This window comes from Hyperolius riggenbachi, chromosome 2 (genome assembly GCF_040937935.1).
Source record: "Hyperolius riggenbachi isolate aHypRig1 chromosome 2, aHypRig1.pri, whole genome shotgun sequence".
In the NCBI taxonomy this organism is placed as follows: Eukaryota; Metazoa; Chordata; class Amphibia; order Anura; family Hyperoliidae; genus Hyperolius; species Hyperolius riggenbachi.
Window position 1 is genome coordinate 157,614,563 of NC_090647.1, and position 124,207 is coordinate 157,738,769.

Here is a 124,207-nt window from a genome sequence, read left to right on the forward strand (position 1 = left end):
ATAGTGATATACCCTATTGACATACATATTAAAAAAAAGCCCCTAAGGAAACTATTTATATTTTTTATGCTTTTTTTTTTTTTTGAGGGGGGAAGGGGGAGGGTGCCATCTAAAGTTTCACAGGGGGGCCCAATGAATTCTAGTTACGCCTTTATATGTAGCACATATAGGGGCTGATCACTTAAGACGGAACACACAAGCATTTATTAGAGTGCTTCTGAGAGTCGAAGGCATGAACTTTTCACAATATGTTTTTGTATTTACATTCCAAAACTGTTCATAGTTGATATGGAGGTGCAGCACCTAAATAATCACACCTGTCATATATTAGTAGCTACTGTAGGTATCATATTTGTTGCTGTTGTATGTTATAGTTTAGATGCCTGCCTAGAGATGAGCTTTAAATTCTCCTGTGTTCCAGCTTTAGTTCTCAACACACACTGTGTCCACCCCAAGGGACATTTGTGTTGAGCTGAAGTGGTACTCTAAAGGGAGCCTAAACTGAGAGAGATATGGATGTTTCCTTTTAATCAATACCAGTTGCCTGGCAGTCCTGATCCCTTTGGCTGAAGTAGGGCTGAATCACAAACCTGAAACAAGCATGCAGCTAATCCAGTCTGACTTCAGTCAGAGCACCTGATTTGCATGCTTGTTCAGGGGCTGTGGCTGAAAGCATTAGAGACACCGGATCAGCAGGAGAATCAGGCAACTGGTATTATGTTAAAAGGAAAAATCCATATCCTTCTCAGTTTAGGTTCCCTTCAAAGCAAACCTGAATTGAAAATTAAAAGTCAAAATAAACATACACACATCATACTTAACTTCTATGTAGTCTACTCATCAATCTCTTTCTCCTCCTCTCCCATGTCCTGTTTGTCCACTGTGAGCAATAGAATTCTCCATTTTCCATTTTAAAAAAAGTTGATGACTGTAAAGTTGTGAATAGAGCCCATTCAGGTGAGAAGCTTCAGTCGGACATATCATCACCAGTAGGGGCAACGTGTGCAGGTATACTTCTCACTTTGGCCCCCCTCCCTAGCTAACCACTTACCTGATACTGCACACTGGAAGCTGCCAAAAAGAAATGGTGCACATGGCAGGTGGGGGTCCCGAGCTCTGCTACCACCTGGGACCTCCAAAGTCCCCATGCAACATTAAGAGGGAGAGTATGGGTGAGCCCCGGTGCTACTACCACCAGGGGATTCACCCTCCCTGCCTCTAATTGCTGAATGCAAACACAAAACACAAGGGGCTCGATTCACTAAAGCGTGCTAACACTTATCACAACTGTGATAACCTGCTTTGCGCGCGCAAAGGTTTGCGCACGATAACTAATGACTTTGCGCGTAAAGGCGGGATATCGCGTGATAAGGATCAGTATCACGTGATATAACTCCAGATCACGCGTTATAACTGCACACAGCACATTGTGCACTACTAGTGTAGAACTTTGCGCGCGCAAACTATTGAGTGCGCAAACTATTGCGCGCGCTAAATGCAATGATGCATGTGTTTATAATAATGATTGCTCCTTAACATTTAACAGATGTTTTTTGCCTTTAACCTCTTGACGACCAGCTAACGCCGATTGGCGTAAACTGGTTGTCTGAGGGTTTCCATGGAAACGGCCACTTGTTCGAGCGGCCTTTCCATGTCAGTTCACGGAGGGTGTCTCCGTGAACAGCCGGAGAGCCGCCGATCGCGGCTCGCCGGCAAAATGTAAACACGCGGGGAAGAAATCCCCGCTGTTTACATCATACGGCGCTGCTGTAGCAGCGCCGTGACGTAGATCGGTGATCCCCGGCCTCTGATTGGCCGGGGATCGCCAGCATCTCATAGGCAGAAGCCTATCCTATCAGGCGCAGGACGGATATCCGTCCTGCGACGCTCAGAGGGAGGGAGAGGGCGGAGAACGCTGCGGAGGGGGGCTTTGAAGGGCCCCCCCCCCCCCCCCGCTAAGCAAATGCAGCCGGTGGCGATCAGACCCCCCCCCCCAGCAGGACATCCCCCTAGTGGGGAAAAAGGGGGGTAGTCTGATCACCCTGCTGCACTCCTGATCGGTGCTGCGGGCTGTAGAGCCCACGCAGCACCGATCACTGTAAAAAATCCCTGGTCGTCAAGTGGTTAAAAGCTTTGCTTATCACCACCTGCTTCAGAATGGTTTGCGACTGAGCAAGTAAGTGTTGTTGGTTTGTGTGTGTCCCTTATGTTTTTTTTTGTTTTGTTTTTTTTAATTAAGTTTGCAATGTCATTCTGTCAGGTTATTTTTGAAAATGTTTTGGTTTAAAGGGATGCTTAGGTAAAAACAATTTAGTACCCCCCCCCCCCCCCCCACAGCTGTCCCGTGGCCATGCAAGTATGTAGTATAAATTTACAAGTACATGTTTATTTTAAATGATTTCACTCAGTTCAGGTTCACTTTAGGCCTGGAACCCACTAGAGCATTTTTTTTGAGCGTTTACGGAGCGCTTTCAACTAGCAATTTCCCTAAACACTCTGCCAATGTAAATGGATGGGACAGATTCCACTAGAGCGATCGCATGACATGCAGCATTTTGGGAGCCTTTCCGTTCTAAGAGCTGGAACCCACAGGAGCGCTTTTGGCAGCGTTTTGGCAGCACTGCGATACGCTAGCAGTTTGCCAAAACGCTGGGCTAATGTTAATGGATGGGGCAACTTCCACAGGAGCGTTTGCGTTTCCCAGAAACGCAAACGCAGGACCTGCAGCATTTTGGGAGCGTTAGCGCTTCAATGTAAAGTATTGAAACGCTAGCAGAAACGCTCAGCAAAACCTAAACTGAGTGGTTTTGCTAGCGTTTTGCGGTTCAGCACACTGTAACAAAATTAAAAATAATTCACAGGACCAATCAGGATCAAAACGCAAAACGGTACGCACCCGCTGGGCAAAAAAATACAATGTTGCAAAACACGACCAAAAACGCGCATGAATCCGCTAGCAAACCGCTCAGACAAAACGCTAGCGGTTGCGTTTGCTGATTTCAGTGGGTTCCAAGCCTAATGAATTGTATAGGAGCAGGGAAAAAGCTCCCAAATCACTTGCAAAACGCTTTTACAAATCAATTGCAATAGCACTTTGTGCTTTTTAGTAGATTCCAGGCCTGATATCCACAACAGGAAATGCTTGGTAATCTCCATCTGTCAATGCAATAATGTTGAGTAAAGCTACCATATACCACTCCACTATCAGTAGAACTTACTAGTTTATTTCCTGAGCCATTTGCTACTTTTAAGGTCTTTATAAAAAAAAATGAAATTTCTATTTTCACAGCAATGTGATTAAAGATAATTAAAAACAATGCAACCTGTTTTTTCTCCCAAAACATGAATAGATGGTGAAGAAGAACAAGCTGTTTAAGATTTCTGAAATTCCTAAGCAGTGCAGAATGAAAAGGATTCAGAAGCTGGAAATATTCAGTAGCCAAGAGGTCAGGTGAAAATGGTCTCTCATGCTTTAAATAACTCACACAGGAATGCATTTAAAGCCATGCACTGATCTTCTGAAGGTGGTCAGGAGCTAGAGGACAGAAGGTATACAGAAAGATTTCACCGCAGTCCTTTTGTGCATTTCATGTCTATACAATTGCAATTCAAAGTACAATATTAAACTACTGCAATATGCAGCATCACTTACTGACACCCCTCCGGCGGGGCTGAAAAATGCAGAAATCCGCAGAAAGCCCTCAAATTCTTTTCTGCACGCTTGCAAAAAAGTATTTGACCGAGAATCCTCAGGGCACCCGGCAGTTGCCCGTATGAACCCAGGGTTAGGTCAAGGCAGAGGTGAGAGAGGCTCCAGCCTCGGTGCAGTGTAGGAGGGGGCGCACAATTTACTCAGCTATCATTCCCCTATTGTGTTTGAAGCAGAGAGAAATAAGAAAAGGGGATACATGGCAGTGACTGCAAGCCAGGTAACTAGAGATTAATGTGTTGGGGGGGCCTTGGGGGGCCTCTTACTCTAATACCAAACAGTGAGTGACAGCTGGGGTGGGAAGGATGGAGAGGCCACATCTCAGCCTTCGGTGCTGGAGGGCCTTGTCCCAGCTCTGTGTGAACCAGTCCCAAAAGGTGGTGCTTCACTGTTTCAGTAGAAGGTTTTAGCGTTGAGAAAGTAAAATCTCCAAACTAAATCTTATTGGGCTCAAAAATTCCCAGTAAAATATGTGGAAAGAGCTCTAAAAAGATAGCAAACTATTATTTGTGTTAATATTATTACTATTAAAAAAATCCTACTACTACTACTAAAATAAAATTCTCCTTTTTAAGAAAAAAAATTTTGTAATAAAAAAACCTGATAAATAAAATGCAACTGAACACTACTGTGTGACCCCTGAAGCAGAGTTCATATAAACAGGCAGCATACCAGTAGGAAGCGAAAGTGTTACCAGGTGTGTTTAAATTCAGAGTAGACTTTGCTCCTGAAGGTCAGGAATGAGCAGGTGATCAGGCAGAAATAAACACACACACACTTACAGAGAACCCATTCAACTATGCAAGGAAAGGAATCCACTTTTCCTGCTATTCAAGTAGAAGGGCTAAACTACTATTAAACAGTCAACTGCTATCATGAGCGGACGCGCTCACTAGCTCTTTGTTATTTTATTATTACTTTGTATTTTGCACTAAAGCACTTATAGCACATTATGTTTTCCCTTGAAAAAGCTTCATTTTAGAAGTAAAACATGTTGGGTTTATTGTTGGTGGGGGGTATTGTGTAATATACTTTATTATATGGGCAGCATGGTGGCCTAGTGGTTAGCGCTCTCACCTTGCAGCGCTGGGTTCCCAGTTCATATCCCGGCCAGGTCAACATCTGCAAGGAGTTTGTATGTTCTCCCCGTGTCTGTGTGGGTTTCCTCCAGGTACTCTGGTTTCCTCCCACATCCCAAAAACATACAGATAAGTTAATTGGCTTCCCCCTAAAATTGGCCCTAGACTATGATACATGCACTACACGATACATGCATAGACATATGACTATGGTAGGGACTAGATTGTGAGCTCCTCAGAGGGACAGTTAGCGCTAAGACAATAGATACTCTGTACAGCGCTGCGTAAGATGTTGGCGCTATATAAATACTTAATAATAATAATATCATTGAGCTGAAGGTGTGTGACCTACGATCACTTTGTGTACTTATAATGTACCCCTAGCTCAGTTGTACTTTTACAGAGAATGTATTTAAAATATGAAAGCAGTTAGATGGTGGATTTTATAAATCTTTATTAAAAGTTAAGTTTTATTAACAGTCCCCTCATCTAGAGGGTAACTTGTTGTTTGAACACGGCAACTTTACCCATAAAGACATAGACCGTAATAGGAATTACGGCTATAGCGGTGCACAGTGAATAACTTGAGCACTGCCAGTAGACGGAGCTGAAGTTAATTTTAAAACCCTGTAATTCGGCTTCCAGCAATAGCTGGCAGGTGCATTACATCATTTATTCCCCACCATCCACGTCGACCTGTAGGGGGAATAGTAAATAACGACGCCGGGAATTGTGCAAGAGCAGGGTAAGCTGTAGATCGGCTGTATCCTGCGCCCAAGTCTCCCAGTAGCGATTTCTCTCGTACGTATATTTAGTAAATATAGTACAATAGTTCCAAGTTTCACATGGACATGCTTGAATGTCACGTGTTACATGTAGGCAGCAGCTCTGCCACAGATGCCATGGTCTGCCAACCCTGTCAGTCACCAGGAGGACATTATGGGTGGCAAAAGTGTGGCTGCATCCACCACCCTTATGAATTGGCACTAAGGGCTCATTAACATGAATTAAAGGACCACTACCACTAAATGTAAAATGTAGGATACATGTATGCACATAAAGGGCTTGATTTACTAACCGGCGTTAGCTAGTTAGTGACAGCGTTAGCTAGTTAGTGTCCATAGCTTGCGTGCACAAAGGTGCGACGATAAGGGCGCACCATGCATAATGTCGTGCGGTGCAATGCTAACGCCGCACTGACGGCGCACTATATGGGCGCGCAAAGCCCGTATAGTGCGCCATCAATGCAACATTATCGTCGCACTGCGCGCCATTATCGGCGCACCACATGGTGCGTCCTTATCGTCGCACCTTTGTGCGCACAAGCTGTTTGTGCGCACATTAGTGCGCGATCAGCTGTTTAGTGCCCACAAACCTTCTGTTCACTCCAACGCTAGTACTTAGCATCGGTTAGTGAATCGAGGCCACAGTTGTTTTCAAAATAATTCAACCCCCAATGCTGTAAAGGGTTTTAGGGAATTTAGTGTACATTTGTAATTGTGTTCAGAATGAAAGGTTCTTTTCCGTTAGATGGGCGCAACCACTAGGTGGCGATAAAACTCTGTTACCCATGAGCAACTGAGCTAAGTAATGTAGAATGTAATCTCCCTCGCCAGCGATCGCTGGCAGCAGAGTTACAGCTTTCCCTACTATCCATGGCGGCCTGGAGGGGGAATAGTAATTAACGCCGCTGGGATTTTGCAGGCCGAGGGAGATTACATTCTACATTACTTAGCGCCACCTAGTGGTTGCACCCGGCTAACGGAATAGTACCGAATGAAATCTTACAAGGACTTTTTAAAGAAAATGGCATCAATTGTCTTTGTAATACAGTATTAAATGTTGTTTTTTTTTTTTTTTTTTTTAATTCATTGACACAATTATTGAACCCCTTAAAGACTAGCACTCTTAAGAACAGAGGTTCATTCAAGTTTTCGTTCAGGTATTAAAAACACCTGTGGATGTTAAAGGAAAACTTAAGTCAGAAAAAAAAAAGACATTTACTCACCCGGGGCATCCCTCAGCCCCCCGAAGCTGGATGGTGCCCTCGCAGCCCCGCTCCGATCGTCCTGTCCCCGCCGGCAGCTACTTCCGGGTTCGGCGACAGCCGCCGACAGGCTGGGAACGCGGCTGATTTTCCGCATTCCCAGCTGCTATATCACCCTCTATGCTGCTATAGCATATATATATATATATATATATATATATATATATATATATATATATATATATATATATATCCCTCAGCCCCCCGAAGCTGGATGGTGCCCTCGCAGCCCCGCTCCGATCGTCCTGTCCCCGCCGGCGGCTGATTTTCCGCATTCCCAGCTGCTATATCACCCTCTATGCTGCTATAGCATATATATATATATATATATATATATATATATATATATATATATATATATATATATGCTATATATATGCTATATATATATATATGCTATAGCAGCATAGAGGGTGATATAGCAGCTGGGAATGCGGAAAATCAGCCGCCGGCGGGGACAGGACGATCGGAGCGGGGCTGCGAGGGCACCATCCAGCTTCGGGGGGCTGAGGGATGCCCCGGGTAAGTAAATGTCATTTTTTTTTTCTGACTTAAGTTTTCCTTTAACGAGCAGCAATCAAGCATAATACGCACCAATTTGGCAGATTTAAAATGACTGTGATACTCAGCTCCATCTAGACATTTACTGGTGTGTTTACAAACATGGTGAAGTCAAGAGAATGGTCCAGGAAGACCAGAGAAGAAGTGATTATTCTTCACAGGAAGGGCAATGGAAGATTGCAAAGATGTTAAACATACCAAGAGACCCCACACGAAGCATCATTTGCAAATTCAAGGCAAAGCGTGCGTGCTGACACCAATCGTTACAATACTGCTCTCACCCTTTCACCTCACAATTCTGAATTTTGATAGAAAAAAAAAATCACTGAATTGTGCACAATTACTTGCTTCTGTGGCTACATATGTAACGCTTTTTCTATAGCACGGTTATTTCTTCATCTTTAAACTTCTTTTATGTCAGAATTGTATATTTTCCTATGTTTTAATAGAATAAAGATAGTGGTACTGAGGGCATGGCATCTGTTGAGGGGTGAAGCCAATAGGCTCTTGAGTCAAAAATCCATTCTTGATCTATCCAGCTATGCTCTGTATATTGTAAAGATGGTCTTAGCTTTCTTTCTTTTCTTCATATGCATATAAAACACGGATATTTCTTAATGTTTCTATCAGAAATGTTCCAAAAAGAGTGACAGTCTGCTGCCTGTTAATATCAGGGGCGTATCTAGGCAAACCAGCACCTGTGGCAAACACTAAAATTGCGCCCCCCCCCCCAAAATTACCCCCACCACACCACACAAAAGAATAGGCCCATCCCCCCCTCCTTACCTGTAGTCCCCTTTCCTTCTCCCAAACTGTCCCCCCTCCTTTCCCATGCTGTTGCTGCTATCAACAGCGCTGCTGAAATGTATTTAAGCCGCCGCTAAAAACAGTCACCCCCTCCTTTTCTCCCGTGCTGTAGCCACTAAAGCACGAACAGACCTGGAATCAGCGGTGACCAGGAGACAGGACAGGAGATCGGCACATAGTAGCTGTGTGGTGAACTTCAAATGCAGAAGTGACCGATGATGTCACTTCCTGCATTCGAAGTTCACCACACGGCTACTATGCGCCGACTCCAGGTCTGTTCGTGCTTTAGTGGCTACAGCACGGGGGAGAGATGGAGAGGCTCAATTCATGCTTTTTTTTTAGCACCACGGAGAGGAGGGGGCGACGGTTTTTGAGTGGCGGCTCAATAAATATATTTTAGCGGCGCGCAGCACAGGGAGAAGCGGGGTTCAGGCATGGTGCCCATGGGTGCTGTGGCACCCATGGCACTAGCCATAGCTGCACCCCTATAGATATGCCACTGGTTAATACATCAGTCCATGTGTTAAACATGAGTAGCAAAGATCTGTTTTGTGCAGCTTATCCCTCATGCAACACACTGGGAGCTCACGTTTGGGCTGTACTCCCAACAAAATCTTGTTGCCTTGGTTGCCAAGACATGGAGTATGAGTTTACCGAGTTTTTAAAATTCCTAGATGGCTGATAACTGAAAGGTAAAAATAACTTTCATAGCATTAAATTAAGAAAAATTTTTAAAAACTATTCAGTCTATGTGGAGACTCTGTCAACAGTGCTTAGCATGGGCTCTCCTAAGGTGCAGAGTTCAAGTGGCTGGTTGGTATATAAGAGCATCCAGCAAGAGACTGGACCATTCAGCTAGGTGCTAACAAACATGACATGTCCCATTAAAGGGGAACTGAAGTAAGAGGTATACGGAGCTGCCATATTTATTTCCTTTTAAACCATGCAGATTGCCTGGCTGTCCTGCTGACCTTCTACCTCCAAAACTTTTAGCCATAGATCCTGAATAAGCATGCAAATCAGGTGCTGACTTTAGTCTAACAAAATTATCTGCATGCTTGTTTCATTGTTTCATGTGTGTGATTCAGATACTACTGCAGATGGACTGCCAGGCAACTAGTATTGTTTGCAAGGAAAAAAAATGATTGCCACCATTTTCCTCTCACTTCAGGTTCCCTTTAAGAATTGCATATGGCTCCACTACAGTGATCAAACTGTTACGAACATTTCCTCCTCTTTATTGAGCGTGCAGGAGTGTAGCAATAGCCATAGCGCCTACTATGGGGCCCTGGAGCACAGGGAGCCCAGTGGGTACTTAAAGGGAACCTAAACTGAGAAGGATATGGATTTTTCCTAAATAATACCAGTTGCCCGACTCTCCTGCTGATCTTGTGTCTCTAATACTTTCAGCCACAGCCCCTGAACAAGCATACAGATCAGGTGCTCTGACTGAAGTCAGACTGGATTAGCTGCATGCTTGTTTCAGGTCTGTGATTCAGCCACAACCTCAGCCAAACAGATCAGCAGGACTGCCAGGCAACTGGTATTGTTTAACAGGAAACATCCATATCCCTCTGTTTAGGTTCCCGTTAATGTATTAATCAATAACATCATTACCATTCTTGTGTTTCTCCACCCTCTGACTGTATCTCAGTGCCCACGAGCTATGTACACGGTTGATTGCATGAGAATGTAAATTGCCCAGTGAACTCATTATCCATAGGTTAGGGGCAGGTGGCATTGCATAAGTGCCTACATCTTAGGGCCCCATAAAAGTATTGCTATGAGGCCCCATGATCTCTAGCTACGCCACTGCGAGCATGGCTGACATCTGTTCACTGTCACAATATGGACTGATGATGACTGTCAATCACCCTGGGCAGATTATAAATTGATGGCACAATCAGTTGTGGAAATAAATCTACATTGATCAGATGGTGGCTTGCTCAGTGAAACCATCATTTTGTAACATGCAGCATCAGGGGCCCCAACCATCCCGTTTTCGCCAGGACGGTCACGGGTTGGGGGAGGGGTCCCGCTGTCCCGGGATACCCTCCTTGTGTCCCGGCAGGCAGCGGAGGTTTAAAAAAGATCGAGGCGCCAGCCGGCGGCTGTGGTGTGTGGGATGCGGGTCTGGGATAAGATTGTCCCTCCCTCCCTCCGAATGTGCCCCCCAGTGTCCCCCTGTATGGAGAGATAAGAGCGCAGCAAAGCGGGCAGTCTTACCATTCCTTCTCGCGTACCGGGCATCTATCTTGCTTCAATCTACTTCCTGTGACGTCGCAGGAAGCGGAGAAGAGCCAGAGATGCCCGGTACGCGAGAAGGAATGGTAAGACTGCCCGCTCCGCTGCGCTCTTATCTCTCCATACAGGGGGACACTGGGGGGCACATTCAGAGGGAGGGAGGGACAATCTTATCCCAGACCCGCATCCCACACCCCACAGCCGCCGGCTGGCGCCTCGATCCTTTTTTTTCACCTCCACACCCATGGGCACCCTCACCCTTCTCCCCACCATTTTTTAATTAATAATTGCAGATTTATTTATATATATACACACACGCACACGCACACACACACGCGCGCACGCGCACGCACAAACACACACACACAGGCGCACACGCACACACGTACACATACACACATACATACATAAATATATATTATGATTAACTAGGGGTGTGTCAGGGGGTGTGGTTGGGTGTGTGTCAGGGGTGTGGCTTAAGTGTCCCGGTTTCTCATCTCAAAAAGTTGGGAGGTATGCAGCATGTAACTGACTGAGCAGCAGTACATTGGCACTTTGTGATTTCAGTGTAAAGTAACACATGCAAGGTCTTGTGTGAGCATGCCCTACAGTAAATGTTCCTCTATGACATTCAGTATAAGGGCTGGTTCAGATGGACGTTTGGAGGCATTGCGTTCGTTGGCGTCACGTTCATGGGCTTTCAGCATCGTTCGTGTTGCGTTTGGATGCGGTCGCGTTTTTTCTTCCCCTAGGGGGACATTAGCCGTAGCGGTTAACCGCCCCTGGAAGCTACATGTAGCTTCCAGGGGCTCCTTGAACGCCAGGGAAAATCGGGACCCAAACGCCGTGTTTGTGTAAACACGCTTAAAAGCTTGGTACAAACACTCCCATTCACTTGAATGGGAGCGTTTAACACCAAGCCCCGAACACTGGCTGTAAACGCTCTGCAAGCGTCCGTCTGAACCAGCCCTTAGTTAATGAAGGTGTTTGGCAGTGACCCCTGGAGACTCCACTGGAATCTCAAGAATCTTTGGTGGAGGTGACGCCTGAGCTTATCATACCAGTGGCTCACTATCAGTGGGGAATTCCCAGCCTGAAAATAAAGATTATCTCTAGGTTGGGCAAAATAAAAATGTACCTATACTTATTTCAATATTATTGTTTAAGGCCTCTTTCACAGTGTGACCTTAACCACTTTACCCCCGCGCGTACGTATTTCTCCGCCCCTTTTTCCATCCTTTAAAAACCAGGGACGGAGAAACACGTACTTTCCGCGTTCCCGACGCTGCCCGCGCTCCCGCTCGTAAACACGCCGCCCGCCGCTAGTAAACACGCCGCCGCCCGCTCGCCCAGAGATCAATGAACGGGAAAATCCATTCCCGTTCATTGATCTAAGCCCCGCAATGATCAGCTGCTCTCCTATGGGCAGCGCGATCATTGTGAGAAAAAACTCACGTGTCCAGCCTCCTTATTCTTCCTCCAAGCTTCCGGAAGGAAGCTTGGAGGTCGCATTAAAACAAAAAGTTACTGTGGCCATCTTGTGGCCAAATAGTAAACTACACCCTACACATTTTTCACATACAAATAAATGACTTTTACACATAAAATTAACTCATTACCTCCCACACTCCCCATTTTTTTTTTTTTTTGTAATTAAAAAAAATTTAAAAAATTTACAATTAAAAAAAATACATAAATAGTTACCTTAGGGACTGAACTTTTTAAATATTTATGTCAAGAGGGTATAACACTGTTACTTTATAAACTATGGGCTTGTAATTAGGGATGGACGCAAAACTGAAAAAAATGCACCTTTATTTCCAAATAAAATATTGGCGCCAAACATTGTGATAAGGACATAATTTAAATGGTTTTATAACCGGGACAAAAGGGCAAATACGTTTCATGGGTTTTAATTACAGTAGCATGCATTATTTAAAAACTATAATGGCCGAAAACTGAAAAATAATTATTTTTTTCCCCACATTTTTCCTATTTTCCCATTAAAACACATTTAGAAAAAAATAATTCTTGGCATAATGTCCCACCTAAAGAAAGCCTAATTGGTGGCGAAAAAAACAAGATATAGTTCATTTCATTGCGATAAGTAATAATAAAGTTATAGACGAATGAATGGAAGGAGCGCTGAAAGGTGAAAATTGCTCTGGTGCTCAGGGGGTAAAACCCCTCAGTGGTGAAGTCGCATGTTAGAAAAGTCTGTGCGACATTCACAGTGCACATGTTGCGTTGTGTGTAACGTGTAGCAATATTTAAAAGTGCTGCATGCTGTGCATTTAGCAATACATTTGCTGCATTATGTGTTGCACATGCTCAGTAAGGGTTTTTTTTTTTTTCTGTTGAAAAAATGTAACGCATGCGCCGTTTTAGTTCCATGAGTATGCAACGAAAATGGTGCACCAAGAGACACATAACGCTATGCAAAATAACATCCAATTTTATAACTTACATGCGCGACTTTAGGGGCACGTTGTGCGACTTTAACGTTGCATCAAACACAACGTCCCACTGTGAAAGAAGCCTAAAGAGATCTCAATCTGAAAATAGGTCCCAATTTAAGTACTTTCCTCGGGAGAGGGACGCTTCTGGATCCTCCAGAGGTTTGCCCTGTCTCCTTCCTCCTCGCTGTTCCAGTGTCGGGACCTCTGCCGCCGACAAGCCTGCACTGACACAGGCAACAATATAGCTAGATGCACACACAACATGAATCAACGGGACTGAAAACTTACAGAAAGGAAAGGCAACTTATATATTTTACCACAGGCTGCGCCACCTTATACAGATTCATTAAAGTTACCAGTGTTTTATAACACCATAAAAGTTCCTATGAGTTCGCTGTGGGGATATCCTGTTCAGCAGACAATTGGTAGAAAAAATCCACTGCGCTCTCACTTCAATCAGTGTGACCCAAGAATAAGAAAACAAACTGCACATCACGTAATCCTGTATTCATAAGTCCACACACTTCAAGCACTTCACAACCCCCGTGCAGTGTGAATCACAGTGCCCACACTCGTGACACCACCACCCGTAATCAGAGAGGTTTACCAGATTCAAACCACCTAGTTTTTGCAGGTGAATCTCTCGCTTATTATTATGCTTCACTCGGGTACCTCAGTGAACCATACCATATTGCTGGTACAAAACTTTTTAATATATTTGTTAAAACTTCAATAAAAGCGGCAACTAACTACTCACAAGCTCCAAGAAGGAAAAAGGGATATCATATTGGTGTTCCTAAGGCCCTCATAGACGTATGGATAGCTTCCAAGCGGCGTCCCGCTGTCTGAAGATCCCCACGCTACTTTGGCTCCCTCGCACACACAACCGCTACTCCCAAGACGTACTTGCATCAGGCATACTGGCTCAAGTAACCTCAAGCAAACTAATTGTAATAACATACTGCGCAATTAATTTTTATTGTCTTTTATTGACGTTTTAACGAAGATATTAACCACTTCACCACTGAGGGGGTTTACCCCCTGACCACAAGAGCAATTTTCACCTTTCAGCGCTCCTTCCATTCATTCGTCTATAACTTTATCATTACTTATCACAATTAAACGATCTATATCTTGTTTTTTCCACCACTAACTAGGCTTTCTTTAGGTGGGACATTATGCCAAGAATTATTTTATTCTAAATGTGTTTTAATGGGAAAATAGGAAAAATCTGGGAAAAAATTAATTATTTTTCAGTTTTCGGCCATTATAGTTTTTAATTAATGCATGCTACTGTAATTAAAACCCATGAAATGTATTTGCCCTTTTGTCCCGGTTATAAAACTGTTATAAAATTGTCCCTATCACAATGTTTGGCGCCAATATTTTATTTGGAAATAAAGGTGCATTTTTTTCAGTTTTGCGTCCATCCCTAATTACAAGCCCATAGTTTATAAAGTAACAGTGTTGTACCCTCCTGACATAAATATTTAAAAAGTTCAGTCCCTAAGGTAACTATTTATGTATTTTTTTGTATTGTACATTTTTTTTTATTTTTTTTTAATTACAAAAAAAAAAAATTGGGAGTGTGGGAGGTAATGAGTTAATTTTTTTGTGTAAAAGTAATTTATTTGTATGTGAAAAATGTGTAGGGTGTAGTTTTACTATTTGGCCACAAGATGGCCACAGTAACTTTTTGTTTTAATGCGACTTCCAAGCGTCCTTCCGGAAGCTTGGAGGAAGTACTTGGAGGCTGGGTAAGATCACAATAATCGCGCTGCCCATCGGAGAGCAGAGGATCATTGCGGGGCTTAGATCAACGAACGGGAATGGATTTTCCCGTTCATTGATCTCCGGGCGAGCGGGCGGCGGCGTGCTTACTAGCGGCGGGCGGCGTGTTTACGAGCGGGAGCGCGGACAGCGGCGGGAGTGCGCAAAGTACGGATTTCTCCGTCCCTGGGGGTTAAAGGATGGAAAAAGGGACGGAGAAATTCGTACGGGCGGGGGGAAAGTGGTTAAAATGTTTTGTACCAGCAATATGGTATGGTTCAATGAGGTACCCGAGTGAAGCATAATAATAAGCAAGAGATCTACCTTCAAAAACGAGGTGGTTTGAATCTGGTGAGCCTCTCTGATTATGGGTGGTGGTGTCACGAGTGTGGGCACTGTGATTCACACTGCACGGGCGTTGTGAAGTGCTTGAGGTGTGTGGACTTATGAATACAGGATTACGTGATGTGCAGTTTGTTTTCTTATTCTTAGGTCACACTGATTGAAGTGAGAGCACAGTGGATTTTTACTACCAAAAGAAAGGCAACTAATGGCAGTCACGGTTAAAACCTGGACTTCTCCATGGCCCGGAGGCGGAGCCTGAGGGGACAAGCGGAGGTTGATTAACATGCACCAGGGGGACACACTTAACAGTAGGAGGGACAGCGTTGGTGGTTTCATCATGTTTGTCGATCGTCCCAAAATTGCACTCTGTTACCGTCACGCACCCGATCGATCAAATAAGTCATTCCAACATCTTGCAGCATGTGCGATCGACTTATGCGACCAATTGTGTCCTTAAATTGGTCGCATTGTCGGTCAGGCATGCACTTAGCAGCATCGATTTTCAGACAATTTGATTATAATAACCGAATCCGATGGTCGATTGGCCGCCAAGTCGCCTGATGTATGGCTAACTTTACTGTGTTTACAAGGCCTGAGAAATACAGATCTTATACTGCCAAGTTCATTAATAGGTCTATTTTCTAATTGTTTTCCATAGTTTCTCCAAGGAAGATCAGTTGCATAAACATTAATAAATGTTTTCTTGTTTGCTTTTTGAAGAGTATTTTCTATGTATATTTGATGCGTTTTGCATCATTAAAATATTTATTTTTTTTAATCCCAAAATTGTTTCCAGAAAAAAAAATAAAAAATTATACATATATCTCCTCAGATGGCACCTTAATTGGCAGCCATGGCCACAGGATTCTGGCTTTTTGTTGTTTTTCTCCCTTTTCCCCACCAATTCACCTTGTTTTCCCCCCTGAAGGTGTGCAGAGTGGTCTGCTGTAGCTTGGTACATTGGTACGGGTCGTGGGGAGTTCGGGACCTGGAGTTTTCTTTCCCACCTTGACGCTGCCTGGGTCTATTGTCTGTGCAGGTACAGGCCTTGTGGAGTCTACTGCTGCTTCACAGGAGGCCGGGGCTCCACGAAGGTAGGACATTGGGAAACCTTTGGCCTCAATGAATGCCGACTTCATCCATCCATACATAGGTTGCTGATGCCCCACCGCAGCAGGGACACCTCTGGTTCAGCCCCTTTATGATGACAGCCACTAAACCGGAAGTAAGGGCCACCACAGCTAGATGCTTCTGTGACAGCCAGATTACCTTGACCAGCCCTGCTGAATGCTGCCCAGGAGTCGTGACCCACCTCAGAAATGAACACTACTGCACCTTTTGAACTGGAATACCTTGGCCAGCACTATCAGATGTCAGCAATTGGGATCCTCAGCAGAGTCAGCCTTCACTGCAGGTTTCTCTGAAGAACTAGGTCATCACTGGGTCATCAGAATCAGATTCAAGATATTGTGTCTGACCTACAAATCTGTCCACAAAACCTGTCCAACCTACATTTCTGATCTTACTCAGAGATGCACACCTGGCCGCTCACTCCGCTCCTCCACTGAACTTCGCCTGACCGTCCCCCGCATCACCCAGTCCCATGCACGCCTCCAGGACTTCTCAAGAGCAGCTTCAACACTATGGAAATCCCTACCTCCACCCATTAGGGCATCCCCCTCCTTCAACATCTTCAAGAAGGCCCTCAAAACTCACCTTTTCACTCTGGCCTACTACCCCTCACAAGTGCTCTAAACCTACAGCTGAACTCTGGTCCCCTACCTCTCCCTCTAGATTGTAAGCCTTTGGGCAGGGTCCTCCTCCTTTTGTGTCCTACCTGATCATGCACCTCCAATACTGTAAACCCATGCTATGCATTTGAGTGAACTTGACTTGCCTAATCTCCATGCTCCATCCAGTGACTGACTAAGCATTACCTGGTACTTATACTGTGCTGTGTGATCTGGTTTTCTTGTATTCCTGTATTGTCAGATTGCTGTTTGTCACCCTAAATATTGTCTGTAACCTAAATTAATGTCCAGCGCTGCGTAATATGTTGGCGCTTTATAAATACAATAAATAAATAACTCACTACTGAACCTTTGCCTCACTCTTTCCCCCATGTCCCCCGATGTATCCTTAGGGATGACAGATGATTACCAAGTGTGACTGGTAGCGCCGTTGTATGGCAGCCTCGGCTCTTGACTTTCGGACATTAGACCCCATCCTTCCAGAACCTGTATGAGCCAAAACCAATTCCGGTTACAACCCCCCGTGTGTACATGGCAAAATAAATATTTCTGATTCCGATTATACTGTTTGAGGAATACTGAACCAGTGTAAAACAATACTTCCAAATTGTTTTACACTAGCTGGTGCAGACTTCAAAACATTTTGTGTGATTTACAATAGGCATCAATCAGCCCATCAAATGCCACCACTTACAGCATAAATGAATGAGCAACACTAATTCTTATTTCCTACTTATCACAAATTTACATTTTCTTTATGCGCCTTTGGTATTTATTAGGATTCTATACTGACTAAGCTTCTCATTCTCATGACCCTTTCTCCTATTATAGAATTATAGGTACACCTTCCACTGGCGCACGGAAGGGGGTGTTCCGGGTGTATAGAACCACCCCCTCGCGCCGAGACCGGAAGTGCCTCGGCTCCTGAATCTGAGCAGCGGCAGCCACGGATGTTATAGCGCTGCTGCCGCCTGCTCATATGTGTGTGCACCGGGGATGCAACCCCATCGGCCGCAGGGGGGCCCGCCAGCCGTGTGTGGGGGGAGCGCTCATGCCCTCCCGATTGCGGGACCCCCCAGCCAGGTGTAGAACTTCTTCCCCACAGCCTGCACTCTCCCGGGAGGCAGAGCAGGGCTACGGCAAGATTGCTGCCGAAGCCCTGCTCTGGAGACTATTTGTGTCTCCAGTACAGGGCTTCGGGAGCCATCTTGCCGTAGCCCTGCACTCTGCCTGTCAGTGCGGTAGATGTGCTGCAGGAGGATCGTCGGGGAGCTGCGTGCCAGATGCCGGGAGAGGAGACTTCTGTCAGGTGAGTGATTTGGTGTTTTTTCACAGGTGCATTTTTTTTTTCTGGTGCCTGCTGCCCACATTGCAATTTTCTGGTGCCTGCTGCCCACATTGCAATGTTCTGGTGCCTGCTGCCCACATTGCGATTTTCTGGTGACTGCTGCCAACATTGCAATTTTCTGGTGTCTGCTGCCCACTTTACGATTTTCTGGTGTCTGCTGCCCACTTTACGATTTTCTGGTGTCTGCTGCCCACATTACGATTTTCTGGTGTCTGCTGCCCACATTACGATTTTCTGGTGTCTGTTGCCCACATTACGATTTTCTGGTGTCTGTTGCCCACATTGCGATTTTCTGCTGCCTGCTGCCCACATTGCGATTTTCTGGTGCCTGCTGCCCACATTGCGATTTTCTGGTGACTGCTGCCCACTTTATGATTATTTTCTGGTGACTCCTGCCCACATTACGATTATTTTCTGATGACTGCTGCTTACATTACGATTATTTTCTGGTGACTGCTGCCCACTTTACGATTATTTTATGCTGACTGCTGCCCACATTGCGATTTTCTGGTGAATGCTGCCCACATTGCGATTTTCTGGTGTCTGCTGCCTACATTACGATTTTCTGGTGACTGCTGCCCACATTGCGATTTTCTGGTGCCCGCTGCCCACATTGCGATTTTCTGGTGACTGCTGCCCACTTTATGATTATTTTCTGGTGACTGCTGCCCACATTACGATTATTTTCTGATGACTGCTGCCCACATTACGATTATTTTCTGATGACTGCTGCTTACATTACGATTATTTTCTGGTGACTGCTGCACACTTTACGATTATTTTATGGTGACTACTGCCCACATTGCGATTTTCTGGTGAATGCTGCCCACATTGCGATTTTCTGGTGTCTGCTGCCTACATTACGATTTTCTGGTGACTGCTGCCCACATTGCGATTTTCTGGTGCCTGCTGCCCACATTGCGATTTTCTGGTGACTGCTGCCCACCTTATGATTATTTTCTGGTGACTGCTGCCCACATTACGATTATTTTCTGGTGACTGCTGCCCACATTACGATTATTTTCTGGTGACTGCTGCCCACATTAGGATTATTTTCTGATGACTGCTGCCCACATTATGATTATTTTCTGGTGACTGCTGCCCACTTTAAGATTATTTTATAGGTAAATGCAGCCCAATTTACAATTAATTTCTGGTGGAATGCTGCTCAATTTATGATTAATTTCTGGTGAAATGCTGCCCACTTTACGATTATTTTATGGTGAAATGCTGCCCACTTTACGATCATTTTATGGTGAAATGCTGCCCATTTTACGATTCATTTCTGGTGAAATGCTGCCCAATTTACGATTCATTTCTGGTGAAATATTGCTGCATTAGGATTATTTTCTAGTGAAACATTGCTGCATTAGGATTACTTTCTAGTGAAACGCTGCCCCATTACGATTATTTGGTGCCTATGGGGAGGGCCCCATCCTCATTTTCACAGGGGGACCCAGTGATTTCTAGTTACGCCCCTGGTTTTTGAGAAAAGAAGGAAGAGAAATCCTGCACAAATTGCTGCACCACCAATTATCAATATAACAAAGCTTTATTAAACATTCTGTATAAACACATAAAAACATTTAAAACATGCTATCATCAGCAAAATCACCACAATACAATGTTATGTGGGAACAATGTCACAAAAATGCCTCACCTCCTATGTGACAAATAGACCCTAATGGCTGCCAGGGGATGATACTCAAGGTGGGCTCATTGAATTGAGCCCACCATAGGTATATAAGACCCGGGTCTGGGTTGGTTACTAGGAACCTGAAGGATAATAGAAATAAGAAAGCCACTAGTAATAGATCCCCTGTGAAACACAGGGGATCTATTACTAGTGGCTTTCTTATTTCTATTATCCTTCAGGTTCCTAGTAGTAGGGTCTATTTGTCACATAGGAGGTGAGGCATTTTTGTGACATTGTTCCCACATAACATTGTATTGTGGTGATTTTGCTGATGATAGCATGTTTTAAATGTTTTTATGTGTTTATACAGAATGTTTAATAAAGCTTTGTTATATTGATAATTGGTGGTGCAGCAATTTGTGCAGGATTTCTCTTCCTTCTTTTCTCAAAAACCTTTGTCCTGATCCTGTGGCTAGCACACCATGTATGTACATATTTAAACACTGGGAGTGCGGACACTAATACTTCTTTTTTAGTTACGCCCCTGGGGGAGGGTCTATCTGACTGGTGGTATGAGAGCGGGGTACTAGGGGGGCGGCGCAGAGATACATTACCTTTCTCCGTGGTGGTGATGGCGTCCCAGGTCTCCATGGCTAGTTGGCTACCTTTCATCCTGGCTCTAACGTGACGTCACCACGCCATCCAGCCGCAGCGGCCGAGCTCCTCCCCCTGAAGGCCATTGGACATCAGAGTATGCGTCCATGGAGACAGAAGTACTGCTGCTGGATGAGCTGGAGTCTGGATAACACAAGTGCAGCCAGGGCTCACTGAGAGGCAGGGCGGGGGGATGTTTGGAAGCCAACCATTCCATGATCCACCATATGTGAGAGGGAGAGAGGGGAGGTTCATCTGGCTATATATACAAGGGGGGTCTGGCTATATACACTGGCTATATGCAGGGGGATCTGGCTATATACACTGGCTATATGCAGGGGGATCTGGCTATATACACTGGCTATATGCAGGGGGATCTGGCTATATACACTGGCTGTATGCAGGGGGATCTGGCTATATACACTGGCTGTATTCAGGGGGATCTGGCTATATACACTGGCTGTATGCAGGGGGGTCTGGCTATATACACTGGCTATATGCAGGGGGGTCTGGCTATATACACTGGCTATATGCAGGGGGAGACATCTGGCTATATACAGGGGGGGATCTCTGGCTATATATACAGGGGATCTGACTATATACACTGGCTATATATACAAGGGGGATCTGGCGAAATACAAGGGGGAATGTACTCAACAGGGAGTCATCTGGCTATATACTATAAATGGGGATCATGTGATTACCTATCCTAACTGTGGGGGGCCTCATCTGGCTACCTGTGTGATAAATGGGGGTCATCTGGTCACCTATACTAAAGAGGGGTGGGGTAATTTCTTTACCCATAATAAAGGGGGGTTATCTGGCTACTTAATCACTGCCACATTATATATATTTTGGCGAAACACTACTGCATTATGTGTATTTTGTAGGGAAACACTGCGCATTGTGTGTATTTTGTGGAGAAATGCTGTGCATCATGTGGATTTTGTGGGCAAACGCATACGTGGTAGTGTGCGGCTTGCCAAAAGAGACCTATCAGGAATCCCCCCCCCCCCCTTGAAAATCCTGGATTTGCCCCTGCCTTCCTCTAAAGCAGAGATGGTTCTCAAACAGCGCAGCCCATCGGGACCACTTCTGCTGAGAATCTAGAGTTTATACAGTGCCCACCTTGCAAGTAGTCAGCCTAGTGGATTGTCTTGGCCGAGTGGAGGCCAAGAGTTTCATTCTTCTAGTCACACCACCTGCTCCGTGCCGCTATATCATGCCCTACACTAGCCTGCAGGATAACAATGCGTCTGTACAGAACTTGGCCTGATCTGTCACCCAAGGGATTGATTTCTGAACTTAGTGGACTAAAGTCCTTGTGTGTGCAAGGCTTTAGGCTAGGTCCACACTACAGCTCTATTCAGTCCTCTCATGGACCAACCAACAGGTTGACGAGTCCTATGTTAACCACTTCGCATCCAGACCTTGTTTCCCACTTATGGACCAGAGCAGTTTTGACAGTTTAGCTATGTCTAGCTATGTCCTTATTTAATCAGAAATAACTTTATCCCTACTTATGACACAAAAATGAAATATATATATTGTTTTTTTCAAGACAATCTAGGCTTTCATTGCAAGCCATTTTTTCACTCAAACAATTTTGTTTTCTATGAATTTTAATGGGAAAACAAAGAAAAAATAGAAAAAACACATTATTTCTCAGTTTTACCAATTCCAGTTTGAAAATAAAAAGTGTTACTGTAGATAAAAAACACAAATTTTGTTTGGCTATTCTTACCGCTTATCACAAAACTTAGATTATGTTCCTGTCACAATTTATGGTGAAAATATTTGATTCTGAAATAATGCTACAGAGTGTATTTTTCACTATGAACTAAGAAAATAAAAGTATTTTTAATGGTAAAAATCAATTTCATTAGCTCAGGAAACCTATTATTATTGTTATTATTTAGTATTTATATAGCGGCGACATATTACGCAGCGCTGTACAGTGTGTATATATATATATCTTGTCACTAACTGTCCCTCATATTCCTGTTCACCAATTAAAGCTACAAGCCCAATCCTGCACAGCACTGCTTCTGCTACAAGACATATATCTACTGACTTGTGGCTTAGATGAAGTCACAGAGGACGTAGATATACTGTAGTGGTGGATAATGTGGTTATACATTGGATTGGTTCAGACATTTGTTGATCTGTCTGGTTTCTGCTGTATCAGTTGCAGTGACACAATACAAAGTCCAAACCTACATAGTTTTCCAGACACCAGATGGTCAAATGTCATAAATAGCATGATGTGACTTGTCCATTGCAGAGGATATAACAGAAGTTCTGTGAACAAGGGGATTGCGCCGTGGATGGGGAAAGCACATCCATGCATGAACTAATCGTAGTGTGGGCCCAGCCAAACTTTTGGCACAACCAGCCTCCTAAATAAGGGAAATTTGAATTGTCCTTGAACGAATAAATACAGTACAAGTACTACAGCTATCAAAGCTAGCCACCAATTATGATACGCTCTGTGAGTGTCTATTGTATTTATGTTATCCTTTGAGAAATTGTCATGTACATGTCAAAACTTATTGTAAATAAAGTTGTCTTAAAGGAGTCATCAGGGAAAGTATAGTAAAATGAGTGGTACTTACCAGGCGCTTCCTCCAGCTCCAAGCTCCTAGGATGTCCCTCGCTGCAGCTCTGACCCGGTCCCTGGCAATGATGTCAGAGCGACCTCCAGGTTGCTCTGTACTGCGCCTGTGTGATCGGCGCTGTCAATTACCGCCACGTGGGCCGGAGTGGACTGTGCAGGCACACTAGTTCTGCGCTTGCGCAGTCCGCTCTGGCCCATGACAATCTGGAGGTCGCTCTGACGTCATTGCCGGGGACCGGCTCGGAGCTGCGGCGAACGGCTGTGGGCAGAGCTGCAGCGAGGGACATCCTGGGAGCTTGGAGCTGGAGGAAGCGCCTGGTAAGTACCACTCATTTTACTATACTTTCCCTGATGACTCCTTTAACCACTTAAGAACCATACACTTACACCCCCCCAGTGACCAGGCTATTTTTTACAATTCAGTGATCTACATGGGTGAATGGGTCAGCCGCATGTTTCGGGAAAAAATGCGTGCAGCATGCGTTAGCGCACCACACTGGTATGGAACGCATGCAGTGTGAACAGCAGACAGTGCAGTCTATGCACTTCTGGGGCTTAATTCACAATCACCCCTAAAAGCTTTGCAAATGCGAAATAGGGTGCTAAGTAGTTTGCACATGCAAACTACGGTACTTAGCACCGTAGTTTGCACGTGCAAACTACTTAGCACCCTAGTTAGCACATGCATACTACTTAGCACCCTAGTTTGCACGTGCAAAGCCTTGAAATCATTGGAGCTTCACCCGCACAGTAAAATAGAGTATGTTAATGTAATTATGAATGGTGGTTACATTAACATGTGTGGTACTGTAAAGTGGCATGCGCAAAGTCTTACGCGCGCCGCATAATGAAGTATATACAGTAATAATCAAAGGCCTCAATTCACTAAGATCATGCTGGAGATAAGGCAAGAGAAAACTTACCACCACACAGTGAGAGAGTTATCTTATCTCCTTAAGTTACCTCCTCTGTAATTATTTTCACACGCAGTTAATTAACAGCCTGTCTTTAACTTTAGAATTCTGGAGTTATTTTACAGATTGAAGTGTTAACTTAGGCTACTTTCCCACCAGGATGTTGCGTTTTAAGGGACGTTATGGTCGCATAATGTGCCCCTAACGCAACGCCTGGTGGTGTTGAATGTGGACGTCAGACGGAGCCGCGTTGTGCAGCTCACTCTGGCGTCCGTGATGCGTACTCTTGGATGCATGCAGCATCACATGGTCCCGCCAGCCAATCACCGCACAGAGCAGTCGCTCCAGGAAGTAAACACTGCACGTCACACCGTGCAGTGAATATATTAATTAGCCATGTGGCTGGCCGAGTAGAAGGAGGGGAGACCTCCTCCTCCAACACTACTGAGCATGTGCAAACAGTCTAACGTGGCTTAGCCGCTTATAACGTACAGCACGCAGCACTTTAACTTGACGTGCTGCGTTACAATGTAACGCAACGTGGGCACTGTGAACAGCCCATTGACTTTTCATTACTGTGTGGTGGGCCGCGTTACAGGCTGCACTAACGTGTGCCTGTAACGTCTTACTGTGAAAGCAGCCTAAAAGACAGAAGAGTTAACTTTTAGGTTTGCCTGAGGTAAAATGTTTCCTGAATACTACATGCCTCATCAACCTGGTGATAATTATAGAAACATTATTAAAGACAGGAGATAAGCTTAGTGAATTGAGGTCAATGTTTTGCGAACCGTAGTTTGCTTGTGTGATCTGCACTATCTTTGCGTGCTAACTATCATTATCATGTAAAGTCAGTGCAGTTCACGGTACTTTGCACGCGAAGCGTTTGTGCGCAAAACTTAAAGTGAACCTAAAGTCTGCCCAAAAAAATGAGATGAACTCACCTGGGGCTTCTCTCAGCCCCCTGCAGCCGATCGGTGCCCTTGCAGCCCCGCTCTGACGCTCCAGGACCTGCCGGTGAACACTTCCGGTCTGGCCGTCACTGGCCGACAGGCATGGGAACGCGAGTGATTCTTCGCGTTCCCAGCCTGTATAACGACCCCTATGCTGCTATTGCGGCCAGGAGGCATTCCCATGCCTGTCGGCCGGTGACGGCCGAACCAGAAGTGTTCGCCGGCGGGTCCTGGAGCGTCAGAGCGGGGCTGCGAGGGCAACGATCGGCTGCAGGGGGCTGAGGGAGGCCCCAGGTGAGTTCATCTCATTTTTTTGGGCAGAGTTTAGGTTCACCTTTAAAGCGTGCAAACTCTTACGCGCATGTTAGCACGTGCAAAGTGGCTTTTCACAGGCGTGCTAACACTTTGCACGCTTTAGAGAATCAAGCCCCTAACGTTTGTGTATGTTAGCCTCCCGCATGCTTTGCCGAAATCCGGACAGCAACGTGTGCAATGTGAATGAGGCCTATATAGTTTTTTCATGCGGCCCATACACTTTCATTATGGGAAAAAATGCATGTGTTTTTCCATCAAGCTAGCAATTCTGCCCAATGGGTTCCTAACTTGACACTTTATAATATAAATATGCGATTCTGCAGCATTTTACTGTAAATTCGTGCTGAAATTGGTAATTAAAAGCAGAATTGCTGACCAGTGACCACTGCCCACTTTTTTACTTCACTGAAAAGTGCAGACTTCTCCAGCTACCATGGCAGCCTCTGGACTGTATCATCTGCCTCAATTGCCGCCTTTATAAATACGTCCCTGTAATAAGATGAGCTGACCAGTCACCAGACTAGCCAAAGAAAAGTGCTACAACGGATATTGCATTTATCTACCGAAGAAGCAAACTCATTACTCCGGCATATTTGATTCTGAAGTTCATTCATATCACTTTGGTGAGACGTCCTATAATCCTGCCTTCCCCTGGCTGGCTGCTCCAGCGCCCCCCTCCCCCTCACACACGGGAGGGAGAGCCGTTTGTTGCATAATAAAGACCATTCTTCTAAGTAGGTACTGATTAGACTGTGAATGAAAGTCCTCCTATCCCATCAGCTGCTGGGCGGGATAGGCCAACCCGCTGCACACCCGGCCTGGGGGGAGGAGGAGGGGCTTCTGTGAAAAGATTCGCGGACTGCATGGGGTATAACCGGTGTAGTTAGTATTGCGGGGAAAGCGGAGCGTTGCATTGTCCCGGGTTATCAGGCGTACATATCAGAGCACAGGGGAAGCGGAGGACGCTGCAGTCTACGGTAACTAAGGTAAGCGCGTCCCGGCAGCGGCTGATCGTTACCTGATCACTAGCTGGTATTATCTCATAGCTGTGCGTGCGGTGGGGTAGCTGCAGATCTCTCATTGCTCGGGTGACTGTGGATTAGGTAGGTGCATATTGTACATCTGCACACATATACTGTAAACTCTGCCATAAAGTGCTGCCTTGCCTTGCTTATGAAGTTGCTGCGCCTGCTTAGCTTATGAAGGTGCTGGGCAGGAGTGCTTTTTTTTTTTTTTGGGGCAGGGGACACCCTTGTTAAAATTGCAGGTGGTTTGCTGCAGTACAAAATTGCATGCGGAAACGCAAATTTCCACTACCCTGCGTGTTGCGACTGATCTGGGCAGAATGCTGGTTATACTAGGCTTTCCATAGCACATAGTGGAAAACGCAAATGCGATTCTGCCGAGTGTTTTCCTATCCTAAACTAATGCAACTATTGACCATTTACATGTGTGATCCCAATGCAGTGCAATTTTCTCCAGAATGCAATAGTCCTGCTGCTGCAATTGAGCTTTTTATTATAATAATACTTTGTGTAGGACCCCAATTGCACTAGTGAAACCGTGGAAACCGCGATTACAACACATTTAATTCCTTATGGTAGCCACTAATGATTCAATATTTTTCAACCAATTTTACCAAATCTATGTAGTATAGGGGTCATATGAGTGAATACATTTAATGGATAATTTAGGCAGTTCCCTTATATTACATAGAAATTATAATATTGGATCATTAGTGGCCACCATTATTGAAATTACTGGTGACTGTAGATTTCAGTTCCTCCTGAACTCTCTTCACCCCCACCCCAACCCAGTGCCCTTCTGCTCCCTCCAAGCTTATGGTCACTGGGCTTTGGTACCAACAAGCTGTAGATTGAGTCACTGCCCCTTTAATGTATCCTGTGTACATAATATATTATATTGTTTACTCTTCTGACTATTGTGCGTCCTATCTCCTACTAGTGTCCTGTGATGTGCCAATTCCAGGCACGACCCAGTCGTCCTTGGCGAATAAAAATATTGATAAAGCATGCATTAAAATGCAGATAAACATGCATATCGTGTGAGAAAATGATTTAGAGTAATTGTCTGTGGTTCCTGCAGGCATGAATGGGATTCCTCCCTCACTTTATCGGTCTGCTGTGGGAATGAGTGTGTTGTATGTAGTGTGTGTACATGTTATGCCTAGTACACACCATGCAAGTTTTCTGTAATTAGACTTTCTGTAAAGTACTGGTAGACTGGTCATTATCTTTGGTGCATTGTCTTCTGGTCATCTCCTGCTGAGTAGAACAATGCTTAATTGCTAGGTAGATAGATGGCTCGATAGATAATTTCCAACATCTGGCAGGAAAATATCACAGAAAATTGTGTGTCTGTCTGAAAGTAGTATATATTCAGGGCTGAGGCAGAGGCTCGAGAGGCACTAGCTTATGGGCGCAGAGCCTGGAGGCCGCACCTGTGCCTCTAAGTGCCCCTCCCCCCCCCCCCCCCACTCACCCTGTCATATGCGAAGCATGCTGGTGCAACTCACCTCTTGGCGCCTATGGAAATCTCACCGTTGCACATTCACATTGTCTCTTCTATATGTGGGGCTACATTATACTAGGGGTACATCTGGTATTAGGGTTGCTTGATCCTGGGGGCACATCTAGCTATCTAAACTGGGCAGTGAGTTTTCCTAATACTGGAGGCACATTTGCTATCTATACTAGGGTGCAGAGGCGGGGCAAGGTCCTCCAGCATCCAAGGCTGAGACACCAAAGTGCGCCCCTCCATCCCTGCCACCCCAGCCGTCACACACTGATTGCTATTAGACTGAGAGGTGCCACAGGGCCCACAACCTCCCCAACACCTTAATATCTAGTTATCTGGCTTGCAGTCACTGCTATGTATCCCCTTTTCTTATTTCTTTCTGCTTCAAACACAATTAGGAATGACAGCTAAATGAATTGTGCGCCCCCTCCTACACTGCGCCCTGAGGCTTGAGCCTCTCCGCCTATGCCTCGGCCCGGCCCTGCTAGGGTGGGCACAATTGAGGGAGAGCGCACTTTGGTATTTCTGCTTCTAGTGCTGGACTATCTTGTGCTGTGTATATCTGTCCTATGAGTGACTGACCAGGGGGGAGCTGGTAGTCAGACAGGCAGCTGCTGGCCATGTGTTGCCCTCTCATTTGTGTTCACATTCTTTCCTCTTGGGGAAATGGATGTGCTACTGCTAAGCCTTTCACAGAAGCTGCAGAACTGGAGCTACTGACAGGAAGCTGACCTTTCACCTTTAAAATTTTGTTATTATTTAGTAACAGATGCAGCCATGTTTAGCAGAAGTGTGTGATGTGCTCCTCACAACTGTAGAAATGTAAGCAGTGAGTAGAAATTGCACACTGAGCTATTTATCTACATCACCACAGTTATTATTTATCACTAACCGCTAATTATTAGTGACTAACCGTTCTTTCACCTTGCAGGGTGCTCAGATCTGAGCAAGGCCGATATCTGCATTGTTTGAGTTTCCTCCAGGCTTTCTAGTTTCTGCCCACATCTCAAAAAATATATATTGATAAGTTAATTGGTGCTTTAAAATTTGACCTGGTGCTGTGTTATGTTTATTAGTCTGACTAACTTGTGAGCTGCTCTGAGGGACAGCTAGTGATTATGTACTTAAATGGCAACTGAAGTTAGATGTATATATGCCATAATGTATATCCTTTTAAACAATACCAGTTGCCTGGCAGCCCTGCTATAATCTATTTGACTGCAGTAGTGTCTGAATAGCACCAGAAACAAGCATGCGGCAAATCTTGTCAGATCTTACTCCTGATCTGCATATGATGTTCAGGGTCTATGGCAAAACATATAAGAGGCAGATAATCCACAGGATAGCCAGGCAACTGGTATTGCTTAAAAGGAAATTAATATGGCAGCCTCCATATCCCTCTTACTTCGTATGACTGCCACAGCGAATCAGGTTTTTAAGATCACCAGCGACTCCTGCGTGAAGTCCTGCGATCTCTAGAAGTGACATCACGCATACCCACCGGCAGGAAGATGACTCTGCCGCAGAGGCTGCCCTCTCCTACGGGGGGCTTCACCTCAGTCACACCCCCAGACCAGACAACAGGACCGGGGGAGGGGTGGGTCTGCTCCTCTCCCCATCCTGCACCTTCCGCGTCCTCACCCCACCTACCTCTCTACAATTCACATCATTTGAGGCCCACACCATCCACCTCTACCACCCCCTCCCTGCCATTGTTGTGGTCTTATACCGCCCTCTGGGCTCCACCCCACAATTTCTCGATGACCTTGCCTCCTGGCTCCCTCATATCCTCTCCTTGGACCTCCCCACCATCATCCTTGGGGATTTCAATATTCCCATCGATGAAGCCCAGAGCTCTGCTGTGACCCGGCTACTCACCATTGCCAACTCAGTTGGACTAGTACAACACGCCAACACCCCCACTCACACTGCAGGTCACACTTTCGACCTTATATTCCCTAAATCCACCACCATTGCAGACCTTGACATCGCACCCTTTCCACCCTCAGACCATCACCTTCTCACCTTCAACCTCCTCCAGGAAGGCACCTCCAAATTACCCACCCACCCACCTGGTCAATGGCAGCGAGACCTACACAAGCTTAACCCTAGTGTCCTTGCTGACCCCCTCCATGCCCTCTCCTCCACTCTCCCCACCCTAACCTGTCCTAATCTTGCTGCAGCTCAGTATCGCCAAACTCTCTCATCGGCCCTAGAGAAAGCTGCTCCACCAATATTTCGCTGCAACCAACCCCCTAACCCCTAGCCCTGGTGCACTACCCATACTCGCAACCTCCAGAGGAAAACGCGCCACTGAACGGAAATGGAGAAAAACTAGACTTAACCAGGATTTCCTACAGTACAAGACCAACCTGCTGCAGTTCCACACTGCCCTTGCTCATGCGAAGCGGGAATACTTTACCAAGCTCATCGGAGCACAAGCTTCCAACCCCCGGCGTCTTTTTGCCACTTTCAACTCCCTGCTTAAACCCCCCCCCCCCCCCCCCTCTCCGTTTCCTCCCTCTCTGCAACAGATTTAGCCACCCACTTCGCCAACAAAATTGTCTCCATCCGCCAGGAAATATCCAATTTCCAATCTTCACCTCCCAACCAGCTCCTCCTCCACCCTATCCTCCTTTCACATCCTCTACTCCTACTACCACTGAGGAAGTCAACCACCTACTGCAGACTTCCCATGCCACTACTCCACCCACCCCCCCCCCCCTTGACCCCATCCCTTCTGATATACTCCAGCCTCACTTCACAGAATTGGCCCCAGTCCTCACTACCCTGTTCAACCTCTCCCTATCCACAGGCACCTTCCCCTCAGACTTCAAGCAGGCCACTGTACTATCCCTGCTCAAGAAACCCTCCCTCGACCCCTCACTACCCTCCAACTACCGTCCTATCTCCCTCCTCCCCTTTGCCTCAAAACTCCTTGAGCGTCTGTTTCACAAACGCCTGACCCAGTACCTCAATGCCAACTCACTGCTAGACCCACTCCAATCTGGATTTCGGCCTGCCCACTCAACCGAAACTGCTCTCACCAAAGTGGTCAACGACCTTGCCTTAGCTAAAGCTGAAGGTAAATACTCCGTTCTCCTCCTCCTCCTCCTCCTCCTTGACCTGTCAGCAGCTTTTGACATAGTAGATCATCCCCTACTCCTCCAGTCCCTCCAGTCCTTGGTCATTCACGATCTCGCCCTGTCCTGGCTTTCATCCTACCTCTCCAACCGCTCCTTCACGACCGCCTTCAATGAGTCCTCGTCCACCCCCAACCACCTCTCGGTGGGAGTCCCCCAAGGTTCGGTCCTTGGCCCCCCTACTGTTCACCCTATACACATCCTCCATTGGCATGGTTCTCCTCCATGGGTTTTAACTATCATCTGTATGCAGATGACACCCAGGTCTACCTCTACACCCCTGACATATCCACCACTACCATGGACAAGGTCTCCTCCTGCCTATCAGCCATCTCCTCCTAGATGTCCGCTAGGTTCCTCAAACTAAATCTAGACAAAACGGAATTTATGATCTTCCCACCACGGCCATGCACGAACCTCCCAGATGTGCATGTCACTGTTAACCACACTACCATTCGCCCTACCTCTCAAGCCTGCTGTCTGGGTGTCACCCTGGACTCCGCACTCTCCTTCACTTCCCACATCCAAAACCTCACAAAGTCCTGCAACTTCCACCTTCGTAACATCTGTAAGATTCACCCTTTCCTGACCTCTGCCACCACCAAACTCCTCATCCATGCCCTCATAATTTCCCGCCTTGACTACTGCAATGCCCTTCTGTCTGGTCTCCCTATGACCTGAATAGCCCCACTGCAGTCCATCATGAATGCGGCAGCCAGAATTATCCACTGCTCCCATCGCTCCACCACGGCAGATCCCCTCCTAGAATCCCTCCGCTGGCTTCCTATCCAGTCCAGAATCAGATTCAAGATACTGTGTCTGACCTACAAATCTGTCCACAAAACCTGTCCAACCTACATTTCCGATCTTACTCAGAGGTACACACCTAGCCGCTCACTCCGCTCTTCCAATGAACTTCGCCTAACCGCCCCCCGCATCACCCAGTCCCATGCACGCCTCCAGGACTTCTCAAGAGCTGCTCCAACACTATGGAACTCCCTACCTCCACCCATTAGGGCAGCCCCCCTCCTTCAACATCTTCAAGAAAGCCCTCAAAACTCACCTTTTCACTCTGGCCTACTACCCCTCACAAGTGCTCTAAACCTACAGCTGAACTCTGGTCCCCTACCATTCGTGTCCTTACCTCTCCCTCTAGATTGTAAGCCTTTGGGCAGGGTTCTCCTCCTTTTGTGTCCTACCTGATCTTGCACCTCCATTACTGTGAACCCATGCTATGCATCTGAGTGAACCTAACTTGCCTAATCTCCATGCTCCATCCAGTGACTGACTAAGCATTACCTGGTACTCATACTATGGTGTGTGATCTGGTTTTCTTGTATTCCTGTATTGTCATATTGCTGTATGTCACCCCTAAATATTGTCTGTAACCTAAATTAATGTTCAGCGCTGCGTAATATGTTGTCGCTTTATAAATTCAATTAATAATATTAATAATCAGCGGAGCGCTTGTCATCAGGGGGGTGTTGCTGGATCAATCTCCCTGTGTCACGAGGGGAGTGTGTAGCTTAAGATCAATATCTAATCACTTTGATTAGCATTGTGTGGAGAGTCACAATTGTTCTTGGTTCCCAGCAACCCATGTAGCACCTCACAATATGATTTATGACTCTAACCACGTGCATTGTATAAGTGTGAACTACAATGCAGACTGGCTATATGCATAAAACGGAATTTCCTGTTCCAGTATATTACATTTGTACTTGGATACATTGTATGCGGTGCACTGGCATGTAGGATGTTTTAGCAGCACACTTTGGCTATGTCGCTTTTGGCTTGTTCTGCCAGTAGCCAGGTCTGTGGGAATAACTGGTCAGCTTATCAGACATAAAGGCTTCTATCTTCTAACTTGCTGGCTCACATGCTCAATTTGCATAGTGCTCCTGCATGTGCTCACATAGCTTCCCATAGCGCCCCGTGTGTGTGTGTGTGTGTGTGTGTGTGTGTGTGTTTTTTTTTTTTTTTTTTTTTTTACTCACTCACTCACTCACTCACTCACTCACTCACACTCTCACTGTGTGTGTGTCTTCCATGTCTGTCTGTGTCGCCCTGTCTCTATCTCCAGGTTGTGAGCACTCAGACGGTACTGGCTCAAGGCCTGTCTATCTTTGTGTTGGTGTAGCCTCTCCAGATATGGAGCCATTGTGTACTCCCTCTGTAGTGATTGGTAGACAGTGAGTTTCTGTGAGTACTCTCACTCTCACTATTATTATTTATTGGATTTACATAGCGCCAACATATTATGCAGCGCTGTACAATACATAAGATTACAGGCAAGGGTGACCGACCACACTATATAGGTACGAATACAATGCCCGATAATAAACTGGAGTGAAAATCCCACAACTTCTCATATTCTGGGTAGAGTGTATGATACACAAGGAGAGGAGAGAGCGCCCTGCAAAAAGCTTAAGCCCCATCTACATGATACAATGCTTTGTACAATTCGATTGCGATTCTATATTTGATTCGATTAAATTAGACCTGTTCGATCGGGATTCGATTTGCCATTGTTGTGCAATGGCAAATTGAATTGAATCGAATCCCGATCTGACATGTCGGATTTAATCGAATCGTACAAAGAATCGTATCGTGTAGATTGGGCTTTACAATCTAGAGTGAGGGGGTAGTATTGTCACCACCCCCTCCCTCTACAATCTAGAGGGAGGGGGTGGTGACACTATACTAAATATGGCCATGGTGGGGTGTTCCAGATCTTTAAGTGGACCCTCATTTGTGTCTAATCTCAAATTGTAATCTGATCTCTCCCTTTTGTCACATGACTGCCTATGGCAGATAAGCCAATTTGAAAGCACAGGCTGTTAACAATATATCTGCTTCCATAAATCAGGAAGTAGAAACAGTGCAGATTTATTTTAGGATTTGTATGGACTGTAACTAATACATGTTTTTTTTTTTTGTTTAAAGGTTATTATGCTGTTGTGTATCTTTAAGAGGAGAGAGGAGCTCTGATTTCAGGTCCACTTTAAAGGGGGGGGGACAGTTAGTTGGGGTGTACACCATGATGGGCACAATAATTAAGGGTGGAGGGAATCTGTAACAAGGACACAAGAAGCACAGTAGTGGGGAGCGCTCTATGACCAGGACACAATGGTGGCACCTCTGTGGAAGGGGCACAATTATGGTGGGATCTTGAATTCTGTGAGTTGTACACTTGACTTGCCAAATGTTTTTCCTGAAAGATGAAGGAAATGCCCCCCCCCCCCCCCTTTTTTTTTTTTTTTTTTTTTTTTTCTTCCCCTTTTGTTTTGTTCAAGTAACACAGACACAGCATTGTCCTGGCAGCTGGATTTATGTTCAGTATAATTTCCTCTATCTGCTTTTGTTTTGGTGGCCTCTGTGTCCTGGCTGCGAAGGTGGAAATAAAGGACGGGTTGGCCAAGAATAGTTTTAAAGCACTACAAAGACAGTGATTATCGTCCATGTAGACCAAGCCATTCTGGCTGATTGGTTTGGGTGATAACTTGTCAGTTGTTCATACCGAACAATGACAAATGATCAATCCATTCAAACTACAGACTACCGTACTTAGATAACGTAATGGATGCTCAAGAAAAGAGGCAGGCAGCAAAGTTGTTAGTATGCATATGCACAGCATAGCAGATAGTTGGCACTAGTTCCATAGACAATGCATGCGCAGTGCTTGTACATGTGCCCATGAACCAAATGTTAACTGGCAAGCAACGCAGAATCCAAAAAGCAGACAAATAGCTGATTGGTAATGAACCACCATATCTCACCACTCCGTTGTCATCTCTCTGTCTGGAGCTTGAGAAATCAAAGTGTGGCAGCAGTGATGAGCCAGATGTATCCGTGAAAGGCTAGTCCAAGGGACGCTGAAACTGCCAAACAGTTCACTGGTTGGGGCAGGTGCAAAGATTGTATGTCCTCCTCTCACTCCTGGTGGTAGAGAGGTATGGGTGTGCTGTTATGTATTGGTTTAATGAGGCAATAACAGGTACTTTCAGCAAGTGGTTCCTGGTCTTGGGAGGTGCTGACTGGCACTTGCTAGTATTTTCACCACTGTGCAGGTAAAAAAAATAATAATGAAGGCCTTCAAAATTGTTGTCTTTGCCAGGGCAGACAGAGCTGCAATAGGAATGTGATAATGGATTTCACAGTCAAATGAACTTAGCAGAAAGGCCTGCAGAGCAAGGAAATGCTTGTAGTGCAAACAAGCCCAAACACTTTCACATGTGTATGTAAAAGGCATTATAAAAGCTTACATCACTCAGGGTGCAAGAACACTTGCAAAATAGTTTGCTTTTTGTTTGTATACATTGGACACTTGTCAGGCACAATGAAGGAACCTTCCCAAACTAGCCAGGTTGATTAGCATATTGGTAAATATACACCTTCTTATGTAAATCTCATTATTTGGCTCCAAAACTGCATAGATGATAATGGAGCCTGGATCCTCCCACCCCTCCTGCCAGTATGTGAAAAGTTCATAGGATGTGGATGTGGTGAAATGTGATATGACCTGAATGTAGAAATTGCATCATGAAGGGATCCTTTTTCCAGAGACTAGGCTAAAAGGTATTCGGGTATGAGATGGCAATTGCCCAATCCAGCCATCTTCAGTTTAATCTGACAACTGTTTTCCTGGGTGCTCTAAACCATATCATAACTCCCTTCAGCTAGTGCACTCTGTTTGACTCCTGCTATTTTGGGGTGCTTGGGGGGGCAGTTAAAGTGGACCTGAACTCTTGCACAGGACAGAAGGAAAACAGAGCAATGTACCCTGTAAGTATTTAGAGAGTTTAGCCTGTCTAATTCCCTCTCATCTGTGATTAATCACAACTGTAAGTTGATCTCTCAGCTGTGTCAGCTCAGGAAACTGCTGCCTCAGCAGAACAGCTATTTTGAAAGCACAGGATGTTAACCTTATGTCTGCTTCCATGAAAGCAGGAAGTAGACACGTTGCATATTTATTGCAGTATTTGTATCAGCTGTAACAAAGAAATGCTTTCTTTAAAGGTTATTATGCTGTTATCTTTTAGAGCAGAGAGAAAGTTCTGAGTTCAGGTCCGATTTAACACTAGTGTCAGCTCAATTAAAATTGGATGCGTGTACCAATTTCACCACTTCTATGTAATATGACCGTCTTACTGCACTATCTGTTGTTAGTGGTAGTAGTCTGTTGGCCTCATACCACATGGAGGTGGTAAAACTGATCAGCGATTGGACAATCAAAATTGGATGTGTATGCACTTTAAGTGACTGGCTTGGTTGCTTACTGGTGGATGGCTGCAGACCAATAGACTAAAAAATACAGTAAACCTCATGCTATGAAGCTCCATTTAGCACCTGCTAAAGGCACCATTCATTGCTTTTGTTTTTCCTCTGTTTCCATAGTAAATGCACAATTTGTAATTGGTCATATTAGGAAACATTGCACACACTTGCCCACTCTCTCGAACCCAAAGTAACCTGAACTGAGGAATGTGATGGTAGGCCCAATGCTCGATCGATTCCGCAGGCGATTCTCTCATCTTCCGCTCGTTTATCTTTTTCTCATTGTGGTCAATGCGGAATCGAGCGGCGATCGGACATGTTGGAAATTATCCATCGAGCCATCTAAATGGCTCAAAACGAACCGTGTATTCCCAGCATTACACTCTGTAATTGCCTCCTGCCTGGATGTTCTGTTGTTCCTAAACCACTACAAACTATTTTGCAACGTTACATACACTTTTTGTGTGTATAAAAAATATAGATAGATCGATATAGATAGATTTCTGTAAACGCATTTTTGCACAACCATTATGAAGTTAATTCTGTTACAATGTATGTTGCATATTACAAAAAATGTATAGATCTAACCTGTGCTTATGCGAGTAATTACAATTGTGTGCTTGCCTCAGTTGAGGTGTTGGTGGCCATCAATTTGGGTGAGGGTATGTGTGTCCTATCATGTATATTAATTGTTCGGGCTCAGACACACTATAAGCACTTTTTGGTTTCCAGAGCTTTTAAAAAAACTCCCATTGACTTACATTAAAATTGCGGTTAATAATACCTTTTTTTTTTTTGTTTTTTTTTTTTTTGTATAGCGCTTTTCTCCTGTCGGACTCAGTGCTTGTGAGGCAGCCACAAGAGCGCACTCAGTAGGCAGTAGCAGTGTTAGGGAGTCTTGCCAAAAGAGCTCCTTACTGAATTACTCACAATTTTACTGCATTTTTTTTTTAATGTAAGCAATGGGAGCGATTTAGAAAAAAAAACTCTCAGTTCTGCAGGCCAAAATTCGCTTAGAAAAGTGCTTATAGTGTGTCTGAGCCCTTATGCTGGGGATACACTGTACATTTCTGTACCGTGTATCGACCAGCTGATCCGGCCAGCTGATAATATTCAGCTGGCCCGATCATGCCGCTCGACCCGCGCCCGCTCGATTCCCGCCGGCGGACAATGGTAGGGAATCGAGCGGTGATTAGGAAGCGACGGCGGGGACGAGCGGCAATCGATCCATGCGCGGGGATGCGCCGGCATCGAGCCGCTGGCTCGATCCGGCGCAGTAAACGAGCCGTGTATGCCCGGCATTAGTCTTGACAAACTCCTTTAGGGCCCTTTTCCACCTGCAATCGCTAGCGTTCATGCTGAACGCTAGCGATTGCTGAATCGCAAAACCGGCGATTCCCCCGACGTTTGCGGCCACGATTTTGCTATGCTATGCACTGCATAGCAAAATCGCGGCAATTATCGCTCCGCCGCGCGTTCGCGTTCCCGACAAAAGCGAATCGCGGTAGTGGAAATGACCTACCGCGATACCTATGTTAAAAAGCAAACCGTAGCGATTGTAAAATCGCTAGCGGTTTGCGGTTTTGCGATTCAGCCAGCGCAAACACGCTGGTGGAAAAGGGCCCTTATTGTTACTGGAAATGTCCAATTATTTGGCATTGGGTGTGGCCTACATTAGGAAATACTGAAGGACCAAATGAGGAACTTGTCTTCCTAAAGCATTTGCTAACAGAATATTGGCTAAGTTACACAATGCCTACTAAGGTTCTTCATCTCTCGCTCTTTATGTGATTCCCAGTTTGTTAAAGCGGACCTGAAATCAGAACTTCCTCTCCACTCTAAAAGATAAGCAACAGCATGATAACCTTTACCACTTAGGGCTCGTTCCCACTATCGCGAATCTGCATGCGTCCAACGCATGCAGATCCGCACATGTAATGCAAGTGGATGTGCCTGTTTCCACTGTAGCGTTGTTGAGCTGCGTTTTTTTTCAGCGTGAAAAAAACGCACAAAAGAGCCAACGATTTCGCCTGCGTCGGGAATCCGTGCGAATCGCCGCTAATGTATTTAATAGTAAAAACGCATGCGTTTGTTACATGCGTTTTTACCCGCGATTTCGCGTGCGATTTCGCACCTTTTTCAATTTTATTTAGCCCTGGCAGTGTCATGGTTAATTTCGCATGGCACCCTGCCATGCGAAATCGCATGCGAAATCGCGAGTAAAAACGCATGCGGAAACGCATCCGCATGCGTTTTTACAAGCGTCGGAATGCGGCCGAAGTCGCGTCGCAACAGTGGGAACGAGCCCTTAGAGACACAGTAACGAGAAAAACTTTCCCTGGGAGGTACTCCTCTCGGGAGGGGGAAGCCTCAGGATCCTAATGAGGCTTCCCCCGTCCTCCTTTGTCCCACGGTGGTCTCGCTGCAGCCCTTGAAAGCAGATGCGACAAATCCGACAGCCTGTTCAATATTTACTTTTTTTCTAGGCTCTAGCGGGGGCGCTGTTTCGGCTCTTCTGACGGAAATAGCCGATCTCCGTCGGGTCCGCTCTACAGCGCAGGAGACTTGCCTGATGGAGATCGGCTATTTCCGCCTATCTCCGTGGGAAGAGCGGATACTGCGCTGGAGCCAAAAGGTAAATATTTACGCCGCCGCCTCTCCGGGAGGATTTTCGCCGCCACAGTGGGACCGAGGAGGAGGGGGAAGCCTCAAAAGGATCCGGAGGCTTCCCCCACCCGAGGGGAGTACTACCCCAGGGGACGTTTTTTCGTTACAGATTTTCTTTAACCATCTTAGCGGTATGGACGAGCTCAGCTCGTCCATCACCGCCGATGGCTGCCGCTCAGGCCCTGCTGGGCCGATTTTGTTCAAATAAAGAGCAGCACACGCAGCCGGCACTTTGCCAGCCGCGTGTGCTGCCCGATCGCCGCCGCTCTGCGGCGATTCGCCGCGAGCAGCGGCGAAAGAGGGTCCCCCCAGCCGCCTGAGCCCAGCGTAGCCGGAACAAAAAGTTCCGGCCAGCGCTAAGGGCTGGATCGGAGGCGGCTGACGTCAGGACGTCGGCTGACGTCCATGACGTCACTCCGCTCGTCGCTATGGCGACGATCTAAACAAAACAAGGAAGGCCGCTCATTGCGGCCTTCCTTGTTTATTCTGGGCGCCGGAGGCGATCGGAAGAACGCCTCCGGAGCGCCCTCTAGTGGGCTTTCATGCAGCCAACTTTCAGTTGGCTGCATGAAATAGTTTTTTTTAAATTTAAAAAAAACCCTCCCGCAGCCGCCCTGGCGATCTTAATAGAACGCCAGGGTGGTTAAAGGACAACTGTAGTGAGAGGTATATGGAGGCTGCCATATGTATTTCCTTTTTAAGTAATCCCAGTTGCCTGGCAGCCCTGCTGATCTATTTGGCTGCAGAAATGTCTGAATCACACCACAAACAAGCATACAGCTAATCTTGTCAGAAACATCTGATCTGCTGCATGTTCAGGGTCTATGGCTAAATTAGAGGCAGAGAATCAGCAGGGGAGCCAGGCACCTGGTATTGCTTAAGGCCTCTTTCACACCAAGACGTTGCGTTTTAGGGGGCGTTAAGGTCGCATAATGTGGCCGCAACGCATGGTGGTGTTGAAGTTGGACGTCAGATTGAGCCGCGTTATGAGGCTCTTGGTGCTATCCTGGGAAGTCCGGATCTTTTCAATGATTCGGATCATTGAAAAGATCCGGATCTTTGAACCAAATCTTTGAATCATTTTACTAGGGAAGCAGGAAGCAGGAGTGCAGCAGAGTGAGAGGTGCAGGAGAATGAGGGCACATTGAGGGTGCTAATGGGGAAGGGAGAAATGCAGCAGGAAGATTGTGCTTGTGCACAGAAGCTGCAGTTCCTGTTTCTTCCAGACATCCACTGTGAACCGAATCGTTCATTGTGGTGATCCGGATGATTCGACTCACAATAAAGATCCGGATCAAAGATCCGAGTTGTTCATGATCTGGACAACACTACAGTGCAGTGAATATTAATTAGCCATGTGGCTAGGAACCATAGCGGACTCTCCCCTTACTGAGCATGTGCAAACAGTCTAATGCAGCTAAAACCACCTATAACACACAGCATGCTGCACTGTCTTTGAACGTCCAGCGTTACACTGTAACGCAACGTGGGCACTGTGAACAGCTCATTGATTTTTCATTACTGTGAGTTGGGCTGCGTTACAGGCTGCTCTAATATGCGCCTGTAACATCCCACTGTGAAAGCAGCCTAGAGGGGTGAATCGGGACTCCCTCCGGCGCCATCCGACATCGATGATGTAATCCCGATTGTTGCCATGGTGACGGTGAAGCCAAACAGGAAATCCCGTTCTGAACGGAATTTCCTGTTTGCTCTGATCGCCAGAGGCGATCGGAAGAGGCGCTAGGCTAGCTACATGGTTTATAAAAAAATTAAAAAAAAAATGTGCTGTGCCTGCCGCCCTGGCCGCTCTAATAGGACGCCAGGGTGGTTAAGCCAATTTGGTATACAGCCAGTAATACTGGGCATACACGGTTCATTCTGTCGCTCAATTCTCCACTCAATCGTTTTTGCCGCTCAATTCTGCAGTCCAATAGATCGATACTCTTATCTTCCGCTCGTTTTTCTTATCTTTTTTCCATTCACTTCTATCAGGAATCGAGCACCAAAACGATCGAACGGGAGATCTGACATGTCAGAAATTATCTATCGAACCATTTATCTGCCTCCAAAAATGAACCGTGTATTCCCAGCATTACAGTACCCGACTATATCACAAAGTCCTCTCTGACCACCAGCAGCATTCTGTCTGGCAGGAGGAGCGCTGCACTAATTAAACTAGAAGCCATTGCATTGATTAGTGCTGGCAATTTAAACTGTGTACTGTGAGTTCTGTGAAATATTTCAAGATTGTCTTGGGTAGCTGCTTTTTGTCTCTGCAAGGGTCACCTGGGCTCTTCAGGAATTGGCCATGTTGGATTTATGTGGCTGACTGCTGTTGTGGTCACCTGCTTAAGGTAGCAATGGGAGGGAACAGAACTGGCAGTTCTGTTTGACCATCCAAAATCAAGGAACTAGCTGGACAGAACTGCTATTCTTTCAGCAGTCATACTGTATCTGTAGCCATCAGCCAGCAATGCAGCTGAACATGTCATTTTAGACTTTAATCTGAGGTGACAGAAGTGAAGACGTACATGGTCTTGGGAGGTAGACCAGGCTCTGTTTGCTTTTGATTGTATCCGAGGGATGCAAAACGAAAATAATTATTCTAGTAGTCACTCATGTGACCTCTGCCTACAGATAAGCCACTAGTCACAGAGCAGCAAGCCTGAAAGTAATGCTGGGAATACACCATACAATTTTCTGTTATGCTGGGCATACACGGCTCGATTTTTGCCGCTTGATTCTGCAGGCGATTCTCTTATCTTCCACTTGTTTTTCTTACCTTTTTCCATTGTCCTCCATGCAGAATCAAGCGCAGAAACGATTGGGCGGGAGATCGTACATGTCGTAAATTATCTATTGAGCCATCTAAAAGGCTCAGAATCAAGCCATGTATTCCCAGCATAATTATTTTCTGAAGAGACTGGTCATTATCTCTGGTGCATTGTCTTTTGGTTATCTCCTGAGTAGAACAATGCCTAATTGCTAGGCAGATAGATGGTTAGATAATTTCCAACATGTTGGAAATTATCTATCTGGCAGGTAATGGTGGCCGTACACTGGTCGATTTGCCATCAGTTTCTACCAAAAGATAGATCCCTCTCTGATCGAATCTGATCAGAGAGGGATCGTATGGCCACCTTACTGCAAACAGATACCCGCATACATTACCTGTTCCGGCCGACGCGAGTCCCCTGGTCCACCGCTGTCTTCTTCTCCGCCTGGTCCCAGCATCTTCTCTGCATCGGCTCCCGGCTGGCATCTTCTCCCATCACCTTCCGCATCACACATCCGGCATCCGCGTATAACTTTCTGTCACTCCAGTGACAGCGGAAGTTCAAATAGAGCGCCCTCTATTTGTACTTCCGCTGTCACTGCAGTGACACAGGAAGTTATGTCAGATGCCGTGATGCGGAAAAGATGCCAGCCGGGAGGTGCCAGCGGGGACTCGTGCCGGCGGGGCAGGTAATGTATCGCCGCTGTATTGCGTCGGTCGTCGGGCATTCGAACGCCGCTATCGGCGCACTCCCGACCCGCCGGCGATCGAGAAAAATTTTCCGCACGGATGGATCAACGGGAACGATGGCTTTCGGACAGAAATCCATTGTTCTGTCAGCGGTGTGCGCGGCGATTTCACGGCCGTTTGGATCACTGATCGAAACGGCCGTATTTTGGCGGGAAAATCGTTAGGTGTATGGGCCCCTTAAGAAAATTGTATGGTGTATTCCTAGCATAATGCCAGGAATACACGGTACGTTTGTACTGCTCGATTATGCCGCCCGATCGATTCCCCGCTCGACCCCATGGGCGAGTCTCTTATCTTCTGCTCGTGTTTCCTTATCTTTTTCCATTGTCCCCCATGAGGAATAGAGCGTGGAATCGATCCGGCGGTTGATCGGACATGTCGGAAATTTTCAATCGAGCCATCTAATGGCTCAATCAAGTCGTACAAACGTACCGTGTATTCCCAGCATAACACACAATGAGACTTCTCGCCTCTCTCCAATGCCCTTTTATTGTGCAGAGTTTTTATCTGGATTAGCAGAACTTTTTGTTGTTACAATATTGTATAAACTGTAGTTTAGTAACACCATTATAAGCACATTGAAAACAACCAAAAAACGTAGCTAGTACTATATGTTCAAATCCATAGTTGTCCAAAAGTAAATCATTTCAGCTATGTCCCTATTTAACCTCCCTGCCGGTTATCCCGAGCTCAGGGTAACCTGCCGCGGAGGATTCATCAGGCCCTGCTGGGCCGATTTGCATAATTTTTTTGTTTTGTTACACGCAGCTAGCACTTTGCTAGCTGTGTGTAACTTACGATCGCCGCCGCTCTGTGCCGATTCGCCGCAACCCGCCGCATCAGAGGGTGCCCCCCGAGACCCGTGCGCTGCCTGGCCAATCAGTGCCAGGCAGCGTCGAGGGGTGGTTCGGGACTCCCTCTGACGTCATGACGTCGGTGACGTCATCGCGCCCGTCGCCATGGCGACGGGGGAAGCCCTCCTGGAAATCCCGTTCAGAACGGGATTTCCGGATGGGTAAATGCGGCGATCGGCGCATTCGGGGGGACGCCGCAGGGAGGGGGGAAGCATGTAGCTAGCGCTAGGCTAGCTACATGCTAAACAAAAAAAAAAAATGCCGAAAAACACCCTCCCTGCCGTGCGCAGCAATTTTTTGTAACGGCAGGGAGGTTAATCAGCAATATTTTTATTCCTACTTATAGGTGCCCATACACTTAATTTCCCACCGATGGACAGCAGATTCGATCACTGTGAACGAATCTGCGGTGGCTACTTCGAAGAACCTAGAATATGACATATTTTCAGTTGTTTCACACCTTTTGGTTATGTACTATACTTCCACATGTGTCAATTCATAGTTTGGATGCCTTCAGTGTGAATCTACAATCTTCATAGTCCTGAAAAGAAAACTCTTTGAATGAGAAGGTGTGTCCAAACTTCTGGTCTGTACTATATATCTCTCGATATATTTCTATCAATTCCAGTTTAAAAATGAAAAGCGCTACTGTAGATTTTTTTTTTTTTTTGGCTATTTCTACCGTTTATCACAAAATTTAGATTGTTACAACTTATGGTGAAGATATCCGATTCTGAATAATGCTACAGCGTGTATTTTTCACTATGAACTGAGAAAATAAAAGTATTTTTAATGGTAAAAATCAATCTTATTAGCTCAGGGAACATGTATTCCCTTTCACTCACTAGTGCTGCAGTCGATGGTGCCGGAGGTGTGCACAGAACCGAGCGCAATCATACACAGTTGTGCTTCATCTTCAAGACTTGTATTTATGTCCTCGTGGGTTAGATGAAGTCACAGAGAATGTAGATATACTGTAGTGGTGAATAAAGCTGTTAAAAAATGAGGTTTCCTTTACTTTGCCCAGTTTAGTAAGCTATTGCTAGATATTAAAAAGAAAAGTTACCTGGTCTTTTGTTGCCCCTTACACCCTCCTAAGAGTTCTGGTTCACCATAAGCTTGCTAGATAATCTGTAACTCTGGATTAGGCCTGAATGATAAACAGTTTTTGGATCGAAATTGCGATCACGGAATTGATTATTCCGTGATCGCCATAGTGGCGATTTTTATCCCCCTCTTCAGTCAGCCCAGCATTCCCCGCTACCGCTCAGTGCAGCAGCGGTTAGAGGCGGCTCAGTGCCAGTACTTTCAGTCGCCCTGATGGAAGCGGCTCAATCTCTCCCCCAACTTCCGCCTACTAGTGTGCAGCCAATCAGCATAGCAAACTCTGCCCACAGGCTCACACTAGCGGCGGCTGTCTCCTCTCAGTACCTCTACATCACTAGCTGGGCGGGCGGGCGACAGACTCCGCCCGCATGCCAGGCAGTCAATCCCGTTGTGTCACGTGCGATAGGCTCTGACTCTTGGGGCGGCTCATTTCAAGCAAGGCTATTTTGTATTAAGGGCAGCCAACTCTGCCCGCAGGCTGTCGCTCGTGGCTCACTCCTTCCAGTGCTTATACATCATTTGCTGTGCGGACGGCAGACTCCGCCCACATGCATGCATGTCAATCAAACTTTGTGTCATGGTCAGCAGACTCCACCTGCACGCCTGTCTTTCAAGTTGTGTATCACCTCTGCCTCCATCAGCATGACAATGATGATAACTGCTGTGGTGGGACTGTGGTGATCTATTCTTTTTGCAGCCTGCAAAGCTGCAGTGGGGCACTTTGAATGTGTACAAAATAAGGTGGTATTAATTTCCTTCCTATTTCTTTGTATTTCCTTCATATTCCTTCCTATTCATTGTGAATTTAGTGCTAAGGCTTGATTTAAAGAAAATCGTGAATCGAAATTGCAATTTCTGACAGAAATCGTGCGATTCAATCTTTTCCTAAAATCGTTCACGCCTACTCTGGATGCTTCAAGTCCTACCTCATAGAGCCACATTAATCCTTGCCATGCAGTGATGAGGATCAACCAGTCCGAAAGAGTCTGTATGCATGTTGGGTTATTGTGGCTCTGTACAATTAACAAGCTGACACATCCTTGCATTTCAGCGGATCTGGAGGCGTGGTTAGCTTAAAGGGACAACAAAGGATGATTTGCATATTCAGCAGTGATGCATCATGGGAGACATCATATACCCACTCCAACCTGAATTAGCCCAAATGCGTTCTGTTTTAAGAAGGCAAACTCCATTTCCAGTAATACACTGCAGAGGTTGCCAATCTGACTGCCTCCATGTCACACACTTCTGTATAATAGAGCATTGACTTGTAGGAATTAAGCTCTTATACTGTAAATAAAATGTTCAGCCTAGGTATGCTTTAAAGCTGGCCCAAATAAAATAAAAAAAAAATAATCAATCAATCAAACCTTTCAAACCCCCATTCGGTTAACTAAACGCTGGCTGAATGACCCCCCTCCCCCCCTTCATTCCCACAGCGCTCCCAGAATCTCAAGTGGATACACAATTGCAGAAAATTCACTAGGTTGCATTCTTATGGTTTCCATTTATTATTATTTAGTATTTGTATAGCGCCGACATCTTCCTCAGCGCTGTACAGAGTGTATTGTCTTGTCACTCAGAGGGGCTCCCAATCCCTACTATAGTTATGTCTATGTAACGTAGTCTAGGGCCAGTTTAGGGGGGGGCAATGAAATGGTTTGCTTTTGGGATGTGGGAGGAAAGCTGAGTGTCAAGAAGAAATCCACGCAGATGCAGGGAGAACATACAAACTCTGTGCATATAGTACCCTAGCTGGGATTCAAACCAGGGACCCTACACTGCAAGGCGAGAGCACTAACAACTACGGTACCCTGCTAAAGATAGTGTAGTCTGAATGTTAAACAGTGGTGGAGGAGCAGCTAGGTAGTATTGGCATGTTTTCTACTTATAATGCTGGGTGTGTCTCTATGGTCAAAAGGTTTTGTTTTTTTGTCCAGTTTTTGTTTTGTTTTTTTGTTTGTTTGATTCTTCTTAAAATATGCAGCTGCAGTTCATGCATGTGAAGGTGTGATATGTGCAATGCTGCTCTGCCAGTCTTGTGGTTTGCACACATCTGCCACACTGTATTACTGGGCGGGTGACGCACCTAAGTTTTTGTGTTGTGGTTTGCCACCTGCCTGCTCAACGAACAAGAATAGATTTATTGGACTAAGTATGAACTGTTTACTGAACCATTGTATGGCACAAATAGCTGAAAAAACAAACTATAGGAAAACTGACATCAGGGATGTGTGAGCTTACTAAATAAATTCCTGATGTCTCTTCTGATGCTAAATACACACAATAATTTCCTGTCTGATAGAAATCTGATTTCCGACATGTCCGATCTTCCCCAGTTTAATGACTGGATAGCTTTCCAAAGTTTTTTTTCAGGGTTTTTTTTAATGGGAAAATCGATTGGACATATCCAAACGATATGTCAATTGGACATGAAATTGAATCGTATGTACACAGCATAAAGCCGCATCTACACGCGTAGATGCGGCCGCGATGCTCCTTATCAATCGAGCCGCTGATGTGGCTCGATTGATAAAATCCGACAGGACGGATCTCCGCACCGCTGATTCCCTGCTCGATCCCCGCGAGGGGACAATGGCAGGGAATCGTGCGGGAGATAAGCGGCGCCGGCGGGGACGAGCGGGCACGAGCGGGGAATCGAATGCGGCGAGCGGGGACGCGGCGGGCACGCTCGGGGACGCGCAAGAGGCCGCCGATCGCCACAACATCTCCCCAACATCTCCCCGTGTAGACGGGGCTTTAGATGTTCAAGACCCTGTCCCTTTCTCAACTACTTGTGCACCATACACAACAGTGCCATGGTTACTGCCAGCCAGCTTTCTATTTAATATGTAATTCATGTCAGCAAAGGATGATGCTGGGCATACACGGCTCAACACAGGCTTATCAATGGAGCCGCTGATGGCTCGATTGATAATATCCGACGTGTCCGATGACCCCGGGGATCGATACCCGCGGGCGGACAAATGCGGCGAATCGAACGGAAGATGAGTGCCGGCGGGGACGAGCGGAAATCGATCCGGACGGACGAGCAGGGACGCGCCGGGAGTCGATCCGGCAGCTAATGGGCCGCCGGATCGACCCGTGTATGCCCAGCATTATGCTCAGATGCAGCACTAGAGATCTCGGATGGGCTGACTGCGCAATTGGGAACAGCCACAACACTGCTGTATACAGTGTGCTCACGTCTGGGAAAGGGCAGAACGCTAAAGATATTTGAGGATGCCTGATTTTCTGTTTACCAACAGGAAATCCAGAAATGCATTCTGAACGTAATAGTGATGAGGTGACAATTTGTTGAGCTGTTTACAGGTTGTGTACAAATGCTCCATATCAACCGTACAACCTTAGGGGATAGTTACAGATGGCAGTTTTAGGAATGATCACTGTACAGACAATGGGGTTTATGAGCAGCAGTTGAGGTACAGTAGTGGTCATTTAGATTGGTCGGAAGCAAATTTGGGTGCATGCGGCTACTGGGCAAATTTGGCCATTAAGTATGTTCATTACTGGTAACCTGGTGCCAAGACGGAAATGTGGCCACATGGAAAAATTAGCAGCTACAGCAGGCAGTTGTCGTGGATACAGCACACTTAGTATGAGGAATGCTGCAGCAATAAAAAGCAGCTGCAGCACACTTGCTTACAGGAAAGCAAATTGGCATTAGGAAATGGTGGTAATTTTGAAGAATTAGTGGCTGCATGCAAATAAATTATCATGGCTATGACAATAAATAGCAGGTGCAGCACACTTGGTACAAGGAAAGTAAATCGGTTGTAACGGTAATTGGAAACGCTAAAATTAGCGGCTACAACAAACTTGTTATAGTCGGCTACAGTAATAAATAGTAGATACAGTACACTTGATGTCGGATAAAGCATAGCGGCCATAGTTGTGTCTGTGTCTTGGGAAGTGCTTGCCAAAGGTGGGGGGGTTTAGTGTTGGGCGTAGTTAGTGTGAGAGGATGGTCTGCTAAAGTGGTAAAATTACAAATATTTTGCTATCGGCTCTATCCAGCACCCAATAGTAGAATATCGGTAACCTTGCCAATATTTTAGTACGGTAGCGGCTTCACACAGTGCTCACATTTCCAGACACTTGCACTTTCTTTGTACTTAGCTGGCCAATACATGGGATCTTCCAAAAGCTGCCCATACACCATGTAATCTTTTACCCAACGTATGTAGTATAACGTAACGTATAACGTGTACTTTCAACAGAGCTACTAGTTTTGGTAGTCTGTCATAGGCCTGGAACCCACGAGCAGTATGTTACTAAGCAGTTGTGATTTGAAAAGCTCTTGCTAATGTAATGCTATGGGTGTGATCCCACTTGAGCCATGTGATTTTATAAAAATCCCCCATCGCATTGCATTAGCAAGAGCATTTTCTAATCACTAGCGCTTAGAAATGGCTGCTAGTGAGTTTGAGCCCATATAGTACAGAGATGTGGGAAAACTGAACAGTGTTGTGTAGTTTTATAAAGCTTTTCCTTTGACATGATGATTCTTTTTGTTTCCGTGTATTTCTAGCATAGATGAGCCAATGTCATGCTCCCTTATGCTGAGAATAAGCTGCTCTATTTTCGCGCCCAATCAATTTTCGCGGTGGATTCGCTTATCTTTCGCTCGTTTTTCTTATCTTTTACCATTGTTCCCTATGCAAAATAGAGCGCAGAATCGATCGGGCGGGAGATCGAACATGTCAGAAATTATCAATCGAGCCATCTTAATGGCTCAGAAACGTACCATGTTTTCCCAGCAATAGCCTGTGAGTTGTTTGTGTCATTTGAGGGGCATTAGATAATGAAATGGGAAAAAAGAGACTTCTTGTTTGAAACCTCTCGGTTCCTCTTTCTCTTCTTTACATGTCATACTGTAAAATTCCTAACCCAGCAGATCTAAATCAACTTCCTAATTATAGAAGAAATAACATTGATTCAAGTGCAGTCAACATATCTGAGATGCTGAAATTCCACCCTCGGTCTGATGTTCCCCTTTCTTTTCCTCACACTTCATACATAATCTGCATTTTCTTTTTGCTGATGTTTTCTCTGACATAACATTCCATGCTATAGGGATTTCCCTGCTGCCTTGTCAGGTCTGTGAAATGCTCTCTGAATTCCTTACCATCTGTCCAACCATCTACCAAACTTGTCTGTTAATCCCTATACAACTTTTGTTGTGAAACGAGTTGAAACAACTGTTGGATTGACTTCTTATCAGTCTTATCAGCTTTTTGAACGCTAGCAAGACTGTTGTGGTTTTTTTTTTTTGTTTCAACTTGTTTCACAACAAAAGCTGTTTGACAGTTGTGCTGCATAAAAGACCGCTGTTGAGCATGTGCATGGGGCCGGGCATACACAGCTGCGATTATGTGTCGGATCAAGCCGCTGGCTCGATGCCGGCGCATCTGCGCGCGGATCGATCCTGCTTGTCCCCACGGGCGGCTGCCAATCATCCGCTCGTTTCTTCTATTGTTCTCCCCGCCGGGATCGAGCAAAGTATCGATCCGGTGGGGTATCGGACACATCGGATATTATCAATCGCGCCATCAGGCTCGATTGATAATCCTCCCCAGCAGCCGTGTATGCCCAGCATAACACAAGTTTGGCAGATAGTTGGTAGGTGTGTATGAACCTTTTGTCTCATTGGGTAATAATGTAAATTGTACTGCACAGGAATTTTTTATCACATTTAAATGAATCTAACCTCCTAGTTGGTTCCATGTCTCTTAAAGGACATCTGTTATAAATGCACATATGAAACAGTCTGTCTTGTGAACTCTTCTCTGTTATCTTACATAGATATTGTGTTAATAATGCTGCATACACACGTGAAATAACAGCCTTTACAAAATTGATCAGCAATCAATCAGCCACTAATCCATTGTTAAAAAAAAAAAAAAAAAAAAAAAATTTCAAAACATGGCGACCACAGAAGCTTGTCTCTCTCAAGATTTCTAATCCATCCCGGCAGATATGATCTGCCAACGATCATTTATTAAACAAAGTGTGTATGAGGTGGCCAGATATTTCGTAGACTATGCAGCCTGAAATGACCCTTTCATTTTATGGTGTTATTGTCATTCAAAAGTTTTGTTTACCTGCCGCCTCTGTACACCTGAGGGCCCTTTCACACTGGCACGTTGCGGTAAATTTACCGCCCCATGCCCCAGGGCAATGAAAGTCTATAAGGGGAGTTCACACTCCCTATGTTGTATTATGCTGCACCGGAAGTTCCCTATCTAACTCGTGCGCATACCTACCAGTGTTCTCCCCAGAATTTTTTTCCAGCCGGGTGGCATGAAAGAGTAGCCGGGTGGTGTGCGAGTTGCGAGGGGGGGGGGGGATTTTTTTCCCCCTTACAGTATAAGGAGGAGAATGAGGAGTTGAGCCAGGTGCTCCTCAAAATTAGCCAGGTGAAACAACTGTCTTAAAGAGCTTGGGAAGAGCACTACAAATGGGTGTTACAGTTGCATTTCATGGGGAGACTGGTTTGGGCATCATGGTGACGTAGTGGTTAGCACTCTTTCCTTGCAGCGCTGGGTCCCCCGTTTGAATGCCAGCCAGGGCACCATCTACAAGTTTGTATGTTCTCTCAGTGTCTGTGTGGGTTTCCTCCGGGCACTCCGGTTTCCTCCCACATCCTAAAACCACACAGATAAGTTAATTGGCCCCCCCTAAATTGGCCCTAGACTACAAAACATACACTACATGATACATACATATGACTATGGTAGGAATTAGATTGTGAGCCCCTCTGAGGGACAGTTAAATGACAAGACAATATACTCTGTACAGCACTGCAGAAGATGTTTGTGCTATATAAATACCAAATAATAATAATAATACGGGATTGAGACAGAAATGAGTCAGCAGCAGCCTCCATCCCCTCCAAGTCAGCTAATCTAAATTGCAGGTCAATGCAGTCATGTTTGTTTTATCAGTCCCCTAGCTTGACAGCTCCCTGCCCTCTCACAAGCTGAAAAATCAGATAAAACGTGCTCCTGCTGGTTGGAGGACAATAGCAGAGACCTCATCCAGTGGAAGGGAGATCATTACTTATCTGCAGAGTTTACAACTTCTCCCACCACATCAGAAGAGCGTGTGTGTTGAAGTCAAGCAGCCGGGGAAAAAGGGGGCGGGGCGGCAGAACTCCGTGCCCTGCACTGCCCGATCACATGTGACTCGCCTCGGAGCTGCCTGGAGAGGATGGGACTGGCTGCTGACATTCATGCAGCCAGCCCAGGGCAGAGGAAACAATTGTCCATATTTGCTGGGGAGTGAGAGTCTGCCTGCAGCCCCAGGCTCTCTCCCCAGCCTCAAGTCACACAGCATTAGCCTGCCAGCATGTGTATGCGGACGGCTGCTGTTCTGTCTTATCGTGCTGCCCAAGTCCCGCCCCTTACAACCCGCCCAGCCAATCACAGCTCCACTAGGAAGGTGAGGTCACCCAGGCAGAGGAGCGCTCCTGCACTGCAAAGCGATGGCTTTTGCTTGCGATGGCTTTTGCTTCCGTGCGCCAGCCGAGCGCTCCTGCCTGCAGATTACAGCAGTGACATTTGCTAGCTACGCAAGTGCATACCAACAGGCGGGCGGGGTTTCAAAACACCCGGGCGGCCCGCCCACCAAATTAAGCCTGGGGAGAACACTGCCTACGTTACCATGCGGCTCTTGCAGTGATCTATGTCGAACAGAAGTCATGTAGGTCTATGGTAACGTGCGTCCCTTTAACCACTTCTCTACCCTGGTCATATTTGAAACTCAGCTCTGATTTTACTTTGGCAATGACTTAATCAATAATTATCAAAACTACTGTATGTATGTGTATATGTGTATATGTGTGTATATGTATATGTATGTATGTTTTTTTTTATGGACAAATTAGACTTTTTGTAGCTAGCTTTAATGTAAACCGTTCTGTTGTACATGATTAAACCCACACATTTTATTTGTCTATCCCTCCTGTTTATTTTAACAGTCCATTTGTTTTGATAATGTATTAGATGTAATGAGTAATGTATACAATCTGCTACTGTCTGCTCGTGGAATGTGTATTTTACACTAGTTTACTAATTAACTCTGCCATTGAATTACCTGGAAGGAGGAGAGGGGTTTGCTGTAATTACTTTACCACTCAGTAGTAATGTTATCAGGTCAGAGATAAATAAACTGTTTTTATGTAAGATTTTGTAGATTCAAGTCATAGTAAGTTATGCAAGATTCACATCATAGGGACGCAGTGGTTAAAGAACCTGCTGCAGTTTTTAGCGTCACGCATGAGCAGAAGTGTATTTTAGAAATGCGCTCCCCCACACATCATTGGTTGCCCAACAGGAAGTGAGTGTCACTTCCTTTTGGCCGAATGCCAGACAGGGATTACTGTGCACGAACATGGTAATCCCTGAAGGCTTGTTTTTGACGATGTGGTGTGCAGGCCGCACCGCTGCCCCCAAACTGCAGTGTGAAGCCGGCCAGAAGCTGCATGGCCCCTGGGTTCTGTTGCCTAGCCCCACCCCATTGAAAAAACATCAGTGTTTTCTCTCTCGAATAGAGAGAACTTCATGCTATTTTTTTCAGCAGGGGGTGGTCATACAGCTTCAGGAGGTTTTCAGGAGGTAAAGAGCCGGCAGTTAATTATAACATTTTTAGATGACCGTACAACAAAGCCATATCCTGAAAATATATTTTTAGGCTGTATAGTCTCTCTTAACATTTTTGCATGCACAGCGCATCTGTGAAAAAGGAAGTAAATAGACTAAAAAAGCATTTCTTAGGTCTTTTGCATGACCTGATCATTTGCTTGTCTACAGCATTGTTAGAGCAGTCTTTCTTTCAGAGTTATGCTGCAGATTGATTACTTTTTTTCCCCAAAGGTTTATATTCTGATGTGTGTACCCAGCTTTATGCACATTGCAATCTTTCCTATCTGGCGAGAGCTGTGGAATGTGTCTCTGGCCCATGGGGTCTGCTATCATGCTGCCTGCAGGTTCTAATGCTGGGAATACAGAATGAGTTTTTTCGGCAAATAGATGGCTCCATAGATAATTTCCAACAGGTCCGATCTGATTTTGATCGTTTTTGTGATTGCTTTTCTCATAGACGTCAATGGAAATCGTTCAGAAAAAGATCGGAAAGTTGAATAGAAAAATAATCGGCCAGTAAATTTTCAGAAAAAACTCATCCTGTATTCTCAGCATTAAAATGACATTACTTGCATCAGACATCTTATCTGACTGTAAACAATTAATTTCTGGCTTTTCTGAGACCTCATTTACACAGGTGAGTGGTCAGTGCAGGGAGCCTGCTGCTATATCCATCTGCTGGCAAAATTGATGGGTGAGTGAGGCTATTTGAAAATGCAAACGAATCAAGAGTATGTAATCCTGGCTATTGGGAGAACATATACTTTGTTGTTCAGAGTTTTTTTATTTTAAAGTGGCATGACACTCAGCATTTCTTCTTTGCTCTAAAAGATTTACAGCATAAAAAAATTGTAGCAGAGCAGCATTCAAACACAGAACTTTCATCATTAGGGGAAATCTTAACCACTTAACGACCGCCTAACGCCAATAGGCGTCGGCAGGTCAAAGTGGTGTTACCATGGAAGCGGCCGCTCGTTTGAGCGGCCGCTCCATGTCCGTTCACGGAGGGTGTCTCTGTGAACAGCCTGCGAGCCTCAGATTGTGGCTCGCAGGCTAATTGTAAACACGCGGGGAAGAAATCCCCTTTGTTTACATCAATACGGCGGTGCTGCGCATCAGCGCCGTAAAGGAGATCGGCGAACCCCGGCCTCTGATTGGCCAGGGATCGCTGCAATCTGATAGGCTGAAGCCTATTAGAGGCGGCGCAGGACGGATATCCGTCATGTGCCGCCCATAGCCTACAGGAGAGGGAGGGAAGGAGAGGGAGCGCAGGATATCCCCCGCTAAACACATGTAGCCGGCGGCGATCATATAAGTCGTGCAGTCACTTGGTTGTGTGGTCGGTCATGTTGTCAGGTTGGTTGTGTGCTTTTGTTGGACCGGTGTACGAGCCTTTAGTCTTGCCTTCACTCCTTCCTGCTTCAAAGGGAACCTGAGACAAGACCCCCCCCCCCCCCCCCCCTTCCGGCTTATCTGTCCCTCGCTGCCGTCTGTATCCTCCGTAAGGGCTCCTGTAAGTTTGGCCAGCTGGAGGTTACTGTGCATGCCCGGCCCATAGCTTCCCTCCCCCCCCCCCCCCCCCCCCCCAACCCACTTCCGTCGCGTTCACGAGGCTGGGAGCACTCTGCCTGCAGGGGCAGAGCGCTTCCAGCCACAGGAGCGTGACGGGGAGCCACGTGCATGCGCCGCTTGGCCTGTCGGGCCAAACTTACGGGAGCCCTTGAAGATCCAGAAGTCAGAGAATGGTGGCGAGGGGACTGTTGTGGTGGTTTTCTTTGGCTGGAGATATAATTTAATTTTGTAAATCAATGATAATGGATGAAGCTCTCTGAGGTCCTTCATGTGTCTGACAGAAAAGAAAATGCAGGGCTTCCAGTGCAGGAAAGGAAACTATGGTATTACACACTTCCCTCACTGCAGCTGAAAGTGGTCAGTGGTACAATACTTTGCTGCAACTAAGGTATCAGTGTTTTGCTCAGCTGTTCTTATATACTATAATTATCAAATTTTCTCTCAACCTCAATTGCTAAGAATAGAAATGGTGACAGAGTGGCCTGTCATAGGAAGTTGCTGAGTCTGAGGTATTTTCTGTAGTGAAATTATATTTTAAGCTTACAGAAATCCTCTTGGACCTCTCAATCATGTGAGTCGTTGTCATCCAGACCCATAGAACAGAAGATTTTATTATCTTCAGCAGTGGAGAAGTTCTCTTCTTGTATAAAATCTCTGTTCCACAGAAAGACTTTGAAAAATTACCAGGTGCGCTCTTAAAAGCTGGAACCAAGCTGGAAGCTCATATCCTACCTTGGTGTGAAACCCCCCCCTAAAGTGGATCCGAGATGAACTTGTATTCATTGCATAATTGTGTTCCTTTCATATAGTTTATAGGGCACTCCTCAAGCCAAATACTGTTTTGTTTTAATACTCTTAATTCCCTATAAACTAAACAAGCCTCACCCACAGCTTCTCCAGAGTGCCTTGGCATTTTCAGACTCATGTAGCAAAGGGCTTATGGGAGCTCAGTGTGGGCAGGAGGTTACTAGCCAGAGATTTCAGAGGCAGAGGGGAGGCTGAGGGCTGAGATGCTATCAGCTTGCCTGTGCAATGAGACAGAACATGGCTGCTCTCATTGTATCACAGGAATCAATAATCATAAACTGTTGAAGCTGTTTGCAGCTAGATGTGCTGTGTAAACGATCTAAACTTTAGATAATATATATATATATATATATATATATATATATATATATATATATATATATATATATATATATATATATATATATATATATATATATATATATATATATATATATATATATATATATATATATATATATATATATATATATATATATATATATATATATATATATATATATATATATATACACAAGTTACTTGTTATAGTTAGGTTTTTCATCTCAGATTCGCTTTAACCTAAGTACTGTACTCATGTCAGGTAGAAGTCCTTACATACAAACCATTCGCAATGAATGGTCACCACCTGCGAGCGTTGTGATGCTCCACTATTCCTTCCGTACTGCTACAACTCAGTCATTTGCAACACTGCACAGGCAGGAATCTGACGAGGATCTGAACAGGGAAGTTCCCTGCTGGCAGGCCCCATTTACACTATACAATTCTTTGTACGATTCGATTAAATCTGACAAGTCCGATCGGGATTCAATTTGATTTGCCATTGTTCTGCAATGGCAAATCGAATTGAATTGAATCCCTATCGGGCATGTTGGATTTAATCGGATTGTAAATAGAATCGTAATCGTATCGTGTAGATGGAGCTTTAAGCCTGGTACACACATTCGGTTTTGAATGGCCAGTGACAGAACAATTTTACCACCACCCATGTAGCATGTGGGCCAACAGATTTAGAATACTATGAACAGATTGTTTAGGCTAGCTCTCATACTCCATGAAGTGGTAAAATAGGTCTAATGATAAACAGACCTTTGTAATGACTATTTTATCCAACTGCTCACAAAATGGTAAGCAAGACTACAAAATAATGGAGAGTTTGGGCTGTGAAGTGACCCCAGGGTGCACAGCCGTGTTATATGCCGCACGCACCCCCGGGCGCGTTGCCCGCCGCGTGCACCAATGACCGCAGGAGGATGGCGCAGGGACAGAGGGGTTTTATATAGTACTAGTCAGTGGCGGACACAGCCAGCAGTGGGCCCCTGTGCAAAATCTCAATGGTGGGCCCTCCTGACCTGCGCCGCGGCAAAAATAGGCGTGGCAAAATGGCTGTGGACAGAACCTGCGGCGCGTAGCGCTGCGGCAAAAAAGGCCGTGGCAATGACCGGATAAGGGCGGAGCTAACTAATTTTAAAGTGATCCCGGGGTGAGAGTGATATGGAGACTGCCATATTTATTTCCTTTTAAACTATACTAGTTGCCTGGCGGCCCTGCTGATCTATTTGGCTGCAGCAATAAACTGAATTACACCAGCAACAAGCATGCAGCTAATCTTCTCAGTTCTGACAATATTGTCAGAAACCCCTGACCTGCTGCATGCTTGTTCAGGGTCTATTATTATTATTATTTAGTATTTATATAGCGCCAACATATTACGCAGCGCTGCACAGTATATATATATATATATATATATATATATATATATATATATATATATATATATATATATATATATATATATATATATATATATATATATATATATATATATATATATATATATATATATATATATATATATATATATATATATCTCTTGTCGCTAACTGGCCCTCAAAGGAGCTCACAATCTAATCCCTACCATTGCCATATGTCTATATTATGTAGTGTATGTATTTTAGTCTAGGGCCAATTTTTTTAGGGGGAGCCAATTAACTTATCCATGTGTTTTTGGAATGTGGGAGGAAACCCACGCAGACACGGAGAGAACATACAAACTCTTTGCAGATAGTGCCCTGGCTGGGATTCGAACCAGGGACCCAGCGCTGCAAGGCGAGAGAGCTAACCACTACGCCACCGTGCTGCCCATGTCTATGGTTGAAAGTATAAGAGGCAGAGGACCAGCACGGCAACCAGGCAACTGGTATTGCTTAAAAGGAGAGAAATATGGCAGCCTCAATATTATTCTTACCTCAGGTTCCCTTGAAAAGTGCAACACAAAGACAGTGGGCCCAAGTTTTGGTGACCCTTTCCCCAGAAAATTCACATAATTGTACAGGTTTTCTCAAGAAAATACACATAATGTGAGCATATTTGCCCAGAAAATACATTCAATCATGTCGGCAGATTTGCCCAGAAAATACATTCAATCATGTCGGCAGATATGCCCAGAAAATGCATTCAATCATGTCGGCAGATATGCCGGGAAAATACGTGCAATCATGTGCCCAGAAAATACATTCAATCATGTCGGTAGATATGCCCAGAAAATACGTGCAATCATGTCGGCAGATTTGCCCAGAAAACGCGTGCAATCATGTCGGCAGATTTGCCCAGAACATACATGCAATCATGTGGCAGACCTGCCCAGAACATACACGCAATCATGTGGCAGACCTGCCCAGAACATACACCTGCTAATATAAATAATAAAAAAACCATTTACTCACCTGCAGCAGCAGACCTCCTGTCCCAGCCTCCATCCGTCGCGCAGCTCCCATGGGTGGTTGGGTGGATAGGTAGCCTGGTGGGTGAGTGGGTAGGTAGGCAGTCTGGTGGGTAGGTAGGCAGCCCTTAGCCGGGTGGGTAGGTAGCCTGGTGGGTGGCTGGGTAGCCGGGTGGGTAGGTAGCCTGGTGGGTAGGTAGCCTGGTGGGTGGGTAGGTAGCCTGGTGGGTGGGTAGGTAGCCGGGTGGGTCTTTGGGTAGGTAGCCGGGTGGGTCTTTGGGTAGGTAGCCGGGTGGGTCTTTGGGTAGGTAGCCGGGTGGGTCTTTGGGTAGGTAGCCGGGTGGGTCTTTGGGTAGGTAGCCGGGTGGTTAGGTAGCCGGGTGGTTAGGTAGCCGGGTGGTTAGGTAGCCGGGTGGTTAGGTAGCCGGGTGGTTAGGTAGCCGGGTGGTTAGGTAGCCGGGTGGTTAGGTAGCCGGGTGGGTGGTTAGGTAGCCGGGTGGGTGGTTAGGTAGCCGGGTGGGTGGTTAGGTAGCCGGGTGGGTGGTTAGGTAGCCGGGTGGGTGGGTAGGTAGCCGGGTGGGTGGTTAGGTAGGTAGCTGGGTGGGTGGTTAGGTAGGTAGCTGGGTGGGTGGTTAGGTAGCCGGGTGGGTAGTTAGCCAGCAGGGTGGGTAGGTAGCCGGGTGGGTGGTTAGGTAGCTGGGTGGGTGTGTAGGTAGTCGGGTGGGTAGGTGGTTAGGTAGCCGGGTAGGTAGGTAGCCGGGTGGGTGGGTAGCTATCCGGGTGGGGGGCCCGACTCCTATCCTCCCTCACCTCGGGGGGCCCCCCTCCCGGTATGCGCAGCAGGAGAGTGGAAAATACAAGAAGCCCCCGGGGCTCCAGCAGACACTAGAGGCCCAGCCGCTTGGTCTCCGATATGTCTCCAAGTTGGAGACATATCGGAGACTAAACGGCTGGGCCTCTAGCGTCTGCTGGAGCCCCGGAGACTTCCTGTATTTTCCGCTCTCCCGCCGCATGAGGGGGGGCCCCGAGGTGAGGGGGGAGGAGTCAGGGGGGCCCCCCAGGTAAAAAAAAAAAGTACAATTAAAAAAAAACCCAGCAATACTTAATGGGCCCCTGAAGCAACGGAACTTCAGGGGCCCTCGTGCGGCGGCACGGCCGTATGTCCGCCACTGGTACTAGTAGACCTAAGCCCGTTTAAAAACGGGCTCTAGGTCTGTGTTTCTGGGCGTGCTCCCGCCATCCGTGCTCCTGCCGTTGCGCGCGACCGACTCTCGCTCATCAGCCTCCATCCTGCCGCCGAGCACGCCTGCCGCACATCAGGCCGCCCGATAGGCTCCGTCCCCGGCCTCCTGTCCCTGGGTCTGTGCTGCGCACATGCGCAGTAGCAAAAAGCAGGGACAACGCTACACAGACAGGAGGCACACGCAGCGACACGGGTTTTATTATAGAGGATGCGTCAGACTTGAACAATGAATAGTCTCCTAGCAGTTTAAATGCTGTAACCACATTTGCCAAATCACTTCCTTATTTGTGTGCTACATGCCGTCATGCTGCCTTAGAGATCAGAAACTGTTTAAGGGTATATCCATTCTGTCACTGTTTTGCTAGGATTGACCACTATGCATGTGTATAAATGCACGGCTGTGCACTAAAAGAGGAACTTTGACTTCATCCCGATCAGTTCTGATGATGATTCCCACAAAACTTTTACCTTTTCTCGAATAGATCATCAGGGACATCTGTAAGACTGATATTGTGGTGAAACACCTCCCACAGTGTTATGTCAGGACCATGGTCCTGGCAGTTTGTGAACCTCTTATTGTGGGAAATAACCGCCTTTACCAACTGCCAAGCAAGCAATATCTCCATCTGTGCATAGATGCATAGAACTCTCACAATAACTAACAGATCACCTGGCAGAACTAAAGATATCACCACCAGTGATACATTTCAGAATGTAAATCAGGGAGAGGAAAGATTTTACAATGGGCAAACTCTGACTTGTATATAAATATTGTAAAAAAGAATACATTTTCATTATTTCCACTACAGTTTTTCTTTAACCTCCTTGCCGGTCTAATTAATCCGGCATGGAGGCAGCGCAGAACTAGGGCTCGCTACATGATAGCCGCATGATAGCCGCCTTCGGCGATCAGAGTAAGCAGGAAATCCCGTTCAGAACGGGATTTCCTGCAGGGCTTCCCCAGTCGCCATGGTGACGGGGCGGGATGACGTCATGGACGTCACAGGGAATCCCGATCCGCCCCTCAGCGCTGCCTGGCACTGATTGGCCAGGCTGCGCAGGGGTCTGGGGCGGCGGGTAGCAGCGAATCGGCGGCGATCGCGTACTTCACGCAGCTAGCAAAGTGCTAGCTGCGTGTAGGAAAAAAAAAATATGCAAATCGGCCCAGCGGGGCCTGAGAAATCCTCCTGGTCAGGTTACCCCGAGCATGAGATAGACATGTGTATGTACAGTGCCTAGCACACAAATAACTATGCTGTGTTCCTTTTTTTTTTTTTTTTTTTTTCTCTGTCTGAAAGAGTTAAATATCAGGTATGTAAGTGACTGACTCAGACAGGAAGACACCTACAGTGTGACCCTGACAAGAAATTCACCTTTTTATCTCGTTCTTGCTCTCAGAGGCCTCTTTTAGATGGGCAGCTAACAGGCAGTAAATTCACCACCTGCCAGCTGCTCTCCTGCACTGCTTGAGTGCTTGTTAGCATTTGGTAATGGCGCTGGACAGGTGCACCTGAATGGTGCTAGTGTGTGTCGGCGCTCTCACTTCAAATACCCTAAGGCCTCTTTCAGAAGGATATGGAGGCTGACAGATTTATTTAATGTTAAACAATACCAGTTGCCTGACAGCCCTGCTGTCCTCACTGTAGTGGATGGGATCAGCTGTGCAGATGGCGTTTCAATCACAGCCATTCTGTCCTTCAGTGTGAACGAGGCCAAAGATGCTACTGGTGCCTGAATGATTAGAAGGGCTGCCAAGCAACTGGTATTGTTAAATATGGCAGCCTCCATATCCCTCTTTTAGGTGAAGTAGTCAGACTGCCTTTAAGGCTTAGGGCCCTTTTCCACTGGCTGCGATGCGATTTAAAAAGCGCATCGCAGCCGTTTTTCCTAATCGCTAGAGCACCGTGATACCATGTAAATCGCGGTGCTCTTTCCACTACGACGCTTCGATCACTATTGTTTTTTTGCAGAAACGCGATCGCCGTCCTGCGCGATTCTCGTCGGAATCAGGTTACACTCCCGGCGGCGGTACAGCAGAACGCCGACAGTGGAAAAAGGAGCCTGCGTGATCGCAAGCGCAGGTGATTTGCGCTTGCGATCGCGCTTGCTAGTGGAAAAGGGCCCTTATAGATATTCCAGCCTCTTTTTTTGTAAGCTTGCTGCACTGTTGCTTAATGAGGTATCTTAGTAAAAATGTAGAAGTAAAACAAACAGACTCTTTATAATCGGCTTGTGGCAAATTTTTCTTATTTTTAATCAAATATTTGCCTTTCCATGCTAAGATAAAGTATAAAGCTGTATTTTAGCCCTTTTGCATATTATGGGTACATTTATGGTTTAGCACTATTTTCAGCTTGGAGCAAAAACTTTTTTGCATGTTAGGCTAAATATTGTTTTGTTTTATGCTTGCAGGTGGCAAACTTTATGGTCTGACAGCCATGTCTGTGCACGCCATGCAACTGACCAGCTACAGCACAAAGAGAGCTCAGACCTGTGCAGGCACAGAACAGGTAAGCCACCAGCTGTTATCTACCCTACTTATCTTCTCTTTGGCCTAGTGCACACCGGAGCGTTTCCGCTGCGGTTTGCGATCTGCTTGCGGGTGCGGATCTGCTAGGGTAATGTATTTCAATGGGCTGGTGCACACCAGAGCGGGAGGCGTTTTGCTGTAACGCATACTCCCGGGCTGCTGCAGATTTTGGATTGCGGATGCGTTTCTGCCTCAATGTTAAGTATAGGAAAACCGCAAACCGCTCTGAAAAACGGCACTTCAGAGCGGTTTGCCAGGAGTTTTTTGTTACTGCAGCTGTTCAGTAACAGCTTTACTGTAACAATACATGAAATCTACTATACCAAAACCGCTACACAAAACCGCAAAACGCTAGCTGAAACACTGCAGAAAAATAAGAAAAAGCGTTTCAAAATCTGCTAGCATTTTGCGGATCTGCTAGCGGTTTTTGGTGTACACCAGGCCTTTGTCTGTATAGAAAAGAGAGAGGGGTCCTACTGCAGAGATTATGGGTGGGAGATATTGGTTTAAGCCGCACTGTAATGACATATAGTAGAATGCAGTAAATTATTCAGGCTACCCACTTTTAGGCCTCGTTTCTATTGCGTTCCACTCGCGTGTCTGTCCGCATTGGGCTTTTTTTAGAGGTGTTTTCTTTTCCCTCTGCTAGCGCTTGGATGGGCGATGCGGAAGAAGCACTTTTTTAAGTGCTTTTCCAGAGCATTTTTATAATTCACTCCCTGACGCAAGTCAGGAAGGGAACTCTTTGACCCGGAAAAGAAGACATACAATGTATTTATTCTTAAAAACGTGAACGCAGTTGCTGCACAAAGCAATGTTGTGAGAGTTTGGTGTTTTTCCTATACCTTCCATTGAGGCGGTATCTTCTCAAAAATGGTACAGGCAGCTCTTTGCGAAGCGGAACGGAAACGAACCGCTCAGATATGAACTTTCTCATAGAGAATCATTGCACAAGCGCTTTTAGGGCGATTTTGAAAATCGCCAGTGCTTAAAATAAATCACAAAACGCCTTCAGTGTGAACGAGCCCTTATGGTAATTGTCCTTTTAGCATCAGAAACTCATCCTATATCTAGTCTTTCCTTAGGGCTGGTGCACACCGAGCGGCTTTTTGGGCGTTTTCAGATCCGCTTGCGGCTGCGGATCTGCTTGGTCAATGTATCTCAATGGGGTGGTGCACACCAGAGCGGCAGGCGTTTTGCAGAAACGAAAAATGCCTGGGTGAGGCATTTTTTGGATTTCGGATGCGTTTCTGCCTCAATTTTAAGTATAGGAAAAACGCAAACCGCTCTGAAAAACGCTTCAGAGCGGTTTTGCAGGCGGTTTTGTTACAGAAGCTGTTCAGTAACAGCTTTACTGTAACAATATATGAAATCTACTATACTGAAAACCGCAGCAGCAATCCGCAAAACGCTAGCAAAACCCCATAGAAAAATAAAAAAAAAAGCGTTTAAAAATCTGCTAGCATTTTGCGGATCTGCTAGCGGGTTTTGGTGTGCACCAGCCCTTAAAGAGGATCTGTAATGTAAAAAAATCCCACTGGGGGATACTTACCTCGGGAAGGGGAAGCCTCTGGATCCTAACGAGGCTTTCCCCCGTCCTCCGGTGGCCCGGCAATCCAGCGCCCCCCCCCCCCCAAAGTGCCACAAGGTAAATGTATACCTACCACGATCCTGCGGTGACACACTAGCGGCGGTTTGTTTGGGTAAGGCGGAAATAGCCCAACCCCACCATATTTGCTCTACTGCACAGGCGTGAGTCCTTTGCGGAGCTTTCTGTATTAATTTTTGTTTAATTGTTTTGCTCTTTAATAAAAATGTGTATTTTATTTTACATTTTCCACCTGCGATCTTATCATTGTGATTGTCTATGAGAGGGATCACTTTTTGAGAGACTCCCGGGGACAGCTCAGTGACGGTGTTAAAAAAAAAAAAAAAAACACCTTATGATACAATGGGTATCATTCATAAAGAAGCATGCGGAAATGCTTAACACCGGTGACTTACCCGACCACTCAGCATAAGCCCCATTCATAAAGGCTCTTTCCGCATGAAAAGGTGACAGAGCGATACATTTCCGCCTTGTGCGGAGTTTTTCTAGATTAATCTAGAAAAAGTAACAAACACATCCATTCATAAAGATTAGAGCAAGCGGTATCCGGAAGGAAAATACCGCTTGCTCGACAGTAGCGATAGGCGGGCGGCATACATATAAATGAATGGGAGGGACCTCCCAAGCAGCATCAGACAGAGCAGCGCAGGGAGGGAATCGGGCAGCTTTTAAGTTTCCGCATGTCTTCCGCCACGCTGCCGCCAGCTTCCTCCAGAAAACCTCCGCACTTCTTCCGCAACAGGCAGACTTCTTTATGAATGGCCACCCAGAAGTCTTAATTACCGGTTGCGGAGAAGAACGGTGTTTTCCCGCACTACCGACAGCCTGTTTATGAATGATACCCAATGTGTGGTACAGATAATAGAACATTAGCAACAAAGAAGTCTCATGGTTTTTTTTTCCCTTAAATAGCATTTCATCATTCTGTCATATTTGCAATTCCAAACCACACTTTGCATTTTAAACCATGAAACAGGGCATAGGCATAGCTAATGACCCTTTGAACTTCCCTGCAGGGAAACCTTCTATGAAGCTGCCTCTTTTTTTTTTTTTTTTTTTTTTTTTTTTTTGTGTGTAGAATACAGGAGTGTCTAAGTTTCTTAGCTCTTCCTGTACTGGAAACCATATGAGACTTTTTTTCTTTGCTACTAATGTACTATTTCTTACCTGTATTACGCATACAATTCACTATATCAGGAGCTGTTAACATGCTGCTATATGTCCCAAACACTGCTTCCAGGTCTGCCCTCTGCACACGTTATCTAAATTACTATCAATCATTTTTCTGCATTTTTTTTTTTTTGTCAGCCTAGATAGTGATCTTATGTCCATAAGTTTTTTTTCTAAGCCCCATACACACGCTCAACAGCGGTCTTTTATGCTTTCACAACTTTTGTTGTGAAACAAGTTGAAACACCGGAAAGTATTTTGCTATTGTTCAAAGAGCTGATAAGACTGGTAAGAAGTCAATCCAACTGTTGGATTGACTTCTTATCAGTCTTATCAGCTCTTTGAACAATAGCAAAAGACTATTTTGTTGGTTTTTTTTATGAGTTGTGAAAGCATAAATGGCATGGCAGGGAATCGAGCGTAAGATAAGCGGCGGGGACGAGGGCGGATCGAATGCGACGCGTGGGCGGGCGATGACGCGGCGGGTACGCGCGGGGATGCGGAAGAGGCGATCTGGCGGCTAATCGAGCCGCCGGATCGCTTCAATGTAGCTCCGTGTAGATGTAGCTTAAGAGGGGAAACGTACTGAAAAACATTGTCTGATTGCTGTTTGTTTCACCTCAAAGAATTGTACACGCACTCCAACCTGCCTGATAGTTGGGCATATTGATCCATCGGTTGGATATGGCAAATAGCCTGTTATCGGTTCTTCATCTGGTTTTGTCAGCTGTACACACACCCAACTTATCTTCCAACATACAAGTTTGGAAGATAGTTGGACAGATTGTTGGTAGGTGTGTATGACCATTAATGCCCTGTTCACACCTAAGCGGGAATCGCGCGATTCTCGCAAACCGCTAGCATTTTTAAAAAACGCTAGTCCTATTCTAGTCTATGACAGTGTTCTCACTGCCACGATCACAGATGTTTTGCGATTATCGCTAATCGCAAATGTTACCTGCAGCGGTTTGCCATCGGTTTTGGAGCGATCGCGATTAGCATATATAGAACCGCTAATCGCATTAGCTCCAAAAGTGCAAATTTGTCCAGTGGCTTTTTTTTTTCCCTGCGTTTATCTTGTTTGGAAAAACCACGCCCACAAAATGCTAGCGGTAATCTCTAGCATTTTGCAATGCCTAGTGTGAACCAGCCCTTAGTGGTGCCTGTCAGCCAGATTGGACTGTGGCACATCTGTCTGACATGGAATGTAATGCATGCAGATCACACACTATTTAGAATGACTGAGAACAGATGGCCATGAGCGTATGGTACTGCTTGTCATATCTCCTATATGATAGACCCTTTCAGTGTCAGAATCATGGTTCTTCTGGCCTGTACAGTTACCCCTCACCCATTTTCTCAGCTTCATGAATTCCTTATCCCTGATGCACTGTTTTCTTGTATGTATGTGTTTTTTGTAATTTTATCAGTCATGTGTAACAGACCTGTTGACAGAAAGTAAATGTACCTGGAAGTTGCATTTGCTGTATGAATGTGTTTAGTCAATCAGTAAAGGCTATTGCCTATTACAAGTTTTCGCCTTCACTGTGTGTGTGTGTGTGTGTGTGTGTGTGTGTGTGTAAAGTGGTCAGAACAGCTGAGAAATAGGAACCACAAAGAGGCTATAGGAGGTCAGGCAGATTTGTATTCCTATGCAAGCCAAATGATGGCCACACGTTACAACTTTTCTGTTCGATTTTACCACAATTCGATTAAAACAATAGATTGTGTGAAAAAGAGACTTTATTTTTTGTGATCGATAAATTTGAAATTTTTCTTGATTTTAAAATTTATCGGAAAGGTTGGAAAAATTAGATTTTGTTTTGTTTTTCTGTAAGGTAAATATTCTAAGGTTGTTTGTGTTGTGCCTTTATACATAGCAGTGATGGCACAGAGCACCCCATACACATTTATGAATGAAAATGTACGGTATATGTTAAATCTAATTTATAACCTGTATTCATTCTATCGTTTTTGTCGTGAATGTGTCAAAATCGACATACATGTGGGGACGATTGGTTACAAAAGTCTAATTGAGCGGAAAAAAAAATTTGTAGTGTGTGGTGCCACCATAAGGCTGGGTTTCCTTGTGCCGATCGACCGTTGCAACTTGCGCTTTGCTGTTACACAGATGTACAGCTATGGGGATTCGTCATCCAAAAACCTGTGACCGTGCTTCAGGTTTTTTCTTTTTGCCCCGCATGGGAATTCAAAAGTACCCTCTTGATTTTAGTAGGCTGCAAACGTGGAAAAAAGTAATGCTTTCTCTCTTGCGAGAAGGAAGTCATCAATGCCCAGTTCATGGGAGTTTGCATTACATTTGCATGCAAGCAATAAATATTACCATTTCAATCACCATTTCTACTGATAGAGGAGCTAAGACAATACGAAATAGTATACATGGTGCTGAGCCTGATACCCATGAATCCATGTGACTCCTCATACACACTTAAGAGAACCGTAACCTGGAAGGGGTCTAAACTCGATCCTTTAGGCTGCTTTCACAGTGGGACGTTACAGGCGCACGTTAGAGCAGCCTGTAACGCAGCCCACCGCACAGCAATGAAAAATCAATGGGCTGTTCACAGTGCCCACGTTGCGTTACTCAGTAACGCTGCGCCATAACAGAACGTACTGCATGCAGTACTTTATAAGCGGCAGAGCCGCTTACACATGTGCTTGCGCATGCGCTGTAATGTTGGGGAGGAGCGGAGAGCGGCCAAGCACATGGCTAATTAATATTCACTGCACTCGGTGACGTGCAGTGTTTACTTCCTGGAGTGGCCGCACTGTGCGGCGATTGGCCGGGCGGGACCACATGATGCCGCATGCGTCCAAGAGTACGCATCACGGACGCCAGAGTGAGCTGCACAACGCGGCTCACTCTGACGTCCACATTAGAGAGCACCAGGCGTTGTTAGGGGCACGTTATGCGACCATAACGTCCCCTAAAACGCAACATCCTGGTGTGAAACCAGCCTTAGGCAACAGTTTTGGGCTGAGGTTGTATAGATGAGTTGCTAGCCTGCAGGCTACTAGTGAGCTCTGTTGTGGTGTAAGGAGGGGAGGGAGGCATAGAGTGGGCAGGGTGGGTAGAAGAACTATGCTCTCAGCCTGTGCTTGCCTTAGCTATGTTCCACCAGGCAGAATGATCACTGACTGTTCCATAAACAATAATGTAGTTTATATTTACATGAGCCTTGGGGTGTACGTTGGATAAAAGTGGTGGGTAGTTTGGCCACCAGGTGAATCTGTTATTTTTAATATCGTCAATGCTGCTCATACACCAATTCTACCCCTATCTACTTGGCCTACTGTAAACCCTACACTTGCACTACTACCCATTCCTTTTGAATGTAAATTTGGGTTCCAGCTTTTGCCAATGTCCAAATTACACCAGACACTGCCCAGCCCCCCGGGAGCTATTGAATGATCTGTAATTTGAGGAGCCTGTTAGTGGCCATACACCATCCAATTTTCATGTTCAATGTTACACCAGTTTAATGAAAATGATTGAGTGCAAAAAATCGTTTTTTTTTTTTTTTTTTCCCCCCCTTCCAATTAGTTGATTGTGAAAGTGTGAAAAATCAGAAATTCCGGGGGTGGGGGGTACTTTGGTAGTGTGCGTGGGGTGGGGAGAAATTTAAAGGTGTGTGTGTTGGGTTGGATGAATATCATTCAACCTAATAAATTAGATGTCTATATTCAAGAAGAATTTACATTATAGTTTTGTGTGTTAAGTTGCATAAAATTGAATACTCAAGTGGTGTAGAACAAGAAAAGTGGATATTTTTTTTTCATTGTATTTTTGTTTATTAGCATTGGCACAGTGTTGCATTTGGCTTTATTGTGTATCTCATATACATTATTGATGGCACTGATACATAGTTATTTGGGTTGAAAAAAGACATATGTCCATCGAGTTCAACCAGAAAATAAAGTATACCACCAGCCTGCTCCCTCACATATCCCTATTGATCCAGATATGTGAGGGAGCAAACACACTTTTAGATAACCTCCTAAAAGTGAGTGTTTAGCATGCATGGCGTCATGGATATAATTAATGTGACAGTGTGGCATATTTGGCGTATGTATTATAAAACATAACTTTGTATACTGTACTTGTTACATTTACAGTGTAGTGGTTTACAAAAACAGTTAATTGTAAAACGTTACACCAGTTTTTATTCTTTAATTTGATTTTGTAAAAATATGTAAAAATCGAACTTGCGTGTGTAGTACATGAATTTAAAAAAAAATAAAAAAATCAGTTTGGTTTAAAAAAAAAAAAAAAAAAAAAAGTCTATTGAAATAATAGTTGAATCAAAAAAATAATACATTGGATGGTGTCTGTGGTCACCATTTTCATGCACTAGTGACAAAAATTTGCTAAGTAAAATAAGTCACTGCTCCAGGTGAATATTTCAGATGCTTGCCACCTAATTAAGACAGTGTGTTTTTTGTTTTGTTTTTGAAGGAGAACTGAAGCGAGAAGGATGGAAGCTGCCATATTTTATTTCCTTTTTAAGCATTACCAGTTGCCTGGCTATTCTGCTAATCCTCTGCCTGTAATACTTTTAGTCATAGACCCTGAATAAGCATGCAGCAGATCAGGGGGTTGATTCACAAAAGAGTGCTAACTGATAGCAAGGCCAGGCTATGCAGTTAACACGCGAGGTGACTCGCGCACCTTTGCGAGCGCAAAGTCTTACGTCCGCGGATCTTGCGAGCGCAAATTCTTACGCCTGCGCGATAATTCACATTTGCGGGTCACCTCGCATGTTAACTGCATAGCACGGCTGTGCTATCGGTTAGCACTCTTTTGTGAATCAACCACCAGGTGTTTGACATTGTCTGATCTGACCAGCTTGTTTAAAAGGAAATATGGCAGCCTCTCTATTCTTCTCATTACAGTTGTGCTCCAAGATCCAGCCAGGTCAGATTTGCAAAGACGTTTGTTAGCCTGTAATACATCAGGCTAGTTATTCATCTAGAGCAGCGTTTTTCAACCAGTGCGGCACTGTGTGCCGCGGAACGTTGCCTGGTGTGCCGTCCTCTTATCCCCCCCCCCCCCCCCATAGCCTGCTGCGCATGGCACTGTCCACTAGGTCGCGCAAACAACCGGGGGCCGCATCCCACCCCCCGCGCCGTTCCCCGGAGAAAAATTTGGTCAGACAGTGTTCCCCGGGCCGGAAAAGGTTGGGAACCACTGATCTACAGCCTACTCAACCCGTGTGTGTGCTTGGATGAAGAGAATGTGTTCACATTGCCTCCAATATACTGCATGATCAGCTAGTTGTTTTCCTGTGTATTAGAGCACAGCTAATTCCTTTATACCTTGTAATCCCTGTCACTGCGTTCCTCCTAATGATCACATGCCCCATTTGTGATTCATGTTTACAATGAACAAAACCACTAATATTTTTCTTTGAACTTGACTGAGTGTTAACTGCTGTATGTTACTGCATTCACTTTACTGATCTTGTCATAGCTGCTGTTCTATAGTCTTGCATCAGAATGGTTTATGTACACTCTGTAGTTCTGAATGAGATGTTTGCTTGGAAAAACTTCTTGGCCACTACTGGGAGCATATAATGGTTGTAGCTGGTTGTTCTATGCCCCCAATAATCCAAGGAAAGTTCAAAAGTTAAGGAGTAACTCTACTTTTTTTCCCTACAATACTCTCCTATCCAATCAATACCAATGCAATCCAAACCTCGGTCTATACAGTGTGTGCATTTTATTGAGATGAGTTAAGGTGACCACACACAATGCAATGAAGACTTGACTTTGAGGCAATGTTGCTGTCAGGGTTTCTTTGGCCTTTTTTTTTTTTTTTTTTTTTTTTTTTATTAAGATCTGTCCTCTCCTATCCAGGAATGTTGGGGTTGTGTATAGCCTGAATGGGTTTTGTAACTTGACATCTGATAGAATACATTTTCTTTATTCTCAGGTTCCTGATGTCACCCAGTACAGTGAGACAAGAATGGTGGGTACTGCCGATCCTCATCGGAGCTCGCTGCCTAGGCCCCGCCCTGTTCTGTTTCCAGCAGGTATTTATCCAATATGACATGGGTACAGATGATTGACTCCTCTGCAGAATCTTACACACAACCCCACAGTATAGATTAGTGCAGCTGTTACCAAATATTCCAAATGTGAGTCAGCCAACTTAATAATTCAATTTTTTTTAGTGTTTGCTATTGTGCTACATCACCCTTCTTTTCTGTAGAGTAGATTTGCATTTTCTATCTATCTGATGTGGACACTACATGGATAAGGAGATGACTAGGTATCGCTTTGTGTGACAATTCCTGAGCCAGCATATGACTTGTGCCCATATCTTCCCTGTAAAAATGTTTTGGGTGACTTTTGACTTGAAACTTTTTTAATTTTTTTTCCCCTGTTGATTTACTACAGTTCATTAAAGTTGCGGTGCATAGGTAGTGCGCAACAATTTTATTGAGATTTACATAATGCACATTACACAGATAACTTGTGTTACTAGGTAACTCACTCCTTGCTAACAGTTTGTGCATTGCTACTTGCATAACTCACAATAATAGGTACAGACTAACCAGCAAGCTCATGGTGACCCAGAACTCATTGGAGTGTGTAAGGGACTACAATGGTCCTAAAAGCCCCCTTACTAAGATGTTAAGAAAAACAAAAATTTGCTTTCCTAAAACAGAAAGAATTTGCGATAATTCAGGTTGGAGTGAGCTCGAGATGTCTCCCAGAGCACCACTGCTGAATATATGCAAATTAACCATTGTACCCTTAGAAGCTAAACACACCTCCAGAACCGCTGGATTGCAATGATGTGTCAGCTTGTTAAATTGTACAGAGCCATAATAATCCAACATGCATACAGACTGTTTCGGATTGTTTGATCCTCATCAGTGCATGGCATGGATTAATTTGGCTCTATGGAGTAGGGCTTGTAAACCAAGAGGTACAGACTAACCAGCAAGCTCATGGTGACCCAGAACTCATTGGAGTGTGTAAGGGACTACAATGGTCCTAAAAGCCCCCTTACTAAGATGTTAAGAAAAACAAAACTTTGCTTTCCTAAAACAGAAAGAATTTGCGATAATTCAGGTTGGAGTGAGCTCGAGATGTCTCCCAGAGCACCACTGCTGAATATATGCAAATTAACCATTGTACCCTTAGAAGCTAAACACACCTCCAGAACCGCTGGATTGCAATGATGTGTCAGCATGTTAAATTGTACAGAGCCATAATAATCCAACATGCATACAGACTGTTTCGGATGGTTTGATCCTCATCAGTGCATGGCATGGATAAACAGAACCGCTGGATTGCAATGATGTGTCAGCTTGTTAAATTGTACAGAGCCATAATAATCCAACATGCATACAGACTGTTTCGGATTGTTTGATCCTCATCAGTGCATGGCATGGATAAACAGAACCGCTGGATTGCAATGATGTGTCAGCTTGTTAAATTGTACAGAGCCATAATAATCCAACATGCATACAGACTGTTTCGGATTGTTTGATCCTCATCAGTGCATGGCATGGCTCTGTACAATTTAACAAGCTGACACATCATTGCAATCCAGCGGTTCTGGAGGTGTGTTTAGCTTCTAAGGGTACAATGGTTAATTTGCAGCAGTGGTGCTCTGGGAGACATCTCGAGCTCACTCCAACCTGAATTATCGCAAATTCTTTCTGTTTTAGGAAAGCAAATTTTTGTTTTTCTCACAATAATAGGGTAATGCGCATTAATTAGTGTAGCGCGAGAAGTCCTAGAAACTTGTGCATTACCTAGGGTATTGTGAGTTGCGCCATCTGCGTTACTTTAGGCATGTTGTGTACCTTGCATGAGTATCTGTAAAATTGACATGCTGCACCTGCGCAAAGCAACTTCTAGATATCTAATCTATTGTCTCACATGTCTGCAATGTTTGCGTTTTGCCACAATCACATCTGTGTCTCTTGTTGAATTTCTTCCAACGGATGAGTTGTATTTATCCATAACCGTACTAGCTCTGACTTTGTCTTCTTGCCCTGCAGGTGAATTGCCCAGGCCAGCAGTCATTGGATTAGGAGGGTACCGTGGCTCATGCAAGGACAGTGCTATGGCTATTAAGGAAATTCTGTCTTCCGTTTTAAACATTTCTAGTACTGCGAAAGCTCTTGCAGGCATGAATGTTCAGGACAATGACCCGGAGACTTGGGAGGACAGCAGCAGCGATGATTCAGACAATGACCTTGATGGTGCTGCATCCATTTCCTCTTCGCACAAGGACATTCGGTTCACTAGGCATAAAGCATCCTGGAATAACACTCCGTCAGATGCTGCTACCTCCATCCCCCTGTTGCCTGCTGCTTCCTCCCCCAAGGAACCTGTCACTAGCATGCAGGCTAGTGGAAATGAACCAGGAACTTCCCCTGTTGTGAAATGTGACCACTGCACAAAAGTCCTGCCTGGAGCGAATACCTCGCAACCCAAATTACGCTCCAGCTTTCGAAAAAAAGGGATCCGGAGATTTTCTTCACCCAATCTTTCTGCAAGTTTTAATGTCAGTTTTACTCCAGAGCAGCAGAATTCTCCATCAGGACGCCTCACTTCTCCCTTCTATATAACCTCTATGGACTCTATTGTAGAAGACAGCCTGCGCCGACGATCACAATCCTACTCTGACCTTGCTAATGGTAATAATGTTTCTGCAAAATCATCTGAGGGGTTTTATTGGCTGTTTGCTTAAGCGCAAAAAAAGACAACTCCTTAGCCCTGTATTCTGTCAGTGCTGGTTCACATTGGGCGCTTTATCGTGATGCAGCAGCCCAACTCTCGCGGCAATCAGCAAAGCGCTGAAAAATCGCCCCAATATGAACCAGCCCTCAAGCTGGTTTTATAAATACCAGTGGAAAGAAGACTTGTTAAAACTCTAAACAGTGGCCAGAGTAGCCAACCAGAATCTTTGTTTAATAACTGAACAGAACTGTTATTGGCTATTATATCAACATTAAAACCAATCACAAACCCCATCCCATCTCATCACATTAGCCAACACCACTGTGGTGACCGATGTTGACATCCCTGCTTTAGTGGATGCATTAACTAACTATTTCTCTGTTAACTGAAAGTAGTATTTTGATTCAGTGTTAAGGCAACCACTTGGGCTCTGGTTTTCTTTGTACGGTCTTTGTGCAGAATAAGGAGGGAGTGGCTACTGTCATTACACTAAAAGCTGACACGTCAGCCTTTACAAAACGGTAACCCCAGTTTTCGAGGACTCTGGAACTGGTTGAGTGAGGCTCCCGAAAACCCAGATAGGAGCCAGATGTGTGGACATTAAGTGGTCTCCTGCTAGAAGCCCTCTTTGTAGCTAGGAAGACACAGTAGTTCTGGTTGTTTGGACTGTAGAGTTATGTAATCTCACTTCAGAATCCTTCACTTGTCATGATGAAATAACCTTTGTTCTTAAAGCTATTCTTCATGCTCCTAGCGTTCCAGAAGAACCAGTAGAGCCAGAGTTTTAGACGTCTGTTTTACAGCTAACCTTTGTAAAGCCGATTTTATAATCTGGTGTTATGCGTATTGCTGAGATGTATAGTGAGTTCATCTTTACTAGGTGAAGCACTAAAAACAGAAATAACATTTGTATTTGTTGTAAGTGTTATTTCATTGTACAGATGCATCTAATCATGTGTGGCCAGCATGTGAGCCAGTAAAGACTACATAAATGTGAGTGCTGAGAACAGCGCCACCTTGTGATTTAGGATGTGTTGAGTGCTATTCAAGCAGTAGGATTAGCCATACTATGCCAGGGAAAAAACACATCTAGAGTACAAGTAGATAAATACTTGATCAACCTACATAAAACATGTATTGTACTGTCCACGTTTTGATTTCAGTGAATTTCATATAGTAAATGAAGAGAATTCTGTTTCTGATGGGAACCATGTCTTTTGCCCACAGTCTGAGGCTAAATACTTATGTCATTTCTGCCCTTAACTTTTTTTCTTTTCTCCTTCAATCGTTGAGTCACCTCAGCCTTGCTTGTAAACACAAGTGAGCAGAGGACCGTGTTTCAGATAAGCAGCTAGGCAGGGAAATAAATGGAAGAGGAGGAATTTATTATAGATAAAAAGAACCCCCAGCATGCAACTGTTTGGCACTGACTATTAAAGGGCCAGTGCTCCTAAAGTATGTGATGACTCCAAACCATAACAGCAAAAAAAGATTTGAAAGTTTTTTGAATGCAGGATTAGCATCTTTAGCCTTAATACACTCAGACCAGTTGCTTTTGAAATTTATTTGTATAACGACAATCCCGCTTTAACGCAAAAGTCACAGCAACGGAACACTGCTTGCAGCATTTTGGGAATGTTTGCATCAGTGGCCACAGTAGCCAAGTAACGATCGCTCTGGGAATCGTGGTGAAATTGCGCACTAACTTAAAGCGGACCTGAACTCAAAACTTCTCTCTGCTCTAAAAGATACGCAACAGCATATTAACCTTTAAACAAACATTTCTTTGTTACAGCTGATACAAATCCTAAAATAAATCTGCACAGTTTCTACTTCTTGATTCATGGAAGCAGACATATTGTTTACAGCCTGTGCTTTCAAATGGGCTTATCAGCCATGGCCATCATGTGACACGGGAGAGATCAATTTACAACTTGTGATTGGTCAATGATGAGGGGGAATTAGACAGGCAAAACTCGAAATACATACAGGGCGCATTTCTCTATATTTTCCTTCTATCCTGTGCAAGAGTTCAGATCCACCTTAATTCAGCAAATCCCAGGCAATTCGCAATTGCCAGTAATGGGTCCCAGGCCTTATACCCAGAACAGCGTCCAATGAATGATAATCGACCAATTGGTTGTTCCCAGTTTAAATCTGCATTACAGACTTGCACAGGTTTTTTTTGTTTTTGTTTTTTTTTTAGCCCAGACCCTTCAAGTACCCAGCATGTTCAAATACAAACAGTATAAAATCCACACCCCAAACATGGTCTAATACTTAATTTATAGAAGTCATCATAATAATACAACAAACTCCACGCTAGAAGCCCGTCACTTAGATCTTAACCTATTTTGGTTTCTGGACGTAGAAACTACGTCCAGAAACCATGTGCGCTACCGCGCGCCCCCGCGGCCGATCGCGCGCGTGCACGCGTACTCCCGGCCGCGGATTCGGTAGTCAGGGAATCAATACATCGGGCTATGAAGCCCGATTACTGATTCCTCTCCCCCGCTGAAAAAGCGACAGCTTCTCTCGGAAGCTGCGCCTTTTCTGGCCGTTCCCTTCCTGATGCGCCACTCTAAGCGTGTGTTACGCTTAGAGTGACGTCATGTAAACAAACTCATGGCTGCCATCTTGTGGCCAAAAAGTAAAACTACACCTGAAAATGAAAATAAATTAAAATCAACACACATTTACATTATAAATCTATTGCTTACCCCCCACCCTCCCAAAACTACCCAAATAAAATGTTTACTATAAATAAAAAAAACCATTACAATAAAAAAAAAAAAAAAACATGTAAATATTTACCTAAGGGTCTAAACTTTTTAAATATCAATGTAAAGATGAAATATTTCTATATTTTTTTTATTTTAAACTTGTTAATAGTGATAGATGCAAAATGGAAAAAATGCACCTTTATTTCCAAATAAAATATTGTCGCCATACATTGTGATAGGGACATAATTTTAACGGTGTAATAACCGGGACATATGGGCATATACAATACGTGAGTTTTAATTATGGAGGCATGTATTATTTTAAAACTATAATGGCTGAAAACTGAGAAATAATGAATTTTTCCATTTTTTTCCTATTCTTCCTGTTAAAATGCGTTTACAGTAAAGTGGCTCTTAGCAAAATGTACTCCCCAAAGAAAGCCTAATTGGTGGCGGAAAAAACAAGATATAGATCAGTTCATTGTGATAAGTAGTGATAAAGTTATAGGCTAATGAATGGGAGGTGGACATTTCTCTCGTGAAAACCACGGAACCTGAATGGGTTAAACTAGTGCACAAAAAAATTCAGAGGCACAGAATTTGTTTGGTGACCCCTGTGGATAGTACATCCACCTGCCTGAACGGCGGGCATTGCAAAAGAGAAGACACCTGCTGAGGAATGTAGTCAATTTGCATGCAAACTGTAATTACGATGTCCCTCTGCACTAAAGCACTTAACCTGGAAAATACACAGTTATAAATGGCAACTGAAACTAAGAATCTGTGTCCAAAAAAACAAAACAAAAAAAACTGAAACTCTGCCACTTGTGTATAGCCAGATCACTCCTTCAGTCACCTTCCTTAGGACTTCAGCATGGATGTGAAGTTTGCATTTTACAGCAAATACGCTCTGCTAGTATAAATGCTGTTTCAGCTATGGTGACCCACTTTTTTTTACTTTTTAAAGCTTTGAAAATTGGGTTTTTCACACTGTGCTTAAACGCTCATGTTATCGTGCATGAAATCACATGCATGTTGCATGAGAGTTCTGATGTACACAAACCATTCAAAAAATGTTTTCTCTACATTCACTGTAGGTGAATCAGCAAAATAGTGTAGATCCTTCCTTGTGATACACACACTGTGCAGTTGTAATCACTGTGATCAACAGTTTTGTCACTTAATTTTATAAGTGACTTCATGTGACGTCTGGCCTGCTTTTGACAAATAACTTTCTTGACTCACGGTTTTTGAATCGCTAGAACAAGGTGTTAGCTGGACCTCCCGAACACACGTTTATGTTTGCTTATAACAATTTAAATGACTAAACATGTTTACCCTCCATCTATTGTCCTAACAGTGTGGCAGCAAGCCAGCAATAAAAGGAGGGCTGACAAATCCCAGGAGACGGGTAGACAGGACTACTGAAAAATCATTGCTGGCATACTTCAAGGGAAGGTTCCAGCAACATTTAAAATAAAAATCCAATTATTTCGGGTTTCCGCCAGCCCTCCGCATCCGTCCTGTGTCCTCGCCGCAGCTCCGGTGGCTCCCGGTCCCCTTCGGTGCGGATGCCGACCTCGCCAGGTCGGCTTCTCCTGCACTCCAGCATGTGGCTCACTTGTCACGCTGACATCATCCAGACTGTACTGCACTGGCTCAGAACTGCACCTGCGCAGTACAGTCCGGATGATGTCAGTGCGGCTCTGAGAGCTGCTTGCGCAGTCACAGTGGGCACCTTGCACCGGAGGGGAATCCCGGGCCACCGACGGTGAGCGGAGCTGCGGCGAGGACACAGGACAGCTGCCAGGGGCTGGAGGAAGCCCCAGGTAAGTGGATTTTTTATCAGTGTGCTCAGATGTGTCCTTTTTAACGTTTACTTTTTTTGCAGTTCATACGAATTGGGGCCTGGACTGGTTCCTGGTGTTCATTTTTTATTTGACCACCGCTTGAGTTGGTTTCACGTAGTTAGTTTTCTTCTCTTTCATATATGTTAAACTGATTAGGTAACGTATCCCTGTAAGTTTAAGATTAATACCAAATGTGAGTATACCACTCTCTTTTGGATTCAGACAGTGCCCAACCACTGACAGCCAGTCCACAAGATAAAGCAGTAGGAAAGAAGGTCCGCGCTTTGCCCTGAATATCCAAAATGACAACCTTTATTGTAGGCGTATCCAATAAAAACCAACAACCGGCACTCACCAACCGCTTACATGTTTTGGACCAACATGGACCTTGGTCATGGCTATAACTAAGGAGCATGTCAGTCCGACAAATGGAAGCTGTTTGTGAATGCTGGTTGCTGTTTTTTATTGGATACGCCTACAATAAAGGTTGTCATTTTGGATATTCAGGGCAAAATGCGGTCCTTCTTTCCTACTGCCTTATTTAAAATAAACCTGTAGAATGTAAGTGTTGAATATCTTGTCTGGAACATCACTGCTGGCTTCTATTTTATCCAATTATGGGACCACCAGGCAAGGCCTGGCATCCTGATAGTCTGGAACACACCCACTCCCATTCTGCACAGTGGGAGCAGGCTCATCAAATTGGGACCCTGTTTGGCCCTGTATAAGTTGAGCCGGTACACTCTTTCAATTATGATTGGCCAATTGCTGATCAGTTTTACCACCTTTCATGTAGTATGAGGGTTTAACTACACAATCTGCTTTTGCTGACCAGTTGGGAAGTTCAGGAGCTGAGCTTTTTTACTTTACCTTTTTGGTTTCAGCCGACTATGAGCTTTACTTAAAGGGGAACTGAAGTAAGAGGTATGTGGAGGCTGCCATATTTATTTCCTTTTAATCAATACCAGTTGCGTGGCAACCCTGCTGGTCTATTTCTCTGCAGTAGTATCTGAATAACACCAGAAACAAGCATGCAGCTAGTCTTGTCAGATCTGACTTTAAAGTCTGAAACACCTGATCTGCTGTGTGCTTGTTCACGGGCTATGGCTAATAGTATTAGAGGCAGAGGATCAGCAGGGCAACTGGTATTGATTAAAAGGAAATTAATATGGCCACCTCCGTATACCGCTCTTCAGTTCCCCTTTAAGATAATTGGTGAGCGTACGTGATCCCGTCCTCCAAATCCTTAAATTATGAAAACTCTGTCTATAGGATGGTAAAAACTTTAGCCGTCATCTGGATCTCATCTGATCGTAAAACATCAAAGCATTAGTGAGTGTATGATTGCAACCACAGTCCAAATGCATTGAGACCTCCGCTTTTATTCCAGGCTGAGCTAGACTGAATAAATAGGCTGTTTGAAGCCACAATAATCTGCTCTTCCAATGGGGAGGGGGAACTCCTGGGATTTATGTAGCTCCGACAGAACTGATCCCAAATATCTGGCCAGGATTCATTACACATTGTCTGTTTGGTGGAAAAGCGTGCAGCCCTTTCCCCGGTCCACCAGAATATGGCAAGGTTTACAAACCTTGTGACTTATGATTTAAGTCACATGCTTAAACCCCTTACTTTTTATATTCAGTTTTTACTGACAAATCTTTCATATGTTTGTACTTTGTATTCAACAGCAGACAATTCATTGACTTCAAGCACAGAAACCCTGACTCAGTCTACAGAAAACCTCTTTGAGCCAACTGTAAACCTGGAGAAAGTAAGTAACTTTTTTTTTTTTTTCCCCCATCACTGTGGCATTTTAGATCATGAGTGACATATCACTTGCCCTGTGCTTAAAGCAGACCTGAACTCAGAACGTCTTCTCTGTTCTAAAAGGTACTCAACAGCATAATCTTCATGCGATTCCGATTTTAAATGTTACTGCATGCTGCGTTTTTGACTCTGAAAAATCTGAATTACAAATCGGAATCACAAAACGGATTTGCAGTATGCAAGGAGCCTGATACAAATTCTAAAATAAATCTGCAGTGTTTCTACTTCCTGGTTAATGGAAGCAGACATATAGTTTACATCCTGTGCTTTCAAATGGCCTTATCTGCCATCTCTTCCTTAAGCCTCATCTACACGGTACAATTTTCTATCAGATAGTTGGATCTATTAGTTCTAATAAGGAATTGCATCGTGTGTAGATGTCCAAATTGTTTCAGATCAATTTTGCGATAGATTTTGCTCTGATAAGTACCCAAAATCTATTGCAAAATCGAATGCAATACGATTTGGACCGGTCGGAACTCATCTAATCGATCCGGATCTGACGGAAAATTGTACCGTGTAGATGAGGCTTTAGGCAGTCATATCACACATGGGAGAGATCAGATTACAACTTGTGATTGGACACACATGAGGGGGGTTTAAACAGGCTAAACTTTCAAAAAACATACAGGGTGCATTTCTCTATATCTTTTTCAGCCCTGTGCAAGAGTTCAGGTCCACTTTAAAGTGTTATGAACCTCAAAACTCATCTATGGTCTACACAACCGATTCGCACTGTCGTCCCTCTCGGGGGGGGGGGGGGCATGCGCTGTCCTCCCTCTCGGGGGGGGGGGGGGGGGGCTTGCACTGTCCTCCCTCTCGGGGGGGGGGCATGCGCTGTCCTCCCTCTCGGGGGGGGGGGGGGGGGGCTTGCACTGTCCTCCCTCTTGAGGGGGGGCTTGCACTGTCCTCCCTCTCGGGGGGGAGGGGGTGCCTTGCACTGTCCTCCCTCTCCGGGGGGGCTCGCACTGTCCTCCCTCTCCGGGGGGGCTCGCACTGTCCTCCCTCTCCGGGGGGGCTCGCACTGTCCTCCCTCTCCGGGGGCCTTGCACTGTCCTCCCTCTTGGGGGGGGGGGGGGGGGGGCTGGGTTGCACTGTCCTCCCTCTCGGGGAGGGGGCTCGCACTGTCCTCCCTCTCCGGGGGGACTCGCACTGTCCTCCCTCTCCGGGGGGGCTCGCACTGTCCTCCCTCTCGGGGGGCCTCGCACTGTCCTCCCTCTCGGGGGGGGGGGGGGGGGGCTGGGTTGCACTGTCCTCCCTCTCGGGGAGGGGGCTCACACTGTCCTCCCTCTCGGGGGGGGGGGGGGGCTCGCACTGTCCCTCTCGGTGGGGGTGGGTTCTCACTGTCATCCCTCTCAGGGGGGGTCTGGCTTGCACTGTCCTCCCTCCCGGGGGGGGGGGGGGGGGGTTCGCACTGTCCTCCCTCTCGGTGCCTAATACTAGCCTCTTCCGTGGGGAGCTGTACCAATTACCGTTCCTGTAGCCAAACCAATTACTATTCCGTACGCGGTCACTACCATGTTATTTGGTTACAGTGTAGCTGAGCGCCCGTGCTCCATAGCCATAGATTGCATTGTGGTCTATGGTACTGTCAAATGCCGCCTGTCCCCTTGCACCCATAATGCATGAAGACATGAAGACTGGTATCTAATGTAGTTGGGTCTAGTAAGACCGCTTAAAGTAAACCTGAGCTGAGAGGGATATGGATGCCATATTTAATTCCTTTACACAATACCACTTGCCTGGCTGTCCTGCTGCAGTATTGTGTGAATCACACCTGAAACAAGCATGCAGCTAATCCAGCCAGACTTAAGTCCGAAATGTCTAATCTGCATGCTTGTTCAGGATCATTGCTTAAAAGGAAATAAACATGGCAGCCTCTATATCCCTTTCAGTTCTGGTGGGTTCTCATGGTGATGGTTATTAGATCACTAACTGCACAGGTTGAACATTTTTGCTTGAAACAGGCGGCTGTCGCTGTAATAACAGCTGAATTTTTTTTTCTGGACTTTTAATGATTTCTGAATAATACTATTAGTAATGGGTATGGTTCTGAAGTACTTTTATGCACTTAATGGCGCTAACCTTGTATAGAGTTGGGCTCATTTATGCTACACCACTGTGTTTCCATTGTAAAATGTCTACTCTCTAATATGCTACATTGGATTACCTTGACTCTACTACAGTAAAGCATCACAAATATTGACCTTTAATGCAGCAAAGTTAGATCAAAGTGGGTTAGCAAACTGTATCCACAGCAGTTTAAAAACACCAAAGTGAAATGGAGAATGTGCTCAGTAAGGTATTGCCCCCTCGGCATTGCTGTGTGCTTGTGTTTTTCTCTTAAATGCATTTTGCGTATTTTCTTTAGCAGAGTCTCCTAGGGGGTGTTGACACTGTAGGTTATTTCCCCAGTGGATTGTGAATAACAAAAATAGATTGCGGTCCAGTGAAGGCAAACAGTTAATGCCTTTTGGATCTTTAGCATGCAGAGTCATCGGAACCATCTCAGAAGCAATACGAATGTAATAGATCAGGTCACCTGAAACCAAAACCTATTTCTAGAGATTAGTATGGTATTAGATGTGCCTACACGGGGCATCCCTGTAACCGATGCAATCTAAGATTGTGTCCAACTGAAGCCTCCCACTAGAATGCTAATTTATGCAATTCCTGCTAGATTTGGTACAGCAAGCAAAGGGTATATAATAGTACATCCCCGGCTGGCTTTTTTAGCTTAATCCTCATGCACAAGCTACAGTAAGCTTGTCAGAGGTGACTGGTCGTTTCTGTCTTTGCCAAGAATCCAGCATGTACAGTAGCAAAAGTGTGCTTGAGTAGCTGATCGAAGGCTAAATAAATCAGTTCCCAATCCCTCTGAATCACCAATCGTCAGTAAAGCATATGATGTAGAATTGAAGGAGGCACACTATTTGACGTAAATAAACCTTTATTTTCTAGTTCGTAAAACATGTTTTGGGATTTCACCCCTTCAGGTGTATATACAACCTTACAGCACAGCAACCTTATATACACTGGTATACCACATCCTTGATTGGAAGACCCACCCCCATGGTTAGCTGACCAGTGTCCAGGTTAACACCCTCAGGGCAGGTCCAATTCTTACTGGTAACTTCATACAAGGGATGTATAGTCACATAATTACGTCACATATTAGCATCTATATAGGTGAATATCCAAAATATATGAAGCTAAACCATAAGCATACGTTCACTCACGGCCCCAATAATTTGTGGGAAATGGCCTTCAATGAGGCTGTCAATGATGTACATTTCTGATTTGGTGGCAGTGCAAAATTTGCAGTTTATAGGAAAGTAGTATTTTTTTTTTCTTTAGGAAAATGAGCATTTCCTGGCAGCAGAGTTATTCCTGGCTCGGGTGGAGAACTTGAAGAGCAATTGGCAGTATGAGCAGTGGACACATGAGGGTGGGATGTACTGGATAAAGCCAGAGCAAGACAAGACCTGTGTCTGCAGGAAGAAGGCCAATTCTGAATCCGCTACTTCTGTTGACAGTGGCTATGAGGGTAAATATGGATTTGCACTTGGTTAAACTGACAATTGAAGTGGCCTGAATTCAATAATCCATAGTTCGCTTGACATGTTGTTGAGGCCCAGTCTATGAATTGAGTACAGTAAACTGAACTGCAGATTTGTGTACTAGAGGCTGAAAGTGCCATTCCCAGAGAACATCTCTCTGTTCTCTAATCTGCCCTGGTGTCACAGCTTTCCTGATAGACTGCTTTAGGTTTGACTTTCAGTGTTAAGAAATTGCTGGATTGAAAACGAAAGATGTTTTTGGTACCAGGACTTTTTTTTTAAGATCTGTCAATTAGGGAAGGGAGAGCAGCATGGAGGCTTCCATGTTCATTTTCTTTAAAAAAAAAAAAAAAGTTACCTAGGGAATAAATCTACGTGAGAAATTCAAATCGCTGTACAGTCATGACATTCGGTAGTAGAAATACAAATACGGTATATACATAGTTAATGTATAGTTTGAGATATCTCTAAAGTTGGTACATGTGCATATGGTAAATTTACAGCAGTATGAGAAATAGGTCACTGTCCTTGCGAGCTTGCAATCTAGAGGGTTGTGGGGAGGAAACCATAAGGAAGGCAACGGGTTAATGGGTGACGCCATGATCTTTAACCTCCTGAGCGTTACGCTGCTCAGGAGGTTATGTAACTTTGTGCCCCAGGGTGAATAAATGTGCAGTAATAGCTGCAAAACCTTCAGCTAGCACTAGGCTAGTAAAAGTGTCTGGCACCCCCCGTCCCCCTCCCCCTTTTATACATTACCCAGCCTGGCTCCAGCGATCGGCACAGCCTCCCCGGACAGCTCCGGTCTTCACTATGGGGAGGATTGCACATGACGTTGCCAATGTCATGCGCAAACCTGATCCTCCCCATATAGAGACCGGGATCGCAGGGGAACCAGAGGTGCTGGACGCTAAGGAGGTTAATGCTACCTATAGTAAATTAATGACTTGTCTGAATAAGTGTGTTAGGTGGCTAACTACATGTATCTCAAACTACTCCTAATTATTTGAACTTAAAGGGGAACTTCAGCCTAAACAAACATACTGTTATTAAGTTACTTTAGTTATGTTAATTAGAATACATTGGTAATCTTTTACCCATCCTGTTTTAAAAGAACAGGCAAATGTTTGTGATTCAAGGGGGCTGCAATCTTTGTCATGGGGGCAGCCATCTTTTCGTTTGAAAGGAGGTGACAGGGAGCATGAAACACAGTTCCAACTGTCCTGTGTGCTGATCACCCCTTCCAGCTGCACACAGTAGGCTTCAAATGTCAAATTCAAAATGTAAAAAAAAAAAATTGCACCAAAACAGCAGAACAAGAACATCAGAAATCCCATTCTGCTTTGCACAGTATGAGGGGAAAACTGCCCGGGCAGTTTTCTTCTGTGCAGCTAAAAATGAGACTTGTATAAGAGAAACAAAGTTCTGATGCCGTGAAACTGTTAAAGAAACACCAAGCCTTTTCAGTGCTGCTGAGTTGCTTTTTAGTCTGGAGGTTCACTTTAAAGAGACACTGTAACATCAAAAATATCCCCTGGGGGGTACTCACCTCGGGTAGGGGGAGCATCGGGATCCTAATGAGGTTTCCCACGCCGTCCTCTGTCCCACGGGGGTCTCGCTGCAGCCCTTTGAACAGCCGGCGACAGACCAGACTATCCATTCAATAATTACCTTTGCTGGCTCCAGCGGGGGCGCTGTGGCTGCTTTCGGCTCCGAAGTAGACGGAAATACCCGATCTCAGTCGGGTCTGCTCTACTGCGCAGGTGCCGGAGACTTGCGCCTGCGCAGTAGAGCAGACCCGATGGCGATCGGGTATTTCCGCCTACTTCGGAGCCGACAGCCGTCAGAGCGCCTGCGCAGGAGCCGGGAAGGTAAATATTGACGTCACCGCTGTACGGAGGGCTGCAGCGAGACCCCTGAGGGACGGAGGACGGCGTGGGAAGCCTCATTAGGATCCGGAGGCTTCCCCCACCCGAGGTGAGTACCCCCCAGGGGACGTTTTGATGTTTCAGATTCTCTTTAAAGTGGACCCAAATTAAAAATACAAGATTTTAGAAATCTATTTTCTAAATTATAGTAATACATAGCCTTTTTTCAGCTGCATGATGACAAATATAAAATATTTTATTGGACGAACCCCTCCCTTCTTTCATATTGCTCGGACAAAATCCGGCAGACTGGTGGAGTAGGAGGTGTCCGGCAAAGGAGGAATTGCTAATGACTGCCACCTGTATAACACTAGTTATGAAAAGAGAAGGGAGAAAAGCATGCACTGAAATGTTCATAGGCTTGAAGGATTGTTTATTTATCTTTCTATGTGACAGAGTGGTGCAACTAAAGGGGGCACACTATAAGGACACAAAGGCTGAGCATTGAATGCAGAATGTGTCTCTTTAAGACTTTCCTCTGTAATCAAAAGCTTTCATAAACCATATAGCTTGCAAGTGTTGGGGCCCTTTCACACTGGGGCAGTGCGGTGCGTTAAATTGGCGCCCTGTTACCACAGCCTAATGCAACCCTGTGGGGTAGTTGATGCTTCCCACATTGCGGTATGCTGCGCCGGAAGTCCCTAATCTAACGCTAGCGCAGAACTACGTTACTATATGGTGGTCTGTGTCGGCTCGGAAGTTGTCTATGGCGAAACATGGTTTTTTAAAAAGTTGATGTTGCGGTACAATACGCTTCCGTGCACTTCCGCATAACCTGAAGCAGGAAATGACCGCAAGTGCGCATCACTTCCTGTTTGGCTGGTAACCAGACAGGAAACACTGCGTACTAACGCAGTGTTCGCTGAAGGCCTGTGTCTGGCGGTGTGTGACGCACTGAATCGCTGCCGCAGTTTGCAGTGTGAAAGCCTTAGCTGAAAATGATTTTTCTTCTCCGTACCATCATGCTCCAGACCCCTAGTGTGCATGTAAAATAAAAATGGCTTATCTGCCAGCAGTGTTTGAAATGAATCTGTCATAGAAATATGGATCCGTAACCTTGCTATCATGTTTATCCTGTTACTTTATTACTTTCCTCCTAAATTTCTCAGGTTTGGCTGCAGCCCAGAATTCTCCTGTGGAAACCATATTAGAGGAGGATGAAACTGATCAGTCTGGATACACCATATATGAAGGATTTGAAGATTATGTCATTATAGAAACAGGTAAAGTAAAAATAATTCCAGCTTTTGTGTTTAAGTGTACAGTTTACAGAATCGTCTATCCTGGAGAAATGAAGGATGTTACCATAGCAGCCAGATAAATTCTATTTATTATGAATCCTGAGCAGATAAGCTTTATGGCTCTTTTACACTGCATTCTGTTCAGATTCTGATTTTGACAACTTTACATGCAATTCTGACTTGACGCAATTACAATTTCTGCATGCTGCGACGCGTCTTTTCTGCATTTTTCTTCTTGTGTTGCTGGCATCCAGTGAAAATTAGAATCGCTAATCAGATTGCGATTTGCAGTGCAAAAGAATCTAAATCTTATTCGCTGCCATTGGTAATGTCTCAGCCTGTTTTTGTTTTGGGTTTTTTTTCCTCCAGTTTTCTTTAATAAGTCACTCTGGGATATATTCAGCAACCAGTGGTAAAATTGCCATGCCCTGAAAGCTTGTTACAATTTTGTCAGTACTTATGCCAGTCTTGTAGTGCACACTGCACAGCTAGCGCTACTTGCAATGCCTAGATAACATGCTCGTTGCTAGTGTAACACAAGTAGCATAATGGTAGGCACACATTGCCTAGGTAATGTTCTATGTGCACTATGTACCTGGTGTAAGTACTGGTAACCTTGACCATGCTCGGCCTGTGCAAGGCAATTTTTCCACAGTTTAGTGGGGATTAATTTGCGTATGCAGGTTATTTTGCAATTCGCAGACCGCACACAGCAAGTTCACCGGTACTTGTGCCATTTAAGTAGCACGCAGTGAGCAATTATCCCAACCCATGGTATTTTAGTAATGCGGGCATTAGTATGGCAACACATTATTGAAACCGTGCAATGCACGTTACTCAAGTACCGTAGATTGCGCTAATTGTGCAACATGCAATATTTTGATTGCATACGTATTGGTAAACTTGCTGTGCATGGCAAACTTACAAGTGAACCAACAAATCAGCATACATTGTCAAAATAGCATACATTTAAAGTGATAGTCTCATTTTTAGTAGTCAGTGTCCCCTTGCCTGCTTGCTTCGCTCGCTGGGCTGCAGGCTTGGTCCTCGCTTCAATTGGATTACTTTTTATTCTAACTCTATGTCCATTTGGATAGTGGACATTGCACACCAGCACCCAGGCTGCGAACTCTGGTTGCAAGGTTAGTGCTGCTGATCGGTATTATTAATGGGTTAATATATGGCATGCATGGCTTTGCACATGCTCAGTAGCATTTGTATGCTATTTTGATGGGTATGCTAAAATGTTGGAACACCAGCATTTCGAGAGTCAACCCTGCTGTGTACAAAGCCCATTGGAAGCTACCAGTAACTTGCCACATTAGGAGTAGATCACTCTTCCTATAGGTGTTTTGTTCAAAAAAAAGTAAATATAATTTTCTGCTTTCTCACACAGAAGATGAAGACTTGGAGAAGTTGACCACGGCTGAGCTATCAACAGAAAGGTACAATGTGATTTTAACTTAGTCTGTGCTTCTGGATGTTAATTGGTTGGTAAATGCAATGCAGTTGACCATAGAAGTGTTTATTTTCCAGGCGTCCTGCACAAGAAAACACTGCTGAGCATATCGCTAGGAGTTTATACAGACTTTTCCGACAGCAGTGGATGGAAGAAGATGAAGAAGCTGAGCTACCGTCTGCCCTCACAGAAGAATCGGTATTTATAGTCCATCATGCTGTGCAAAAAAAGATTTCAGATGTTTTTTTTTTTTTTTTTTTTTTTGTTAATTTATATTGTGTAGAGTACCATATGGACACTAGCAGGTAAATGCTACATAGCTGATGCTTGCTACAGTAGGAACATCTAGCAGCAGTAATGCATAACCTAAATTCTTACATGTTGTGTACAGTGAAACGTTTTGGCTAGAAAAATACTGTAGGCAAAAAGCAAGAAGGGGAGGCCTCTCTTACAAGCCTGCAGCCAGCTTACGTTAGAATATGTACCGTATATACTTTGCTATAAGACTAGAAATTTAGGACTGACTCAAAGTATAAAAGTGTGGGGGGGGACTTGTACACGAGTAGTCTTAAATTTCCCAACTTATAGCCAATATACCAGTGTGTTTTTAATACCCCCTCCCTCCCTCCCTCCCACCCACCATCATCCAAAGGGATTCAATTTCCTACTTGCGCTGTTTAAACCTGTGAAAAGCGATTTCCGCGGCACAAGCCGCCACCCCCATCAGCGTGCGCTGTGTCCTCTTCTCCCTTCGCTCCCTTCTCTCGCGCTGACCTCCGTGCTGTAGCGTAGCCCCGCCTCCCGATGTCAGAAGACGGAAGCTATGTGAAAGCACGGAGGTCAGCGCGAGTGAAGGGAGAAGAGAGAAAGCAGCTCACGTGATGGAGGTGACGGCTTTTGCTGCAGGAATCACTTTGCACTGGATGAAACAAGTAGGAAATTGATAGAGACGGCTCCCTTTGGGTGATGGTGGGAGGGAGGGGAGAAGTTAAGGGCAGCAAGTGTTTGGGTGATGGAGGGAGGAATTAAGGGCAGCAAGTGTTTCGGTGATGCTGGGAGGTGAGGGGTGAAATGGAGACGGGCTCCCTATGGGTGATGGTGGGTGGGTGGGAGAGAGGGGGAATTACAGGCAGCATGGGTATGGGGGAGTTGCAGGCAGCATGCATTTGGGTGATGATGGTGGGGATATGGAGTTACAGGCAGAAGGTTAATGGCTGAATGTGTGCTTGAGGAGTTATTGGCTGTACTTCGGGGCCAGGAGGGTAAAATGACTACAATGGGTATCATTCATAAAGCATTTCCGCATGCGGAAATGCTTAATACCGGTGACTTTACCGACCACTCAGCATAATCCCCATTCATAAAGGCTCTTTCCGCATGAAAAGCTGACAGAGCGATACATTTCCGCCTTGTGCGGAGTTTTTCTAGATTTATCTAGAAAAAGTTACAAACCCGTCTATTCATAAAGATTAGAGCAAGCGGTATCCGGAAGGAAAATACCGCTTGCTCGACAGTAGCGATAGGCGGGCGGATTACATGTAAATGAATGGGACGGACCTCCCAAGCAGCATCAGACAGAGGAGCGCACGGAGGGAATCGGGCAGCTTTTATGTTTCTGCATGTCTTCCGCCACGCTACCGCCAGCTTCCTCCAGAAAACCTCCGCACTTGTATCGCAACAGGCAACTTTTTTATGAATGCCCACCCAGAAGTCTTAATTACCGGTTGCGGAGAAGAACGGTGTTTTCCCGCACTACCGACAGCCTCTTTATGAATGATACCCAATGTTGTATGAAATTCATCCACTTACCCATCCTGATCCCCAAGTGCAGCCATTAACTTTGCTGGATAGACTTATACATGAGTAATTGAAAAATTCCAGCTTATGAGGGTCAAATATTGGGGTCGACTTATACACGGGGTCGACTTGTATCCGAGTATATACGGTAATGTAATTTTTTTTTTTTCCTGAAGCAATCCGTATGCTGTAAAGTTGTGGTAGGACAGATAAATATCTCTCTATCGTTTTCCTATATTTTTAGCATTACAAGCACTAGTCGTGACATCACATTTCAGTAGAACAGAAAGCCACCAAAGCTAGCGGGGTTTTTTTTTTTTTTTTTTTTTTTTTTTGCTGCACACTCAATTAAAAAGGACCTTTAGGCCCCATTCACACTACAGCGTTTTGCTGGCGATTTCGGCAAAACGCTCAAGCACTAGCGCTTTTTAAAGCGCTAGTGCTTTTAAAACCCCTATTGGCCTGTTGTTACTTGAGATTAATGCAAATCACCAAACTCAAACGCGTAGCCTGCACCATTTTTAGGCGATTTCCCAGCGATCGCGTTTCAGTGCTTTAGAATCACTAAACGCGATCGCGGAAAATTCGCCGCAATGTTCAGTGATTTGTCTGCAGAAAAATCACTCCCGCAAAACCGGCGGTAATCGCCGGCATTTTGCACTTTTAAGTGTGAATGGGGTCTTAAGGTGGGTGCACACCATGCAGTTTTCACTTCCAATCCAATTTGTGCGAGTAATCAGATTAATGTTTAGATCTGATATTGGATATAGAAGAAAGCCAGTCTACACACGTGTGTGTGTTTTTTTTTTTTTTTTTTTTTTTTTTTTTTCTTAAATTCAACCAGATTTACAATCTGATTTCTGACTGGTAACTGATTTGACAATGATTGAAAGAACACACACATGGAACAATAGCCAGTATTTCTATTTATTTTTCCTTAACCAATCATCATTTTCTCAATTGGATCTGAAGTGAAAATTGCATGTTGTGTACCCAGCTTAGTTTTCAATAGTTTGTCTGTAGATTAGACATAAATTTTATTAAAAATATATTAGTCTATTAATAAACCAAACTGTAAAATTGCCCAGGAAATACTACAGGTGGTTATACAATGGCTGACTATCCTCCATGCCTCTAATTAGTACTTAGTTTAGAATGTTAGCTGCCACTGCAGGGAAATCACCCCTGCAAATGTATCACGTTGTTGTCTTGCCTTCCTGGAATGCATCTCCTACCTGGTATTGTTATGGCAGTATTTTGTCTCTTACAGTCTTGTTTGTATACTATAATTACCTCTATACTTGTACAGGACCACAGAATATGCTGGCCCTATATAAATCCATAATAGTAATAATTGGTACTTTTGTGTTCTGCTCATTTCCCCTGTGGTGGTTTAACCGGCTTTTACAAATATGGAGTTTCTATTCATTTCTGTGCAAGTTGGATGCAGCTTGTAATTGGGACAATCAAATGTGCTTCTTGTGGGGTTTTTTGATTGCCCCACTTCTAAGTCGCATACATTTCTGATTACATTTCAGTGTAAGATGGAATTATTGGCTTCTCATTGACAAACCCTCCAGAGGCTTCCCACATCCTCCTGACCACCACAGCGCTGGGGCCTTCTGGAACTTCCTGGCTAGGCTCCTGCCCGTGAATGAACGCAGCCACGGGACTCCGCACGTCTGTGCAGTAGCATAGAGCCCATGCTACTGCACATGGGGCGGTGTAGCTGCGCTCATTCCTGGGCAGGAGTGAGGCTGTGAACTCTGTTCAACAGGCCCTGGTCAAGGAGGTTCGGGGAGTCCCAGTGATGGATCAGTGGAGGCGAGAGGGATGGGGAAGCCTCTGGATTATCCAGAGGTTTCCTCTACTGAGGTAAGTGCCTATTGGGGGCACTTTTTCACCTTTCGTTTCACTTTAAGCTATGTGCATAATTTAGGTTTAACTTTGTCCAAAGCGATTGTTCTCAGTCATTTCCATTGGAAATGTAAAGTGAGCACATGTAGTGTGCAAAAGGCCTAAATCCAAAGGTGTAGCAATAGCCATAGCAGCTGCAATGGGTCCCTGGAGTAGAGGGGTCCCAGGTGGTATGTGATGTGTTCACCATTAACTTTCTTGCATTCTTCCACCCTATTAGGATTTTCCCATGTGACCATGGACTATATGCAGTGTTGATCACATGAGAATTTAAATTGCCGAATTAATTCCTATCAAGAATGCTTACATCTTATGGCCCATGAAATTTTTTTTTTTGCTATGGAGCCCACAATCTCTCTAGCTATGCCAGTTCCTAAATCTCCTCCAGTACAGTGCCGCTGGTGCACCTCTCCTTTCCCATCCACTGAGCAGTACACGCTTGGTGACTGGAAGCCAAGTAGAATATCAGTACAGTCCTTGTTGCCATGAAATGATTCCTAATGGTCAATTTCATACATTTTCTTGTGTGATTGAGGGTCTTATCCACTCAATATACGCAGATGGATTATAAACCTTAGCAGGTGCTTTGCCTAGGCCGGATTTACACATAAACCTGTACAGTTCCGGTCCTGTCAGTTTTCATCTGTTTTCTAGGTTTTACCTGACCAGAATGGAACTGTACACTTTGTGTGAACCTAGCCATAGAAAACTGATACAACACTATCAGGACTGAAACAGAACTGTACACCTTTTTTGTGTGTGAACCCAGCCTAAGCTATCTACTGCCGTATAATCAGTATGTGTATTGGAACTTTATGTGAGTTACTTTTCTTATACCCGTATCTTATCTGGCTGTATTGAACTGTCACTCAGAACTGAAGGTAATCAGCAGGAAGGTGGCATTCCAGGAAAGAGATATATAGATATATATATATATATATATATATATATATATATCTATATATCTACATACTGTATATGTTTGTGTGCAGAATGGCCATTGACATACATGGAAGTGAGCCTCTCCCCTGTATATAATACAAGTCTGTGAATATACAGATTGTGCTGAATGGTAATGAGGTGAAGCAGTATGTGCTATGGAATTAGACATGCACTCCGGATGGGTTGCTGTGGGTTGTATTGCCGGTTGCCCTATGAATAAGTATAAATCTGAAAGTGAGATGGACAGTGGAGGATATCAATACAGTAGATGTATGATGTGTTACATTTGTATTTTCTCCTAACAGGCTGAGGACCATTCTATTGTAGCTGATTTTGAGTCCAGTGTGAGCCTAGTGGAAGAAATAAAGAGGTTTAAAATGATGGAAACAGAAGTCTGGTGTCCGCCGCGGTTTCAGGTCATCAGCACTTTACATCCGTTTCTCAAGTAAGTTATTGCTACACTTTATTATGACCTTGCTTGGTTTTTAAGGTCACCTGAAATTCCTGACCTAAAGCTGCTAGCATCTAATGATTTAAATAACAAGCCATACATCTTAACGTGACCATTGATACAATCTCATGGCCTATCAATTGATTCTGATCGCCACTTTCATGGATCGGAAACAATCAGTCATGTCCATCAATGGCCAAATACCCACCAACTAATTTGATCAGATTAAGCGAATCAGTCAATTTTTTTTTTTTTATAGCCCTCATTGATGTGATTAGATTGGTTTGCAGGAAATTGCCCATTAATGAGAACAACTGTGCCTTGGCTGTGTGCGGCCCCCCGTGCCTTGGCTGTGTGCGGCCCCCGTGCCTTGGCTGTGCCCAGCTTTTTATGGCTGCTGTCTGTCCCTGATAGCTATGCGTAGGGTTATGGGACTACTGCAGACACCAGATTACATTTGTTTCAGAATGGCCACCTGCTGTTTTCTTACTGATTTCCTTCTATCTACAAAGAAACCCCCTTGACAGAGCTCTGCATGGCTTAGTGCCCTTTGCTCTGATGGAACTGGTGACTGGGTACCTCTATGTCACTGTTTTGGCATGTTAAAAACAAGTCCATAAAGATGGGTGTTCCTCTATAGTGAGAGGAGCGCATCCTGCACATGCAGCACATTCCCCCTGGAGTCATGCAAAGCACGACATGAAGTCATGTTTTCTCAGAAAAGAGAGTGCCTGATAAGATAACATGGGATTTGTGAGGTGAGATTGAAAGAATGCACTCATAGGTGAGATTGTTGTAACCGGTCAGGTCAACCGAGGTTACAATTGTAAATAGCGGCTTGGTATGTATACGTTTGATTCTGCCTGCATAGGTGACCCTTTTACCACATCTGTCATCATTTAGGAATATTTTAGGCTTTTCAAAGTCTCAATATTGTGTGTGACATAACTTCAAAGTGGTTTGATGGGTGATCCAAAATAATATATCCATGTAGACGTCTTCTGATTTCATGGCATCCTGAAGTATACCTGAGCAATATAAATTGAGTATATGATAAATAAGGTCCCACTGTGTATGTGAACTGTGTATTATAACTGTGTACCAAACTTTAAAAAGTAATAATCCTCTCCTAAATTGCTTTCAGACAGGTTTTGTTTTTTTTCTAAACTAGAAACCAGTAAAACTGGTTTTACATGTACTAATCTTTAAGACAAATTCAGTAATCTTTAAGCAGCTTGTAAGTGTAGGGCTGCTGCTATTTTAGTATAAAAATAATTACGTTTTTAAATAATGCTTCTGTTTTCCAGGAGAGATGCAGTTGTAGCGTTGCAGAACTTCCAGTGTGCTGGATGTGGAACCAAAGTCGAGCCAAGTGAGTGCTAACTTAACATAATGGCTTGTTGGAAAGGAACAGATTCTGCTTTCTCATAACTATAAGGAGACTGGTTTTCCAGTTTTCAGAAGGCTGACTGAGTATATAAGGTCACTTGTGTAGCCCAGGCCGCAGAGGGTGAAAAATCTATGCGAGACATTTATCTTTTAGTACTACTGAGGGAGGTTTTTGATAGTTTGTTGGGAGATTAGGCCTGGGTTAAGAAAACTATTTCTTAAGAAACTATTAAGGTAGCCATACACTGGTCGATTTGCCATTAGATCGACCAGCTGACAGATCCCTATCTGATCGAATCTGATCAGAGAGGGATCGTATGGCTGCCTTTACTGCAAACAGATTGTGAATCTATTTCAGCCTGAAACGGATCACAATCTGTTGAGCTGCTCCTGCCGCCTGTGCCCCCCCGGATACATTACCTGAAGCTGGCTCCCGGGCGTCTTCTCCGCGCTGCACCGCACCGCTCTGTTCTTGCTCCATCCCGGCGCTTCCTGTGTCACTCCGTGACCAGGAAGTTCAAATAGAGCGCCCTCTATTTGAACTTCCTGGTCACTGCAGTGACACAGGAAGCGCCGGGATGGAGCCGGAACAGAGCGGTGCAGCGCGGAGAAGACGCCCGGGAGCCAGCGTCAGGTAATGTATACCTGATCGGATCGGCCACCGCTAGCGGCGCGCACCCTACCCGCGGGCGATCGAGGGTAATTTCCCGCACGGCGCGATCGACGGACCAATCCGATTTCGGGAGGAAATCGGATCGGCGGGTGCGTTTAGCGCGAACGATTGGCAGCAGATTCGATCCCAGGATCGAATCTGCTGTCGAAACGGCCGCGAATCGGTGGCCATACACTGGCCCGATTCGCGGCCGTTTCGACAGCAGATTCGATCCTGGGATCGAATCTGCTGCCAATCGTTCGCGCTAAACGCTCCCGCCGATCCGATTTCCTCCCGAAATCGGATCGGTCCGTCGATCGCGCCGTGAGGGAAATTGCCCTCCATCGCCCGCGGGTAGGGTGCGCGTCGCTAGCGGCATCCGATCAGGTATACATTACCTGACGCTGGCTCCCGGGCGTCTTCTCCGCGCTGCACCGCTCTGTTCCGGCTCCATCCCGGCGCTTCCTGTGTCACTGCAGTGACCAGGAAGTTCAAATAGAGGTCTATTTGTATGGCTACCTTAACTTTCTTGAGATTATAAGCTTTAACACCTTATAGGCATTTGACCTTTTGCAATTTATGCTTTAACTGAGGCAGAACATAATTATTTAAATTATCAGCAGTTAAAACTGCCTATGTAGCTCTAGGGCAGTTATAGTCAGTTTGAACCTTTTATCAAAATTGTATGGTGTGTGCTAGATTAATTACTTGATGTACAGACCCAAGCAATTTTTTTCTGAGTTTTCAATCATTTTATTCATAGTTGGGGAAAAATTAACGTATTTTTCGGACTATAAGACGCTCCGGACTATAAGACGCACCTGTTTTTAGAGGACAAAATCCAGGGAAAAAAATATATATACTAAAACTGGTGCGTCTATAGTGTAGGGGCATCTTATGGCCCTTCCTTACCCCCATTATGTTTCCCATGTGCCTTATGTGTTCTGGTGTCCCCGTGTCATTCTTTTTCTGTCCCCGTGTCCTCTGGTGTCACATGTCCTCTGGTGTCCCTCTGTGTCTTTCTCTGTCCCTGTGTCCTCTGGTGTCCCTTTATGTCCTCCAATGTCATTCTCTGTCCCCTCTAGTGTCCTGTGTCATTCTGTCCCCTTGTCCTCTGGTGTCATTCTGTCCCCCTGTGTCCCTCTGTCATTCTCTGTTCCCTCTGGTGTCGTCCTGTGTCATTTTCTGTCCCCCTGTGTCCTCTGGTGTCATTCTGTCCCCTGGTTTCCCCCTGTGTCATTCTCTGTCCCCGTGTCCTCTGGTGTCATTCTGTCCCCTGGTGTCCCCCCTGTCATTCTCTGCCCCCCTGTGTCCTCTGGTGTCCCCCCTGTGTCATTCTCTGCACCCCTGTGTCCCCCTTTGTGCGGTGTCTTCATGTCCCATTAACATCCGTGAATAAGGAGACCCCCAGATAGCGATCTAGTGCTGTAAATAGTGTGCTGATCCAGCGCTGAGTGAGAGATAAGGACGTGCATAAGGAAATATGACAGATCGCTGCAGAAGCACTTTGGATAGCTTATCGAAGAGGAGGAAAATGCAGCGCGAATGCCACCGCTACCGTGCAGCTTTCTTACTGCGTCACTGCGGCCAATCACTGCACTCCCTCAGTAGCTAGGAGTGCAGTGATTGGCCGCAGTGACGAGCATGATCACGCCCGCAGGACTATCGGGTGGTGTAACAAACCGGCAGTAGCCGTGAGCGCTGTGATTGGCTGTATGGGGCAGCGCTCCTCCACCTGATTGGTCTAAGGCTTGTTCATCATCTAACTGGGAGAAAGCTGCACGGTAGCGGTGGCATTCGTGCTGCATTTTCCTCCGCTGCAGAAGCACTTTGGATGGCTTACCGAAGAGATCTGTCATATTTCCTTATGCACGTCCTTATCTCTCACTCAGCGCTGGATCAGCGCACTGTTTACAGCACTAGATCGCTATCTGGGGGTCTCCTTATTCACGGATGTTAAAGGGACATGTAATGGGACATGAAGACACCGCACATGGGGACACCACACACAAGGGGACTAGTACAAAACATAGGCACGGTCACTACTTTCGGACTATAAGACGCACTGACTCCCCCCCCACACACACACTTTTCAGGGAGAAAAAGTGCGTCTTATAGTCCGAAAAATACGGTAAATGTGTGTGGTACATTGATCAGGTTATAATCAGTCTGAACAATTAATTGCAATTTTTGAATTAAAAAGTTATTTTAAAAATTGTATGGTGTGTGTGTGTGGCCACCTTGAGTCTCACATTAGTTGTTCAGAACAGTCAAACCAGTATAACTCGGGGAATCTTTCATAATTTATATGCTACTCTGGTTGGACTTTAAAGTGTACCAGAGCTCAAAATATTAAAAATGTATATACACCTGGGGCTTCCTCAAGCCCCATACGCTCTGATCGCTCCCACACCGCCACCCTCAGCTTTGGGAACCGGGTCCTCGCACTTCCATCAGTCGGCTCCAGTCTATGCAGAAGTGCGCTCTGTGTGTACCTCAGGGCACACTTCTCACTGCTTTTAGGTGGGTTTTAAAATACTGGCATGTGACTTGCATTGTCAACACAAAGAAACAACTCTTGACTAGTCTGTATTCTGTTTGGTTTGGAGGCATCTCCAGAGATCTGCAGTGTTGCACGTTGTTCCTCCTCCACCCCTTTTGGGAATAGATGAGCTACTAGCCTCTAGGCTAGCGATGCATCTGTACAGCAGCCTGAGTTGTCTGTTGCCCAAGGTATCCAGTCCTGATCCATGCAGGTGATAGTCCTTGTACATGGGTCTAATATCAGTAATGAACGTGTATTGCCTTTTTGATCAGAACCCAATTTTAGGGTACGTTATGAACGCTTATATAAAAGTATAGTACACTGGCACATTGATGCTAAAATATTGACTAGTTTTGTGAATGGCTGTTATTCATTGCTGCTGTTTTGTTCCATCTAAAAAAAAAAAAGAACAGACAGACTGGCGTGTTGGCACGTGGTGCGGCAGGAAGTATTGTGCTGGTCTTGTGTCTGATGCACACTTCACTAACATGAATAATGATGGTAGAATGAATGCCTTTCTTGTCTCTCTGATTTCTGTGCTGTAATTATGGTGTTTGTTTCATAAGGATTGTTCTGTTTCCAGGGTACACAAGCAAGCTGCGCTACTGTGATTACCTGGCCAAATACTTCTGTGACTGCTGCCACAGCTTTGCCGACAGCCCCATTCCAGCTCGTGTTCTATTCAAGTGGGATTTCACCACATACTACGTCAGCAATTTCGCCAAGAATGTCATAGACAAAATATGGGTCAGTCACCTGTTCAATATACAGGCTGAAAACCCAGCACTGTACAAGAAAGTGAGCGACCTCAACAGAGTCAAGGTAAGTAGGCTGTGCATTTATGTGAAAGTATATTGCATTGCAGATGCTCTTAGTGTAAACAGATCCGATATAGGCCCCTAAAATTGCTCAACTTTCAACAGTCAGATTTATAGTGCTAGGTTAGGGCGCATTTCCACGGGGTACAGCTCAAATGTTATATAACTATATTTAATATGACAGTATAACTGCCTGGGTTCAACCTGAAATAAACTACTGGTCGTTAACACAGCACAAATAGTGTTAAAATTAAGTCTCTCACTGACCACAGACCACCTGACAGTCCACCCCCTCCCTGTGCTTGAGAACTGTACTCTTTGTGGCCTGGAGTGCAGTTACTGTAGAGTCGCAGAATAGGAATCTGGGTTGCATTTAATCTCTCACCAGCACAGATCATTTCTGGGGGTGAGAGCAGTCATGAGCTGGGGAACATCTACTCTTCTGTCAGCTTCATGTTTCTAGAGTTGAGGGTCACAAGACTGACATTTACAAAGGGGAACTCTCCAGAACAGTTGCGTCAAATATGAACAGGCTGCATGGCAGATAGCTGAGCAGTGGGTCAGTACGGTGACACACTCCTGCAACAGTAGCTGAAAGTTTATATGTAGCTTTAGTGGCCAGCACTCTTACCTTGCTTCTCAAAGGTTTCTTTCCTGGCTAACACAATATGGAATTTGCAAGGGATTCCTCTGGGTTCTTTAGTTTCTGCTCACATCTCAAAAGCAGGGCTGTGGAGTCGGTCCAAAAATCCACCGACTCCGACTCCTCAGTTTAGGATTCCTCCGACTCCTCGACTCCGACTCCTCTAATTTGCATATTACAATTTTGTTGATTAAAAGTATGTAACATGAAATTCGTCTCTTAACTGCCAACGCTTAGGAATTTTACAAGACAACTGAAGTGAGAAGGATATGTAGACTACTATATTTATTCCCTTTAGACTAAAACTAGTCCTTGGTAAGAGTACTTGTAAAAGGTACAAACCGGAACAAAGAACATCTATCAGGCCCTAGGCAATGTAAGTGTGGGTACATGTAAGAATGATGTGCAGGTACTCTGCAGGAGAATGAGGAGATTTTTCCTCTATTACACATTCTTCATGCACAATCTGAACAAGGTTTATGGGTGACAGACAACACCTCTGTGTTCAATGTGCACAGCATTCTCAGTGGTTTTCGCTGCAGCTCTGTGGCGAGTGCATATGTAGAGTATAGTACTACTGTGTAACAAAGTAAACCTGAGACAGATGAAATTAAAGTTTTATACATACCTGGGGCTTCCTCCAGCCGCCTTCAGGATAATCAGTCCCTCGTTGTCCTCCTCCACCACCTGGATCTTCTGCTATGAGTCCAGGTACTTGAGCCAGTCGGGTGTAGTGCGCATGCACACACTCCACCGCCAGGAGCATACTACACCTGTGCAGCACTATTGCGCAGGTGCAGAATGTTCCTGGCTGTGGGAGCGGCATGCGGCCGGACAGCGCTGACTGGCTGAATTACCAGGACTCATAGCAGAAGATCCGGGTGGTGGAGGACAGTGAGGGACTGATTGGCCTGAAGGGGGCTGGAGGAAGCCCCAGGTATGTATAAAACTTTACTTTTCATCCGTCTCAGGTACCCTTTAATTTGTAGTCACCAAACCAAATTTTAACAACATATCAAATTATTTGATTTCATCAGCAAAGGGAGTGCAAACATTTGCATAAATCAGCATCAGTGCAGAATTATTTCCATCTCATTGACCATCTCTATTAGTGACACAGCTACATATCAGGCTTTATTCTTACAGCATATATGTTATTTAGTATATATAAGAGATTCCTGTGTACACATCATATATACTGTACAGTTACGATCAGATGTGTATATCTGACCTTAAAAATACGGGGACTGCTTTATTGAAGCAGCACAAGTAACTAATTTTGATTGGTTTATTTCATTTTTGTGGACTAAGCACAGCTATTACTGTATATATACATTATTTTTAATGACTATTATCTGAGAAATAGAACATTTTATCATATTTTCTATTTTAATTACAGTTACAAATTTATTAGGAGTCGGAGTCGGTGCATTTTTTCCCGACTCCGACTCCAGGCACCTAAAATTGCCCGACTCCGCGACTCCGCGACTCCGACTCCGACTCCACAGCCCTGCTCAAAAGCATGTACTGTACGCTAACTGGCTTTCCCCACAGTTGGCTTTAGACCGTAGTAGTTATAAAGTTATGAGTTGTCCCTGAATGTGCCGCAAGAGAAGAGCTGATCACTTAGAGACTCTGTAACAAAATTTTAAGCCTTATTTCTTCTATCCTAGAAGTTCCTATTCCTGTTCTAATGTGGTCTGTCTTACTGCAGCCTTTCCTACTTGCACTGTCTCTGTAATAAATCTTATCTCCTTTCCTCTGTCGTGTCTGTCGGGCTGAGGCTGGAAAGTGTGAAATGTGCAGCACTGCTTGTCATTGGCAGAAGCTTTACACACACCCTCCAAGCTCTGCATGAGTCACACAGTAAGCTAGTTCTCAGCCTATGATACTGTGGTTAGAAGCCAGTCTTTTGTTTGTAAACACTGCCTAAAACTGTTCATTACAAGCCAGGATTGCAGTAGGGAGTGGCAGAAACAGCACAGAGGGGCACAGGAGAAATAAGGAATATAATGGTATGCTTTTTATTGTAAGAATATTAGAGTACAGATTCTCTTTAAAGAAACGCTGAAGCGAAAAAATAAATTAGGATATAATGAATTGGTTGTGTAGTACGGATAATTACTAGAACATTAGTAGCAAAGGAAATATTCTCATATTTTTTTCTTTTCAGTTATACAGTGTTTGTTTTTCATAGCATTGCATCATTCTCTAATATTATCAGTTCTACTTGGCATTCTAAATGATTTTACAGAGCAAGCCAGTGAACTTTTGAATTGTCCTCTGTAGAAGAAAAAAACACAATACAATGACAATTGAGATAACATGCTTCAGAAGACTGAGCTCTCTACGACTTTGAAAGTCATAGAGTTCAATGGCTCGTTTGCATAGATATCTGGAGTTTCTCTTCCTGTACTGGAAACCATATTAGACGTATGTCTCTGCACCTAATGTTTTATTTCTTAGCTGTACTACACAAACAAATCAGTATATCATAATTATTAATTTTTTTTTATTTTATTTTATTTTTTTGCTTCAGTGTCATTTTAACACTATAAACAAGCCTGCAACTCTTAGTGGTAATTTCCCACACCACTGACTCAAAAGGAGATACATATTAGAGGTGCCAGTGTAAGCTTAGTATCATGGGGGATGCAGAGAATCCTGGATTCTTCACTGCTGACCTTGCATCAGTCACCCAGGTTATACATATACAGGCTGACTATCTTTCGATCAGGTTAAGCTGGAGACTTCTTTAGCCTCCTAGAGCGAACATTTGAAAATACTGTGCATTAATTTGGGCGTGCCATAACCCACCCCCCACCACAAAATGAGCTTCGACCATTTTTGTTGCGCTTCTTTTAGCTGCTTTGAGATGATGGGGAAGAAATAGCATACAAGCAGAGGATTCTGCACAAGTTGCCAGTTAGGCTGTGTCTGCCCCCTCAGCCAGCACTCTGTTTCCTCTGACCAACACTGATTGTTGTTTTCATTTTGTTCATAAAACATAAAGTTAGCACTGTGGAATGAAATGTATTTCTCAAAGCCTTGAGTTTTTAACATCTGCTGTACACTCTGCGAGGAGAACTCATCTGCCTTCTTGCTGAAATGTTTAGCTTTTTATTATAAGTGTGTTTTTTTTGTTGTTTGTTTTCTGCTTGGCAGGAAATACAAGAACAATTGATATTCCTACATAGACTGCTGTCAACATGCCGCTCCTCAGACAGGTAAGGCGGATGATTTGAGTACATGATATATCAACATAGCCTTTATAGCATACCTGATGTGAGGAAGAATTTTGTAAAGAAAACCTATCCCCAGGTATATGTGTGAGGTATAATATCCCCAGGTATAAACTTGTGAGTTTCTTCCTCCTAATTACTATAGCAGAGTAATCCCCTCTGGTAAGCTCTGGGCAAGTTGGAATCAGAGTTCTCACCTAGAGCATATGGTATACTTAAATGCAGTAACAGGTTCCGCCCTCTCGCATCAAACCTGTCCAACTTCTCCTCACTGTGACTTGCCAGAGACCAGTGGGCAGGATTTGATGCTGAGTGGGGCAAAGCCTGGCAATGCATCCATGATAAGCTCTTGGTGACTATACTGACATGGGGGGTGGGGGTGGAGTTGCTCCCTTGCTCCCTCATGGTTTCTCCCATCACTACAAAAAACATACACGGCAAAAAAAATTATGATTTAAACAAAATGTTCAGTAATATCAAGCAAAGGCCATACACTATTCAACCAAAATGGTCAACTTTTCCCCCAGTTTTTTTTTTATTAAGTAAACCTGAACTCTTGCGCAAGTAAAACAGAGAAAAATGCACCCTGTATGTATTTAGAGAGTTTAGCCTGTCTAATTCCCACTTATCTGAGACTAATCACAAGTGTAATTTCATCTCTCAGCTGTATCAGTTGGATGTCTTGGCAAAGCAGCAAATTTGTAAACACAGGATGTTAACCCTATGTCTGCTTCCATGAAAGTAAGAAGTAGACAAACTGCAGTTTTATTGCAGGATTTGTATGGGCTGTAACAAAGCAGTGTTTTTTAAAGGCTATTATGCTGTTGCTTATCTTTTAAAGCGGAGAAGTTCTGAGTTCAGGTCCACTTTAATAAAAAGGATTGATTTGTATATAAAAACTCAATGTCCCTTTTTTTCCTATAAAAAAAAAAAATACTTAACCTTTAAATCATTTGGTCAGCCATGATTAGGATTTTTAAAATGTCTAAAGAAAAAAAACAGATTTGTATGAAGTATATTCCAAACTTAAAGGGAACCCGAGGTGAGAGTGATATGGGGGCTGCCATATTTATTTCCACAATACCAGTTGACTGGCAGTCCCCCTGATCCTGTGTCTCTCATACTTTTAGCCATAGACCTTGAAGGAGCATTCAGCAGAACATGTACTCTGACTCCACTGACTGGATTTACTGGATTAGCCATATGCTTGTTCCAAGGTTTAGACTCGCACTTCTTATGCCGAATATCAAAAGGGCTGCCAGGCAACTGGTATTGTTTAGAAGGAAATAAATATGGCAGCCTCCATAGCCTTCTCCCCTGGTGTTCCCCTTAAGGAAGATTGAATAAGCATTTAGCTTTTTGCTACAGAGTCACATAATCCACTCTAAAAAAGTATACATGCAATGTATAATAATTGCTAGAATCGCATAACCATTTACCTTTGCAGATGAAGTCTGAAAAAATATTTAAAATAAAACATTTGCATTGAGATAAAATGGAGACTCTTAATGCTATTTAAAGGATACCCGAGGTGACATGATGATAGATATGGGTATGTACAATGCCTGGCACACAAATCACTATGCTGTGTTCCTTTTTTTTTTTTCTCTGTCTGTCTGAAAGACAGGGAAGATCCACGGTAGTTACTAAATACAATAAAAACACTAATCCACTTACCTGGGGCTTCCTCCAGCCCGTGGCAGGCAGGATGTGCCCGCTCCGCAGGCTCCCGGTCTTCTCCGTTGGCGCACCCGACCTAGCCAGGCCGGCTGCCAGGTCGGGCTCTTCTGTGCTCCAAAGTGCATCTCACTTGGGTGCGACGTCCATGGACTGTACTGCGCAAGCGCAATAGTTCTGCGCCTGCGCAGTACAGCCTGGAGGACGTCCGATGACGTCCGCGTGCCTGCGTGAGGCGCACTTTGGAGCGCAGAAGAGCCCGACCTGGCAGCCAGTCTGGTCAGGTCGGGTGCGCCACCGAAGAGAAGACCGGTTTTCCCCATGCGTCCTCCACTACAGTTATGCGCGATATGTATATTTAGGCATATGCTTACTTGTACTACTGTACTGATTTGTATGTGTTGATTTGCATGCATGTGTTTGTACCATCTCTGACCCTGTATGAGCCCAGAAAATGGCTTCTGAGAGTAAGAAAGAGATATAAAAAGGTTCAATAGTTCATAGATTTTAGCTCTGGCATACTTCAAAGAATGTGTCATTGAACAAACGCAATAAAACAGATAAAACTTAAAAAGTAGATTTAAACATAAAACTATGGAATATCTTAGTAATTTTCAGGAGAAGAAAGGAAGATACAATTGTTTTTCATTCGTTTATTTTCATCTCGGGTGTCCTTTAAAGTAAATTTAGGTACCAGGGATCTATTGAATCTTGACAGCCTACTAACCCACTATCCAATCCCACTATTTGCAAATCTGTTCTTATTTTGGAGATATTTTAAGGGTGTGCATACTTGTTGCTTTACCCTTCAGTTCAAAACTTATTTCTGTATTATGAGGTTTGAACATGCATCAGCACTGCCTGATTTAGTAAACAGGACTTCACACGTCATATGCTGCTTACTGTAAGTAATGCCAGTTTCTGCTTTTTCATTGCTCAACACAACCTGTCAGAACGCTGGTTGATATTTAGTACTGTTCACTGTCAATAGCTCTTCCCTTTTTTGGCCTAGAAGTGGCCGCTAACAATTTTGGTATATGTCGTGGTTACATAAAATACCAGTTATTGTTCACACATAGTTTCCTTCTAATAAGCTGCCAGTTTCTGCCCACAGTGCAGTCTGTGAAAGGGACAGCAGAATAAGCTTGAATGAATGGAAAAATGGCCCACTTTTTTTTTTTTTTTTGGTCAGTTCTGTGGAATATGTTGCCATGGTGATTAAAATTTCTTTTACTAATGAGCTGTATCATTTAGTGTTTTGTTTTTCTTTTCTATACCACACAGCATTAAAACAGCCTTTGAAGCTGTGCCCTCCCACCTGACACGGGAGCTCCATCACTTCACCTTACATGACTTGAGCAGCATTAAACAGAGGACTCTTCTGCCAACCCTGAGAGAGCTGCTAGCTATTGCTGTGGCTCACGTAGGTGGCTGTGAGGTATGTAGCTATGACTTCTCTATCACACCGTGAGCTCCATTCACAAAAGCGTGATAACTATCACAGCCGTTAGCACGCGATCTGCCACTCGCAGAGCTTTTCGTGAACTAACGCTGTTCGCGTGAAAAGCTCTGCGAGCGGCACTTCGCGTGATAACTGCTGTGATGGCAGTTATTACGCTTTTGTGAATAGAGCCCCATATCTTGTCCATCCAATTGCTGGGGAATACTGCTGCACCTTTGTCCAGTGATCACTTCATTAAAGGGAACCTAAACTAAGGATATGATTGATTTTTTTTTTTTTTTTTTTCATTTTTAAAATACCAGTTGCCTGACTCTCCTGCTGATCCTGTGTCTCTAATACATTTAGCCACAGCCCCTCAACAAACATGCAGATCAGGTGATCTGACTGAAGTCAGACTGTATTAGCTACATGCTTGTTTCAAAAGTGGGATTGAGCCACTACTGCAGCCAAAGAGATCAGCAGGGTGCTAGGCAACGGGTATTGTTTAAAAGGAAATATCCCTATCCCTCTCAGTTTAGGTTTCCTTTAAGGTTAATGAATTACACTAGTAATAGCTGCTGAATTCACTACTGTGGGTTGCTGCTATATTCTGTAATAGTGGAAAAGGTGTAGAGAGAACTCCAGCTTGCATGCAAATGTAATGCAAATTGTATGCAGCTTAGTACTGCACCAGTCCAAATCAGCAGGGAGTGTATCCAGCATGGACATGGGCCAGTCAAGTGCAATTTGCATTAAATTTGCACACAAGCTGGAATTATCCGCATCTTGTTGACCACATCTCAAGCAGTGTATCTAGTACTCTAGTACACAGTGGATGGTTCCTCATGAGCCAGAGCACCAGCAACTCCACCCAGAGATCTGTGCTTTGAGTCATGGTATGCTACAGACTAAAAAAAACCTCCTCCATTCCCAACCTAAAGGAATTGTACATTTATCAGTAGGCTGCACATGCAGTCCCTCTTTCGTAGTTGCGGTACATAGTTGCATAGTTATTTGGGTTGAAAAAAGACATACGTCCATCGAGTTCAACCAGTATAAAGTACAACACCAGCCTACTCCCTCACATATCCCTGTTGATCAAGAGGAAGGCGAAAAACCCTTACAAGGCATGGTCCAATTAGCCACAAAAGGGAAAAAATTCCTTCCCGACTCCAGATGGCAATCAGATAAAATCCCTGGATCAACATCACTGGGCATTACCTAGTAATTGTAGCCATGGATGTCTTTCAATGCAAGGAAAGCATCTAAGCCCCCTTTAAATGCAGGTATAGAATTTGCAATAAATACTTCCTGTGGCAATGCATTCCACATCTTAACCTAATTTGGTTCCTGGACGTAGAAACTACGTCCAGGAACTATGCGCGCTCCCGCGGCCGATCGCGTGCACGCACGCTCCCGGCCCGCGGTTCGTTAGCCAGGCAATCAGTGAATCGGGCTATGGTGCCCGATCACTGATTCCTCTCCCCCGCTGAAAAAGCGACAGCTTCTCTCGGAAGCTGCGCCTTTTCTGGCTGTTCCCTCCCCGATGCGTCACTCTAAGCATGTGTTACGCTTAGAGTGACGTCATGTAAACAAACGCATGGCCGCCCTCTTGTGGCCAAAAAGTAAAACTACAACAAAAAGTGAAAAAAATTTAAATCAACACACAATTACATTAAAAAAATATGGTTTACATCCCACCCTCCCAAAAATACCCAAATAAAATGTTTAATATAAAAAAAAAACCCATTACAATAAAAAAAACATGTAAATATTTACCTAAGGGTCTAAACTTTTTAAATATCAATGTAAAGATGAAATATTTCTATATATTTTTTTTTAATTTTAAACTTGTAAATAATGATAGATGCAAAACGGGAAAAATGCACCTTTATTTCCAAATAAAATATTGTCGCCATACATTGTGATAGGGACATAATTTTAACGGTGTAATAAACGGGACATATGGGCAAATACAATACGTGAGTTTTAATTATGGAGGCATGTATTTTAAAACTATAATAGCTGAAAACTGAGAAATAGTGAATTTTTTCTGTTTTTTCTTATTCTTCCTGTTAAAATGCATTTACAGTAAAGTGGCTCTTAGCAAAATGTACCACCCAAAGAAAGCCTAATTGGTGGCGGAAAAAACAAGATATAGATCAGTGCATTGTGATAAGTAGTGATAAAGTTATAGGCTAATGAATGGGAGGAAAACATTGCTGAAAGTGAAAACGACGGAACGCGAATGGGTTAATAACTCTTACTGTAAAGAACCCTTACCTAAATAAATGGCTAAAACGTTTTTTCTCCATGCGCAGATCATGTCCTCTAGTCCTTTCTGGATGGTGTAATTTGGTTTTAATTATATGACCAAAGTGATAATTGTAATTGGGGGGGGGGGGGGGGGGGGGCTATAGCGTGGGGGGACAGAGAGTGGCGGTTGGGAGACAGAGCCATGTCATTAGGCAGAGAACATGGCTCTGTCTGCTGTCAAAGCCCTCTATCATCACTTTGGGTCCTAATATTTATTGCCCATATAGTTATATTAGCAGTGAGGCCTGGCACCACCACTCTAAGGATGCCACACTGACAGTTGGACCAGTGGGGGAGTAGGGGTCCTCTTGGCTTTTAATTCAGCCAATCATTTTTACCTGGTCGCTCTGATAAAAAGGATGGCTTCTGCTCATATTTGAGTCAGGTTATTTCCAAGAGAATATGGTAGATGTAACCAAAAAATCCTCGGTTTAAATGGTGTATAATGCAGTTGTGCTTTCCCACATCTGACATGGTTCCCACATCTTTCACCAGTTCCTATTTTTTAATCCTTTCGAAATCAAGACAAATAACTTTTTTTCTATGTCAAATATAGCTGCCATCTGTGAAAGATATATATGTATGTATGTAATCTGAAGTGACTGTTAATGGAATGCATTTTGTTTTTTTAGGTGTGCCAGGCTAAGGGCTTTATATGTGAGTTTTGCCGCCGTGATGATGTGATCTTTCCATTCCAGACGGACACCTGTAACAGATGTGAAGGTAAGTTAACCACTTGAGGACCTAGGGCTTTCTACCCCTTAAGGACCGGCCACTTTTTTTCCATTCAGACCACTGCAGCTTTCACGGTTTATTGCTCGCTCATACAACCTACCACCTAAATGAATTTTGGCTCCTTTTCTTGTCACTAATAAAGCTTTCTTTTGATGCTATTTGATTGCTCCTGCGATTTTTACTTTTTATTATATTCATCAAAAAAGACATGAATTTTGGCAAAAAAATGATTTTTTTAACTTTCTGTGCTGACATTTTTCAAATAAAGTAAAATTTCTGTATACATGCAGCGCGAAAAATGTGGACAAACATGTTTTTGATAAAAAAAAAACCCATTCAGTGTATATTTATTGGTTTGGGTAAAAGTTATAGCGTTTACAAACTATGGTGCCAAAAGTGAATTTTCCCATTTTCAAGCATCTCTGACTTTTCTGACCCCCTGTCATGTTTCATGAGGGGCTAGAATTCCAGGATAGTATAAATACCCCCCAAATGACCCCATTTTGGAAAGAAGACATCCCAAAGTATTCACTGAGAGGCATAGTGAGTTCATAGAAGATATTATTTTTTGTCACAAGTAAGCGGAAAATGACACTTTGTGAGAAAAAAAAAAAAAAAAAAAGTTTCCATTTCTTCTAACTTGCGACAAAAAAAAATGAAATCTGCCACGGACTCACCATGCCCCTCTCTGAATACCTTGAAGGGTCTACTTTCCAAAATGGGATCATTTGTGGGGTGTGTTTACTGTCCTGACATTTTGGGGGGTGCTAAATTGTAAGCACCCCTGTAAAGCCTAAAGGTGCTCATTGGACCCCTTAGCGCAGTTAGGCTGCAAAAAAGTGCCACACATGTGGTATTGCCGTACTCAGGAGAAGTAGTATAATGTGTTTTGGGGTGTATTTTTACACATACCCATGCTGGGTGGGAGAAATATCTCTGTAAATGACAATTTGTTAATTTTTTTTACACACAATTGTCCATTTACAGAGATATTTCTCCCACTCAGCATGGGTATGTGTAAAAATACACCACAAAACACATTATACTACTTCTCCTGAGTACGGCGATACCACATGTGTGGCACTTTTTTGCACCCTAACTGCGCTAAAGGGCCCAAAGTCCAATGAGTACCTTTAGGATTTCACAGGTCATTTTGAGAAATTTCGTTTCAAGACTACTCCTCACGGTTTAGGGCCCCTAAAATGCCAGGGCAGTATAGGAACCCCACAAATGACCCCATTTTAGAAAGAAGACACCCCAAGGTATTCCGTTAGTAGTATGGCGAGTTCATAGAAGATTTTATTTTTTGTCACAAGTTAGCGGAAAATGACACTTTGTGAAAAAACACAATTAAAATCAATTTCCGCTAACTTTTGACAAAAAATAAAATCTTCTATGAACTCACCATACTCCTAACGGAATACCTTGGGGTGTCTTCTTTCTAAAATGGGGTCATTTGTGGGGTTCCTATACTGCCCTGGCATTTTAGGGGCCCTAAACCATGAGGAGTAGTCTTGAAACGAAATTTCTCAAAATGACCTGTGAAATCCTAAAGGTACTCATTGGACTTTGGGCCCTTTAGCGCAGTTAGGGTGCAAAAAAGTGCCACACATGTGGTATCGCCATACTCGGGAGAAGTAGTACAATGTGTTTTGGGGTGTATTTTTACACATACCCATGCTGGGTGGGAGAAATACCTCTGTAAATGGACAATTGTGTGTAAAAAAATCAAAAGATTGTCATTTACAGAGGTATTTCTCCCACCCAGCATGGGTATGTGTAAAAATACACCCCAAAACACATTGTACTACTTCTCCCGAGTACGGCGATACCACATGTGTGGCACTTTTTTGCACCCTAACTGCACTAAGGGGCCCAAAGTCCAATGAGTACCTTTAGGATTTCACAGGTCATTTTTGTTTCAAGACTACTCCTCACGGTTTAGGGCCCCTAAAATGCCAGGGCAGTATAGGAACCCCACTAATGACCCCATTTTAGAAAGAAGACACCCCAAGGTATTCCGTTAGGAGTATGGTGAGTTCATAGAAGTTTTTATTTTTTTGTCACAAGTTAGCGGAAATTGATTTTAATAGTTTTTTTTCACAAAGTGTCATTTTCCGCTAACTTGTGACAAAAAATAAAATCTTCTATGAACTCACCATACTCCGTACGGAATACCTTTGGGTGTCTTCTTTCTAGAATGGGGTCATTTGTGGGGTTCCTATACTGCCCTGGCATTTTAGGGGCCCTAAACCGTGAGGAGTAGTCTTGAAACCAAATGTCGCAAAATGACCTGTGAAATCCTAAAGGTACTCATTGGACTTTGGGCCCCTTAGCGTACTTAGGGTGTAAAAAAGTGCCACACATGTGGTACCGCTGTACTCAGGAGAAGTAGTATAATGCGTTTTGGGGTGTATTTTTACACATACCCATGCTAAGTGGGAGAAATATCTCTGTAAATGACAATTGTTTGATTTTTTTACACACAATTGTCCATTTACATAGAAATTTCTCCCACCCAGCATGGGTATGTGTAAAAATACACCCCAAAACACATTATACTACTTTTCCTGAGTACGGCGGTACCACATGTGTGACACTTTTTTGCAGCCTAGGTGCGCTAAGGGGCCCAACGTCCTATTCACAGGTCATTTTGAAGCATTTGTTTTCTAGACTACTCCTCGCGGTTTAGGGCCCCTAAAATGCCAGGGCAGTATAGGAACCCCACAAGTGACCCCATTTTAGAAAGAAGACACCCCAAGGTATTCCGTTAGGTGTATGGCGAGTTCATAGAAGATTTTATTTTTTGTCACAAGTTAGTGAAAAATGACACTTTGTGAAAAAAAAACAATTAAAATTAATTTCCGCTAACTTTTGACAAAAAATTAAATCTTCTATGAACTTGTCATACACCTAACATAATACCTTGGGGTGTCTTTTTTTTCTAAAATGGGGTCACTTGTGGGGTTCCTATACCGCCCTGGCATTTTACAGGCCCAAAACCGTGAGTAGTCTGGAAACCAAATGTCTCAAAATGACTGTTCAGGGGTATAAGCATCTGCAAATTTTGATGACAGGTGGTCTATGAGGGGGCGAATTTTGTGGAACCGGTCATAAGCAGGGTGGCCTTTTAGATGACAGGTTGTATTGGGCCTGATCTGATGGATAGGAGTGCTAGGGGGGTGACAGGAGGTGATTGATGGGTGTCTCAGGGGGTGGTTAGAGGGGAAAATAGATGCAATCCATGCACTGGGGAGGTGATCGGAAGGGGGTCTGAGGGTTTGGCCGAGTGATCAGGAGCCCACACGGGGCAAATTGGGGCCTGATCTGATGGGTAGGTGTGCTAGGGGGTGACAGGAGGTGATTGATGGGTGTCTCAAGGTGTGATTAGAGGGGGGAATGGATGCAAGCAATGCACTGGCGAGGTGATCAGGGCTGGGGTCTGAGGGCATTCTGATTGAGTGCCCTAGGGGCAGATAGGGGTCTAATCTGATAGGTAGCAGTGACAGGGGGTGATTGATGGGTAATTAGTGGGTGTTTAGGGTAGAGAATAGATGGAAACACTGCGCTTGGGTGGTGATCTGATGTCGGATCTGCGGGTGATCTATTGGTGTGGGTGGGTGATCAGTTTGCCCGCAAGGGGCAGGTTAGGGGCTGATTGATGGGTGGCAGTGACAGCGGGTGATTGATGGGTGGCAGTGACAGGGGGTGATTGATGGGTGGCAGTGACAGGGGGTGATTGATGGGTGATTGATAGGTGATTGACAGGTAATCAGTGGGTTATTACAGGGGAGAACAGATGTAAATATTGCACTGGCGAATTGATAAGGGGGGGTCTGAGGGCAATCTGAGCGTGTAGGCGGTCGATTGGGTGCCCGCAAGGGGCAGATTAGGGTCTGATCTGATAGGTAACAGTGACAGGTGGTGATAGGGAGTGATTGATGGGTGATTGATGGGTAATTAGTGGGTGTTTAGAGGAGAGAATAGATGGAAACACTGCGCTTGGGTGGTGATCTGATGTCGGATCTGCGGGCGATCTATTGGTGTGGGTGGGTGATCAGATTGCCCGCAAGGGGCAGGTTAGGGGCTGATTGTTGGGTGGCAGTGACAGGGGGTGATTGATGGGTAATTAGTGGGTGTTTAGAGAAGATAACAGATGTAAACAATACATTTGGGAGGTAATCTGACGGCGGGTTTGCGGGCGATCTAATGGTGTGGGTGGGTGATCAGATTGCCCGCAAGGGGCAGGTTAGGGGCTGATTGATGGGTGGCAGTGACAGGGGGTGACAGGGGGTGATTGATGGGTGATAGGTGATTGGCAGGTGATTGACAGGTGATCAGTGGGTTATTACAGGGAAGAACAGATGTAATTAATGCACTGGTGAATTGATAAGGGGGGGTCAGAGGGCAATCTGAGCGTGTGGGCGGGTGATTGGGTGCCCGCAAGGGGCAGATTAGGGTCTGATCTGATAGGTAAAAGTGACAAGTGGTGATAGGGGGTGATTGATGGGTGATTGATGGGTAATTAGTGGGTGTTTAGAGGAGAGAATAGATGTAAACAATGGATTTGGGAGGTGATCTGATGTCGGATCTGTGGGCGATCTATTGGTGTGGGGGGGTGATCAGATTGCCCGCAAGGGGCAGGTTAGGGGCTGATTGATGGGTGGCAGTGACAGGGGGTGATTGACGGGTGATTGACGGGTGATTGACGGGTGATTGACGGGTGATTGATGGGTGATTGACGGGTGATTGATGGGTGATTGACGGGTGATTGACAGGTGATTGACAGGTGATTGACAGGTGATCAGGGGGATAGCTGCATACAGTAAACAGGGGGGGTGGTCTGGGGGGGGGTCTGGGGAGAATCTGAGGGGTGGGGGGTGATCAGGAGGGGGCAGGGAGCAGGGGGGGGGGATAAAAAAAAAAATAGCGTTGACAGATAGTGACAGGGAGTGATTGATGGGTGATTAGGGGGGTGATTGGGTGCAAACAGGGGTCTGGGGGGTGGGCAGGGGGGGGTCTGATGGGTGCTGTGGGCGATCTGGGGCAGGGGGGGGAGAAATCAGTGTGTTTGGGTGCAGACTAGGGTGGCTGCAGCCTGCCCTGGTGGTCCCTCGGACACTGGGACCACCAGGGCAGGAGGCAGCCTGTATAATACACTTTGTAAACATTACAAAGTGTATTATACACTTTGTATGCGGCGATCGCGGGGTTAACATCCCGCCGGCGCTTCCGTATAGCCGGCGGGATGTTGCGGCGAGCGAGCGGTGACAGGCGCCGGCGGAGGATCGCGTCACGGATGACGCGATCGCTCCGCCCATGCCCTTAAATGGACCGCCGCCTCTGTGGGTGAGGCCGTCCTGCAGGGCTCCACTTCCCCGCCGCCCCTGTGTAGTGGGCGGTCGGGAAGTGGTTAAATAAGATGAAATTTCATGCTTTCAGAATGACATCTGAGCTTGTCTGGGAAAAAAAAATTGCTGAGCTGTAAGGGGAGGACCTTGCGTTAGATGAGCATTTCATGCTGGTCTGTATACGCGTCACAAAAGCCAAGTCGCGTTACTAAGCCTCACCGGCGGTATCCGGGAAAATGTCACCAGAATGTCTGCAGCAGCCCCAACACTCACTCCCTGGGCTCCAGCGCTGTAATTTTCCCTCTGTCCTCAGTGGCGCTTTAACACTGTAGTGAAATTGCAGACTGCGATCTCACCAGAGTGGTTTAGGCCTCGGAGGACAGGAAGGAGAATGGCTACCGACGTCTGGATCCCCCGGGAAGTGAGTAGATGCACCTGTTGCGCTCCATTGACCTTCATTGAGCCTTCGGCGGCTAGCCCGAGCATAGTTCGGTATTAGCGCCAGGGAGGCTAGTCAGAGAAAAGAGGTTGTCTTTGTTGTAATTGATACCAAAAAAAATAAAAAAAATTCTGTTCATGAGTTTCCATAGGCTTTTCCTGTGGCCTAATGTTGGCCATACACTGGCAGATTTACCGGGCAGATTTTTATTTAGGCCTCTTTCATACAGGAGGCAGTGAATTCCCCACTTGTCAGCTGCTCCTGTGCATCGGCTGGGTGATTGCTACCACTCGGTATTCATTGCGTTTCAAATGCTGCCATTCAGCTGCATTTTAATTGCACCTGAAAGGCAGTTGTGGGCGGATGCTTGAACTGCCTAAGGAAACCAGGGCTGTGGAGTCTGAGTCCTTTTCGGTAACTCGGGTCTGAGTCGGTGGTTTCATAAACTGAGAAGTCTGAGTCAAATCATTTTTGTACCAAATCCATAGCCCTAGTAAGAGACATTTTGGGTACCTGGAGTCGGTTGTTTCATAAACTAAGGTGTCGGAGTTGGATGAATGTTGTACCGACTCTACAGCCCTGGAAACACAATTCAGCCTCACAAAATCGGCCTACCAGCAGCAAGACTAGAGATCTGACAATTTACTATATTGGCCTCAAACATCCAATCAGGTACTGAGAAAAAAATAGGATCGTGACGCTTCAGTACTATTTACTATGCAGTGATTACCTGCAGTATTAGTACAGTCTGTAGATCTGACTAGTGTTTCTCACTTCAGGTGTCCTTTAAAGGAACCGGAATTGAGAGAGATATGGAGGTTATGGCCCTTTTGATAAAGGGCCTTTGCCCGAAACGTCATGCTGTTGCTGTGCTCTTGTATTACTGCTTTTTAAATGCAATAAACAGATTGCCTAGCATCTATAAAGGGTCGAGTCCTATTGGGAAGCATGTACACATATTGGATCCACAAGGAGGAATGATGGACCTCTAGGCCTAACGGGACTCCCCGATATATATCACTTTTTATCCCAGAGGCGGGCAGACACACATTAGATCGCGAGAGATATGGAGGTTGCCATATGTATTTCGTTTTAAACAATACAAGATGCCTGGCAGTCCTACTGATCTGTTAGGCTGCAGTAGTGCCTAAATCACACACCTAAAACAAGCATGAGGTTAATCCAGTATGACTTGGTGCAGAAATCCCTGATCTGCATTTTCTTGTTCAGGGTCTATGGCTAAATGTATAGGCCAGAGGATCGGCAGGACAGCCAGGCAATGTGCATTGTTTAAAAGGTAATACATATGTCCTCCTTATCCCTCTAACTTCAGGTGTGCTTTAACTTCTTGCCGACCGCTTCACGCCGATGGGAGTGGCCGCGGCGGCAGCCCCAGGACCGCCTAACGCCGATCGGCGTAAAGTCCCGGGGCTTCAGTTTGCAGGAGAACGTGTGCAGGCTGCGCGCATCTCCTGCTTGGGGAGCGGAGCACCACCTTCAGTCTCCGAGCGGTGATCACCGCTTATACTGTTAGACAGCGAAACTGCCATCTAAATACCGGGTACAGCACTGCGATCTCCAGCAGCGCTGTACTGGGGACAGCCGCGTGACGCGGCTGTCCCCTTTTGAGTCTTGCCGGTGATTGGCTGTCATAGGCTAAAGCCTATGACAGCTGATTACGCTAATTGGCTGGCGGGGGGAAGAAATAATAAAAAACAAATTTATTAAAAAATAGACCTAAACAAACATCCGGGGGGTGATCTGACCCCACCAACAGAGAGCTCTGTTGGTTCTGAGAAAAGGGGGGGAAATCACTTGTGTGCTGTGTTCTGCGGCCCATGAGGTCCTGAAGAGGTTAAGTAATGCACAGTTGCTGTTTCTTACCACGATAATCTCGCCATCCCTTTGTACTGAAACTTGAAAAGTGCAGACAAATTTGAACATGACAATGGTGCAATGTTGCTCTGTCTATTCTGACTGCCACTGTCCTACATGATAACTAAGGCGGTTTAGGCCTGTACTGTGGCAATAGACTGTTAACAAGCATGCAGGTCAGATGTTTGACTGGATTAGTTGCATGCTTGTTTCAGGTGTGTGAGTCAAACACTTTGAGCTCTATTCACAAAACTTCTCATGCATGACTTATCACCTAATTAATAAAAATAGCCTTTCAGCAAATTTACAAGCAAAATAATCACTCAAAGTAAGTTGTTCCTGATTAACTTCATTTCAATATTTCTTTTTTACTTTGGGAGCTTAAAAATGTAACATTGATAAGGTGAAAACAGAGAACAGGTGAAAAATCTTTGTGAATCATACCCTTTGCTGGAAATTGTATGTGTAGTATACACTCACCTAAAGGATTATTAGGAACACCATACTAATACGGTGTTTGACCCCCTTTCGCCTTCAGAAATGCCTTTGTGGCATTGATTCTGATACTGAAAGCATTCTTTAGAAATGTTGGCCCATATTGATAGGATAGCATCTTGCAGTTGATGAAGATTTGTGGGATGCATATCCAAGGCACGAAGCTCCCTTTCCATCACATCCCAAAGATGCTCTATTGGGTTGAGATCTGGTGACTGTGGGGCCATTTTAGTACAGTGAATTCATTGTCCTGTTCAAGAAACCAATTTGAAATGATTCGAGCTTTGTGACCTGTTGCATTATCCTGCTGGAAGTAGCCATCAGAGGAAGGGTACATGGTGGTCATGAAGAGATGGACATGGTCAGAAACTATGCTCACGTAGCTGTGGCATTTAAATGATGCCCAATTGGCACGAAGGGGCCTAAAGTGTGCCAAGAAAACCTCCCCCACACCATTACACCACCATCACCAGCCTGCACAGTGGTAACAAGGCATGATGGATCCATGTTCTCATTCTGTTTACGCCAAATTCTGACTTTTATCAAGACTCCTCAGACCAGGGAACATTTTTCCAGTCTTCAACTGTCCAATTTTGGTGAGCTTGTGCAAATTGTAGCCTCTCTTTCCTATTTGTAGTGGAGATGAGTGGTACCCGGTGGGGTCTTCTGCTGTTGTAGCCCATCCGCCTCAAGGTTGTGCATGTTGTGGCTTCACAAATGCTTTGCTGCATATCTCGGTTGTAACGAGTGGTTATTTCAGTCAACGTTGCTCTATCAGCTTAAATCAGTCAGCCCATTCTCCTCTGACCTCTAGTATCAACAAGGCATTTTCGCCCACAGGTCTGCCGCATACTGGATGTTTTTCCTTTTTCAAACCATTCTTTGTAAACCCTAGAAATGGTTGTGCGTGAAAATCCCAGTAACTGAGCAGATTGTGAAATACTCAGACCGGCCCATCTGGCACCAACAACCATGCCACGCTCAAAATTGCTTAAATCGTCTCTTTCCCATTCTGACATTCAGTTTGGAGTTCAGGATATTGTCTTGACCAGGACCACACCCCTAAATGGATTGAAGCAACTGCCATGTGATTGGCTTTAATGCAGTTATCTAATCAACCACTCTGCTTTTTGGTTTTGCACTTGTATGACTTTAGATGCTATTCGAAAAGCTGTGAGTCTTGGGTGGTAATGAGGTTTCTCTACCCATAACTGCATAAAATGTCAATTAAGGCGGAGCCAGTGGATTCAAGTGATGACCGTCATAGTGCAGCACCTGCCATAAATGATCTTTGATACTCTAAAGCTACGTACACAAATGCGACAACGATCGTTCGTTGTGAACGACAAACGAACTTTTAATTGACGAAAGAACGACCTAAGTTCGTTTTTAAAGGTGTGTAATGATCTGATCGTTAGAACGTTACGTTATATCACATGAGGCAACTATTGCGCTTGTGCATAAAATGAAAAGTTCCATGGAGAAATAGTGAAATGCGCATGTCAAGCCTAGTACGAACGACAGTTTCCAACGATGTACTACTTTTGCAAACGATCGCCGTTGGAAAAAATCTGCCAAGATCGTTCGTTTTTTAACGATCTAGCTCGTTCGTCAGACGTAATGGTCGTTGGTTCCTTTTTTTTTTTTTTTAAACTATAGTCATTTGAAATGATCGGAACGATCGTTTCAAACTACTATAGTCGCATGTGTGTACGCACCTTTAGGCCTTGAGCCCACTACAAAGCACTATCACAAACTCTAGCGATTTGTGCTAGAGCTTTGCATGCAATTTTGGGAGCCAATCCCCCCCCCCCCCCCCCCCCTGCTCCTATACATTACAGTGAAAATGCTGCATGTCCTGCAGTTGCGATTTGCCTAATCACAATCGCTGTAGTGGAATCTGTCCCATCCGTTTACATTAGCAGGGATCGCTTTCAATTTGCTAGCGATTTCCCTAAACGCTCTAATGGGTTCCAGCCTGCATGCGACATTTGTATGTGGATGTATAATGTTAATGAACTTTCATAACATTTCATTGTCTAACTTTGCTTTTTGTAACTCATGTTTTTCCTTTTTACAGCTTGCAAGACTTGCTATCACAAGAGGTGCTTCAAGAATAAAGAATGTCCAAAATGTATAAGAATACAGGCTCGGGAAGCCTTGAGAACGGACTCCCCACTGACATCTAGTGGTGAAATGGATCTGAGCTCCACTCAGTAACCTGCTCAAATGCTCCAGTTTTTTTTTGTTTGTTTGTTTTGTTTTTTTATCATGTAGAATGGAAATGCACAAGGATCACTTTAAGTGGGATTTTTCTCAGGCATTGGCCACTTTGGCTGTTTTTACTTGAATATATTTTTTAGGTCAGTAAATATATATTTTAAGTTTTGCTGTGAAGATTGTAGTTCCATTTCAAGATTGTTTTTTTAGAGGAGCTTAGGAAAATGGAGGCTTTGCTCATTGCAGCCAGTTAGTTCCGATATCAAACTGGCTGCTGTCTGATTAGCTGCTATTGTTTGCACCTGGAGTCCTTTCTTCTTCACTCTAACAACGGGCAGCGCATTGTATGTTGGCGTGAGGTAGACTTTGTCTCTGGCTGAATACTGAAAGCAGACCTGAAATTTTACATCTTCCCTTTTTTGTTCACCCTTTAACCAAATTCCATTACCACTAAAATTGTCGTCTTGTCTGTTCCTCCAAGGTTAAAATGATCTCCATATACTTCTCCAATGTTCTCCTTAGGAGCAAAAATAGTGCTATACATACTTCCACGTGTTCTTTTAATGTGTAAACCTCTAACTTCCAGGAAGCAAAATTGGGTACCATATAATTTTATTGCACATATTACATGTTAAGCACCCACAAGGCTTCTGCTGCCGGCATGTGTTTGTCTTTAAGCTGTACGTTTAAGCTTGGGAAACACTGTAAAGGTGGCCATACACTTATAGATTTGCAGCAGATTTGACCATCGGCTAGATTTCTGTCAGATGCCTGTCAAGTTGAATCTGACAGGAATCGATCTGATGTGGCGCACACACTAGGAACAGATTTCCAATAGATTTCAGAATGAAATCTATTGGAAATCGATCTAAATGCATTATTCATTATTGGACCATTAGATCCAATGCAACTCTATGGGCCAGCGATCTGCTGCCAGCCGCAGATTGACCTAGATTTTCCATCCTGTCAGATCAAATCTATCAAAATCTGCTGAAAATAAATCGATAGATTTGATAGAATCGATTTCTGATCGATTCCATAGAATCAATCGATGTATGGCTGAAATCGACCAGTGTATGGGCCCTTTTAGACAGGTAAACAATCGAGATCTTCCAGATAGCGGTCATTTACCTGGTCTGCCACATTGCACCATCAGACAAGATTCAGTAGAAATATTGTCTAATATTAATCACACCGCCACTAGCTTTGTATTGCCTGATCTAGTACAAAGCCATGAGGATCACTCACTCCTGCACATAGACCCCTTCACTCCCTGCACTCCCCAGGGATCAATTGGGCACAGTAATGGGCATATCTGATCAATATGTTAACAATATTACTTGTTTTACTTGATTTTTTTTTCTTTTAGACTTTGCCTGACAAATCTGAAAAATATAACGTGTTAGATGACCCAGAAAGACTTCTCCTATTACGACAGATTTTATACCAAATATATAATTCTTAGGAAAAACAGAAAAGGGAAAGGGTGCATTACCGATCTAATGAAATACATCAGTAGTGCAGCTACAAATCCTACCTCTTTTTACTTCAGGTCTGCTTTTTTTTTATTAAATTTCGAGAGAAGTGCAATTAATCAATTGAAGTGTTACTTAAGTGTTAGTGTTAACGTTTTTCTTACATAGTGTTAATATAAGGATTTTTAATATTGTGGCATTTTTTTATTTTTGTTAAACACCAAATTTTACTGTGAAGATTTCCTCTGGTGTTTTTATAAGATAATTTTAGATTTTTTAAAACATGATTGTACATGAGTACATAACTTGTCATTATTTTGTTTCATATTAAAAACCTGAGAAATCCGTGCTTGTGTGTTTTTTTTTTTGTTTTTTTTTAATTATTAGTCCTTGTTTTATAATGTGCACAAGTGTTTGGAACCAGTAGAAGGAGGGACTGGCACCATCAGATAGTATTATGCTCTTTTATTTCTTATCAGGCAAAACGGCACAGATCTGCAACGTTTCAAAGCCAACTAACGTTTCGCTTCTTCATCAAGCTATGCTTTCTGCATACAAATTGCAAATGACTATAACTGCCTTTATATAGTGCACTTGGTTAGGGAACAGCCAAACCATACTTAAACAGCTACAAGCCAATCACTGCGGCCCTTGCCTTGCCGGACCTGATGGAAAATTACATGGCTGTTCCACCATTGGTAACCGCTGCATCTCCCCACTCCCACATACACCTGTTAGCTGAAGCCGCATGGAAGTTGGCATGACCCAGGGTGGCCAATCAGAGGCCTGGAAACAGTTAATCAGTATCATTTATTTTGCCAAGCATGACTGGGTTACGCCCGGAATTGGGTTTGGCACTTACATAGCTCAGAATGTCAAAAAAAAATGACGACGATAACCATAACAGACTGTGGTGACTAAGCACCGAAAGGAGGTGGTGACATAGTAAGATGCAGTAACGGGATTTCCAAGACCAGGCACATTTTTGCTAAAATGGCCACTGCAGCTTTAAGGCCAAGCAGCAGGGCCGCACAATACAGCACACAAGTGATTCCCCCCCCTTCTCTCCCCACCAACAGAGCTCTCTGTTGGTGGGGTCTGATTACCCCCCCCTGTTTGTTTTTATTTTTTTAAATCAAGATTTATGTTCACTTTTTTTTTGTTTTTGTTTTTTTTACTATTATTGTCCTCATATGTCGTCAGCAGGGCCACAACCAACTAACGGGATTTCCTGTTTGGCTTCCCCCGTCGCCATGGCGACGATCGGGATGACGTCAACGACGTCGTGAGGTCAGAGGGAGTCCCGATCCACCCCTCAGCGCTGCCTGGCACTGATTGGCCAGGCTGCGCATGTGGTCTTGGGGGGAAGAGCGGCACGGCGGGTAGCAGCGAATCAGCGCGGTATATACACGCAGCTAGCAAAGTGCTAGCTGCGTGCAACAACAAAAAAATTATGCAAATCGGCCCACCAGGGCCTGAGAAATCCTCTGTGGCGGCTAACCCCGAGCTCAGCTCGGGATTATCCCCCAGAGGGTTAAATGCAAATAAATGCATGGCAGATAAATACTATAAAATAGAGGACTATAATTACAAAGGCGTAGTGTATTGACTAGACTTCTGAACCAGGAAGTCCAAACGATGCTGCAGTTTGAAGTCTAGTATACAGTATTGCCAGCAGTTCCTGTGCTGCAGTCCTTGTTTTACAACACAAGATGGGTTTTCTCTTTTTGTTGTTCCTGAGCTAATTATATGTGCATAGATAAATGTACTTTTCTACCCTAAAATTTGTTTGCATACATGCCCATTTATGCATAAAGCGCAGCAATAGTGGTATTCCACTCGCCTTGCCGGGATTCACACTCGCCAAAAAGACCCTCCTGGTTCTAAGTGCTGTCTCATGGTAACATTGCCTCTTGATCATAGGGGGTGCTGTTGCTATAAGATGGGACGCTTAGGACCATAAAGCCTCTTTTCCACGGACTGGTAAACTGTGCACTCAGCAAGCAGATACCGGGCAACAACAAGCAGCTACCAGGCAACAGTGAGCAGCTGTGAGATTTTGAGAGGCATTGTACTGCCTATCAACAGTCTGTGGAAAAGAAGCTTAAAAGACATTGTGGTACATGTGGATCCCCCGCAAGGTGAGTTGATTACTACTCCCGCTGCACTTTCTGCATGCTCTCTCCCCAGCTACTTAAAGTGGGTCTCTCTGGCTACCCAAAGGGGATGCTCTAGCTGTTTAATGGGGAGGGTCTCTGGCTACATAAAGGGGGTGATTTCTGGCTACTTTCACAGTGGGCTCCCTGACTACCTACATGGGTGGGGGCTCTCTGGCTACCTATACTGGGGGGGGCATTTTATATTGGAGGGGGGTGCTACATCTAGCTACCTAATACTGGGGGCTCTTGTGGCTACCTATGTTGAGTTGGCCACAACCAACTAACCAATACTGGGAGTGCCTGTGGCTACCTATGCTGGGGGGTGGGGGGGGGGGGGGGGGTGGGCTGCATCTGGCTAATACTGGGGCTCCTCTGGCTACCTATACAGGGTGGGGGGGGGTCTCCTTCTGGCTAGCTATATTGGGGGCTACCTAATACTGGGGGGGCATCTCTGGCTACGGCATTGCAATACTGTCTAAATCCATGCAGCGGGGGGCGCACAATTTACACACCCTTGCCCTGGGAGCTCTATGGCCTAGGTGAAAGTGAGCGGGCCAACGTTGTTGCTGGCAACGTGGCCAGGAAAAAAAAATCCTGCAGCACCTGGGGTTCACAGCCAATCCCCCACACAGCTACCATCCAGGCCTGAATCCGATTAGTTACCGTGAACTGAAGAGTGGGCACTTTCGGCTTGGTGTGGCTGCGGGTGAGTTCCAAGGCATCTAGCAAGGGTCTTGAAGGTGAGGGGGTCAATGGGTTACAGGCAAAGTGGCCAGGTAAAAAACAGGGCCTGCTGCACCTGGGGTACATGGCCAGTCTCCCATGCAGCTACAAGCCAGGCCTGATTCTGCTTAGCTTCTACAATCATACAAGAGTGGGAACTTTCAGCTAATTGTGACCACAGGCAGAAGCCAAGGTACTTGGCCAGTGTCTTGAAGGTGAGGGGGCCAATGTGTTGTGGGAAAGTGGCCAAGTAAAAACAAAAAAAAACCTGCTGCACCTGGGGTTCACAGCCAGTCTCCCACGCAGCTGCCAGCCATCTGACAAGAGCAGGTGCTTCCGGCATAGTGTGGCCGCAGGCATGAGCCATGGCACATGGCAAGCGTCTTGAAGATGAGGGGGGCCAACGTGTTGCTGGCAAAGTGGCCAGGAAAAAAAGCCTGCAGCACCTGGGGTTCACAGCCAGCCTCCAACATAGCTGTGATCACTAGTGTGACCGCAGGCAAGAGCCATGTACGAGCCCAGGTGCCTGGCCAACATCTTGAAGGTGAGGGGGCCAACGTGTTGCTGGTACAATTGACAGGGAAAAAAACCCTGCACCACCTGGGGTTCACAGCCAGCCTACCAAGCAGCTACTAGTTAGGCCTGGACAGGGTCGCCAGCAGAAATTTTGGGGCCACTCACACCATCAGACTTGGGGGGGGGGGGGCTCGGGGGCTCCCGCCCTCCCTCCCTGGGCCCACCCACTAGCCACCCCACCCCCATGTCCGTCCCTGTGCTTCTCTTGTCCGTCTCTGGTCCCCTGTGCCTCTTTTTTTCCCCCTGTGTTATCTCTTATCCCCTTCTGTCTCCGCTCTTCCCCTTGTAGGTGCCCCCAGTATAGGTAGCCATGTATAGGTTCCCCCAGTATAAGGAGCCAGCTATAGGTGGTGTCCCAGTATAGATCAGCAAAATAC

At 44.8% G+C, this 124,207-nt stretch overlaps 1 protein-coding gene across 4 annotated transcripts; it reads left to right on the forward strand.

The window, feature by feature from the left end:
* Window positions 1-25,979: 25,979 nt before the first annotated feature.
* RUBCNL (rubicon like autophagy enhancer) lies at window positions 25,980-120,613 on the forward strand. 4 transcript variants are annotated; one of them, XM_068267744.1, is made up of 16 exons: window positions 25,980-26,192; window positions 61,741-61,838; window positions 70,591-70,690; window positions 72,677-73,318; window positions 79,626-79,708; window positions 83,122-83,311; window positions 86,362-86,475; window positions 87,890-87,938; window positions 88,030-88,150; window positions 92,914-93,053; window positions 94,367-94,431; window positions 98,229-98,467; window positions 102,272-102,333; window positions 105,310-105,463; window positions 108,415-108,505; window positions 118,758-120,613. In XM_068267744.1, the coding sequence occupies exons 2-16, from the start codon at window positions 61,767-61,769 to the stop codon at window positions 118,895-118,897; spliced, it is 2,262 nt and encodes a 753-aa protein (XP_068123845.1). In that variant the 5' UTR covers window positions 25,980-26,192; window positions 61,741-61,766; the 3' UTR covers window positions 118,898-120,613. The 4 variants fall into 4 exon arrangements, with proteins under 4 accessions (XP_068123845.1, XP_068123847.1, XP_068123848.1 ...); XM_068267746.1 differs by lacking the exon at window positions 25,980-26,192 and adding an exon at window positions 26,240-26,309; XM_068267747.1 differs by lacking the exon at window positions 25,980-26,192 and adding an exon at window positions 43,726-43,780.
* The last annotated feature ends 3,594 nt before the right edge of the window (window positions 120,614-124,207 follow it).

Bases quoted from the DNA above. Each gene is read 5' to 3' on its own strand.
- RUBCNL (XM_068267744.1), top strand. From the start codon at position 61,767: ATGTCTGTGCACGCCATGCAACTGACCAGCTACAGCACAAAGAGAGCT. The intron at 61,839-70,590 runs GTAAGCCACCAG...CTTTATTCTCAG, and splicing joins CCTGTGCAGGCACAGAACAG to GTTCCTGATGTCACCCAGTA. The intron at 102,334-105,309 runs GTAAGGCGGATG...TATACCACACAG, and splicing joins ACATGCCGCTCCTCAGACAG to CATTAAAACAGCCTTTGAAG.